General features: G+C 42.3%; 2 protein-coding genes across 3 annotated transcripts; one reads left to right on the forward strand and one right to left on the reverse strand.

Moving 5' to 3' along the window:
* Positions 1-5818: 5818 nt before the first annotated feature.
* coq5 (coenzyme Q5, methyltransferase) lies at positions 5819-22480 on the forward strand. The gene is made up of 7 exons (XM_033619697.2): positions 5819-6059; positions 8208-8357; positions 8444-8668; positions 11816-11922; positions 14642-14730; positions 15551-15662; positions 22014-22480. Exons 1-7 carry the CDS (start codon positions 5858-5860, stop codon positions 22113-22115), a joined length of 987 nt encoding a protein of 328 aa, XP_033475588.1. The 5' UTR covers positions 5819-5857; the 3' UTR covers positions 22116-22480.
* A 114-nt stretch (positions 22481-22594) lies between these two features.
* Positions 22595-114061, reverse strand: znrf3 (zinc and ring finger 3). Of its 2 annotated transcripts, none has more exons than XM_033619696.2 (8): positions 113575-114061; positions 67490-67612; positions 38613-38687; positions 34661-34792; positions 32519-32626; positions 28413-28580; positions 26371-26473; positions 22595-26223 (listed from the first exon to the last, which is right to left on the reverse strand). In XM_033619696.2, the coding sequence occupies exons 1-8, from the start codon at positions 113803-113805 to the stop codon at positions 24470-24472; spliced, it is 2694 nt and encodes an 897-aa protein (XP_033475587.1). In that variant the 5' UTR covers positions 113806-114061; the 3' UTR covers positions 22595-24469. The 2 variants fall into 2 exon arrangements, with proteins under 2 accessions (XP_033475587.1, XP_033475586.1); XM_033619695.2 differs by having other exon boundaries at positions 32519-32629.
* Positions 114062-121674: the final 7613 nt, after the last annotated feature.

Raw genomic sequence — 121674 nt, forward strand, 5'->3', positions numbered from 1 at the left:
CAGGAGCCATTAAGATACTGCGGCTCCAGCTTCTTAAATGTGAAGATTTGCAGCTTCTTCCTGTTTTGTGTTATGGTTAAGTAGATAAGCTGCAGCTCAGATGGTAGAGCTGGTCGGCCAGTAACTGTACAGTTGGTGATTTGATCCCGTCCTCCTCCTGTTCACGTGCCAAAGTACCCTTGACTAAGACATTGAACCCCAAACTGCTCCCCATGTGTAACTATCTGAATAGAAAGTGTCTGCAAATGAGAATATTTGGCATTTTACACACATAGTGTATCATTTAATATAAAAAGATGATAGATGAGGTGATAATGAAAATAATCACAGTTGCATAGTGATCTTACCTCCATGAAGATTTCATGTTTAATCTGGTGGACAAATCACCTCTTAGGATAATGCAATAACATTCAGCAGCATCTCAAACTTTAACCTCCAAAGTGACCATAAAATTCATTTTATGTCTCTTAAACAGTATCAATAAAAACTGATTAACCTCTAGGAAGAAAGGACTCACCAAAGTACTCCTGTGTCAGACAACATTAGCTCGCTGAAGTTGCTCTTATAGGCTGCCAGTTTACAGTAGTGTATGTATAACCTCTGTGACCAATGAGCCTTGAATAGAGCAAAGACAAGCACATGAAAGTCCCATAGGAATATAACAAAATAATAAGTTGTGGGGAAGAATCTACAGGTCTTTAATATTAGCAATACCACAGTGTCGGATACTCTGCCCTGCATTTAAAGTGTGATCATCAAAATATACTTGAAGTAACAAAAATAAAAGTACTCATCATACTGATTGGCCCATTTCAGAATGATATGTGTTGTTGTATTTTAATTACTCATGCAGTCATGTGTTCATCACTTTAATGTTGGAACTATGGGTGAAGCTAATTTAGATCAATAAAGTCTTAAGCTATCATATCTTTACCTAAAGTGATACATCATAATATATTTGTTAATTATGTTACATATGAATATTCTCAATTCTTAAATAACTAAAGTTATCAAATAAATGTAGTGGAGTAAAAGAGCAAAATTTGTCTCTGACTTTTAGTAGAGTAGAAAGAGAAAATTAAGAATAACAAATGCCTTAAATTTGTAAGTAAATACAGTAAAAACTCAACTCAAATATCCTACAAGTTTTTTTTTATATAAAGATTTTTTTTTTATTAACATATTCATTATTACAGCATGTTTGTGCTACACAACATCAAGCAATTCCAGCCTGTGCAATGGAGAACAAAATAAAATAAATGTTTTTTGAATCTGTCCATTTCCAAGAAAAAATAAAAGGAGCACGATCCACAAAAATACACGCCGACAAACCTTCAATCAAAAAATGATAGTAATACAAAAGAGCGAACAGACAATGAGAAGGACAGCTATAGTTCCAAACATCAAGGGTACATCACCACATGTACATGTAAACAGAATAATGACAGTGACATAATTCAGGTACTCCAAAGGGTACACGCCCAGTTGTGCAAGCCCACAAAAACACCAGGCATAAACAGGATTGTAACAAACACAATAACAAAACATCAACAACAACAACAAAAAATACAGTAATTTTCCCCATCCCACCCCCTCCCTTGTATGGTTCTCAATTTTCTTCCGTTTGCATACCTACACAGTCTATGTACACGCACCCATCTGTACATGCTTATAGATCTACACTCTACTCACTACATCCATGAGGGAGTTCTAATAAAAGTATCTATGTACTACAGAGAGTTAAGTTGAAGTTGGTCCAGGAAGAGTCGCATCACTGTGGTCAACTAAGTCCAGAGAAGACAGAATGTCGATGAAGGGGCCCCAGATTTTCTGAAAGGTTGCAGGCTTCTTTCTCACATTATACAACATTTTTTGAGGCGTGCAGTAAGATACAAGCTCATTAATCCAGTGTCTTAGGGATGGTGAATCTTCACATTTCCAGTTAATTAGGGTCCTGGCAGCTAAGCTGCCCGGACACTATTGTAATCCTAGGTATTCTTCTTCTTTCTTCTTCTTCTTCCGAGGAAATCATACTTCCCATGGGTGAAAACTCACCAAGCTTTGCACAAAGGTCCAGTCTCATGCCAGATATCCTCAGCTGTAAACTCAAGCCAATAGTCCTGATGGTGGCGCTACAGCAAGCGTCTAAAGTTCAAAACTTTGAAAATTCATAACAAATCAAATCACTTTCATCAACCTGTAGCCCCAATACTGAAGAAACTTTTGTACATTTAAACCTATTAAAAATTATGAAGTTCATCACTGTTTTTTTCAAAAACTGTAAAACTTCTTAAACCTATCTTCTCCCACAAATTTTGCTCAGTTGACACCAAACTTGCCACAGAGCATCTTCAGACTGTCCTACAAAAACTATGTTTCTCAGATTTTTGATTGATCAAAAATTGAGCCTACAGTGCATCAAAATGTTTGACTGTAAACGGTACTGTAAACATATACATGCAAATTCTTGCTAAATAAATCTTCAGTGTTCATGAAAAAAATGACAGAATTCTAGAGTCATAGTAGATGATGTGTGGCAAATTTCAGAATTTTATCTCAAAAACTGAATTTTTGACAGCATTTTGAATTTAGCTCTAATGTGAACAATTGGAGTCAATGTAAAAATGGCAATTTTAAACATCAGTTTTTCACTTATGGAGCAAATCAATCATTGTTAAAATAAATTACCAACATCTCCATGCTGTCTAGATGCAATATGTGTATTTTCAGATTTTTGTTTCGATAACTGAATTTTTTACAGTGGTTTGAAATCTGTTTTTCCATGCATGGACGGCTGCTAAACCTGCACGTCTGGCTTAGTCAGTTTGTGAAGCTACACATGAATTGTCACTGACTAATTAACTCAGTGAGATAGAAGTTGATTCTTAGTCTCAGAGGTTGTGAGATCAAGCCTCAGCTGATGCAAAAGGCAGATTGTGTTGCTAAATTCCTAAATGTCTTCCAATTCTTCTGCTTGTTGCTCAGAATTGCCTAAAAATGCCTGGACCTGACCCATCGCTGCGCAGCAGCTATAATTAAAATGCATTTTTTCACTGCAGTGCTGACCAATAAGATAAAGTACTTCTTATAGTAGTTCACATTAACCAAGCTTGTGTCTCTCAGAACCCATAATTTGGTTCCTGCTCAGTTTGACTTCCTATTACCTTTGAAGTTAAAGCAATAACACGTTACCAAAATTCTTCTATCACTGGGCAATTCCAAAGCATATGTAAGAGATCACCATCTGTCACTTTACATCTCTGACACCTGGAAGAAATGTTGTTGTCCATCTTATGTAACCTGTAAGGGGTGTAGTATGTTCTATGAAATATACTGAATTGAATTTGTCTGTGTTTTGTTGAGATTAACATAGTCTGTGCCTGCTCCAATAGATGATGCCATTCCGCTTCATCATAAACACAGCCTAGGTCTGTTTCCTTTTGTGGACGTTTTATCATAAACAGGTAGATCATCACTGATGATAACATATGTAGAAGATGTTAGTCCTTTAGTTGTTCTGCATATGTTACATATTTGGGTTTCAAGAAGGGGTTTCTTCTGGAATGTTTGGGAATATTTCTTTAGAATTCCCTTTAACCCAGTCTCTAATTTGTAGGAATTTAAAGAAGCTATGTTCAGGAAGATTGAACTTCTTTTTTAGTTGTTGGAAGTTGGCATATCCTACAAGTTTTAATGATTCAAAACATTCTGAGGTTTTTATTGACCTGTTATGACAGTGTGTAATATTTCTGTGATAGTCCATGTCTTTGGTATGTAATTACCTTTATATACGTTTACTTCCTGCTTTACTACTTGTTTCCATCACACATATCTGGTGAGGTCAGGTCATTTGGAACGCTGGGTGAAATGGTGCAAATTATTTTTATTTATTATTATTTTTTCTGTATCTGCATATAGATTTATACTGGGGTTTACATTCTTTTCCCAGTTGGTAGTCCTTTAGATATATATTGGAGGTATCTGTTTATCACTGAGGGAAGGATGTTCACTTGTACGCCTCTACACAAACGTCAGGAACTAACTTTTTTCCTTGACATTACATGTCACTGTGACGGTGTTTACCTGATGTTTGGACATGTCATATCTTTGGTGTATAATGTGATTGCTATATTGTCTTTTAAATGATCTTTTCTTCTTGATATTACATGTCATGACGTGTTTTTTACCTGACGTTTAAACATGTCATATTCCTGACACATGATGCAACTTTTTTAGGTCTTGCTACCTACTTTGTATCTTGTGGATGTTTATGTTGTATATCTCACAATGTTATCACATGACTTGTCAGGTGACCCCTTTGACATGTGTATATATAGAGGTGTGTCCCCTACCAGTCTTTGTCTGATGAAGGGCGTATAGCTGGAAACATCACATTAGTCGTTATCTATTATCTATTATTGGAGCTATATCTGGTGTGCGGCCTCTTCATGTTACACATTATTTTCTTACATTGTGGGCTCTTTCAATATTAGCAGCCGGTCACTGAGCATGTTACTGCATTGTTACTACAGTACTTTATATTCAACAATCATTTTGATTGGTCTGAGATAACAAGGCAGAGGGTTGATTTGCTGGTTTTGGTGATCAGAGCACTGCAGCTAAAACAAAATGGGATGGCAACAAAATGGTTGTAAACTGCACTATTTTTGTCTTTGATACTCATTTTCACTTGTGTGTTTTTTATTTATTTCATAATCTACATATTTGTTTGAGCATTGTTACAGGAAGCCTGGGATCTCAGACTTCCACTGCCAACGACTGCTTCTCTGTATTTGTTGTGTATAAGAAAATAAATAATCTGAAACTTGAAACAACCCAAAGGATTCCTGTAATTTTTTCCAACTTTGTATTAACAGTTTCAACACGATGCATCCAGTGATCATTACATTCATTTCGCACAAAGTGGAGGGCAATGACCAAAATCCACAAATGCAAATAATGTGTCAAGTAGAGACAAACTTCAGTAATAGATGTCTTCCAAAACCAGATAAGATATATAAATAAATATAAAAAGTAAATGAAATAAAATAAAATAATATCAAATTTAAAATTAAACTTAAATAAGAATTTAATAGAATAGATAGAATAATAAATAGAAAATATAATAAAATAAGATAATAATTAATAGAATAAAATAGAATAAAAATAAAAACAAAAATAAAATAAAGAATAAAATTAATAAAAATAAAAATAAATAAAAGATGAATAAATAAAATTAAAATTAAAATAGAATAAAATATAATAAAAACAAAACCCAAAATTAAAATTAATAATAATTAAAAAAGAAAAATAAATAAATAGAATTAAAATACACTAAAATAAAATAAAAATGAAAACAAAAATAAGATAAAAATTAAAATTAATAATAATTAAAATTAAAATAAAAAATGAAAAATAAATAAATTAAATTAAAATTAAAATGCACTAAAATAAAATAAAAATGAAAACAAAAATAAGATAAAAATGAACAATTAATATTAATTAAAATAAAAATAAATAAAATAGACACGAGTATGAACACACAAATGAACACACACGGGTTTACCTAAGATCTGCATAAATCAATAGTTTTAGTTAGTATTTTCCTGACACATTGTTAAGTTTGATATTACTTTAAGATATGTATCTAGATCTGAATACTTGTGAGCAGGAAACAAGGGCAATTTCTTCAAATATTTTATTAAATATAAAATGAATTAATATAAAAGTTAGCTAAACTAATGAGCAAATTAATCATATACTAGAACTCGTGCACAGAGTCAAGTGTGCTGCAGTCTTATTATAGCGTCGCTTTTGAATGACATCAGACTGACGCACAGTTGCATAATCAGGCAACATGGCCGCATCCATGAGACTGCTGGTGCGGAGGGTAATCCGTCTGTCCCACAGAAACGTCCCCGTCCCCGCTGCTGGAGCCTCGGCCCGGCCAGGATGCAGCTGGGGCCCGTCGACCTGTCGCTGTTTCAGTGAAGCAGCTGAAGACAGAAACACACACTTTGGGTTTGAAACGGTGCCAGAGACGGAGAAGGCGAAGAGAGGTGAGCTGGAGCACAGATGCGCCCTACACTGTAACAAACTTCATTTAAAAAACTCGCTATTTAAAAGTTATTTGCTTCTCTGTGAATGTTCACACCTCGAGGGGCGGGGGTTTAAATGTTTTTCGGTTTGTGAGAGTTTGCTGTGTAGCTCGGCACAGCTGAACCTTAGTGATACTATGTGCAATAAATCCTGTCATCACTTTGAAGGTGATTGCTTCCGCTCTGCAGTGTGTGTAAGTGTGACTGTACTAACATGAGTGGTTGTTGGTGTATTCTTTATGAGCCGAACTTAAAGGCTGCAGGCATTAATCAGTATAGCTTTTTAATTCACGTTAAACCGGCAGTGCTGTTGGCATAGGTCAAGAGTCCGATTTGATCGCAGGTGGGCGGGGCCAGTAAAATAAATAATAAACAAACACATCCAAATGTTTCCCTTTTTTTGGTTAAATATGTCTGTTTTTCCATGCATTATTTTTCTTCACACATTCCACACTACCTGTGCATTTTTCCATACAATTCCACTCCTCCCACACCAAACTAAAGTGTAAGCTGTTGAGGAAGCAGGTTAAGTCTTCCCCTGCCTTACAAATAATTTACAAATCTAATGTTTTGGCAGTGTCTCAGCAGCAGTGTTCCACTAATATTGTTTTCAGATAGAAATCTAAAGCAGATTATTTTGTACTGAAGCTGGTGGTCGACAGTATTTTGCACAATAGTCAATATATTCAATATATGACCACAGTAAGTGCAAATTACTATATTCTGGTCAGGGTGGAAAAACCTCTGAGGCAGTATTTTAGATAAAGAAAGCTACTCACTGTTTAACTTACTCCTAAAATGTGGCACCTCTTGGCCTTCACATGTGCATCAATATTAGGGGCCTGTCCCAATACCCACACTTCCCCTAGAAATACCCACTTACACTTGGTTGTGCGCGTTCACGTTTAGGCTAGTGGTGTCCCAAAACAGAATTGAGGTAGTGGAAGTGGTTTCCAACACTTAAAACCTGCCCTAGATTCCAAGGGAGCCCCGACCCACACTTTCAACAAAGTGGAAGATGAAATTTCCCAGAACACCTTGCGAAGTCAGCAACTTCGGCAAGTTTTGGAAAACAATTTGTTACTGTACGATCGGAATGAGCCAACTCGGTCGAACACTGTGTCAGAATATTTAAACAAATCGACTTACCCGAACAAAATCGGTCAAAACTAGATGACGTCATAGACGCCTCCTGTTTTCAGCATTTCTTCTCCGTTCATTCATCAGACGGAGAAGTATAAACATAGCACACACCACAACAGAAGCACTGGAGCCGGCATTTTCAAACCTGAATGACTACCGGTATCTTGCGTCGCTACTACGCGTGACGTCAGATCTCTACCCTAATATTTCTCACTTGCCGCATCAAGGGTTATGTCGCAAACAAGGGCACTCAATACCAAGTGGAAGATTTAAGGGGTAGAAATGGGACAGGGCCCTAAGTGTGCAAAGTCATCCAGTGGGCCAGATTGGACCCTTTGGCGTGCCGGTTCTGGCCCCCGGGCCGTATGTTTGACACCCCTGGCATAGGTGAAGAAAATAAGAAAAGTTTTGCACACAGCAAATAATCTGTATTATTGTCAGACTAATGTTTTGCGTCATTTTAAATAATATCTGTAGTTTATTGTGTGCGTTGATTTATATTTATTGAATGACATCAAATTGGCGTATTTTAACGATGGGAAAATAAAATAATTTCCTGTAGCTATACATTCACATAATGAAGGCATTTGTCTTAGAACCATATACAAATTAAAATATTATTTTGTTGACCATCTAGATTTTCTGACTGTTAATTTCACACACCCTTCTGTCCAATTATTAAGAATAAACTCCTCAAAAAATAAATTATTTGTTAAAAGTTTGAGATACAAAGTGAGATACAAACCCTGTGTGGTCTGCAAATGATGCCTGACCCCAATTTTAGAGTTCTGCGAGTGATGCATCAAACTGAACACATGAAGTTCAAGTTCATTTGGCACTTTAAATGTAAATAATATTATTAGAATGGCAATGTTTCTCCTGGACCAGACCTTGATTGGTGCATGAAACCCTGACGCAAACAGCTTCCAGTGATGAATCTGCTCTGTCTCTCTCTCTGCTCTTCAGTGTATAAGGTGTTTGAGAATGTGGCGCAGAAGTACGACACTATGAACGACGCCATGAGTCTGGGGATCCATCGACTGTGGAAGGACACGCTGCTGCACGTCATGCACCCGCAGCCCGGGGCGCAGCTTCTGGATGTGGCTGGCGGAACAGGTAAAGCATTGTGTGTGCAACTCTGCAGAGCATCAAAGCTCAACCCCAGACTGGTGTCACACGTCTGTGTTTTTTTTGTCTGTCAGGTGACATTGCCTTCCGTTTCCTGGAGTACGTTCGCTCTCAGCAAGAGCGGCAGAAGCGACGGGCGACGCGGTCCATGCAGACGCCATCATGGCAGGACATTTCCAACAACTACTCCACAGAGGACGAGGAGGGGCCCCAGGAGTCCAGGGCTGTGGTGTGTGACATCAACAAGGAGATGCTGAAAGTGGGCAAGGAGAAAGCGGAAAGCATGGGCGTCAGTGCTGGTAAGGAGACATCTGATCAACTGTGAGACTGTGAGGTTTTTGTGAGCATATTGACATGTACACAGATCAGGTTATTGGGATATCTCTGTCACGTTACTGTGCATGTAAATATCCTACAGTTACAGGAGCCTAGATTAAACCTCATTTTAGCTTTGAGAGAGCTGGATATTGAGTATTGATTGAGCTGTAGCATGTAAAGATCGTATCCAGGTTTCTCGTCACTGTCTGGGGATCAAACCTCAACCTTTTGTCTGAACAGATAATCATGTGTTCATAATAACACAGAGTATTAAGTGCTGTCCAGTGTTGTAAACTGGCACTGATATTTTGGTGTTGTTTAGTTACTCTTTGATCAGATACTCACACTCATTTTAGACTGTATATGAGGTATGTGGCTCAGAGGTAGAGCTAAAGATCGGCGCTTCCATCCCCGGCTCCACCAGTCCGCATGTCGACATATCCTTGGGCAAGAGACTGGATTCATCCCAATACCCGACCTCATATTCTTGTTTCCCTAACTTGCAAATCATGTCTTAGCAATGAGACAAAATGCGACGTCCTTTCCTCTGAAGCATCATGCAAAGCGACGTCCATTTCTAATGACGCAGCAGCTGATCACAGCTGGATCAGCTGCATTCTCAGAACCCATCGGCTGTATTCGGCGTCTGACTTCCGGCAGATGGTGATACAGCCTCTGGGGGCAGACCCCCGATTTTTTGGCATTCCGGATTGATTTGGGCGGAGGAGGCGAATTTCCGTTTCCGACTTCCGTTTATATATAAGTAAATATGCTGAACCATTGCGATGGATTCAGAGTTTGCAGTGACGCCAATTATGTTCCACCTCGTTAGTTCACCGCATGGACCGTTTAACCTGGCAACAACTGCAGCTAGCTCAAACGTGATTGGTCAATATCACGCGGACTACAAACAGCCTACAACCGGAAACCAGGGCTCTTCCGCTCTTCTTCCGGAGGCAAGATCTCCGGGGTTTGCCTACAGACTCTACATTCACTGAATGTAAAGTCTTTATCAGGGGTTGCGTTAACTGGATATTCTCGGTCATTGACCGGTTTTTTACAACAATGACCGGAAAATCTGAAGGCCATCGGTCATTTTGACCGGTTGCAATTACCACCCCTGCCCACTTGGCGGCGGAGTGCACAGTCAGTGGTTTAAGTGGCTGCCGTTTTCACACTGCAGAGAAAAAGTCATTCATCTGCTTCATGTAGTGTTGTTGACATAACGCCCTGGACGCACCGGATGCGGAACTGAAGCGCAGCGCCCAGCAGCGGAGGCAGTTTTCAGTCGCCGCCCATGTTAACCCACAGAGGCAGCGCTTCAGTTCGGCATCTGGTCTATTTTTCACGCGAGCCGCGAGCGCTTCTGTCAAGCTGGATAGAGCGGATCATACCAAACAGCAAGTCGGACACAGAAAAGACGAGAGAATCCGACCAATTTTCAAAATAAAATAACAACACCACGCACTGAGGAACGTGAGGAGAAAATACCGTGTTTATAATTTAAAATAACACAACAGTGCATAACCGAACACATTTTTCAATACCCTAGTCACTTCATTACAATTTTAATTTTGTGTCACTGAGCCTACAGACATAACTACATAACGCCCTGGACACACCCGACGCGTTAGTGACGCGTTAGTCTGAGTGGGCGGAAGTTCGCTGCAGAGATCAGCCTCTCATTGGGCGAAACGAGCCACCCGCTGAAGTCCCGCCCTACCACCTCCGGTTGTGTAGCAGTTTTCAACCGTTTTCAACACGTCCTTTACTAACTTTTGCGGTGTTTGATCTTGCGGGCATGTAGCCATTTTTCTGCCATGGTTTGCGTCCTGTAGGTGATATTTTTGTGGGCGTGTTACACCGAAACCTGTTTCCCCCCGGCAATATTTTTGCAAGCGCACCGTTGCTGTGGCACTGCCCAGAACGATTGTGATTGGTTGAAAGAAGTACAAGCAGCCGGGGCGTTTTTTTCTCCAATCTCAAAGTGAGAGTCGGCCCAGCCAGACCTTTGTTTTCTTGAGAAAGGTCTGGTGAGCGAGACTAGAGCCGCGTTAGTGCCATCCGGTGTGTCCAGGGCGAAGCCTAATGGCCTGGGTGTGTGGATGTCTGTTCATCTTTTCGTTCATGTCCTTATTAATGCACACTTCATAACTTGCTTGATGGATTTATTAAAAATGAACAAATGAAAACTAAATGTCTTTGAATATCTTTATTATCATTTAAAAACGAAAATTAAAATGGCCGGTAAAAATAGATTATGACCAGATTTTTATGACCCTGGCGGTCAAAATGACCGGCGACGAAAAAGTCTAGCGCAACGTCTGGTCTGTATATAGAGACTAGATCAGCTGTCAGGAGGCTTTATTAACAGCTATAAAAACTTTTAATGTAGTTTGAGTTGATGGAGGATAGAGGAGTTGAGGAGGGATATTGGGTTGAACCCCCTGAACCTCAAATTGCTTCCGGCTGTGTGCAAGTGCATGTGAATGGTTACCGATTAGCAGCTAGCACCATGCATTGTAGCCTCGGCCACCATGTGTGACTGTGTGTGTGAATGGTTGAATGTGACGTGGCATAAAAGCGCTTCGAGTGGTCCGAAGACTAGACCATTTGCCATATACCATATGTTCCATGTGAGCATTTCTATCAAATGTGATCAAAGGCAGCATAAGGTTCCATAGTATAAGTGCATGTAAATGTATTCAGTGTAATAAGCTGAGCTCACTGAGCTCTGAGTGGAGTTGTCTCTGAAAAGTCGACAGCTGTGACTGGCTGTCAACACTCTCAGATAATTTTATGCATGAAATATAAAGTAAATATGTGCAGACATTCACTTCCAAACATTCACATCAGACTCCTGAGAGCAGCACTCAGACCACTTTAATCATAAGCGTGAGAGTTCTGTGCAGCCACCTGAACAGATTTATTGTTACAGAATTATGAAACCGATCTATTGGTGTAAAACTGTCACAAGTTTATAAACTGCAGCTACAGGTGCATCAATACTGCAATCAAAACACAGCACTTGGAATCTGAGTAGAGAGCAAAGTTAAAGTGAAGACGGTGAGACAGTTATTGACCTGAGCGTCTGTGCCAATGTGTCTTTGTGTGTTGATGTGCATCAGGTCTGTCGTGGGTGGTGGGGGATGCAGAGGAGCTGCCCTTTGAAGATGACCAGTTTGACATTTATACCATTGCCTTTGGCATTCGAAACGTCACCCATATAGATCAGGTAACTGACTGGAACATTACTACAGCCTTTCTCTAATGCACAGATAGATTTATAAAGAGTGCTGGTGCTGGGTTGCACTTAAAGGGACAGTTCACCCCCAAATCAAAAATACATATTATTCCTCTTATCTGTAGTGCTGTTTATCAGTCTAGAGTGTTTTGGTGCAAGTTGCTGAGTGTTGGGGATATTGGCTCTAGAGATGTCTGCCTTCTCTTGATTATAATGGAACTAGATGGCACTCGGCTTGTGTTTCTCAAAGTGCATAAAAATGCATTTGAAAAACTCAGCAGCAACGTCTCTTTCCAGAAATCAAGACCAGGTTACTCAAGATAATCCACAGACCTTTTTGGCATGAGTGCATCTATTAACTAATGAGAGGCTCATGCTCGTGACAGCTTGGGTTGTAAACATTAATGGCGTCCGCCTCGGCTGAGTTGTAACATTAGCTAGCTCAGAGGTGCTAGGTGAGCTAGCAGGGGATGCACGCTTCTTTGTGCCTGGTGATACGGTTTTGCAGGTGTACTTTGGTAGAAAGAAAGTAGTTCCTACTTGAAACTGCTCACAACAAGGTCTGTAGATTATCTTAAGTAACCAGGTCATGATTTCCAGAAAGAGACATTGCTGTTGAGTTTTTTGGATGTACAGTACAGGCCAAAAGTTTGGACACACCTTCTCATTCAATGCGTTTTCTTTATTTTCATGACTATTTACATTGTAGATTCTCACTGAAGGCATCAAAACTATGAATGAACACATGTGGAGTTATGTACTTAACAAAAAAAGGTGAAATAACTGAAAACATGTTTTATATTCTAGTTTCTTCAAAATAGCCACCCTTTGCTCTGATTACTGCTTTGCACACTCTTGGCATTCTCTCCATGAGCTTCAAGAGGTAGTCACCTGAAATGGTTTCCACTTCACAGGTGTGCCTTATCAGGGTTAATTAGTGGAATTTCTTGCTTTATCAATGGGGTTGGGACCATCAGTTGTGTTGTGCAGAAGTCAGGTTAATACACAGCCGACAGCCCTATTGGACAACTGTTAAAATTCATATTATGGCAAGAACCAATCAGCTAACTAAAGAAAAACCAGTGGCCATCATTACTTTAAGAAATGAAGGTCAGTCAGTCCGGAAAATTGCAAAAACTTTAAATGTGTCCCCAAGTGGAGTCGCAAAAACCATCAAGCGCTACAACGAAACTGGCACACATGAGGACCGACCCAGGAAAGGAAGACCAAGAGGCACCTCTGCTTCTGAGGATAAGTTCATCCGAGTCACCAGCCTCAGAAATCGCAAGTTAACAGCAGCTCAGATCAGAGACCAGATGAATGCCACACAGAGTTCTAGCAGCAGACCCATCTCTAGAACAACTGTTAAGAGGAGACTGCGCGAATCAGGCCTTCATGGTCAAATAGCTGCTAGGAAACCACTGCTAAGGAGAGGCAACAAGCAGAAGAGATTTGTTTGGGCCAAGAAACACAAGGAATGGACATTAGACCAGTGGAAATCTGTGCTTTGGTCTGATGAGTCCAAATTTGAGATCTTTGGTTCCAACCGCCGTGTCTTTGTGAGACGCAGAAAAGGTGAACGGATGGATTCCACATGCCTGGTTCCCACTGTGAAGCATGGAGGAGGAGGTGTGATGGTGTGGGGGTGTTTTGCTGGTGACACTGTTGGGGATTTATTCAAAATTGAAGGCACACTGAACCAGCATGGCTACCACAGCATCCTGCAGCGACATGCCATCCCATCCGGTTTGCGTTTAGTTGGACGATCATTTATTTTTCAACAGGACAATGACCCCAAACACACCTCCAGGCTGTGTAAGGGCTATTTGACCAAGAAGGAGAGTGATGGAGTGCTGCGGCAGATGACCTGGCCTCCACAGCCACCGGACCTGAACCCAATCCAGATGGTTTGGGGTGAGCTGGACCGCAGAGTGAAGGCAAAGGGGCCAACAAGTGCTAAACACCTCTGGGAACTCCTTCAAGACTGTTGGAAAACCATTTCAGGTGACTACCTCTTGAAGCTCATGGAGAGAATGCCAAGAGTGTGCAAAGCAGTAATCAGAGCAAAGGGTGGCTATTTTGAAGAAACTAGAATATAAAACATGTTTTCAGTTATTTCACCTTTTTTTGTTAAGTACATAACTCCACATGTGTTCATTCATAGTTTTGATGCCTTCAGTGAGAATCTACAATGTAAATAGTCATGAAAATAAAGAAAACGCATTGAATGAGAAGGTGTGTCCAAACTTTTGGCCTGTACTGTATGTTTTTGGCACTTTGAGCACCACAAGCCGAGTGCCATCTAGTTCCATTATATTCAAGAGAAGGCAGACATCTCTACGGCCGAAATCTCCAACACTCTGCAACTCACACCAAAACAATGTAGACTGATAAATAGCACTGCAGGTAAGAAAACAAATATGTCTTTTTGATTTTGGGGTGAACTGTCCCTTTAAGGTTTCATTTCCATCACTCACATGCATAAAGAGTACTCACAGTTAAAATCCAATTCCAAAATCCAATGATACTCAATTTACAGTGGCATTAAATGTGAAAAAGCAGCAAATCCTCACATTTAAGAAGCTGAAACCAACAAATCTTTTGCTCTATAATTAACTAAAGTAATGAATTGATAATTGAAATTGTTGTGAACGTATTTTTCGTTGTTTGATGAATCACGTCAGCGTGAATTCCTTTTTCTTTTTGTCAGGCACTGCAGGAGGCTCTGCGGGTCCTGAAGCCTGGTGGCAGGTTCATGTGTTTAGAGTTCAGCAAAGTGACCAATCCTCTATTGGCAAGGTGAGAAGGAGTGTTGGCTCATGATGGATGACTCGGTGTGAATATGAATCAGCCTTGTGAATCTCAGAAGGTCCCTGTGGATTTATTACCGCCATCACAAATCTGACAGCACATTTTTACTGCTGCAGCTTGTTTAGGCTCCTGGAGGCTGCTGTGTGCTCATGGACAACCTGCACAGAGCTGCTGTAGAAATTCAGAAAAAAACAGGCTCACTGTAATCTAGAAAAAGTGATTTGTTATTTTGAAATGGAGATATTTCCCACAAATGCTCAGGTTAAAGACAAATGTTAAAAAAATGTATTCATATATATTGTTGTTATCTGAATGGCTGCTGTGTCCTTCCATAATATGAAAATATAAGACAACCTACTTTTTGCTTTGTAAGGTTTAGACAAACACTGCCCCCTGCTGGTATTGTACCTCAAAGCACTTCAGCAGATTGCCCGTTAAAATTACTACAGAGCATGGTGGGCCAACCTTGTGATGGAGGGCCAGTAGTTTGTGGAGGATGTTCCTCCAGCCAAAGACTCCACCCTCTGATGTGTACAACTACAAGTGGAGAGGAAGGATTAATTAGTGAAATCACCTTTTGCGAGGGCCAGTCAGTCTTTCCAACTCTTTTAAGTGCAGATGTTTGACTCAATTAAAAGAAGCATTTCCTTAAGAAGAAAAAAGTGCTTGTGTGAGAGCACATTACAAACATAGACAAAATCAATGTATGAAAGATTTTGGGAAAATGATGATTGGTTGCAGGTTTAAGCTCTGTCTGAGAAAGAAACTTTTGGCTTCTTTGGTAACTTGCATCCTGCTCTATTTTCAGGCTTTATGATGCATACAGTTTCCAGATGATCCCAGTTTTGGGAGAGGTGATTGCTGGAGACTGGAAGTCGTACCAGTATCTAGTAGAAAGCATTCGCAAGTTCCCAGACCAGGTGAGGACATTTGATTCTTTCATTTTTGTCTCCCCATTTCTAGTATTGCTCCTCTGACGTGATTAACCTCAAATTAGGGCTATTTTAAAAACATTCCCCATTTAGATTGTACAGATCTTTCTCAGGGAATATATAATATAATAATATATAACACACGAACATTGATTGCAAGACAGCACAACTAAACAGTCCTAGTTTGTGATAGCTCCCTAGGCCACTGTATTATATTAATTATAGTTATGTCATAAAAAAGTCAAACTATAGTATGCCGTTAAACTGTCATAAAAAGGTTAAGAATAATATGCCATTGAAAATATTATAAAAAATCATGGATGTCACACAGTATTAAAATTAAAAAAAAGTCATAGTATAGTATGTCATGAAAATGACATGGTATGTCATGGTATGCCATAAAATTTCTTAATAAATGTTGCACACAAAGCATCGAAAAATGAGATGAAAATGTCGTATTATGGTATGTCGTAAAAATGTGATAAGGAAAATATCATATTATAGAATGCCATAAAAAAATAATAAAAAATGTCATAGTAAAGTATGTCATTAAAATATGATCAAGAATCTCAAAGTAAAATATGTCATGAAAATGTGATAAAAAAAAAGTCATAGTATAGTATGTCGTTCTTTACGATACTATGACGTTTTTTCATGATTTTTGACGACATACTATACTATGACGGGTTTTTTTTTTCATAATTTTTAACAACATGCTATACTATGACTTTTTTTTCATGATTTTTAACGACATACTATACTATGACGCTTTTCAATAATTTTTAAAAACATACTATACTATGACGTTTTTTTCATAATTTTTAACAACATACTATACTATGACTTTTTTTTCATGATTTTTAACAACATGCGATACTATGACGTTTTTCATGATTTTTAACGACATACTATACTATGATGTTTTTCATGATTTTTAACGACATACTATACTATGACATTTTTTCATGATTTTTGACGACATACTATACTATGACATTTTTTTCCCTAACTTTTAACAACATAAATACTATGACGTTTTTCATGATTTTTGATGACATACTATACTATGACTTTTTTTCATCATTTTTAACAACATACAATACTGTGACATTCTTTCATGCTTTTTGACAGCATACTATACTGTGATGTTTTTTCATGATTTCTGACGACATACTATACTATGACATTTTCTCATGACTTTTAACAACATGATACTATGACGTTTTTACATGGTTTTGGACGACATACTTAACTATGACATTTTTTCAAGATGTTTGACTACATACTATACTGTGACGTTTTTCATGATTTTTGACGAGATACTATACTATGAGGTTTCTACATGATTTCTGACGACATACTATACTATGACATTTTCTCATGACTTTTAACAACATATGACGTTTTTTCAAGATGTTTGATGACATACTATGCTATGACATTTTTTTTCCATAACTTTTAACAACATACAATACTATGACGTTTTTCATGATTTTTGACGACATACTATATTAAGACTTTTTTTCATGATTTTCAACGACATTCTATACTATGCAATTTTTTTTCATAATTTTTAACAACGTACTTAACTGTGACGTTTTTCATGACTTTTAACAACAAACTATAGTATGACGTTTTTTCAAGATGTTTGACGACATACTATACTATGATGTTTTTTTCATGAGTTTTGACAGCATACTAGTCTGAGCTTTTACATGGTTTTGGACGACATACTGTACTATGATGTTTTTTCATGATTTTCAACGACATACTATACTATGATGTTTTTTCATGATTTTCAACGACATACTATACTATGATGTTTTTTCATGATTTTCAACGACATACTATACTATGACATTTTTTTTCCCCTAACTTTTAACAACATAAATACTATGATGTTTTTTCATGATTTTCAACGACATACTATACTATGACATTTTTTTCCCCCTAACTTTTAACAACATAAATACTATGATGTTTTTTCATGATTTTCAACGACATACTATTCTATGACATTTTTTCATGATTTTGGACAACATACTTTACTATGACTTTTTTTTTATAATTTTTGACGATATGCTATACTATGATGTTTTTTCATGGTTTTCAACGACATATATACTATGACGTTTTTACATGGTTTTGGACAACATACTATACTATGAGCTTTTTTCATGATTTTTGACAACATGCTATATTATGACATTTTTACATGGTTTTGGTCGACATGCTATACTATGACGTTTTTTTTCCCCATGACTTTTAACAACATATTATACTATGATGTTTTGTTGTTATTTTCAACGACACTATGATGTTTTTCATGTTTTTTGACAACTAGTGTAGTATGTTGTTCAAATTCATGAAAAAACATCATAATGTATAGCATGTCGTCAAAAAGCAAAAGCAAAAAATCGTAATAGTAGTATGTCATCAAAAATCATGAAAAAACGTCATGCTAAAGTGTGGCATCCAAAACCATTTAAAACGTCATAGTATAGGATGTTGTCCAAAATCACCTAAAAACGTCATAGTATAGTTTGTTGTCCAAAACCATGCAAAAACATCATAGTCTGTTGTTGAAAATCATGAAAAAAAGGTCATAGTATATAGTATGTTGTCCAAAAATATGTAAAAATGTCATAGTATAGTATGTTGTCAAAAATCATTAAAAAATATCACGGTAAAGTATGTCATCCAAAACCATGCAAAAACGTCATAGTATAGTATGTCATCCAAAATCATGAAAAAAGGTCATAGTATAGTCTGTCGTCAGAAATCATGAAAAAACGTCGTAGTATAGTATGTCATCCAAAATCATGAAAAAATATCATAGTATAGTATGTCGTCAGAAATCATGAAAAAATATCATAGTATAGTATGTCATCAGAAATCATGAAAAAACGTCATTGTATAGTGTGTCATTCAAAATCATGAAAAAATGTCATAGTATAGTATGTCGTCAGAAATCATGAAAAAACGTCACAGTATAGTATGTCGTCAGAAATCATGAAAAAACGTCATAGTATAGCATGTCATCAGAAATCATGAATAAACGTCATAGTATAGTATGTCGTCAGAAATCATGAAAAAACATCATAGTATGGTATGTCGTCGAAAATCATGAAAAAACGTCATAGTATAGTATGTCGTCCAAAATCATGAAAAAAATGTCATAGTATAGTACGTCGTTATAAAGCATGAAAAACTGTCATAGTATAGTATGTCGTCAAAAATCATGCAAAAACGTAATAATAAGGTTTACGGTCCAAAATCATGGAAAAAGGTCATAGTATACTATGTCGTCCAAAATCATGAAACAAAATCATATTAAAGCATGTCGTCCAAAACCGTGGTAAAACGTCATAGTATAGTATGACGTATAAAATAATTTAAAAATATAGTATAATACACTTTTTATTCCTTTAATATATGTTTATTGCATTTTTTACATAAAACACATGACAGAACAGCTCACACATGACATGGCAAATAGAAGGAGTAGTTGAAAATAAGAGAATAAGGTAACAATGAAAAACAGATTTAGTGGAAATAAATAAAAATAAATAAGAGCGAGTGGGCATTACATCCATCCCCAACGTCCCTCACCTCCCACAGCCACACAGAGGCAGCAATAACCAAACAGACTGGGCTATACAGACAAATAACAAGGTTACAAGAGGGCTAATTTATAAGAAGTGTCCAGAGACTGGCTAGGCCAATTTAGGAAACCCCTGTAATATAGAAGATGACAGTGTAGGTCCGATGTACTTTAAGTTAGGATCCCAAACTTTATGAAATGCCTCTACTGAAGAGTGATGCATACAGGTTATATATTCATTGGGAATACACTGCATTACAAGATTGTGCCATGACTTTTTTATTGGAGCAGCATCCTTGATCCAGAAGAGCAGAATATTTTTCCTGGCAGCAAAAGTCAAAAGATTGAAAAGTCTTTTGTGTTTGATGTTTGTAGTATGACCATCTGAGAGTCCAAGAAGGAGCCACATAGGGTCCAAATCTATTTGCACAACAAATATAACAGACAGTTCACTTACAATACTGGACCAATAGCTTTGTAGCTTCACACAAAGCCAAAAACAGTGAATATAGTTTCCAGACTTAGAGTTACACTTACAACAGAGATTGGAAACATTAGCATCCATTTTATTTTTGAGAGTAGGTGTTATATATGTGCGGTGTACAATTCTGAACTGAGTAGATTTGGTTCGATTGCAGATAGATATTTCTATAGCATGGATCCACACTGCCTGCTACACCAGGTCGGCAATAGTGATGCCAAAGTCCATAGTATGTTGTTAAAAAACCATGAAAAAAGCTCATAGTATAGTATGTCGTCCAAAACCATGTAAAAACATCATAGTATAGTAAGTAGTTGAAAATCATGAAAAAGGTCATAGTATAGCATGTCGTCAAAGATCATCAAAAAGCGTCATCGTGTAGTATGTCGTCCAAAATTATGTAAAAAGGTCGTAGTAGGATAGCATGTCGTCAAAAATCATGAAAAAACGTCATTGTATAGTATGTCGTCAAAAAACATGAAGAAACGTCTTAGAATAGTATGTCATCAAAAATCATGAAAAAACGTCATAGTATAGCATGTTGTCAGAAATCATGAAAAAAACCGTTGTGTAGTATGTTGTCAAAAATCATGTAAAAACGTCATAGTATAGTATGTCGTCCAGAACCATGTAAAAACGTCATAATATAGCATGTCGTCCAAAATCATGAAAAAACGTCATAGTATAGTATGTCGTCAAAAATCATGAAAAAAACTTAATAGTATAGCATGTTGTCAAAAATCATTAAAACATGTTATAGTATAATATGTCGTCAAAAATCATGAAAAAATGTCATCGTGTAGTATCTCATCAAAAATCATGTAAAAACGTCATATTATAGTATGTCGTCCAAAATCATGAAAAAATGTCAGTATAGTATGTCATCAGAAATCATGAAAAAACATCATAGTATAGTATGTTGTCAGAAATCATGAAAAACGTCATAGTATAGCATGTCGTCAAAGATCATCAAAAAGCGTCATCGTGTAGTATGTCGTCCAAAATCATGTAAAAACGTCATTGTATAGTATGTCGTCAAAAAACATGAAGAAACGTCTTAGAATAGTATGTCATCAAAAATCATGAAAAAACGTCATAGTATAGCATGTTGTCAGAAATCATGAAAAAAACCGCTGTGTAGTATGTTGTCAAAAATCGTGTAAAAATGTCATAGTATAGTATGTCGTCCAGAACCATGTAAAAATGTCATAATATAGCATGTCGTCCAAAATCATGTAAAAACGTCATAGTATAGTATGTCGTCCAAAATCATGAAAAAATGTCAGTATAGTATGTCGTCCAGAACCATGTAAAAATGTCATAATATAGTATGTCGTCCAAAATCATGTAAAAACGTCATAGTATAGTATGTCGTCAGAAATCATGAAAAAACGTCATTGTATAGTATGTCGTCAAAAAACATGAAGAAACGTCTTAGAATAGTATGTCATCAAAAATCATGAAAAAACGTCATAGTATAGCATGTTGTCAGAAATCATGAAAAAAACCGTTGTGTAGTATGTTGTCAAAAATCGTGTAAAAATGTCATAGTATAGTATGTCGTCCAGAACCATGTAAAAATGTCATAATATAGCATGTCGTCCAAAATCATGAAAAAACGTCATAATATAGTATGTCATCAAAAATAATGAAAAAAACTTAATAGTATAGCATGTTGTCAAAAATCATGAAAGCATGTTATAGCATACTATGTCGTCCAAAATCATGAAAGGTAGTCATAGTACGTCATAGTATTTTGAGGACAAAAGTCATAGTTTTGTATGTTGCCAAAATCATGAAAAAATGTCATAGTATAATACAGTATAACACCTAAACCTAGTATGTCAGAAAAGGTAACAACAAAAAAAGTCATGATATATTGTCCAAAAAAAAAAAAAAACACACACACAAGTCACAGTATGGTATGTCTCACTAAAAGTCATGGTATACTAAATGTTATAGGTACATGTAATGAATTAAGTCAATGCAACATAACCAGTGAAACTGCACTTTGCTGTTGTTGTTAGAAATGAGAAGAAATGCTGATTCATTTTATCAATTGAATAATTAACTGTCTCAACACTACTTGTCATTGTAGGTTCTGAAATTTTGTTTCCATTGCTTAAAGCTTGTTAGATTTTCACCTGTATTAATTATTTGATGCCAAACACCTACCTGACTATGTGTAGCAGTGTAACTTTGTGGATTAAATGTTGGTAAATCATTTCCTGTACTCTTTTGTTTTTTTCTACAGGAGGAGTTTAAATGTATGATTGAGGACGCAGGTTTCTACTGTGTGAAGTACCACAACCTCACCGGCGGAATTGTGGCTCTTCACTCTGGTTTCAAACTGTGAGATGCACTTCTGACACCTGTGAAAAAAAGCCAAAGGACTTGATCTGTGTTTCAGGCTTTTTTGCCTGTATAACAAACTGTCTGCAGTTATCAGACATGAATTTCAGAGCATGAATCCCCAGAGCTTCTCTCTGCACAGTGACAGGAAGTCAGGTCAGTGGATATATTTATTGATTTACTTACCTGCTGTTGGTCTTCATTAAAAACAGTACCAATGTTGGTGTATAGAGTGCATGTCACTGAATGTGTGGTGGTAATGTTAAGACTGGCAAGTGAGTTAAACCATGTAAGTGTTGTTAGTTTTGAATATTTTTTATAATGTCAACATTTTGGCAACAAGTAATAAATTTTTTTGGAAAACATTGACACCAAACTACTTATTACTACTAACAACAATACAACTACTAACTTTTAGAAAGCAAAATGTAAAAATGTCAACGTGGAATTCAAACAATGGAAAGAAGGACACCACAACATGAGTTACTTGAATAAAACTGTATATTTTACAGATCTTTGTACACTTTAATTACAAAACTGTATGGTACTAAAGTTTTAAAATCAGTTTTTGGTCAGAGAAGATTTAATCGTCTTGTGTGCAATTACCATGTATATACAAAGTCTCATGTTAGTGATTTTTCTCAAAATAAAAAGCAACCAAATAACTCAAACGTTCATACACTCTGAACATAAGACATGGCTTAAAGATAAATATATTAGTAAATAAATATTCAGAGAACATATTTCCATTTATGAAATGTGTTTGCTATACAGGTACAGAAATATACAGATTGATTTCTAGCCTTTTTTTAAAACATTTGTAATGGTAATGACAGAAAATAATTATATTCTTAAAAAATTAAAAAATATTAATTTTTGTACACATTTTAATCTTCTTAAGTGCTAGAAACAATAACAAAAAAAAATTAAATAGTGACTCAAGTACCCCAAAATGTTATATTTGCAGTAGGTACATATCTCTATGCAAAAGGCAAGATTAGATTCTCACTTGATTACAGCACTGGGTTAACTTATAAATAGGGTTATTTCAGAAAGTTTTCCTCTGTGTAGAGAATGTGTATATTTCATAGAAACAGTATAAAAACAGTCTGCAGGACAAACAGAAAGGCATGAATGACAAGCATTGATATCGCGAGTATGTATTATGCATGGCACGATATGATTCAAACGGATACACTGTGGTATGTATAACTGCATCGATTAAAAAAAAAAGTCACAGTACAATAAGGAACCCTTATGAAATATGAGTCTTTTCCAGCTACTTTCCTTTGGCCTTTTGATACATGCTAGAACCTTTTTATAGATATTTATTAGAGCATGCCTCATTGAGGAAAATTGAGTAAGTGACAGCAAAAATACACTTTTAAGGGCTTCCAAACAGGAGGTAGAGTGCTACACTCTACTTCTGGAGAAATCTACTGACCCCGAGACACTGTCACTTCAGACTGGCGTTCGACTAAAAGCGGCGCAGTGTCTTTTAGTTTTAGATATTGCTACAAACAGCTTACCAGCATAAGGCTTTCATGATGCTCTGGCACATCTCATACAGGTAGGCCACTACTGGACAGAAATGCAATGCATAAAACAAATTCTGTATTATATTGAATAGAGACCAGTGTCAGCCTTGCATTCACATTTCTATGCATTTTTTTTCTGTAATATATAGCTTCTTCTCCTCAGAGAAACGTGTGGGTCGCAAACACTAAGAATGACCCATTTCCCTGCTTTTGAAAAAAGTAAAAGAAAAAAAAAACAATCATGTCTTTCTGTTTTGGTATAGCTATGTCCGTACAACCTATTTGAGTTGGTGGTTGAAGCTTTATAGGCAGTCAGTGTTCATGTGCGCACATATACATGTAGATGCAGATGTTTGTGAATTAAGAGTGTACATTTTTGTAGAGAAAAAAAATCTCAGAATCCTAGATCTTGCACCAAAGATATCTTGTTCTTGAAAAAGTCTCACAAGAAATGGGCCCGGATTACTTAATGCCAAAGGGGCCGAACCCTTGATGGCAGCAGACAGTCTGCAAATAGATGCCAATACCAACCTACTTCTAGTTTCAGTTAACAACCTCCATCCAAATTTGTAGTTTCACTTTGTCTCAGTACTATGGTAACATCGTCGGCTCTGAGACGTTTGTGACCACAGGAATGAACTTGATACACTGTCTAGAAATGACAGGCCATTTCAGTAGAAATCCACACAATCGAAGATGATAACATTCAGAGCTCAGAGAGCAAGGTTAGAACAAGGCAGCTGAGGGTTTCAATGATTGACTGACTGGTTCGGTACCAAATACATACTTTAGACTGAGTCCCTTGTCTCTGGGCTGGAGTTCATATACCCAGACCACCCTCATTTGTCGAAGTACTGCTGCTTCCCAATGCAGTGGGGCTTGCAGAGAGCTGAGGGTGGAACAAAGCCCTGGTCTCCTCCTCCTGAGGGTATGGCTGACCTCTAAACTGTCCTGAGGTGAAATACCCCTCCCTGGGCTCGTGTCGCTCCCCTGTCCGCACCTCTGCCTCCACTGTGACGCTGATGGGCAATAAACTGCTCTGGGTCTCTGCCCCTGTGCCCAATTCACAATCTGTGTCCTCAGGAATTATGGGTATTCTCTGGTTGAGTTCGCAGCAGCCCTGTCCAGAGCAGGCCTCTGAGTCTGCATGCGCATACTGCACATTAACAGCATAGTCCTCGGTGTAGCGCCCCGTTGAGGCCCTGTGCACCTTCATTTCTTTGTAGAAGCAGCAAGGCAGCCCTTCGTAGCTCACCTGCTCTGAGGAAGAGCACATGTGCTCAGGAGCAAAATAGTTCTTGGAGGCTGAGCTCTGAAAGTCCACCCCCCTGTGAAAGCGTCCCGTGGCCAAAGGCCCAGCTTGGTCCGAGTCCTGCCCTTTGCACTCCACATTGGGAGGCAGCACCTCAAAGCAGCAGCTACAGGCTGCAGCCCCAAGCTCTCCCGACTCCTCCTGCGCCCCCTTCCCCCTGTCTGCTCCAGTAGCCTCTGGAGCCCCGGCTGAGGTAGTGCTAGTGTTGCTGTTCTCCCTGGGTTCCAGTGATGAGCGACTGCTGTAGTTGGGCTCCAAACTGCAGTTGGAGAGGTGGTCCCCCGAGTTATATCCCGAAGCTCCAGGAGGGAGCTGGAGGCAGTCATGTCCCAAGGGAACAGGGGATGATGAGTCTTCTGCAGGAACTGAGGCGCAGGCCGCAGCCCCTGCTTCCCCCACGGAGCCCCTACATGGACTCTTACTCCTGTAGACGTAAGGATCGTAGTCACTGCTCAGCGAGCTGCGGAAGGTAGAGCAGCTACCGTACACGCCCTGGTTGCTGACCTCAGTACAGTCTAACATGGAGTCGCTGGAGGAACAGTGGCACTGGCCTGAGCTGCTGCTGCTGCTGTCACTACCAGGGCAGTCAGCAAGGTAACCGCTGCACACTGAGCGGTGGCCATGGTAACAGCTCAGGCCAGAAGTGCTGCCAGTATCACCTATCCTCGAAGAAGAGGCAGGTGCCATGTGTACCACTGTGGGGTATAACAGCCCCTGCTGAAAGGCCCTGCTGTGATGGCCCTTGTGGGCCCCTCCTCCTCCACCAAGCTGCCCTGCCATAGTAGGCCCTTGACCTCCCTCAGGCTGTTGAGGGAAAGTCAACCCCTGAAAATAGTAGTGCTGGTACATAGTCTCGTACTGCGAGAAGCAGGCTGCTCGGGAAAAGTTGCGACCATGGAACTTGGGTCGTTTAAAAGCAGTGTGATGCGGCTGTGCTGGGTAGGCGGGTGGTCCGCGGTGCTCTAATCCACAGTGGTGGGGGTTGAGTGAGTGGTCCAGATGAAGGGTTGGGTGGTAGCTCCGGAGAAAGGCAGACGTTGATTGGGGAGGGTAAAGACCTTGAGGATCTGGGTGCTGGTCCACAGTGAGTACAGTGATGGGGTTGCCATGGGGGTCCATGCTGGTTCTGGTTGGGTAGGCTGTCACCTGGCCAGCACGGTGCACCCTGCCAGGATAATGGACTGGCAGCACCACACGCTGCCGGCCATGGACTGGGTTACCAGGGTCCATGCATGCTGGTCCTGGATTTCCCTTCTTTTGCTCTGTGAAAACAAATAACAAAATGTGTAGAATCTCGCAAATTAAAAGAACCAGGAAACATTTTCCCTTCATCATATTAATATTTCTGTTTCTGACAAAGATTATTTTATTGAAATGTCGAACCAGTCAGAGGTTGTGTACAAACTTACCAATGATGTTGTGTCTACAGTGGGGACAGGTGTGATGCTGGAGTAGCCAGGGGTCGACACATTTCTTATGAAATCTGTGAGCACAGGGTATGACTCGCAGCTCCTGAAAGAGAAAATACAACAACATTTAATAGTTAGATTCAACCTGTACTGTCATAACAAAATGCAGACAGCAACAAATACAGTCACAATAAATACAATAAGATGATTGGACTACATATCAAATAAATGAGACATACTATACTGTGACATTTTTTTCTGACATTCCTTTATGACATACACCCATTCAAATTATATGCTACCAAAAAACAACCAACTTAAAACTATATGTATCAACTTAATAATTCAAATTTTGGGTGAAAGTGTTTTTAAAGGGTGTTTACCTATACGAAGTAAATATGTTTTATTATATGTTTTGATCTGCTTTCACTTTTCTTTTGCTTCCAAAATTGCCCAGTGCCAGAAAACACCTTATCCAAGACAGATTTCACCACTTGAAAAAAAAAAATGTTTGTTAAAACCCTTCAATATTTTTAAACTAATATTATATACTGATAAGATAGGTGTAAAATGAAATAGTATAATAAGCCTTTTTTAAAATTATAAATAAATTAAACAGTGAATAAAAATGTGATGGTGAGTGGCTGAATGTCCAGAAGGTGGCAGCAAAGTTGTACTGGACTGTCAGTAGGTTTGATGGTTTTCAGTCTTAATCAAATTTTTCCCTCTGAGGAGCCAACTACACATGATGCCACAAACAAAACTCTTAACTAGATGCCACACCACAGTACAAATACAGCTTTGATGCTCAATGTCACCACTTTCAGGAACAAAACAAACAAGAGGCTTTCACTTGAGGATTGATATGAAAAGAATGCAACACTTTGTATTCAGATGGAGAATTGGCATGGAGGAATTCCAAGACACAACAGCAGGAGCAGTATGAATATGAATTATAATATTCTTCTCCAGTGAGAGCTCTTTCACTGCCATAAATACTTTACACTGTGGCTTAATGTGACTCATCTTTGAGCTCTTTTCCACCCAAGCTTTTGTTGCTTGGTTCACTGCTCAAAAAGCGCTTTGATGCCATTCAGCCTTTTATATCGCCACTTCCTCTGTGCAATCCTGGCGCCATGCTTTGTTGTGTTTTCTTCTCCTCCTTACCGAAGAGACACATTACCACAAAAAAAACACTCACGCATGCACCAACTATGTCCCCCTGGGCAAAGGGGTTTGTCCCTGCAGCGTCCGTGTTGAGGATGAGCAATGCTGTTACAGTAAACCCTCAGAGTCCAAGATTAGGATACATATTTTGACAATGACTCATTTTAAGGATTAAAGAAGGCCACACTGGGAAAACAGGAAGCAAAATCACAACCCAATGCACTCTGGGTACCGTTATCTCTCCAGGTGCTCTGAAAGACTGAGCTAAACATCTAAAAGGCGCCGGAAAGAACGTCACAGAAGATCGCGGGACTGCGGTCCCTGAGCACATCAGGGGAACTTCCATTCCATTGTCCACAGAACTGCATTATGTTTCAGGTCTACAGAATATGTAATGAAAAGAAAACAAGCTCAGTGGGTTGATGACCGCACAAACACTGCCAGAGTTAAAGGTTTGGCTCACAGATGGTCCACTTAATGCACGTAGAGTCTGGGTATTCCTGTATTTTTGTTGAACTGCTACGTATCAGGAAAACTGTTACTCTAAAGCAATGACACTTGATTGGTTTTGAGGTATAACTTTGTCACCAAGTTGAGGTTTTAAAAGACTTTTAAGTGTATTGTCACTTATATGCGTTAGGTACCAGTTAATATGGACTGACTTACAGGTGAATCTTGAGATGGTATACATGCATATAAACGCAAGGTTTCATCAAAGCAAGAAATGTCTAACTTTGTATTCACTGTAAGAGCCTATTTAGTATAGCAAGCCACAGTTTATGGCAATTAATACCATCGTTTGCCTGTAGACATGACATTCCCCAAAACAGATTAAGTTATTAATTCGAATCAAAGGACAAAGTGTCTTCTCTTACCTCCCCATCAATGTACTTTTCCAGACAGATGGCGCAGTCAGAGGTGGAGCTGCTGCTCAGCGAATCCGAGGCTCCACAGCTGCTCTCGCGCTGGCCCTTTCCTTTGGCCTTGAACTTTCTCGTCTCCATCTTCTCCAAGGCTTGGATGGCCATTCTGTTCATCGAGCTCTGTGGTGGGGAGGAAGGTGGGACAGGGTCAGTGGAAATATCTGCATGTTTGATAAGACACATTTAACTTTAAAACATGAAAGTCAACAAGCATGTAAGCCACAGTAAGACATTAAAGGAATACTTCACGTGTTAACATTGAATTCATAAAGAAAACTTTGTATGCCTCTATTTAATGATGAATCAAATAAAGAAAATTCTTCATGAATTGCAGTCAGAAGCAACCGTGTCAAACAACTGCACAACTTAATCAAAACATCTGTTTATTAACAACTGTTTCCAATGAGGAACAGAACTAAAGTGAAACTTATTTATGCTCTCTTTGTAGCCAGATTCCATTGACAAAAGCTTTTGTGTTTTAAAGGATTAGTCCACAATAACATAAACAAACTACAATCATGGCAGTGGCAGACCGGCAGCTCCCATGTTCAGCGAGGTTAAATCACTGTTTTCGTCAATGAAGTCTGGTTTCAAAGAAAGCATAATTAAGGGTGCTTTCACTCCTGCCCTGTTTGGTTTGGTTCAATCAAACTCAAGTTCATTTGCCCCCTAAGTGCAGTTCGTTTGGGCAGGTGTGAACACAGCAATCGCACTCGAGTGTGCACCAAAACAACTGGGCCGAGACCTTCTTGGAGAGGTTGTCTCATTTTCAAACTCAGTGGTTTGACTAAAATGAACAATGACAGCAATATAGTCCACGATGAGCAGCGCTAAAATCAACCTGCGTAGTTGTCCCTCCATTGTGACATTAGAAAGTGTCACATTTATCTTGCAAGTGTACTCTTCTTCAACGTTTTGTTTACTTCCTGGATTTTTCCCACATGGAAATTCTGACCAATCAAGAGCAGCTTTCTCGCACAAGGCATTTGATCTGGTCCGCTTGTAAATGCTGCCGTGAGAACACGAACCAACTCTAGACAATTATACAACTTTGTAACAAAATAAGTCCCTGATTCAGACCAATGCAAGACGACTCTAGGTCTGAAAGCACCCTAAGTTTCAATTTTAGTTCAGTTCCCTGTCAGAAAGCACCGTCTGTTTTGGTATTAATCATATGACTTGATAAAGGAGACCTGGATTATACTGCACGAGTTGTGGGAAAGTTTGTAAATGGATGTTTTATAAAGTTTTGCTGCTGTTAAATGAGGTCGACTTCAGCTCATCAAGAACTATTTTTGTATTCTTGGTTTACTGCAGTCATGTGAAAAACAAAGTTTTCTTTACAAATTCAGTGTAACACCGGGTGATATAAAACTGTCTTTGGTGGGTGAAGTGCTCCTTAAAATAACAAAACTATGATTTGAGTCAACTCAGAGATGATGTTTTGCAGTAAACATCCCGTTAAATGTCTTTACGTCAGTGATGGCAACTTTTGAACTGTGCTCTTCTGAGCTGTTAATGAGAGAGGGTTGATGTTGCCATGATTTGAGACTTTCCCCCTTGACACAGTACATCATTTTGCAGTGTTTAACTGATGCATTAGCAACTCTCTCTGGCTCTGAATCTCTGGTCTCTTTTTATCTCTAATTTGTTTCGTGTTGCCTAAAAAATGTTTCTTCTTTTAAAAAAAAATGGTGAATGATAAGTTGACACATACAGAACCACTTATTAGGATTAAACTTAATGTTTCACATGTGTAGCAGACATTGTAAATATAGCAGCCGCTGTCTGAACCGCCAGTGCATCACTCGTTTAAAAGAGTTATTTATGCTTAGGCTTAACTTAAAAAAAGGCTCTCCAGAGACCGTGTCTTCCTTTATGTTGCCTCACGACTAGATAATTGTAGACTTTTTAAGGACGTGGATATCCTGGTCGGCAAGAGAGCACTGAACTTTGGCATGAAAGCCATTCTCATCACAGGGTTGACAAAACATGAAACATGTGAAGTTAAAAATCTCTATTTTTTAGTTTGTAATTAGCTGCAGTCTTGTGGGGGCAAACCCTTGAGGATTCCTTCACTAAACCCAAAAGTATTCTGAATGTTTCCCCAATGTTTACAGTTAAATTGGAAAGGAAATGTTAACACTGTATTAACAATATTTACTCCACAAGAAGTTCATTAATTTTTCACATTTCAGGAAGGAAAGGTTGATACATGTGACAAATGTGCCCCTGGTGTGAGCTGTTCTTTTAATTAACCACCAAAGGAAGTCACGACCAAGTCATCTGCTGCTGTGATACACACATACACACCCATTATACACCCACACACAGAAAGAAAGTCACACACACACACACACACACACACACATTCCTGTCCTTGTATCTCAATGAGGACCCTCACTGACAGTATGCATTCCCCAGTCCCTTACCCTAACCTTTAAGTCCAGGTAAAGCAAAAACAAATATGTGTAATGAGTCTGTCACACCACAGAAAAATATAAGTAGTATAAGTATATAAAAACTAGGTTTCAAAATCGTGAAAAAATTAGCAGTATTCTCTACTCGTGAGATGGTAGGGGCATGTCTGCTGAAGGACCTGAAACAAACATTGAGCCTTTGCACAGCTACAGACTCTTATGAGCAGCTAATCAGTAGCACAACAACATTCAGAAACCCTGAGCCAAAAACCAAGCCACCATGCAGCGACATACTCTTATTAGCAGCTAACCCAGTAGCACAATAACATTCAGAAACCTGGAGCCGAAACACGAGCCGCACTGCAGCTACACACCCGCCTTAGCAGCTAACCCAGTAGTACAATGCACACACATACCCGAGCCAGAGAACTAGCTACTGTGAAGCGACAGACTCTTGTTAGCAGCGAACCTAGTAGCACATGTAGTCTACGGTAGCACAGCATGCACCCTCCTAACCAAAGAACGAGAGAGCTGCAGCACGGCAACAGCCTCTTGTTCAGCAGTTTATGTTAGCACAGACCCACAGCAGTGAGCAGTAGCTGCTAGCAGGCAGGGCACGGTAGCTGATTCTAACTGACCCAAAAATGTGTTAGTGACGGCTATTTTTGCTTGAGTTCATATGATTATGGCATTTGATAAATATTTTTATTCATGTATTTAGTAGACTAACAGCATTAGGGGAGCTTGTGGAAAGTAGCTTCCCAGTGGGCTAATCAAATAAGAACAACGCTATGCTTTGTGACATTAATGGTATCGTAGGTTTATATAGTAGGGGACGGGTTATGTTAAGGATGGCTCCAGTGCATCATCAAGCCATGATTTCAGTCCTGCCCCCCCCAAAACCCTGGTCACAGAAAAACTGTCACAGACAGTTTCACTAAGTCCACAGTTTAGTACAAGACAGTTCACAGTCTTTTCATGTTTTCAACAACTATTTTCCAACATGTAATGTTATCAGAAACAAATCACTGTTTTTACTTTACCCAGACTTTAACCATCACAACTAAATGCCTAATCCCAACCCCACCCTACCCCCTAATCCTAACCTAAACCTTGAAACCACGTCTTAAGTGATAACCCACCAAAATGTCCTCACTTTCCAAAAATGTCCTCACTCTGTAAGTTACTGTTTCAGTCCTTACAATGTAGCAAGTACAAGTCTGACACACACACAGACACACATGTGCTGGCAGGATTACACCTGTCTTAACGGATGCCGCTACAGGTTTTCTGTTCTGTCATGACATCTTTCTGTGTTTGGCTCCAACCTCTCATCTGCATTAATTAAATGCTAATCCTGATTCATGCGCCCGACATAAGCCTCCACTGAGAGCTTTTTGTCAACACACGAGAGGAATCAATCAACAGCAACGCTACTGTCGCCTGACTCAATGCCTGCAACTCCAAGTGAAGTCGAGTCGACTGGAAAAACAAGGCACGGCGTCATGATTTGGGTGTGTTTTTGTGTAAGAGACACACATCACTTTTAGTCCTGTGTGACTCAAACTGCGGTTAATAAATAAAGTTGCTGAGGTTGTTTCGGTTCTAATAGTGACGAGTGTGTGTTGAGATACTAACCTGGCTTCTCCTTTGCTTGAGTTTGATCTTGATAAGCAGAATGAGGCACACCAGCGACACCACCACGAAGAAAGCCAGGAAGATGCCCATGTCAAAATATTCTGTGGGCTGCTGTGGAAAAGGAGAGCAAGAGAAACACAGATTTTGTCAAATAATCTTCACATCCAGCTGTTTACAGGGGTTATTAACAGGGTTATTCTGCCTGAAAACAGTTGCATTTTCTATTCAGGATATTTGATTATAGCTTTGTCAGCTCCTCAGCAGATCAGAGCACTCACTGATGTGACTCATTCGACTCATCATTATGCAATTAAATCAAAAATGGGATTTTCACACATAACTTGATGGTGCTTGGTGGAATAAATAGTACACAGTTCATTATTCATGCACTTCATTTCCATCTCAGAATCATTTTCCCCTTTAGGACTACTTTAGTACTTTAGTAATTTACTCAGGTAAGTGCTGCATCTCTCTCAAATGAGACCATCCTGCAGACTGGAGCTAAAAATCATTGGTTTGTTTAAGGAATACTTCACCCCTGAAAATGACCATTTGTGTATCAGTCACTCAGTCTGAGTAATGATATACTAGTGGTCATTTGGGGGGCAGAAGTGTTCCTTTAAATACCCTGACACACCAAGCTGGCAGTCAGCCACTGGTCAATGTTGGGCTGTCCCCTGTCAGTATGTGTTTCCCGTACCGTTGCACCTCGTTGGTCCCTGTTGGCTTTTTCGGCAGGTTTAGCACATTGAATCAGTAACGGCAGAGCCCAATACGTAAAAGAAATCAGTCTTATTGGCAGTTCAGCTTGGCGCACAAGAAGAGAAGTGAGGAACGTAAACAAAGAGGTAAAGTCAAGAGGCAATGAGACCAAAACAAACTTGTTACATAAGTTCAGATTATTTTTCTTTAGCCACTGAGCTCTTTAGCAGCAACATTTTGTAAATGTCAGTGTTTTTGTTCAGTGGCGCACAGCAAAGCTGCTCTGTTCTTTCAACACTGGATTGTGTTGTTAAAGTGCTAACTGGCTAACTAGCATCAAGACAGTGTTCTGGTTTCCCTTTTGAATTACGATTACACACTACTGTCGCTGCTAGTGTGGACAGTTATTTTCTCTCATGCAGGCACAGAATGTATGTGTTGGTTGGCCATCAGCTGTAGGCCTTGCGATGTGTTCATGTGCAACTTTTTCGATGAGACATGGTGACGTTAGGCAACGTGGCAGGGGGCCTTCGTCATTGCTAGCTCTCAGCTTGGTGTGTTAGGGTCTTAACATATAAGCTGATCTACAGAAAATGATTTGTTGTTTTTCAAGCATGAAAAATGGTAAGTGGTTCCAGTTTCTCAAATGGGAGGGTTTGCAGTTTGTCTCTGTTTTATATCATTATTGAATAACTTTGGGTTTTTGACTGTTGGTTGGTTGAAAAAAGCAATTTGAATATGTCACCTTTGGTTCTAGAAAACCATGTTGAGCATTTTCCTTCACTGCTTTTTGCCATTAAACAAACTAAACCATTAATTATTAAATGACACAAAAGGCTTGGACTAATTGATAATGAGAATCATTAGTTGCGACCCTGCTGCAGAGTTCAAGAACAGAAAAAGAGCAGATTTGATTTCTTTGCTTTTTCTATGGAGGAGTTGGCTGACTTAAGAGGATGATCATTTCCAATAAATTCAGCACCCAAAGAGCTGCTCAGAACTCCCACAGAATGGCCAGATTGTTTTATTCTCCATCAGAAAAATGTCTCTTATCGGACAGTCCTTTCTCTCGGGCTTTCATTATGTCAAGTTATTTGACCTCAAAGTGTGCTGGTCCTCTTATCAAATATTCCAAGCAAACAAACAGCTCTTTGAATGGCTGATATTAATCTCCCACAGCGCTGCGGAAAAAAAGTCCTCGGCCTCGGGGCAGCGGAGAGCAGAGAAGAAAGGAAAAGGGTCAGATTTCACAGCTGGAATTTTCATTTGTCTTCACATCTAAAAAACTTCTCAGTACTGTTTGGTGCGTGGGCCTCACAAACATGTTCACCTCTTCCTCATGTTCCTCACATGTGCCTTAGATTAGTCTCACACTCACTCACACACATATGAACGTCATCTCCACTGAGTGTGGTTTTGGGTTTTGGCATGTGCGCTTACCCTCGGTGGTCTGTGTTGTATCCGAGCACGAGCCACTTTCTGCTTGTTGACGATGTTCATCAACTTAACGGCGTCATTGCCCTTCACGTAAACCACCGGCCGCTTCAGTGGATCCTCTGCGACCTGGTTGAGCTGAGAAGAGGAGAGAAAAAAAATACATCAAACACAAATGTTCTCAAACATAGCAAAATTATACGTATTGAGCTGGTGAATAATGACCCTTTGGTTACACTGATTTCACAGATAAAGTTCAGTTTACTTGTCACGTGATGTCATTCTGTGAAAACTAGCACAATGTCTTCTGTGGCATTATGGGAAATGTAGGATTCAGTGTTTTTTTTAAGTTTCTGCTGCTTCCATTTTGACCAGTCTGTTTAAAAAAACAAGGGGAAGTACAATAGCCTAATAAGCAGTGGAGTACTCCTTTAGAATTCAGATGTATGTAACTAAATTTTTTGTTTTTTTATTATATTTTTCAAAATGTTCCAATTTTCAAGTCTGCAGAAAATAATTAGTATGTATGTTTTTGTTTTTTGGGCTTTAAAGTTCTATTTAAACACAATGAATGCCTATATTTCTGTTAGGAGTTACACCTAAAGAAATATCGCGTGGATCAGAGGTATACACTGAGGATACTCTTACTGACTGCCAAGAAAATGATGACAGTGAACTGGAAAGATGTGATCCCAAAAACTATGATCCAGTGGATGCAGAGACTCAGAATGGTAGAACATGATACGAATGACAAGCCTGGCAAGTCTGCAACTGAAAATGGACACTGTTACAGTAAGGTGGACTCGAGTTACACTATATCTGGGGATCTAATGGAATAGAATGGGTTGTTGTAATAGATTGTATGATAATGGAATATCACTCAAAATGCCATTGTTGTGTTCCTCTGTAACTACACCTGCTCGGTTGTAAATGCAACCCCCCTTGTAATTATTAGTTTGTTGTTCATTTATTTATGTTTTTCATGATTATATACATAGGTATATAGTTTACCTCTTATTGTTTTGCTTTTTAATATATAAACTTTAACATTCCCTATGTCAGGGAATGTTTTATCTGAAAAAATTGAACATTAAATAACAATTAAAAAAAATAAAAAAAGAAACAGCTTTCAAAAACTCATACTGATTCACTCCTGATATGCTTAGGTCAAAGTCACACCGTGATGTAGTGGTATCTACAAAACAAGAAAAGGATGGTTCTTAAACACAAAAGTAAAAAGAAAAATCTGACTCTTGTAACCTGTTGAATAGTTTTATCTCTTACAACTGCTTAAACATTCACATGTAACACAAAAAAAGGACGAAAGAAAAACATGGTTGAGCATAAATGAATCAAAATGAAATAAAAAAAAAAGGGTCACACTCAATGAACAAAGTTGGAGTCAAGGTCCAAACCAATTGCAAACAAAAAGGCACTTAGAGAATAATAAAAAAAATAATCCTGCATGTTGAGGGAAAAGAGTTCACTTTTAAAAGCCGAACACTTTTATTTAAAATGTGATGGTGTCAGCCATGCGATGTTAAAGGGACAGTTCACCCCAAAACAAAATACATATATTTCCTCTGACCTGTAGTGCTATTTATCTGTGTAGATTGTTTTGGTGAGCCATGGAGATGTCTGCCTTCTCTCCAATATAATGGAACTAGATGGCACTTGACTCCTGGTGCACTTATCACCAAACTACACATTCAAACTCAACAGTAATGTCTCTTTCCAGAAATCATGACCCACTTACTCAAGATAATCCACAGACCTTGCTGTGAGGAGTTTCCTGCAGACACTATTTTCTTTCCACTGAAATACACTTGCGAACCGAATCACTGTGCAGAAGAAAGAGTGCATCTACTGCTAGCTCAGCTAGCACCACTGAGCTAACTAATATTACAGCTCAGTCCTTTACGACGCCGTTAAGGTTTACATCCCGCACTGTCACGAGCACAAGTCTCTAGTGTACAAGTAGATGCACGCTCTCTTCTGCACTTTGATAGGGGAAAGAAAATAGTTCCTACATAAAACTGCACACAACAAGGTCTGTGGATTATCTCGAGTAACTGGGTCATGATTTCTGGAAAGAGACGTTGCTGCTGAGGTTTTCAAAATGTATTTTTTTGGCACTCTGAGCACCACAAGCCGAGTGCCATCTAGTTCCTTTATACTGGAGAGAAGGCAGACATCCCTAAGGGTGATATCTTCAACACTCTGCAACTCACACCAAAACCATCTAGACTGATAAACAGCACTACAGGTAAAGGGAAAATATGTCTTTTTGATTCTGGGGTGAGCTTTTACTTAACAGGCGATTTCTTACTAACATGACTTGGATTTTTCTCATTTCTCACAATAATGTAAACATCACTTTGTGGTTAAAGTGCTCACAACTGATCAACAAAAGCAACGCCTGATGAGAGGTCACAAGTAGACATAGTTTAACTTTTAGAGGACTTTGAGAGAGAAGTTTGGGAGCCACTGCCCTAATGCGTGTGAACTATCTGAGTGTACAAGGCATGAACTTCTCTTCTACCAACTAGGGAAAATGACCTCTAGGCTCAAGACATGGAAACTGCGGTCGCAGCATTGCCAGAAGGAGCCGGGGGAAACAGTCAATGAAGAGTATGTTCTGGCTTTTGAGTCAGTTTACATACTCCTTTACTCCTCCTCTCCCTCTCCGTTCTCCCCTCTCGTCTGCTGGTTGGAATCTGTAATTTGAAAAGCCCAAGGGAAATACCGAGGATATTCGCATTTCTATTTCTTCTGCTGCCGTCATGTTCTCCAGTGAAATACTGTATGTTCTGGTTTCAAAGTATAGACTCTGAAACGTTTGATCTCTCGCTTCATTCTGCTGCGTCGCTCCCACTTTGAGAAATGACTCCACCAAGACTCAATCTGGCCTCAGACAAACAATACACCTTTAAAAAGTTTAAGTCCTGTAGTAAACTTTAAAGAAAAAAAGTTTGGATTTCTGTTAACTTTTCCCCAAACAAAACCTCGATGTGTTTTGAGAGGAAAAGAAGGTCAAGCACATTAACTTCATAAAGCTTCTCTCCTAATTTCAGCCCAAGGACCTTAATTCTCCCTAAGCTCCTCCTCCCTGCCCCACGGCCTTGTGGGTCCTGTCTCTGCTGATCGGGCCGCTCTGACTGGAAAAGCCTCTCGGGGGAATTTAACACAGCCGCCCAGCGCTGCCTTTCATGTGGTCTGCGCGCAATCCCTTTTATCTCTCAGCTACGCGCTTTACGACCCAGCAGCAGAGAAGAGGAGGCGAGGAGGGAGGAAAAAAAAAAGAAAAACCTGCAAGTCCAGACCTGGTGTGGCGAAGATGAATACCACAGGAGAATTCTTGCGACAAAGGCACCCAGAGGAGCAACTCGTGTATTATACCTCTTAACAGCATGGGAGTAAGAAAGAGTGGAAGAAGAAGAAGAAGGAGGAGGAATGTGAGTGTCTGGCTGTGTGTGACAAGAAATACACTTTGTTCTTACTGTAGCCCAATGTGCTCCCCCAAATGTGCATTCAGAGACAGACCCATAGTCTCAGGGGATGAGGTAATGTGTGCTACCTGTGCAATTATGAGCTCAACAGAGTTCGGTCATGGTCTAGTGAAAGCTGAACCTGGATATCCATTTTCAGTTCTCTTAGAGCGCCGTGCACTCCTCCACACACAAGTTGGAGAGCTCAAAGGCCCAGAATGGTTGAATAAGCGCGGCTGATCCACATGCTTTTGAACAGAACTAAAGATAGAAAGATCATTGTTTGTACAAACAGCACACACACACACACACACACACCGCCAGTCAGAGGGGCAGGGCATGCTGCTGAGCTTTCTTCAGAAGTGAAAAGCGGAGCGGCTTTCACAGACAGAGTGATACAGATTAGACAGTTTCAGTGTTGTGGAAATGTGAGTGTGTGAATGCCTGGGTAATTTTAGGTGTGTACGAACCTGGTCGATGGCATCCGGATTCTCCGACACATCAAAGATGACGGCTGTGGCTCCCCGCTGCACTGCTCTCTTCGCCTGTAAACACAGAACAAAAGCAATCATTAGATATATTCAACAACAGTGCAAAGAAAAAAAGCCAAGGGAATGTGTGATCAGTGTGTCAACTGCATACACGTTCAGGTTCAGGCCACTAGAGGGAGTTCTCTGCCTGAGTGTTACATGCACATCATCTAGAATGAGCAAATGAGAAAGAAAAGAGACAGAAAACCGATACAAGCCATTGATAACATTTGCTAAGACGCTCATGTGGTCTCTGTCTCCACTTCTCTGAACTCATCATGACATCACTCAAAGTAAATCTGCACCGCATTACCCTGACAATACGACAGATACTAAGAGCGCTGCATCCCGTGTCAAGAACTAATGCATGCTTGGCTCCATGTGATGCAACTCTGCAGCTGAATTTGAGCCGAATCCTGCCGTGTACGCTCAGGAAAGTTGAATAAAGTTATCAAGGATTTCCAACTGCTAAAAATGTGAGCTCCTTTCATCTGAGAGCAAGGAAAGTCACAGCACAGAGGTCTTTTGAAGACTTCTGCTAAAGGCAAAAGATAAAGGAAACGCTTGGATCTGCAGAACCCCAAGTATCTCCTCGCAGAATCCAAATTGGCTTCCTCTCGTCTGGGAAAAAAAAAAGTTCCTTTATCTTAACTCCTGCTCCCCCCCCCACAACCCGTTCTCACCCCGCTTGATTCACGGCGCCCTATTTAGACAACGTTTTGATGTCTGCACTACATGATCTAAAATAGCGCGGCTGGGATCATATCCTGGTATTATCAAGTGCCCTTGGGTTCTTGCCAGCGCTCTTCATAACTGGAGGGGAGAAGGAGGGGGGGATGAAGATCAAAGTGACACTGTACAGTGCTGTGACTCTGCTGCTGAGTGGCTGGAGAGTGTCATCGCTGCAGTCAGCAGGCACTTACAGAGGACACAGAGAGAGGGAGATGGGGAGAAGTGGTATGTGCGGGGGAGGCGCAATAACTCTTTTCACAACACATCACGATGATTTCTGAGGTAACAACATCCAGCGATGGGATGTTGAGCAAGTTTATGCATCTTTTGCTCAAACAGGAAGAAAGGAAGGGATTTTAAAACTGATCAAATCACCACTGCAAACACTTGTTAACCTGTGATATACCAAAGAGTATACAGAAAAACTCCCCCATTAGCCACCAGGACAGCTTCCCTGCTCCTTGGCATCAATCCTCCAAGTGTGAGGAACTCTACTGTAGGGATGAGCAGCATCCAAATGTTACTCCGTCATTTGGTGTTTTGATTATGGTGGTGCAGAGCGCTGTCTAAAGCCTGGTCCAAACGGACGTGGGTATTTTAGAAAACAGGGTTTTTCCCTCCTTTGTTCTCCAAAAAAAACTGCCATCCACACAAGCAGTTATATAAAAAAATCTGCCCAATGAAAACGCAAAACACAACTGAAGCGCTGTTAACATGCCAAACCAACAAGCGAAGATGTAACCCTAACCCTAAAGCCATGCGAAGAAGAGTAAGAGGAAGATGTTGGCCAATCAGAGGTCTGAAATAAGCCATTACACTAGAGCGGAGACCTCTGTGGCACATTCTGACACCTCTGTTCCTTAACATAGTGGAAGAGTAACTGTACTTTTATGTGTAAACGTGTAAGAAGTCCTGTTAGAAATGTTAGAGCCAGCACTATTTTGTCCATGTCAGCCATTGCACAAAATGTCGCCTCATCTGTGACGCCTCACAAAAGAGATAACAGCGCACACTCTGATGTTCCAAGCCAAGTTTTCCCTGTCTACACATCAAGAGCATATATTCCATTCCAACAATTTGGGGGAGCACATATGAAATTGGGGGTTTTGGGTGCTCTGCCAGAAAATCTTCATCATCAAACACCTAATTTCCTTAATTCTGGTCATTTTTATGCATAAATCTACCCTTTCTACATCAATTTTTGGTGCAAATCTCTTAAATTTTGTCTGCTAATTTCATGTGTTTATTGGGGAAGCAGATGCACATGTTCTAAATATTGAGGGGAACATGTCCCCTGCGTCCCCTACGAAATCTACACCTATGCTACACAGCAACACTGAAAACAGAGTTTCTGAAATCCTGGACCAAGTTCTACAGAAGCTCAGTTTTCAGTGACCTAAAACGCAGTTTGCACATGGACAAAAGACCAAAACACAAAGAAAAAGCTACGTTTTCAAATGTCCCCGTGTATGTGTGAACAAGAGCTAACATATCAGTCCAAAATGTGCTAGCTGAAAAACTTTCAATGGGCTCTTGTGGCTGTGAAGGTCACAGCACATGACTGACATCCTTTTCATACTTGCATACATTCAGTGGCCGTTTGTCCTTGGTATGAAAGCATCTGTTTCTCTTTATATTAACTACTACCTTCCTTTGATTTGTCAGTCATCCGTGTGTCTGTAATGACCTTGCTTCTTAGTTGTAATTTGTGATGAGTGCTGCAACTTTATTATCTATTAATCTGTTGATTGTTTGGGTGCGTAAACTGAAAACAAATAGCCACCCTAAGTCCTGTGAGCTCAAAGTGAGGTCTTGGTTTGACTGACCAACGGCCCAAAACCCAAAGATTCTCAATTCTTAATGATATAAAACACCAAATGTCGAATTTACTTTAAAAATAGACCTCATCTAAATTATTATCAATTACTTTTGTGTCAATTGACAAATAATTTCAGCACCACTTGTAACTACTCTTCCTCTTTGTCAAAACAGTTTGTTTAGCAAGACCTGATGTATCAAATTATTTACCTGCAGTTGCAGCAAAGATGATTGGGCAACTTTGCAGCTTTAGTTAGTTGTTTCCTGCTGCTTTAAAGGGACAGTTCACCCTAAAATCCCAGTTTTGGTGTGAGTGTTGGAGATATCAGCTGCAGATATGTCCGCCTTATCTTGAATATAATGGAATTAGACCACACTGGGCTTGCTGCAGACCTTGTTGTAGAAAGATTCATGTAGGAACTATTTTCTTTCTACAGAACTACATCCGCCAATCATATCACCCCACAGAAGGAAGCCTGCATGTACTGCTAACTCACCTAGCACCACTGAGTTAGCTAACATTACAACTCAGCCAAGGACGCCATTATTGTTTACATCGCACAGTGCCACAAACACAAGCTTCTCATCCATGAGTAGATGCACTGTTCCTTCTGTGTGGTGATACGGTTCGCAGGTGTAGTTTGGTAGAGAGAAAATAGTTCCTCCATGAAACGGAAAGGTCTGTGGATTATCTTAAGGGTTAGGGTTAAGGTTTTGGCGTTTTGAGTACCACAAGTCAAGTGCCATCTAGTTTCATTATATCCAAGTGAAGGCAGACATCTCCACAGCCAACATCTCCATCACTCAGCAACTCACACCAAAACAATTAGACTGATAAATAGCACTACAGGTAAGAGGATAATATGTATTTTGTTTTGGGGGGAACTATCCCTTTAAACCTCATGTCAAAGGGCTTATTTCCTATACTCCTGTAGCTGATCAAGTGGCATCAAGTAGAATATGATTCAGTTTTGCGACCGTTTTCCTTTCCCATAGTATTGTTATATTATTTTCCCCGCTCCCTGCATGCACCACGAGTCTTTAGAAGGAGGTTAATGATTAAATATAGCTGTCCAAGAAGTGGCATGTGTAGCTAAAGTAATTCTTTACCAATGCGTCCACTCAATATACATGGCAGTCTGCTATTGTTTAAAGCAGCTGGCTTCTTTTTCCGCCAAAGCAAGAAGAGAACCAGAGGTATTTGCATTCTCCAGAATCAATAACCGAGTCAATAAGGACACTAAATATGGACAGTGTTTGATTTTTTTTTTTCCTAGTAACACACGTGTGGGTCTTCTTCACTGCAGGTACCTTTGGTGGGATTGCTGCAGCACAGACAAGTCACAGCAGGAGGAAAAAAAGAAGTTAACTCTCAAAAGGCCTTTGATATAAAAGGTGGCATTTGTACCACACTCTGGGAATTCAACTTTAAATCAGCTTGAGGAAAACATAAACACATCATGACTCTGAAGTGTGTGAGGCACGTCTCAATTACATTTCCCCTCAGTTTAATCCTCAGACAAGATGTTTATGAATCTGACTTTCATCGCTCATTAAGGACTAATTAACCCCGCAAACTGATTCGATCTTTCCCAGCAGTGTATGAAAGCCTTGTCAAACAGCGAAACATTAAAACAGCGACGCGCCATAAATACAAGCTCTTCCAACTTTCTCTTTCGTCCTGCCTCCTTTACATAAACTAACATCGCTCTTTTCTTTCTTCTTTCACTTTTTTTTTTTTTTTTTTTTTTTTTCTTACTTGGAAAGTTCAAAAGCGAAGTGGAGCGAAATCTCGCTCAGCTTTTCCCTCTCACCCAGTTTTTCTCTCAGCTCCACACTGCCAGGCTCCAGCCCCCATTTAATTCAGCACAAGTCTGCTCCTTTGATGTTAGCTCTCCCAGTTAATAATTAATAGCTCTTGGTAAGACGCTTTGAGAAGAAAGAGATCTCCCTCCTAAAGAATCTCCACTCGGGCAGGCCTGCGCTGCAGTGCAGGGACTTGCCTGACGACAACAAAAATGCACCCACAGGCAAACTGGCTCTCTTAAAAAACATGACACATCTCCTTCCCGACCCCATAAAAAAAACTACAACTTCGGACACCAAAGGAAGGATCTCGCTTTGAGACTGTAGTAATATAAGATAATCCCTCTCAGGACTTTGTTCATGTTCCTAAAAACTTAACACTTTAGTGAGGAAACACTGTTTACTTCACTGACTTACACCGGCTATAGAATGTCAAGTGGCAGAGCTCCTGTGTAAGGAGATACGGTGAAAGGAATTTGAGACAGCATTCAGTCCTCTTCTGAAAACTTAAAAAAAAAAAGCTGAATAACAAGCTGGAAGCTTTCATTCATCAGTTTCATTGAGATCTAACAGCAATTTCAAGAGCGTCTCTTCATTAAGCTTAGCAGGGGTGAAGTCGATGCGAGATGACATTCTCATCGTCTCATTCATGATTAAAGATGAGATCAAGACGTGCAGATGTTATCGTTTTAGGAATCCAATATTTCAAGGGCAAATACAACATAAAGACCCAACTTGGAGAGAAAATCAAGTGTTGCTTTTTCAGCCATCAGAGCGCACAGAAGAGTTTGGGCTGTAGAAGTTAATAAGATTTGAGCTGTATACAGTACACCTGCAACTCTTATAAAGGGTAAGCTTTGATGGAGGGCAACTAAATACATTTATTCAAGTTCAATACTGGTTAGTGCTACTTTGCCTTTGAGTATTGCCATTTTATGCCACTTTAATTTTCACAATATTTACCTGACAGCTGTGGTTACTGGTTACTTTACAGATAAGGAGAAAAAGATATGTTATGCTTGTAACATTCAACACATTGTTAACATTTTCAACCAGTGATTCACAGCCTCCTCAGCTTGGGACAAAAAGCAGCATCTAGTTTGGGTCCTTTGTTAGTAGTTACATCATTGACACAGTTCCCCTCTTTACTTCTCAGGTGGTTTGTAACATTTAGAGGCCCAAAATATATGATAAAAACGTATTAACTATCTAAAAAATAAATACATGACTTTGTGGAGCAGGACTTTGACCCAACGGTAATTAATGCATCAGTATCAATCTTATAATATCATGTATAATACATGACATATTATTTGCTGCGGCCATTTAACCACAGACCTTGTTGTGAGCAGTTTCATGTAGGAACTATTTTCTGTCTACTAAACCACAAAACCAACTGTAACACCACACAGAAGAAACTTGCATCTACTGCTAGCTCACCTAGCTAACGTTACAACCCAACCGAGGAGGATGCCACTCATGCCGTTACGAGCACGAGCCTCTCGTCCGTGAGTAGATGCACAGTTCCTTCTGTGTGTTGATACAGTTGGCGGGTGTAGTTGGGTAGAGAGAAAATAGTTCCTACATGAAACTGCTCACAACAAGTGGAAGTCTGTGGATTATCAGTAACCAGGTCATGATTTCCAGAAAGAGACATTGCTGTTGAGTTTTTCAAATGTAATTTTTGTCGCTTTGAGCACCACAAGCCGAGTTCCATCTAGTTGCATTATATTCAAAAAAGGGAAGACATCTTAACAGCCGAAATCTCCAACACTCGTCAACTCAAACCAAAACAATCTAGACTGATAAACAGCACAACAGGTAAGAGGAAAAATACGCATTTTTGATTTTAGTGTGTACTGTCCCTTTAAATACAATTTGCTTTCTTACTTCAGTGGGATTCTGAATGCAGGACTTTAAGTTTGTGTATGTCTTTCTTGTATTGGCACTTTTACTTGAGAAACCGGTCTAAGTGCTTTACCAACTGGAGACGAACAGGTAATCAAGAACTAGAAAATCTATAAAAAGTGCACCAATAATAAACACTAATAACTGAAACATCCCCATCTGTTGTCCTTGATTAGTCAGTCATGTTCTAAGAATCAGAAACCTTGTCACTGTTCAGCTATTAGTGTGCAAAGACAGATTTGGCAAGTGGGAGTTTAGAAGACCTGAAATTTATATAACATCCCTCCGACAATAAATCAAGGTAGATAGAAATAGGAGAAGCCGACATATAGTAGTCTAAACTTGGGCTCCTACAATAAATGCACTGCTAATATTTTTCTCCAAGCTGAAACGTGATCTCTAGTCGCCGACGTGAGTGCTTGATCACTCATCCATGCTCAAACTCTCAACCTGAACTGCGCTCTGGGGGCAGTTTCACAGGTACTTCACAATACTGCTGGCTAAACAAACTTCCCGCTGGCTCGGAGGCATGAGAATTAGGGTACAATCTTCCCTGAGTGAACAGAAACCGCAGCAGAAAGTACTGAGAACCCAGTCTAGACACGGAGGAAAATGAAAGCTATGTTTAGCATCCCAAAGTAAGCCTGCCAGCTTGTAAGATCTGAGGGAGAGAAATTCTCACTCGTCTGGAAAGAGACTTTTTCTCAGCGTAGCGCTCACTTCATCATTCGCATGGACTGAGGCTTCTCATATTAACACGCCAACACATGCAGGCAGAAAACAATGCATGTGTAAATATGAGCAAACACTTGTTAAATATGCACAAGGAACACAAGGTTATGTGCTCACATGCAAACAGACACACCTGGATTACACCTGCAACATCTGGCTCACGCACTAGCTCCTCTATCACATCACTCCTGCTTTCTTCTCCTCTGCTTCCCTCCTTTCTCTCCTCCTCCTCCTCTTCATGCTTTCCTTTCCTCTCTCTCTCTCTCTCTCTCTTTCTCTCCGCACTGCTATAATTAAGGCAATTAAGTCTTCAGAAGACTCTCCACTGCTATTATGCTGTAATTTCATGTTGCCTCCTGGCTTTACGGTTTATTAAAAGATAAAGGCATACTTTTCTCCCATGGATTTTCTTATATGTGGTCGCCCCTTTTTTTTCCTTCTCTCCTTCCTCGCTGCCTCTCAGAGCCGGAGTGTGTGCCAAGACATTATTTACATTCAACTAAAATAAAATCAAAGTTTTCAACGTGGCTATGCGTCATCTGATTGGAAGCTTGTGCAGCCCGGAGAACGAAATGAAAGCTACGTTTGAAGCGCCTCTCCCTCGTTTATTCTCCTGTACATACTGTACTTTCGCACATGAAGTCATCATCTGTGTTATCTCGACATTTTCATTACAACAGGATTTAGTCATTCTTCCCCTCGTTCATGAAGCACATTACTCACTGTCTTCATGATCGCCTACTGTTTGATGTTAACACGTCACTGACAGACTGTTAAATCTGTCATAACGTTTTATTCTGTTTACAGATTCCTGGCATCATCGAATTGGCTGTGTGACATGTCATCAACTGGTTTGACACCCTCGCCGTGCTGGATCTGCTACCTGCTGCTGCGTCACGACAACAGCTTAATAAGGACTTTCCTGTTCCCACATAAACACCATCCTGAAACCGTTTACAACATGAACTCGACTAACCCCGTTGAGGCTAATCCTGCCAATAACTTGCTGTCATGAATTCACTTCCACTCATTCAGGTTTTGACCCGCATCCAAGAAATTTTATGCCAAAACTGCAGCTTAAAAAGAGGCAAAAGTTAGTCTGTTTTCCTTGGAGTTTTAAACAAGTCATCTTTCAATTTCTCCTTCCACCTTCCCAAACTTATGAACTCTCCCATACTCCTGTTTAATATTAATCTGAATGCTGCAGAGCTGCCAGCTGAAGCATTTTACACGAGTCCCGAGACATCTGAGGCACCGTTTCTTGAACTGCATAAAACATGTTTACGAAGCACATAAAAATCCACTTGTGTGTCACACCGGCAGAGGACAGGGGCCGGCAAGCCTCCTTGAGCTCCTCTCTGTTTCGGCCGCCTTCATATAAACGGACAGTTTACCGAATGTAAACACGCAGGGGAAAGACTCACTTGAAGCTCTCAGTGAGCTCAGTGGCTGCCATTAATATCAAACTGCAGATGAGAGGTTAGGTCAGGAAGTGAACGCAGACCTGTTTATCAAGCATCAAGTCCAGTTTAGAGGAATACTTCACCCCCCTGGATGGCCATCTGTATATTATTAAGTGGGACTTAAACTTGTGTGTCAGCTCCATACAGAGCCTACACATGTGGCCTACGTCACTGTGAGCATTTATACTTGTGAGGTGGTGTGTCTATGTCACTCTGCAATTACACCTCGAAAACACTAGTCCGTGTCAGGGCTTCTCTAAAGTGAAGTGAAGTGAAGTGCTGTAAAGTTAAGTTGATTGAAAACACACATTAAACACACATTAAACACGGGTTAATAGAGACAATTTCAAACACAAATACACAAATCAGCTTCACTATAACTCGCAGCATTCACAGACAAACACTTGTCTTTATCTGGACACATTTTCCCCACGAATACAACATGCTAATGTTTTTATCACAAGCCTTTGGCATTTTCATTGTCTAAATTAGCCTAGCAGCTAGCAAACTTTTCCACTACTCATATAAAGCCAGGGACAACAGCAGCATTTAACAAAGGTATCGCTACATAATTCAGCTCTAATACAACTCACAAGGTTCACTGACAAAAAGACTGTCTTATACTAAACTATACTATTTGTTTTCCAAACAAATACAACATGCTAATGTTATTAGCACAAGCCTATGGCATTTTACATTGTAGGAATTAGCCTAGCAAATAGCGGAGATTTCCTCTGCTCATATGAAGCCAGGATAAATCACACACAAGACTTAAAATGATTATTATTTATTTTTTAAGTGCTTTATTGTCCTCACAATTTATTGGTTTCTTATCTGGAAAAATAAAAGATTTGTTTGGGAAATGGTTTTCAGCTTACAAAAATAGGAGGTCTACATCACCGTAACATGTAGTTACATTTTTGGGGAGGTGCATGTCAGGCTACGGTGTAGGTACGGCGTCAATTCGACGCAGAAGTAATAAATCCTTTTTAACTCATGCCGTGTAACATTTAATTCATAAAGAATACTTTTTTTTCTCACATGCTTCTGGTGGACAAAGAATCCAAAATCTTAGAAAATCTTTGCTGAATTGCAGTAAAACGGGGCCACGTATAACAACAGAAATCTATATCAAAACATCTGTTAACGAAACAAAAACTTTAATTTTCCCTCACTGATCAGGGGAGCTGATGATCCAACGCTACTTCAATTGGTAGTTTGGTTGGGTTTTTGGGCAACACTGGTGTTTTAAAGGGCTAGTTAAGATTTAGCAAAGTCACAAAAACAAACTACCGATCAAGGCAGTGACAGATCAGCAGCTCCCGTGCTCAGCGAGGTAACTGGTGAACATGGTGAGTAGCCTTATTCATACACAAATAGTCATTTGGTGGGGTAAAGTATTCCTTAAAGAGATAAAAATTGTTCAGTAAGCTAACCGACACACAGCCACCACAGTTCACAGGCTTATGAAGTTGTTAAGGTCAGTGACAGATCCAGCAGACACAAAGCAACATAAGCATTCATTTGGAGGCGTGTTTCTGCCACCTAATTAATATCAGTCCAACATTCACTCTCCTTTTAACACTAACAACCACTGAGAAAACAGCCAGAAAAATGTCTCTTTTCTCCATTTCAGATTGTTCCTGTCTTTCTACGTGAATATTCCAACACTGTATTATTACTGTGGCAATGCCATCTAAATTTATTTTCCCTTTTTTTCCTGAATGAATATCAAAGTCCTTGTACCTCCACTAAAAAGCAAGACACCTTTGTCGACTGTCCTTGTAACATGTTGTGAATGAAAGCGGTGCCGAGAGTGTGAGCCTCTGATGGATGCTGCAAACAGGGACGGGTATCAAATCTCATTATTTTTCCCTTTAATAACAAGCTGGCATCAAAAGTCTGGTCAGATTTTATAATCTTGTTTATGTAGTCTTTAGTCGGTCTTTAGTTTGGTGTTGGTGGTGTGCTCACAGACAGGCCTATAGCTTTGGCTCTGGCACCATATCTCAATATGGAGAAACAGAGGGGTTTGTGGGTAAACTGTACGCTAGCCCAGGAGGAAAGGGAGAGGGAGACAGAGAGAGTGAGAGATTTGGGGCAGATGTAATGACCTCACTATCAGACAAAGACAAGGCCCGCCCCAGGTACACTGATCCCCGACCCTGCCTCTGTGCTGTACATCATGTACATGATCAGCCAGCGTGCACAAACACACACACACAGATAGTGTGTAATAACTGTCTGCCTCACTGTGTCACCATCCCCGAGGGAAAATCGGTTCCCATGGGTGCAGTATCTTCTTACCACCAGTTAAAGTCCCCAAAGGGGAGACAGTTGTGGAACAAACAGACAACACGCCAGTAGTCCTGTTCCCCTTTGACTCTGAGACTCTAAGGGAGATGTTTTTTCACCAAGAGGACAGTTTCTGGATTGGTGTGAAAAGCCTCTGTTAAGGTGGTATCGTCATCTCTGGAGGAAAAACCAGAGCTCTCTAGAGGACAATAACAACACATCCCCAACGATATATACCATCATCTCTCCAAAGCTAAATGTCTGTGTATTTCTGACAACACTGCCTCCTCTTCCTCCTCTTCACCTCAACTTTCCCAACCAGTAACCACCACCCCCCCACCCCCACCCCACCTCCACCCCCACCCCACCTCCAATTCTGTCTCTGCCTCAGCGCACAATGTGGGGTGGCCATTCACCCACCATTGCATAACCAAAATTATACAAGAGAATTGTGCTATCAAAATGTGTGTGTGTGTGTGTGTGTGTGTGTGTGTGTTTGGGGGCACCTCTGAGGGGGCCTGCCAGTGGACCTTGGCAGAGAGCCGGCCCCATTAAAGAGTCGCGAGAAAGAGAGGTGTACCGGGGAGCAATCCCTCAGAATAAGGCCGATATATAGTGTCGGTCTTCTATTCTCATTTCTATCCTCTTCCTGATATTTCCTGCAAACCTCAAAATATAAAAAGCATTTCAACTGCAAATGTGTCCTTAGCACCGGTTATTGAAACCAGTCAAGTACCAAAAGTTGCCACTGAATGCCTGGCGAAGGTCATACTCCTCTTAACCTATTCTTCAACGGTATTGTTCCTGACTTAATTCAGATTTTTGCCAATATCAGTCTGTATATCCTTCACGAGACAGAAGCTCGTGAGAACTTCTTTTGTTAAGTGGCGTTGAGAAAGAAAAATCACCGCACATTGATTTGATGCAACGAAAATAGGTTTAATAGTGTAGGATAATGTTTTATTGCCAATAATGTTGATATTTCTTGAAGATATTGCAGCTTTGGTATCAGTACTAAAACGGCGCTATCTGTATCGACTGTGGCATCAAAACATTTTCAAACAATACCCACAGTATTCACATGCTGTTTCAGATGAAAAATAGGCCCTTTTTACAGAGAGATCACCCTAAAGAGCTGCAACTAAGTCTCATCTTTTCTACATTTTTACACAGAACCAAGCAACTGCAGCATCGCGGAACCAAGAAAGGCGCGACGGGCCTGACACAAAAGCATAGGCCTCTAGTGTGACATATACTTTATGCATCGCAGTATTTTATAAACAATAACAATGACATTAACATGGCAATAACAATCCTTTACCATCCCTGTTATATGGCGACTGATCTCATCCTTTGCTCCGAGGGTATGGAGCTCTTGAATCTAATTGGTTTCCCAATTTGCAGACATTTCTGGCGACTGTTCTTTATCTTTGAGTTAGCCGCTAACTGCAATCAGCTACTTTTTAAATCTCTCGCGGCATCATCAAAACCTCACGCTCGTCCTGCAGGCTGTCCTGTTTACAGACATCGTTTCGGCACGGTTATTACCTCCAATGCCTGTCCCCCTGTTCAGCGATCTTATCTTATAAACAGAACGACTAGGCCGTATAACAGCGCAATATTCCCGTCTTGAACAGGCAGTGTAAAGAGACTACTGACGTGGTAGTAATAGATTAGAGAGGTTGACAACTGCAGGTCAAATGTTGTTTTGCTATGTACTGTAAATTAGATTAACTGTGATTTGTAAACAACACTTATATTATCATTGTCAATTACTCTTTCAGTTATTTTTTTTATCAATTAATTGATTAGTTATTTGGTCTTAAATGTCACAAAATGGTGAAAAGCATTAATCAGTATTTCCAAAAGCCCAAGATGACATCCTTAAAATGTCTTGTTTTGTCCACAACTCAAATATATTCAGGTTTTGCTGTCATAGAGAAGTAAGAAAACCAGAAAATATTCAAAGTTAAGGAGCTGGAATCAAAGAATTTTCACTTTTTTTTCTCACTCAAACAGATTTATTGATTATTAAATTTGTTGGCAATTAATAAAATAGGTGACAAATAATCAATTCTTGTGTGTTTTTTATAACTTTATATCTTTAAATGGTAAAATAAATAATGTGTTTCTTGAGCCTATTTTCAAAGGGTTTTAGGGAGTGACAGACCAATGCTTCATCCTGACAGTGTATCTTATACTTGCAGATATGCGAGGCAAAATCACCTTCTCCTGGAGGATGTCAAACACTCTAACCCTCCAAACTTTCTGTGGTGCTGTTTTGGCAGAAAGCCTTCATCGGGGTTACATAACAAAGAAACAATTCTGAAACATTTAAATGCTTGTCATCATGTGGCCATGAAGAACGATATCCCAGCAAACACTGTGGTTTTTATGAACTAACAGACTGTTTTTAACTTTCATCAAGCTCTGAGCTGAATTTGTCCGTCCTCTCCTTTACGAGCACGTGTATTTTGATGATGAAATGAAACGCCGGGACATTAGTTTTTCTTGTGTGTGCTGTGGAGATACCATAAATAATAAATGACGCATGAGACTCAAGAGTGTGAAATTTTTTACTTTTTTTTTTTTCGAAATATACATGTTTGTCTTGCTTGTTGTGCACCACATGCAGCATTTCCTGTCTCTCCCCTCGGTTTGATGTCTTGTGGCGTCGGGCGTGCAGGCTTACACAAACACGCAGCACAGATGCAAACGTATTGACTCAGACCGCCGCTAATCAAGAAGCCTTTTAGTTTTCTCTCCTCCTGCTGCCCACTGCTCTGCCCTGCTGAGACCAAACGCTGAGCCGGAGGAATGGACAACCGCTAATTAAATTTCCTCCACTTTTCCTCTCTGTCCCTCCCATGTTGTTTTCTTACCGGTTTTGGGCTCGGGCCCTTTGTGATTCTCAGGAAAATAAACAAGCTTTCCGGCTACGGACAAGAATATTATTTTTTAAGTGCTTCTTATCCACCTAGTGTTGGGATGATAGGAAGTCTTGGTTAGAAATGATCAGTGATTACCAGACCCTTTTTTAATCTGATCAAAAACACTAAAAAATCTTAATTAGATTAGTCCTACTGTGAGTCAAAGACCCTGTCATGTTTTTCCTGTGAATCTGTTTCAAAGACGTGCACCGCGTTAAGAAATACTAAGGCATGCATGTCTGATTTTTGATATGCGAAGCAGGAGATAACTTGGACTAAAAAGAGAAATCGGAAATTTGGATATAAGATGTTTTTCCCCCTCTCAGCTCTCAAAGGAACACCCGAAGGTGGGAGAAACTTTTTGCTGGTATTGAAAATCCTGAATTACCATATTTTTCATGAGATGAGAGCTGTCAGACGAAGGGAAGGAAGGAGATAAAGTTGGGAGCAAGTAAAGACAAGCGAAACTAGATTCGTGCCTGCTGCAAGTCTCCTGGTACATAATAGATCAAGTGTTAAGGATTTTTCTTCAACTTTCGAGGATATAGAGAGTCTTGGATGTGAAAACAGTGGGTCAGACAGGGTTAAGAGATGTAGGGCAGTTTGACAGAGCGTGAAGCAAATGCTGTCTCACTTTGAATCTTACAGTACGCTTTAGTTTTAATATTTTGCTGGGAGTATCTATTTTTCCGCTGTGGGTTTAATGTCGTGTACTGCAGCAGCAGCTTCAATCATCCAACTGTGTCTACACATGATGCGTTCAAGCACAGTATAGAGTGTGGATCACACGCATTTTGGCAGCACTCAGAACCAAACACACAGGCTATATACACACTAAATACATTTAAATCTTTTAAAACTGAAATGATTTTTCGCGCAGTTTCTCCATCCATACTCACACACCTGAAAATGCATATCACATGACCACTCATGTACACTGGGCACATGCAGATGTAAACAGAAAGCAGACTGTCCACTATATGGTGTGTTGCTTCGTTACAGAAAACACCTCTTCATCAGTCTAAGCAATAGAGAGGTGGAAATGTGACTGTAACAGGAGTATAAGGCTGTTCAAGTGGAGGAAAACGCATTTGGAGTCACTGCAAAGCAAATACGGCGGCGGGTTAGAGTGGTACCAGGAGCATTATCCATTGCTGGAGGAAGCCATGGCAATGTGACAGAAGCACCCTCACAAGAGGAATGAGTTCGCAAAGGTATGTAGATTGAGCTAAAATGTCTGGCTTCGCATGGGGATTGATTAGATCCAACTGAAAATCGAACGTGGGTGTCTACATCAGTGGTGCCCTTTTTATTCGGCCATGGGGTCCAGATTTCTCCTTCATTAGTCATTAGTTCAAGGTCCACACAGTTCAAAACATTCAGCGTTGTATTTGTGTTTTTGGCCATGCAATCAAACTAGTTTGCTGTCTCCGTCAAGTAGCTGCCTGTTAGTCACTCACTCTACAGCAGGAAATGGCACTTCAAATTAAAAATTTGAAAATTCGCTGTACTTTGAAATTTGGTGTCTTTTTTACAAACTCGTCAGATTTGACTTTGCGGTTAGTCATGTATAGCCTGAATGAAACGACAACCTGTGTTGATAGCTACCTCTGACCACAAGACTCAAACACACAAAAACCTGCCATTAAAACCTGCCATTGACAGCCGACATTATTGACAGGCTGAATAAATTCTAAGCAACGTGCATTTTGACTGACATTTCTATACCTCTATAAACTTTAACAACAAAGTAACAGTTTGAAACGGCTTAATTAAGACTTCACTGAGATTTCTAAATCTGACATTACTACAAAATAAAACAGCAACCTTGCAGTATTTGTGCTTCCCTGTTCCCAGGATGCTTCAGTGTGAACATGCACTATAATCCAAATGTAGTCGAGCTGAGGCGTCTCTCTAAACGGCCACTTCCATTAATTCGTCTGCACTCACACGGTTTTTCTCTAATCTCTCTTTGCCTCGAAGCTGCTTTAGGAGACCATGTCCCTGCTTGCATGAAAGAGAAGTTGCTGTTGTTGCCTCTCTCTTGTAATACTCTATCCTGCTGCTGGTGGAGGGTGTTGCTGCTGCCTGCTGTCTTCTTTCCCTGGGCAAACAAGGCAGAGCAGGTCAGGACTCGGCCCTATAACCCCCTATTTTTGCCTTCTTTCTCACTGTACCTCTCACCTCCCGCTGTGCAGTCTTCCTAGCGGCGAGCCGGCAGAGGAGACTGACGAAACCTTTGGTTGTTTATTTCGTTCTAGCAGATAAACATGTAAAGAAAAAGCTGACTGGGTCCATGATTTGTTTGGAAGGAAGAGGAATGTTCCTCAGACTGTTGCTCCTTTGATGATATCCATCACTGTCAAAGTTGAAATACAGCCGTACATGTTTGCCTTTTGATGACAGTGTGTGGATCAACTGGTAGTCAAAGAAAAAGATATGCACTGGGAGTACATGTTTGGCATCGCACAGTTTTAAAAAAGGATAAAAAATTGTTAAAGTAGAACCAAAGATATTGTGCACACATTTTCCTTCCTTGTCAAAACCTGGTGCCAACATTATCCGCAATGCAACCCAACTACTGAAAGTTCAGTTTGAGATTAAGGTGTGTGGTGCTGGTAGCTGCTAATGTAGCCTTGAGCCACATGCCTTAGAGATGACAAGTGAGCTACAGAAGTCTGGTTAATCTCTACAGAATGATGACAAATGTATATATGTTTGCAGAATGTGTAGGCAACGAATCAAGAATTTGGTATTTGTATTTGTAGTCGGAGTAGCAGGGAAGCCCGGTAATATCTGCACGTCATCGGTATCAGCCGATATTGGCTTTAAAACTATCACATGCTTTTTCTTACTCTGCACAATGAATGAATATTACATACATTGACAAGCACTGTATTTCATGTCTTCATCTGCTGGTGGGCCATCATGACAAGAGTATGCAAGTATAATATGATGTTAATTCCACTACAGAAGAGTCGATGATCACTAAAAGGTGGAGAAGATAGATAGAGGATATATCAATATCGGCATATTGGCTATGGGGAAAATCCAATGATATATCCTTACTGAGTAGTATTGACCAATCCTGTTTGAGCCGGCTTTGGTTGCCTGTTGGTAACGAGTCCTTGTGGAGAGCAAAACAGGAGAGCTCATTGGCCAAAGTTCAATCTCCGAACCAATCAGCTATCGTCTGGTAACAATGTAGCTTTTTTTGTAATTTATCTGCATTCATATGCCGATTATCTGTTTGGAGAGATTGGCCGAAATGTTGTCTGGACGTGTCTCAAGTTGCGGCGCACGGAAGAGGAAGTCTTGGCCCGGGTATTCACAGGCTACACCAGATCTCCCGAAATATCGGTCATTGGCCCCAGAAGCTTTATCGTCAGATGATAGCTGATGGTTTCTACGATTGAAGTCTCGTAAGCTTGCTTCTTTCTGACTCCACACCTCCAGATTTCTTTCATTTTCAAATCAGTAGTCCAACTCCAACTGACGCTGCCTCGAGTGACATCACTTCCCCTTTTAAGAAATCTAGGACAATGCTTCCAAACCTCATAACAAAAGTCTACTGGGTCAAGAGATGGTTGACAGGGCAGGAAAGCAGACAAAATACCTTGTTTCTTCTTTATGAAATCAACCTTATTTGTTCAGACTTCTAATCTTTGCTTTTTGTCTCCTGACTAGATTTTACCTTTGCAGCCCTCTAAAAAGTATTTAAATAAAGCCATGGAATAATCACATTCTTTGGAGGTTGAACTGGTCACAAAAAAAGCACTGGCCTAAAAGGCAGGAAACCATTGATCTACAAAATGGTGAGCTGTTGACTGAGTCCATCTCTTCACCAAACATAACGAGCAACCTTTTCCTTTGTTGTGTCCCAATAAAGATAACATCAGAACAGGAAATGTCTGTGGCTGTAAATAGGATTTAAACAAAGCATGGCAGCAAGATGGTGCAACAGTCAGGTGTGTTTACTTCATTCATCTACGCCTCCAATATACCACCTCATTGTTGTTGTATCTCCGCTTTGGTCATCAGAAATGATACACCAACTACCAGATCACATCCAGGAGTCATGAGGTAGTGTCCTAAAGTACAGTTTTGAGGTACTGTACCTCTATTTAACAACATTTTATTCAAAAGTACAGTGATTTTTACTCTCCTACATTCATCTGACAGCCACTTGCAGTTTTTTTCAAGCAAACATATTAAATCATTTTTCTAATACAAAGCATTTAAAAACTTCTATAACCCCGGACAACAGCCATCCAGATGTCTCATTAAATTTTATCGTTATATTGCCCTCCAATAAACGATGCTAATGTCTCTCCCTGTTTCTGCCAGGTGCATTCCCCATTCGTCCCCCCCCCCTCCCTATCTCCATGTTTCTCTTTCTCTTCTTCCATTACCTCACTGTCTCAGAGCACGGGCAGCTCCAATGTCGCCCTCATACACCCACCCCACACTACTTCTCCATCTCCTTGTGCTGGGCACAACCTCGGCTCCCTGGCAGAGCATAAAAGAAAAGTTCAAACCACAAGAGCAGGATGACATTTTCACCCCCGCTAACCCTCCAGTAGAGAAATCATCTGTAGTGGGAAGAGGCATCAGATTAGCCGTGTGGGGACTAGGGGGGCTTCAGTTTCCAGCTTCCGTGCCAGGCCGTGGGCCCGGGCCTTAAAGACAACACGGCCCTGACATACACAGCGGGGCGCGGAACGCGAGGATTCTCATGCACACAGGCGCATTCCCCTACAAAGCAACAGGCTTAGACGGAGATGAAGAGAAAAAAGACAGGGCTTTGGTTGACGTGGGTGGAAGTCTGGTCCTATCTTTTCTAAGATTTACTTTTTCCACGGCTCATCTTTTGATCCCGCGCCGCCCCGTCTTTTCTGGGCGCAGTTTGACAGACAGGGGAGCTTTAGCTGTGGCTGGCGTCTGACTCTCAAATAACAATTGTGATTAAGAATAAAAATCAATGTAAGGGTGGGGGAAAATAAAAAGAAACAAGTCCAACTTTCCTCTCACTTCCCCTCCTCTCTTCTTCTCCCTTCCCCTGTTTTCTTCCCTCGTCTTCCTTCCCTCTCTCCCTCCATCTCTCTCTCATCTTAAGTCCCCAGGGCTCCTTTTTTCTCTCTTTAAATGGGGGCCTGAGCTGTGAAGTCTAATAATGGTCATTTGGCCTCCCATTGAAAGCTGGGTAATTCGGCCCAGGGACGGCTCACTTTGAGCCACATGACACAAGGAGCTTCCCAGTGACCATGGAAACGAGCGCAGTGGGGTCCCGGGCGCCTCCAAGCGCCGTGAAACGTGGTGAAGCGGTGATTTAGGAGAGGGACTTTTTTTGGTGGGGGTGGGTGGGTGGGGTTGGATTGAAGTAGGAAGGTGGGTGAGGGTTCCAACACAGCCTGAGAGAGGCGGTTGAGAGAGACAGAAAGAAACAGAGAGGGAGAGGGAGAGGCCCCTGCCTGGTCACAGTGGAAACCTCTCCCGACACCCCGCCAGGAAGAGCGGCCAAGATAATATCAGCAAGTTGAGGCGTACACAAACATGAAAGGAGAGCCCAAGAGGCAGGCCCCTGAGTGCTCCGTGCTTCACAAGCTTTTTTCTCCCCCTTTTTTCTCCTCTCCCTGCTGCTCCTCCTCTCTTTTTCAATTTCTCTTTCTAGCCCTCCCTCCATGCTGCGGTGTTTGAAAGTGTTTGTTCAGGGTGTTTGGGGCAAGGGGCAGGTGGAGAGGAAGCTAAAGAGTTAGCTTGTATTTTTCCCTTGAAACACTGCGTAGGCAGCCAAACATTGCTCAAGTTTGTTTACAGCCCTGTAACTTTTCTCAGTTTTCTTGATTTGACTCATGGAGGTAATGTGGCACCAAAAATGTTGTGAATGCAATTAAGATTTAGTACTTTATCGAGTGTGTAGATGCAGTTTAAAGCATGTGAAATCCCTGTGAGACCTGGTGTAGAGTTAGAAGTGCACTTGTATTTTGTAAATTTAATATGTCATTTGAACTTTTTGTTGAGTGTTTGTAAATTTTATCTCCATGTGTTGTTTTTGATGTTTCCTGTGGACATGAACTTGACACACATAGCCTCTTCTGTACCTCCTGGGTTTCCGTAGCTCCTTCTGTCTGCCTTTCACAGTGCTGTTTTGCGTTGCTGGGGGTAAGTGGCATTGATGAGTAATTAATTAATATTTACTCTGTAAATTGAGCGGTATATGTTGTAATCTTTGCCGCATATTGTTCACTGCTTTTATTGTCACGTTAGCAGCTGTTTTGTTTTGTTGTAACCGCTAATGTGAGATTTGTAGACTTTTGTTCAATTAACTTTTTGTAACCATTTGTGGTACGGGGAGGCGCCTTGTTTCATGTGATCACATAGCATTGCAGTTTTAACATCCAATATCTAGTGTTTTCTGTGTTTAGGAGCAGAAGTAGGTGTCCAGAGGGCAATTAATGTGTCATATTGTCTTCTGCAGGAGTGAATACATTTCGGAAAACAATATCCTCAAGTCGTCATTTGTGCCCTGTCTACACACGTTACACTGGCTATGCATAAACCTTAAAAACGTTCCTTGAATTTGACAAAAACACATCTTTCAATGGTGGAGAAGCACATTCTTCTAGAAAGAGAACCTGAGTAAAAGTGAAGTGAAAACTTCTACATCTGACAAGGCTGAGAAGCAACTACAACATTAGCCTCTGTTATAATTCATGCTACAGCTGCCAATGTTGGCCGGCTTGATTTAAACAACCCAAAATTGGCTTTCAATTTGTCACACTCAACTGAAAGGAAGTAAACCCCATCGTTTTTAGCACAAGCATAGGGGAAAATTGTCTTATCAATATGCTGCATCTTCATGGCTCTGCTATGAAAAGATTTCTTTTAAAAACTCAGAGGGGGGAAAAAAAAGCCTTCATCTGTATCGAACAAAAGCCGCCGTTGTGAATCAATCACTATTGTGGCTTCACTGCAATTTAACAAAACACTCTGAAGACTGTAGAGTGTAAAACTACAGCAATTTTCTTTCTCTCTGTTATCAAGGCTCTCTGCTTCACTAAGGTCTTTGAGGAGAGCGAAGGGAAAAGCATGAAAAAGGGAAAGGAGTGAGAAGAGAGTGATGAGAGGGACACGGTGAGTCACTCAGCATCACAACACAAGCTGATCTGCCAGCCTTCTGCTTCTCCTTATCCAGACTGATCAACAGTGGATGAACCGATGCATTCACATATATGCATGTCAACAAATCCGCCCACTGATCAGACAGTATTCCTGCACATGATGACAGACATGCTGTATTAGGAGTGGTCTGTAAACAACGCCAAAATGAAGCCAGTTCAATCTGGCATTGAAGCTTCTCTACAACAAGCCCTGCGGCTTGACACCCTACTGGTATTGCCGTGGCCTCGGGACGACCTCGAGCACACACCTGAGTGTGTAGGACAGCTAACCTGGCTGCAGGCTCGGAGCCAGTCGCCCGCAATATCACACTCATCTGTCTGTTGCCATTTCTTTCTGTTAATGCAGGTTTCTTCAGACAAGCGTGCACACACGCACACACAGACACCGTCCTTGTAGCCCTCATGTACTTTCTATATCCCTGTCATTCCTCTCTCACACACACACACGCACACACACACTACACTCTCTCTGCAGCTCTGGCTGAGATGCCAGACACGGTTAGAGTCCAAAAGCCACTTAGCACTAAGACGCAGCAGCTGTTTGCTCTGGCCTGCTGTCCCATGGTGCCAACTTGAGGGCCACGGTAGAAAAAGACGCACAGACACACTCCTCTGCCATCTCACATTGTTCCATGGCAACTGCGGTTTTGGGATTGTGTTTGTATGTGTGTCAAAGACAGAGCTTTCCACACAGGATACACTTTTTATGGTTGTGTGCCTCTGGCTAAAACTTTAAAGTAGCAGGCTTTATTTCTGGGAGGATATGTCAATAAAGATCTTGAAACTTTTCTTGTTGCTTTAGTTATTTTTAAGTGCTTTGTAGCGGCCGCTCTTGGGCCAGTTGCGCTCCGCTGCGATGAAATGTTGTCTTTGGCTGGTGTTTAAGGTGGAACTGATCGCGGTTCAGAGACGAGCTGGTCAAGGGCAGCGCCAGGCCACACACAACAAGCACATACCAGGGAGGTTTACATGCTATGCCAGCCAAGAGGCTTGCTTTACACAAGCTGCAGGGCTGTGTGGGAGGATGGGTCGCATTTTTCTGCTTATGTGCGTACAGAAAAAAAAAAAAAAATAAAAAAAAAATAAAAGTTGTACCGAGCGAGACACAAATCCCAGCCACCCACTTACCAAACCAGAAACATTTGCTTTCGTCATCTCCTTGAGAAGCCAAACCCCCAACCTCTCTCTCCCATCCCTCTGTCCTCCAACTCCCACTCCTCTTTCTACCCGCCACCACTCCACAGTTGCCCGGGTTGGGGGCTGATGTCATGAGAGCCCGAGGAGGATGAAAGGGGAAAAGCCGGCATGCTTAAGGCCCCGTGAGGCCACTGGACTGACACCGCGGCACTTGAAAGAAGAGATATCTCCCTGGCACAGTGACAAAAAACCCTGACCAGCCTGGGCCACCAATGGAAGCCAGTGGCATGATTTCATGTTCCAGAGGAGCTGCCAAAAATCGTAGTGTATGTGTGTGAAAGACAGCGTAGAGAAGAAGGGAGGGAGGCCAGTTCTGAGAAAGTCAGACAGCAGGGAGGAAATGACAACCAAAAATATGTTATTGACTGCAATAAATAGCTCAGCTTGAGAAAGGATACATGTGTGCAGAGGTGTAAGCATGATTTACAACATTTACAAGCACCTCAAAAGAAAGCAGAGACTTCATGAGCGGGAACTAAAAAGAAACAACCGCTGGTCTTCTGAGCACCAGGGCACCTTGCAGTGTCATCCTCATATGACACCATAACTCAGACGACTTCAAAGAGTGTCTCAGACACAGTTAGCTACAGTAGGAACCAGTTTGCTTATGGTTTTCCTGCAGCTGGGGGAGGGGCTGCTGCTGTGGCACACAGATGTCAGGGGGTTAACAGCCCAGCAGCTCTCACAGGAACCAGATAGGAAGTGCAGGAAAAAACTGTGTACATATATGTGACACACCAGCACTTTGGTGAGGTTTGCATGAGGACTTCAGAGGCCGGCATGACCGACCTCTTTTCCTCCTCTTCCTCCACTGCTAATATTTGCTTATTTCAGAGCATCTCTCTGGGACAGTTAAGCTGCGTTTCCGCCAGATACTTTCGGTTTGGTACCCTTAGAACCGTACATAACCAGTGAGGACAAGTACCTAAACTGTAGATCCGTTTCGCATTTGCAACGCAGACAGTGTTCTTAAATATATGGTAATAGTTGCGTCACAGCTTTTGCCAGTGGTGTAAGGTAGTTACAGTGGGCCCCAGTGCATGCTATTATGATGGGCCCGATGGTGTATGCTGTCGTACACATATCATCTCGTCACATGATCAGACACTTCAACATACATTTTATCCACCAATCATCACTGCATATCTTTACATCACAAAAAAATATCAAATAATTGAGAAATTATCAATTTAATTTCACAGTTTTTCACAATCACTCATAAGGGCCCATTCTCCACCAAACCCATTGTTAGAGGGCCCACTTTCTCTATGGGCCCCCCAGTTTCAAGGGCCCCAGTGCAACTACACTGCCTGCACTGCCTATATTTAAACCCCTGGCTCTATTTCCTCTTCACAGACAATGCAGAGAGAGTACCGTCTGTACCTTGCTGATCCACAGAACATTGTTATGTGACACTTTCAGCACAAAAAAAGAACAGACTGGAGTGTTTGGAGCAGAGCAGGATTGTGGTGATGCTGGAGCACATAGGCAGAACGCTTTGACACTTTATTTTCTCCTAACGAGGAAATAAATCTTCACAGGTCACATAATCAGACTGAAATCCATATGCATTTTTTAACTTGAAGATACAGTAATCACTAAAGCGTATGTCATGCAAGAGAGCCAATAAAAACAAATGAAAAGTGTCACCAAAACAACCCTTCTGATCTGCTTGGTGGAAAAACGTATTTAGAGCAGTCTGACAGGCTTGAGTCTCTTAATTAAATAGTTTTGCACAAGCTAAAATCACATTGATACAATACTGACAAAAACAGCATTAAAAGAAATTCAAATTTCAAAAGAGAAGAATCTGTACGCAGCAAACATTAAGGCCTGCATTAACAGCTGGATGCTCAGCATAGCTTGTCAATATATCAGCAGTTCTAAAGTTATGGAAAGAGCAACAGGAAGTTGGACAGTGAATCTTCCTACTACGGAAAGTCTACTTCGTGAGACAGTGAGAGCTCATCCCTTCTTTTTTCCTGAAATGCTTCATGTTTAGCTATAAAAGCCATCTGGATGATCATATGCATCAGTCAATTAGGATTGGACAATAAAAGTCAAGCCCCATCCTTTGATTCAGTCTAAATTGAAGGGCCCGTCGCTACATGCTGACCAGCTCCTAAGCACAGCTGGGGGCCTCGTGTTCCCAGACACTTTATATTTAGACACGGATTGGCGTAAACAGCATATTTCTATTCTACAATTCGGTTTTGTGCGTTCACTGTGATTCTGTAATTGAATGGAATCTAAATTGACCAGACAAGACCCCAACACTGTTGGTGGCAAAGTGGCAGCAAAGTGGAGTGGGCTCTTGGGTTCAGTCAGGGGCCAGTCGTGCAGGGCGGGAGGGGGGCGTGGGCTGCCGAGCATGAGGCCAGGCCAGGCGGGGTGAGTGTGTAAGAGTGGGCATAGTATCCGGACCGGGGCTGGGCACGGTGGCCCGGCTGGCTGGGCAGAGTAAGCAGACTGGCAGGGGGTAAACACCGCACTGTCTGGCCTGGCAAAAGCGGCGGTGCCAGCGCAAAGCACCCAGCTGTGTTCGGGCCCCCGGGCAAAGGTCTGTCAAGATGCAACAATGGGCTTTCCCTCCTCTAATTATAGTCCTGGCTGAATAAACACAGAGGAAACATAGTGGTCTAGAGGTTAGGGAGGGCTGGCTAGAGGCCAAAAGGTCAAGGTTCCTGCCATCATCACCACAGCGTCCCTTAGCAAAACATCAAACCCAGAATGTACGAAAATGGCCAGCTCATTAGTTCCGTGCTTTGGCTGGTTCCAATGAGCGGAAGGTGTGGGTTTCTAGTACCCAGTTGTCCTCGTGGCTCAGTTGGCTACGACATGTCAATAGCCTCAATCTCTGCTACATCCACAGTAATATGTTATAATTTTTAAAACACATAACTATTGCTAGCGCCCGCACTACTCTGACACATTCAAACCAATAAAACAGAGACTTCTGAAAATGCTGCTGACCCTTGTCTCATTGCGTTATAGTCTGGAGAGGGGGAAAATAAGACTTTTATTAATGACGACTGCCAAACTTGTTTGTGTCCCGATGGGTCTTACCAGTCATGGAGTGTCAAGCCAAAACATTAACACAACACTGACATATTATGATTTCACATTTCTTGTGTGAGTACTCATTTCCCACCGCCATAGCTTCCTCCAATGATGGATAATGCTCCGGGCCAGTATCGCTCTAATATGTCACCAAATTAGCCTCCCAATTTATGTTTTTCGCTGCATCGATCACCATTTACTCATGTTTTACTTTCATTATAGTTCTGATGTTCTGATGGTTACTGATTGTTACCTAATGGTAAACGGTTATCATCTATGGTAGCCTTGGCCACCAGTGTATGAATGTGTATGAATGGGTGAATGTGACTCGTTGAGTGAAAAGCGCTTTGAGTGGTCGAAAGACTAGACAGGCACTATACTAGTGCAGTCTATTTACCATTCAACAGTCCAAGCGAAGAAATCTCGAGTCTTACTTTTTGTCATAGCTGTTATTGCTCTGTATTATTTCCTGTATCCAAGCAAACAACCTCAGAGTAGACAATCTGCTTCCTGTTTACATTGGCACATGCATGCCCAGTTAATGTAAATGGTCACGTGATATACGTTTTCAGGCATGTTAGTATGGACGGAGATTATTTCTTAAATAGTGAATCTGAATCTAGTGCGAACTTGTGTACCCCGTCCACCCTTCTCTTTTTTGTGACAGTCCCATTAAACAGTAATCAATTGCAGCCTTTCTGACTTCCCAACAAAGGCGTGTGCTCATGTTAAATGTCTGGAGCCAGGCACTTGAGATTAGAAAATCCAGGAAGAGGGAGGTTATTTAAGTGTGGGAGAGGCCTATTTGAATCAATTTTGTTTGAGACCATGTTGTAAGATGAGTGTGTTTGCTGATCCTGTGAGTTTATCTTCTCCATCTCCTTATCAGCACTGCTTCTACCTGGAGCTACGGAGCCTGGGTTTGTTGAAGGTGGCAGTGCTGTTTGGGCTGAGAAAGCGATGTGTAAGTAAGGTAAAGGAGGTTGTTGGGTTGGTGCGGGGAGCAGTGAGACCTGGCATTAGGGGAGTGTCTCTGGGACACCAGAGATCACTGTGTAGCCTCCTGGAGGTGTCGTGGGACCAACTAGACAAAACACTGGTGAAAGGAGGTTCCCACCCGATGACCCCAAAGACATGTTAGTTATCACTGCTCACTGGTCTGTATAGTTAAGCCTTGCCATAATAGCTTATCATAGGGCTTAGAAGGTTATTCACTGAGTGCTGATCCTTTTCTAGAGCACAAACTTCTTGTGTTTATTTGAATTGAATTAGAATCATGTACGTTTATTGGTATGGTTACTTTGAAGAGTGCTTCACCAACTGAGCAATGGATTCAAACATATGACAAAAATGGACTCAGTGTGCAAAAGCTTTCAATATGGAGAGTTATAAAGTAAAAACCTAATCAGCATCAGTGCAGCAGAATCTGTCTTTGATATTCTATGCATTCTTCTTCCTGATGCCTACATTACCCACAATGCAAATCGACCTTTCACAAATATGCAACAGTCCACTGCAAGACCTGTAAACAAACTTTGATGTGTAAAATCAGTGGAGTTCCCCCTTTAAACTTCCACAACCTGCCATTAAAAGTCAAGTCCTTCTTCTCTTACAGACTGACCCCATGTCAGTCCTGCCATTCAAAAAGTATACTGTTCCCATGGCAATTAAAGTAGTGGTAAGTGGTAAACGACAAGTTAAATCTGTTACAGTTCCCTTGGTTTCCTTCTGGAACTGTAAACAGCTCCTCAAACACGGACGCATCACCTCAATGAAGACCATTTCCTCATGAGTGAAGTCGACCGTGACACTGATATATTGTTAGCTACAGTCGCAGAGGAGTTTGAGTGCTGAACATTAGGTCAGTTTTCAGGTCTCAGCATAAGTATGCATCAGCTAGGTAGCAGCAACCATCACCAAGGAAAGTGCACCATTAGCATGTCTATACGGCACAAGGGCTCCTTAAATTATGAATGGCTGCTCTCTTTCGGTCACCGGGCATGCACAGGATAAATGAGACTATAGCCGCCCCCCACCCCTCATCCTCCGGGGAATGTTGGTACATTCCATTAAGACGAACACTTAATTAAAGCATGATAAAATACCACTCGGAGACTCCAGAGGGGTCTGGGAGCACTGGAGGAGGGAGGGGAGGGAGGACGAGGGGGGGGTTGGTGAAAGACAAGGGAGGGATTCAGTTCACGCTCATTCTCTCAGCGATGGGAAGTCAGAAACAAAATAAAACTAAATCATCCTTCCGTGAATTGTCTCTGTGACTACAAGAGATCAAAGATAGACTCTTTGAGGGGTTTAATTAAGTACAAGGGAAATCATTTTCCCTGACTTGACTGTAGCAAACGATGCTGTCTGCACGTTTCTGCTTGTCGCTCATGGAGCCAAAAACCTCACACACAAATATTCAATACACCTGATAGCGTTGTTTTGTATTTTGATCTGTACCCTTAAGACTTTCAGAGATTGTGTTTACAGGCTGCTATTTGTTTACAGGCAAATAGCAATCCAGTTATTATTCTTTCAGTGTATTCATGTGCAAATTGGTTGTAGATAGTTGTAAAAAAAAAAATATATATATATATATAAAACTCTGGGTCTTAAAAACTGATGAGTACTTTTACCCTGAATATGGCCAGACTTCCAATATGCAATGAACAAAGCAGTACATCTTAAATTAATATAGTGAGCAATGCATCACATTAAAGGTCCAGTGTGTAGGATTTAGGGGGATATATATAATCAGGGACTAACTTTGTTACAAAGTTGCATAATTACCTAGAGTTGGTTTGTGTTCTCACGGCAGCATTTACAAGCGAACCAAATCAAATGCCTTGTGCGAGAAAGCTGCTCTTGATTGGTCAGAATTTCCATGTGGGAAAAATCTAGGAAGTAAACGCTGAAGAAGAGTACACTTGCAAGATAAATGTGACACTTTCTAATGTCACAATGGAGGGACAACTACGCAGGTTGATTTTAGCGCTGCTCATCGTGGACTATATTGCTGTCATTGTTCATTTTAGTCAAACCATACAGTTTGAAAACGAGGCGCGGCTCCAACTAGAAAACAATGTTTTGATGCATTGGATGTGCTGAATGTGCATATTAAGGCAGTACAGGAGGAGGTGCACATTAATAATCCTCCCGGACTGTAACATGCTCATGTTTAACCCAAACAATGTGTCATGTGACTGCAGTTGGTTCAGATCCAGGTCGGAACACGTTCTCACCACAACGAACCACACCAGAGTTTGTTTGTAACCAGACTGAGACCACCTCTTCAAGAAGGTCTCAGTTGTTTTGGTGCACACCGGAGTGTGATTGCTGTGTTCACACCTGCCCAAACAAACCGTACTTAGGGGGCAAACAAACTTGAGTTTGATTGAACTGAACCAAACAGGGCAGGTGTTTAATCGGTGTTTAATCACCTGGTCCATTTGTTTTGGAGAGGAGGACACCTCTACTGATAATTCAGCTCCTGGTAAAACTTCCTGAACAATGAACACTGAAGGAATCCTAACCAGGAGTTCATGCTTGGCACATGGGAGAAGTTTCAGCTGGTTGCAATCTGCAATCCTCACTGCTAGATGCCACTAAATTTTACACACTGCTCCTTTCAGGTGTCAAAATGACTCAAGTCCTAACTGCAGTTTGTTTACAACAAAGCTAAGATGGCTCTTTACCTTTCCCAGCACGGTGAGACAACTGGGGTCCAGCTCTGGTTGCTCCAGCTTCACCACTCCGACCCAGCCGTACTCATACAGGTCCTCCTCATCGTTATTATTACATAGTCCCAAAGGATGCATCTGGAAAGGAGAAAGAAGTGAAAGATAAGTATTTATATCATCTTAGTCACACCTCTGATGCAACAAAACTGGCTGCAAGTGTCACATTTATACATAGCATTTTGTGTCTCGAGTTCCTAATGGAGAGAAACAAAAATGTAGCATGCGCAGCGTTTTAAGTGAACATGAAAAGCTGCCCCACACGATGCATAAAGTTAGAGGGGTCCTGGCATCAGCCGGCTTATAGATTTGCTCGCCCTCTTTGAAGGACTGCAAAAATTTATAATCCACTTGTCACCTATTTTCCATAATGAAACATAAGAGCTTAAGAGCATTAGACGTCTCTCAAGTATTCGCTGTGTGCGGCAAAATCATGCAGGATCTAAACATACAGCACAGCGTTCCACCGGACCTCTCAAAGAACAGCAGATAAGCAAAACACGGATTTCTGTGCTTTCACTGATCTGCTGACGTGGCAGATTTTCACAGAATTTCTACTTAAGGAGAGGTACGTTAAGCCTGCCTCCGCTCTTACTGCTGCAAATGATTAATTGTGCTGCCATTTCCATTGTGTTGTAACAAAGTGCGTACAAGCACAATGACTGCATCCATTTTATCCCCTCTTATTAAACTGCTGATGTTTCACACCAGTGCACACGCAGTCTGATTAGTGTCTATCAGACTATCTGGAGTTGTCCTCTCGTTACACTTAAGGCCACTAAATTGGCCCAGTTCTCTATGCCAAAAGGCTCTGCGGAGCAAGCAGCCTAGACCAAGTCTGTAGAGAAGATTAAAGCTCAGGGATGGCAGGCATCACAAACACTGACTCACTCACTGGGCCCAAAAAGGAAAGAGGTGGTAGCCTCTTTAATTGCAAAGTAACAGAAGCATTTATCTCAAAGCACTTCCTTAAGGTTACTTGAGTTGTCCTGACTTTGGGAACATGGTGAAGAAGGTTGAGAGCAGCTTAGTGCCGAATAGGCTCACACAGAATGAGACTATAAAACAAATCTGTATTCCACTCTTTGACATCAAGAAGCTGCTAGAGAGCATTATCTAATCATCCATCTTGCATATGCCCTAGTATGAACTCCCGAGAGGCGTCTGTATCATGAGGGAAGTCAACAGATAACGCTGACAATCACAGCAGGCCATCGCCTGGACAGAACAGTGCAATAAAAGACGAACACAAACCAAAAACAAAATGAAAGCAGAAAGTAAAGAACAGCAACTCATTCACTGGAATGAACTAATGATCTGGTCAAACAAGGTTGGATTAAAACTGTAACCAAGTGGAGTCCCAAAATCCTGGAAGCATTCCCCAGCCTGGCAACAGTGCAAAGCTCCTGTATTAGCATTAGAACTGGGCCAAACTGACCTGCAGGCTACTTATCCTATTAACCCAATGACCACAGCACCCCAATCAGCCAGCACTGTGGCGCCGAGCCCTCGGACACTCTGGCCCCCTGGGCCACTGCTGATGACCTGAGATACCCTTCTCCCTCTGCTGACCCCTGACCTTTGAACCCCACTTCATCACATTGGGAGCAGGTTAGTCGTGCAGCAGGCCAATTGAAGAGATGTTCAGAGGGCGCCTCGTCATTTCAGTGCCACAAGGCGGAGGGGTCAAGCCCCTGACCTGAAGGGTTTTGGGGAAAGACTTAGCTCAGAGTGAGGGGGTCAAATGCAAATCAGGTGGACTATGGAGGAGTCATAGGGAAGGAATGTGGACAACGTGTGCCGCTATAGAGCTCCACGGTGGAGCATCTTTTCTTTGGCCTCAGGGAGGAAATATGGTGAAGATAGTTGGCATCAGTTTTAACATCACAGTGACAGGCACAAACAGTAGACGCTCATGAGTAGTTCTTTTAACTATACTGTTCAGGGGGCCACATTTTAAGAAAGCTAAGGGCCTTGGGTGAGACATTCCCCTGAGCTATTATTCAGTAACGTTCAGTATTTACATTTTCCAATTATTTATTTCACTACATTGCAATTTACATTTTTACAGAGTGTACTTACAACCTCTCTTGTCCTCTCTTTGTAAACTGCCTGCAATTCAGTTCAAGTTTCAATTAATTTTTGTCACATGACTGTCGGTCTCAGCCAAGTCATTCATGATTTCTAAGTTGCGCTGAGGAACAGAGAATTTAATGTTTTTTAGAGCATCTGGTTAGCGCAAACGGTTTATTTTATTTTATTCTTTTGTGTAAAATAAAGTGATTTAATTTTGATATTTTTTCCTGTCGGAGGCATTTTCCACACATGATGCATTTATGTATTTGAAAATCCAATGATATATTCTTTTTCTAAGGTTTCTGTCTATAATAAGAAAGAAAACGTGCCTTTCAAACCTGCTGGCTGGTTGCGGGGCTCAAAGGAAATTAGGCCATGTGCACAGGAGTGCTCTGCTGATTTGAAGAAATGATTGTGGCAAAATGTCCATTATTTACATGCTTTTTTCCTTCTTTAGATTCTAAATTTGGGCCAGAGTAAGCCCTCGGGCCACCAGTCAAGTAAACCTGTTTTAAGGTATCTAAGTTGGAAGAATAATTAAGAATATTTAAGACCAAAGTACACTGCTTCTTAGATTCTCAATTGCACTTTTAAAGAAAAGAATGCTCATCCTTGAATCCTCCTCCTCCTCCGGCCTCCCATTCGCACAAAAATGACAAACATAAAAGATTATGCTCCATTTTTCAATCACAGCCGTTGTCCTTCGAAACAAAATGGATCAACAGAGTGATGAAAACCAAGAAGAGGGCATCATGAAGCAAGGCTACTCTGACTCAGAACACCTTTCCACAAACCAACAGGATGCAGTCACTTTGTTCGCCTGCATTTCAGATTCACTGTGCAATTTCTCAAAGCTGCTTCTTGTCGAGCAGAGAGCCGCCGTGCTCTGGATGACTGTTTGGAAGACAGATATTAGCCTTGGGCTGGCAGGAGCAGCGAGGCAGCACAGGTATACATTACATACACATTTGGTATGATAATGTCAGAGCCTGCCCTCCCTCTCAGCCTTTGGCGGACGCCAAAATTGAAGAGAAAGACAAAGATCAAAGAGCATAACCGAATCAGGTTTCCAGTCAACCTGCATATCCTGTCCTGATCCTCCCACAAACTGAAACAATTCTCTGACGCATGCTGCACATCCCTGTCAACTGAGGTAACATTTGGAATTTAATGTGAGATACCCTATGAGCATGCTGTTAGGGAGGAAGCAGAGTGGCAGTGTAGGAGGGGATCTAAAGAGAGGATCTGTGTCTGAGTCAACCCAGAGGAGGACCAGGAAGTGGAGCGCTGCTTGCTGTGTGATTATGACCTCTCTGTCCTGCTTGTCTAACAGCCTGGATGGCAGCAGGGAGCCCCGCCTGCGCCCCTGGGTCCCTGAACACTGGGCCATTGTGCGGGGGCTCCTGCACTCCAAATGGGGCAGTGTTGTTGTTGTGGACCATGTTGTTATTTTAGAGGCTGGACATTGCACCATTATCTCCACCACAGGGATTTTTCTTTTTTGTCAGATGTTGACGTAGGCGTTTGATGGATGTGGGGATGGGGAGCAAAAGCAAAAGGAGCTTCGGGGTTTGGATGAGAGACGGTGATGTGGTGAAGTGGGTCACAGCTACAAGCCGTACGCACAAAAGGGTAACGAGCACATATGCAAACGTGCCTCCACACACACACACACACACACACACACACGAAATGACAGACACTGTCCCCTCTTGTGTTCCAACTGCTAGCTTTCCCTGCTAGGCCCCAAATCACACAAGCTCAGCCCACTGGAAACACCCCGTTGCTCCACTTTGCTCCACTCCTCTATACCCAGGGTTCTGGGTGAAGGGCATCCGGCGCCCCTGAAGTGCCACAAGGGGGCGGCTCTTGTTCTGCCCTGCCTGTCCTGCCCCTGGGGGAGGCAGCCTTTCACATGAATATCCCGTTACAGAGGCCACACTCTCAATGAAATCCTGGCGGGGATTTGAACTCCACATGTCACTTAAGATGGCCACACCCCCTGCCAACCCCCACCCCTTTCTGCAAAACCACCTGTAGAGAGTTCTTGCTCATATTGGATGCTTTTTAATGTGATACCATCTTCTCAGTGCTGTGATATTCATTATAATGTGAAGATTGATGATCTTTTGTTATCAGTGACTTCTTCTGTTTCACTGTAAGTTGAATTTGTAACTAACTTCTTGTGTTGAGTGTTGATTAGCAGGTTTACATTACAAATGTCCTGATGTTTTTCCCCTGTCCTGCGCTGATTCTGATACCTGAACTTGTGTATCAACTGAAGCAGTGTAGTGATCCATGAAGAAGCAAAATCACACATTTCGTGCCGGCCATCCAGAACAATGAATTTGCAACTTATCCGTTATCATTTTTGCTTTTGGGCTGTCTTTGTGGAGTTTTTTCATTGTTGGAATGCCATTTCCAACATTTGCTGCTACAGGTCATCCTGTTTTTTCTCATTTGCTTTGGTCAACTTGTTACGCTCTATTATGTGATGCATTTTTAAATGCTTTATAAAGGCTCTGACAGACCGAGCTGACAGTAGGACACTGTCAGACTGTCAGTGAGTGAGTGTTGCCCTCGTTTTTTCAATGCGTCCTGCACCATTGGCAATTGTTGGTCCCTGTCGGCTGTTTTTTTGTTTTTGGCTGATTCAGCATGTTGAATCAGCGTCCAAGATGGTGGAGCTCATCGTTGAATGAAATTACTCTAACTGGCAGTATTTGTTTTTAGCCATCGAGCTCTTTGGCATAAATGGTTCAGAACTGTTTGTTGAAAAAACTGCCAAATTGCTGAAATTTTATTGCCAGCTAACCTTCAATTATTTACCAGAAATCAATTCTTCGTCTTCGCTGCTCTAAAACAGTAGTTGCCAGTGGCTGCACAGCACAACTTGCTGCGTAGCATACTGTTCTAGAGCAGCGAAGAACAACTGTTCCAGGAAAACTGTCATTATATGTGTGGTGAAACTACTTTAAAGTTTATAAATAAGTTAAGTGATATCGGATCAGTGCAAAGACTTGAACTCACCGATACCTGATCAAGCTTTTTCAGCAGTATCTGAGGCATTTCTGAATACTAGTATTGTAACAACTATAGTTTCCATTAGGGATGCACCCAATTATTGACCGCACAACAGTACTGGCCAATATTCACCTTGTCCACTGCCATCGGCCTATTGGCCCATAAAATGACATTCGCTGATGGTAGTGTCCCATGTAATTCAAAGCAAGGCTTACAACTAACGCCGTCCTGACGTCCTGGAGACAACACACCTCCGAGACTAAAGGATGTAGTAAACTCACTATTGATGCGTCAGGGGATGCACTGTACTTTTCCCTGATAATGCTACATTGTGAACAACTCTGTGTTGACATCAGCAGGAGGAGAGCTAGTTAGCATTAGCTGTGGGCAGTTAAATGAAGTTTTTGGTGAGAAACCTTAACCAGTACAGCTGGTTGAATGAGAAATTTGTTGGTGTGTGATACATTATATATAGTAAAAAGGCTTTGAGAGCAGTTAATAAATGGTTTTTCATAAATGTGTGCGAGTATCAACCCAGAATTTAACAATATGGTGCATCTCTAGTTTCTATTGCACTAATATTTTGTTATTTAGACACTTGACAGGAGGAGACTTTAAAGTTTTCTAAACCAAAAACTTTCCTTGCTAAATAAAACACTGAAATTAAGTTTGGGTTGAGCTGAGAGAAAAACCATAAATCACAAAGCTTTCTTTCAACTCCATCCCTCCCGTTCCTTTGTGCTTGTCTCCTCCATGAACAAGTGACCTGATAACAGTTGGTAATGGGATCAAAACAGGGCCCTACTTCTAAAAACTCCCACCACCCCCCGACTCCCCCACCCCCTCCCCTCCAGGTCTCAAAGAAAATCAAAATGCAAGTCACACTATCCAACGCCATTCTTCTCCGTCTGTCTGTGACACAATTCGCCGAGCCTTTGATCATACAACAACCACTTCTTCTGCTCTCCCCTTGCCGCGCCCCCTTTTCCTCTCCCTGCCTCTAAATTATTGGTGGCCCTGGTTACAGACCCCCATTACCCCCCCTCGTCCCTCCCACACCTCCAAAACAGTCACCCTCCCCTGCCCTCACCATGCTATATCGCCCTTGCATGAAAGAGCTCGTCTTTTTAATCGGCACAGCTGTGCATGTGCGCTTTACAAATTCTATCCTCACTTGCACTTCCACCTCTTCAACATGAAAAGTAATGGTCGACATAAAAAAGTAATCATCACCAAGTTTGTTTTGGCGTTTTTACTTAACTTTTTAAAAATTCTCCGGAACGCCTTTGAAATCTTTACAACTTCTCCAAACGTCTGTATTTGCACATGAAACATCCCCAGGGCTAAAAAGAAAAAGCTTTCTTTGTGACAAAGCAGAAATTTCAAACAGATTCTGCTCCTCTCTTACTTTTAACACCACAGGGCAGGAAAGCCTTGTGAACTTGAGGAAAACTGATGCTCATAGGGTATAAAATCTTGCTGAAACATGGTGCTTAATGTGCTGTGCATTACAACAAGGCATCCTTACTACAACACACCAGGAGCTCAGAACATCAAAGGCAAGTAGGCAGATTGGAGAGGAGAATGATCTCTGAGCCAAAGCGATCCATACAGGATGCAAATACAGACCCCTGCACATACGTCCTTGAAACATCAACTCTATAAAGAAATCATAGGCGCAAATATTTAACGCAGAACTGAGTCCCGACACGTCTTCCGATGGCATTTAGGTCACACGGAGGATGAGTTTCTGTCGTAACAATCAAAGCTACCTTGTTGTCTGAAGCGTGTGCCAGCCAGAGACAGTTTTTACAAGATGTTCTTTGTGAAGCTGGCTAAATGATTAACCGGACAGATCTGTTGTTCATAGGTTCTTTTTTTCTTTTATGAATGTTGGAAGAAGAGCTGGCACCAATTTCACATGCACACAAAATCTAGAAGAGGAAAAACCCGGGCATGCCGCCAGTCCTCGCACCCACCTGCTTCCCCAGCGTCGCGCATGTGTTTACGTATCTCACTGTTTGAGCACAGGCGTGTGTGGAGGTTAGTGCGTAGCCTGAAACACATCATGGGTGACCGAGGGGTAACTCTCCCTTCACTACTGACCGTATGCTCACCGTGAACTCATTCACCCCAGTGAAGAAGCATCCCGCCCACCTCCCAGGGCCTTTAATGCAGCCGACCCCTCCGACCTCCTCCATCTCCCCTCCCTGCCGCTGCCGCTGCCGCCTCCACCTCCACCAACACTTTCCCCTCCCCAGCACTGGGCTCCTTCTCTATGGGGGGAGTATTGTCAACTTCCTGGAAAAGCACACCAGTCATGCCAACGGAGGTGGCGGGCGGTTGTGTTGAGGGCTGTGGGGATGGGGATGGCTGGGTGGGTATGTCTGATCACAGGCCACAGACCACGTCTCCCCTGGGACCTGTGGTGTCTTTCAGAGCCTTGTAACACACACATCACTCAGAGCTGTTTTGGAAGAAGAAGAAAGAGAGACCGCCTCTTCAGACCAGGACAAGACATAGGAGAGGTATCCAACAGGAAGTTCAGGGCTAGACATTAACAAACACACCAGACACCCACAGCTTCACAGACTTCAACAGAGTCTCATGGAACATCTGCGGACATTCACACCATCTGGCAGGGTACATATACACATGTCAAAAAGCTTCATCAGCATGTTGGTGTATACGAACACAAACAGTCATCAGCCTATTGTGAGTGTTTGCAACTTCATCCATTACCTTTCAATCAACACTAGCTCACTCCCAGAGATAATGTGGCTCAAAACACGACTGTAGCTGCCATAAGCATGGTCAAAGTAATAATCTGACATGATAATATAGGTGAAGGAACAATCTGTAACCGTTTGTCATTGCTTGAAATCACACAATAGTAGTTAAACTTGAACGTGCTGATTGATTCTTGCACTTGTATCGGCTACAACCAATGGTTTAATTTAAGATCTTTCAATCCCTTAAAGACGTTTCACACCAAGCAATTTGGTTTCTCAACACCCAATATTGTACGACAAACACCACGACAACTGCCTCAACAACCAAATAAAGGACGACATATGGCTTGAGATCACCCAGCAACTCAAATATGACAAAGATGATAATGTAGCTGATATGCACTTGCTAACATACAGTACAGGCCAAAAGTTTGGACACACCTTCTCATTCAATGCATTTTCTTTATTTTCATGACTATTTACATTGTAGATTCTCACTGAAGGCATCAAAACTATGAATGAACACATGTGGAGTTATGTACTTAACAAAAAAAGGTGAAATAACTGAAAACATGTTTTATATTCTAGTTTCTTCAAAATAGCCACCCTTTGCTCTGATTACTGCTTTGCACACTCTTGGCATTCTCTCCATGAGCTTCAAGAGGTAGTCACCTGAAATGGTTTTCCAACAGTCTTGAAGGAGTTCCCAGAGGTGTTTAGCACTTGTTGGCCCCTTTGCCTTCACTCTGCGGTCCAGCTCACCCCAAACCATCTCGATTGGGTTCAGGTCCGGTGACTGTGGAGGCCAGGTCATCTGCCGCAGCACTCATCACTCTCCTTCTTGGTCAAATAGCCCTTACACAGCCTGGAGGTGTGTTTGGGGTCATTGTCCTGTTGAAAAATAAATGATCGTCCAACTAAACGCAAACCGGATGGGATGGCATGTCGCTGCAGGATGCTGTGGTAGCCATGCTGGTTCAGTGTGCCTTCAATTTTGAATAAATCCCCAACAGTGTCACCAGCAAAACACCCCCACACCATCACACCTCCTCCTCCATGCTTCACAGTGGGAACCAGGCATGTGGAATCCATCCGTTCACCTTTTCTGCGTCTCATAAAGACACGGCGGTTGGAACCAAAGATCTCAAATTTGGACTCATCAGACCAAAGCACAGATTTCCACTGGTCTAATGTCCATTCCTTGTGTTTCTTGGCCCAAACAAATCTCTTCTGCTTGTTGCCTCTCCTTAGCAGTGGTTTCCTAGCAGCTATTTGACCATGAAGGCCTGATTCGCGCAGTCTCCTCTTAACAGTTGTTCTAGAGATGGGTCTGCTGCTAGAACTCTGTGTGGCATTCATCTGGTCTCTGATCTGAGCTGCTGTTAACTTGCGATTTCTGAGGCTGGTGACTCGGATGAACTTATCCTCAGAAGCAGAGGTGCCTCTTGGTCTTCCTTTCCTGGGTCGGTCCTCATGTGTGCCAGTTTCGTTGTAGCGCTTGATGGTTTTTGCGACTCCACTTGGGGACACATTTAAAGTTTTTGCAATTTTCCGGACTGACTGACCTTCATTTCTTAAAGTAATGATGGCCACTGGTTTTTCTTTAGTTAGCTGATTGGTTCTTGCCATAATATGAATTTTAACAGTTGTCCAATAGGGCTGTCGGCTGTGTATTAACCTGACTTCTGCACAACACAACTGATGGTCCCAACCCCATTGATAAAGCAAGAAATTCCACTAATTAACCCTGATAAGGCACACCTGTGAAGTGGAAACCATTTCAGTTGACTACCTCTTGAAGCTCATTGAGAGAATGCCAAGAGTGTGCAAAGCAGTAATCAGAGCAAAGGGTGGCTATTTTGAAGAAACTAGAATATAAAACATGTTTTCAGTTATTTCACCTTTTTTTGTTAAGTACATAACTCCACATGTGTTCATTCATAGTTTTGATGCCTTCAGTGAGAATCTACAATGTAAATAGTCATGAAAATAAAGAAAACGCATTGAATGAGAAGGTGTGTTCAAACTTTTGGCCTGTACTGTATGTTGGTCACACAACGGGGCTAGCCCAGGCCCCCAGGAAGTGTGTCGGGTTTCTAAACCAATTCTTGTAGTGGCCAAACGGTGGAATTACAACTTCCTAGTCCATCACATGAGGACATTGGGCCCAATAAGACTTTTTCCACATAGCCTTACATTGTGAAAATGACGTCTTTAGATCAGTGGATAAATTTTTTGAGCGCCACAGCCTCCACGAAAAGACTCGTTTCACTATCAGAATTTGATCCATTTGGTCTGATGACATTCAGAACATGTAGAAAAGCCACACAGTTAAATCATTTTATCCTAAATCAAGTTAGCAGAACGCTAAACCGAAAGTAGCTCGCTCCGCCAATTGAAGTCTCCATTGCGCCCACCTGTCAATAATCTGGGTAATTTCATACATGGCGCTTCATGCACCCCTGAGGAACTTTCATAGGAATGAACTGAGGCCTACCTCCAACACTGTATCCAGGTCTCTTTATACATCTGTGGGCTCGCTACAACAGCATCAAATGTGAGGTCCAGATAGTTTATGTATTGTTGGCCCCTTAGACAGATTTTTATTGTGTGGAGTGAACACAGGCACACAACATAACCCTCTCCAGACAAAGAATGTCTAAGGGGCCAATGTTAACTACACAATACATAAATTAATCTTGGACAAGGCAACGCAGATGATGCGCACCAGATGTAGTATGCATAGTTGTTGCGCATAAAATTTGCATGCAGACTTTCCATATCCTACGACCACATTTCTGCAGTTACATAAATCTTTTCAGTCTTCAATTTAAAGCAATAAAAACAAAATAAAAGACAGAAAAAACCTCTGTCCAAGAACAAAAGTTGGTGACATATTTGCTTATTAAGATATTGAAACAATCATAAATTGTTGATATATTTCCTGTTGATCATTTACTTGTTTCAGTCATTCCAGAGCTACATTTCTTAGATATGGCTGGTCGGTCTTTCCAGGACAACAATCTAGCAACGTCCAAAATCTCTTCAGCACATATCATTAGCATCAAAAATTTGACCTAAAAAACATAAAAACACTAGCCTAATGAGCCTAAACGACCACCTGCAACATCTACAAAGCATTTTTCACAAACTGGCACACAAGATGGATGCTCCATTATGTAACATCCAGCAAACAAGCACAAAGCTGTTGGCCAAAACACACAAACAAATGTCAACACCATGTTAGCACCAGATCCTCCACCAAGAGCCACCCTGCAGCAACCCGCCCTGACAACAAACTGTCAGGACACAGTCAGCTTCACCCCCTCTGTGCTCTGCAGGCCAGACATGGGAGCATGCTTTAACCAATTACAAACCTGCAGGCACTTAACCGCCAACCCTCTTCTGTATTCTGGGTAATAAGGACACTAGTGACCTCTCACCACCAGCACACGCACCACAGACCTCCAGTAAACATACGGAGGGTGGAAGAGATGAGGTGATGGGTGCTTATATGAGTTGCAGATCTTGTGGGTGAAAGTGGCAACCTGATTTAAAGTATGTGAGAAAAGTACTTTCACACAGACGCAGCCACATCTCATCTACAAACACAGTAAACTGCTCCCAATAAAAATATGGCTGCACACAGAAACAGGTCAGATTTACAGACACACTACATGAGGTCGAATTTACATTCATAACTGCACATTTCTTATTATGATACAAGTGATACATGTGGTAACTGATTGACAGCCATAAGTCAAAGGTCACATTTCTCCATCTGTTCATGTGGAATGCCTCCTCTAGCTTTCATCCCTCCACATCTCCTCTGTTTCACTATCACACCTTCCCTACCAGCCAATGGACAAACAGTCTGAACCCTGAGGAGCTCAGACATCATGTTAGAAGGACAGAGGAAGGAAATCAACGCCTAACACTGAGCCTTAATCCAAAAGATGACCCCAAAAAACCCTCAGTGAAGCAGGCGAGGACAGCAAGTCTCCGTCTCTCCTTCTAGCAAGTCATTTTAGTTCAGGTGCTGTGAGGTTAAGCCTCTGCGGCAGATAAGGATGTGCGTGTTTTACAGACACACAGACCTCGCCCGGAGGATTTACAGCCAGTGTCCTTGGCTGCAGACAGGTTAGGGTTACCGCCAGTCTTCAAAGATGTGACGAATCCGGTCTGGCTTTTCTTTTTTCTTTATGTACGTTTCCTGACAGAAATCATATCGAGTTAAAAGGGGCCTCAGGCAAAACTACTATCAAAATATTGATCTTGAACTTACATGAAACTTGAGATTTGTGAATCCTATTACACTGCTGTCGGCTCTGAATCACCGCCTGGTTATCTCTATTTCAGAGAAGCAGTTTTGTCATTACAGGTATGTCAGTTATCGTGTCAAAATAAGATCCTAGATGTTAAATAATCTACCTGATTTGCAGAGTTTAACTATTTTAGAGGAAATAAATGTGGAAAATGTGAAATATTTCTCATTTCTATAGAGAAATTTACACATCAAGACTCTTACTTTGAAAATGTATCCGCTCAGAGGACCTGCTTCACTGCTCTCTAAGTTGCTCTATTGATTTTTATGCACTGACAAACTGTCAATCAAGTTATCGGGTTGTTTGTTTTCTAGCCTATAAATAACACGTCTGCTGGGCTTCCAGAGAGGCTGATTTATATACTTCATATCACAATATATCGAGCAATCTGTAAACACAACTCTGCATGTTGTGGCTGTTTTCTCATCCTCGTACAGAGGTTCAATGTCAGACTGCACAGGGGTGAAACAAGCACAAGAAAGGAGCATGAGTTTTGAATTGCAGCCTTCTATGTATAGCATGCATGCAGACTCACACACTTAAATGCATGCACTAACATACTACACACACACACACCTCCCCTCTCACTCTCCCAGTCACTCTTTGCCCCTCTCGGTCGCTCTCTGCCCCTCTTTCCCAGCACTAGAAATAACTTCAAAGAGGGCTGGTAGCCTTGAGGAGCAGGATCCAGTTACAGCGGAGCAGCTGGGAGGGCCCTACAGGTGGGGCCGACACTCCACCTCCTGTAACATTATCGCTGTAAAGGGATCCCTCTGCTTCTCCTCTCAAATAATGAAGACTTCCTCCCTTTTGTCTTCTCCGCTGGGACTAGAGGAACAATTAGCCGAGCTAGCCCGGCGTCCATCTTTTCTTTTGGCAGTCAAAACCAAGGTAAAGGAAAAGTGTGATAAAAAAACAAAACATGGAACATCAGTGACATTTTTGCGATGTGAGGAATGTAACATCACTCTACACTTCTGGCGAATGAACTAATTAAGTGTGTTTGAAGACAGAAGCTTCTCCTCTGGGTAGGAAAACTTTTCCTAAAGTCAAGGGCGTGCCCTGAGCAAGCTTTGTGATGCGCGCCTCAGTGCAGTCATCATCTGTCTCTTTGCCCCCCCCCAACTACTCGCTGTCCCCTCCTTAACCTTCCCTGAAAATCACCTCCACGCATCTTCATAGCAACGGGCAAAGCAAACAAGTGTCATGGTTTCAGTGTGAGCAGGGGACGCTGGCAGAGGACACCTAATATCATGTAAATGTCCTGATATGTAGCACAAGGCTCCGGGGTTGACAGCTTTAACACTGAGCAGGACGCCCAGCTTGTGACTCTATTAACTCTCTGAGAGTGCATCCCGAAACCGTCAATGGCGTGTGTGTATGTGTGTGTACGCACACTCAAAAGTCTCCCTGGTGTCACTTTCAGCTCTTCAGTCTTTAAAACCCAGAGTGACACGAACAAAGGACGGGCCGACAAAGTTCAGGGGTCAACATTGGGCTGGATGCCACCATTTTGGAAAGAGAAGAAGGGGAGTGGAAACAACTGCCCCCCCTCTTCCTTCTCTGAAGAGATCACAGCATCTATGCGCAAAGATAAAGTAACAACAGCGAGCAAACATATTGTCTCCGTGTGCAAGAGGCTGCTGTCCTTATGAGGACAATTACAAAAGTAGGTGAACACGCGCATAAATTATTTGTCAGCATCAAGGTGCCACAATGAATTCATTAGCATGACTAACAATGTAACAAGCAAAGGGAAATGGGGCTCATTAATACACAATTCTATACAGCAGCACACAACCACAGAGTTGCGAGTACACATGTTTTCTTCTTCCCCAACACACAAGATTTCATTTACAAAAAGACAACTTCACTTTCTACGAAAAAACCCAGAATTACCATCTCACGGCTGTATGCCTCCGCACACCAGTCAAGCAAACATCGATGCTTCACACACATTTCCCCCCCGGAAGCACAGAAGGTCTCTCCAGTCAGCATAGTTTCAATGTGGCCACCCGGAATTAGAGTCACACTAGAGTAATGACCAAAAAATTGCTTTTGCAGAACACTGTATCACAGTGAAGTTGACCTTTGACCTTTTAGATATAAAATTTCATCACTTCATCATTATATCCTATTAGACATTTGTGTGACATAATTACATATGAATTATTGACTTATGGCCAAAAACATAGTGAGGTCACAGTGACCTTGATCTTTGAACTTCAACTACCAAATTTGTATCACTTTGTTCTTGAGTCCAAGTGGACGTTTGTGCCAAATTTAAGGTATCTCCCTCGAGGCGTTCTTGAGATATTGTGTTCATGCGAATGACACAGACGCAAGGTCTCAGTGACCTTGACCTTTGACCACCAAAATCTAATTGGCTATCTCAGCTAAATCGGCTAAATCTACTAATTCCAAGCAAATGTTGGAGCTAAATTTGAAGTAATTCCCTCAAGGTTTTTTTCGAAATATTGTGTTCAAGAGAATGAGATAGATGCAAAGTCACAGTGACCTTTGGCCACCAAAATCTAATCAGGTCATTGTTAGGTCCATTAGTGCCAAACGTAAGGAAACTCCCTCAAGGCATTCTTGAGCAATTGCATTCATGAGAATGACACAGACGTAGGGTTACGGTGACCTTGACCTTTGACCACCAAAATCTAATAAGTTAAATGTTGATTCCAAATGAAGATCTGAGCTAAATTTGAAGAAATTCCTTCAAGGTTTCTGTGAAATATCGCATTCATGAGAGTACGATGGATGCAAGTTCACAGTGACCTTTGACCATCAAAATCCAAATCATATCATCGTTGAGTCCAAGGGGACGTTTGTGCCCAATCTGAGGGAAAATTCCTCAAGGCATTTCTGAGATATCCAGTTCATAGAATAGGATGATCGGCCAACCCGAAAACATGCCTCCGGCCATGCCTATTGCCGGCGCAGAGGCATTAAAAAGAAAAACAACAATCATGAGGTATCACAAACAACAAACACAGACACACACACAAAAAAAGACAAACTAGAGACAAGACAGGTTACCAGAGCCCGAGGTAATGTCTTCAAAATGCTTGTCTAATCTTAAAAAAATGACTATTCAAACACATAAAACAGAGAAAAAAAACATCTTCACATCTGAAAATGAAAAATGTTTCTTATTTCTTGCTTGAGAAATGACTTGAAATGATGAATCACTTTGTTGTTCTTTCTAACCAATCAATTCAATGACTCATTTCAGCATAACACAATTCATCACAACGATTTTCTACCATCACTCAATACCACATTCAGTCTTTGTGCTGCTAGACTACGTCCACCTCCAGCACTGCTCCAAATATCAGTGGCATCCCCCTGTCCCAGCCCGCCCCGCTCCTCTTCAACCCTCACCATAAAACAAAAGTCACTACTTAATGAGCTATGATTAATGCCACTGCAGGATGGCCGGTGAGCCCAGGGAGGAAGGAGGGAGGCTGGAGGGTGCACATACCTGGCGCAGTCAGCCCCGCTCTGTATGTGTGCGTGTGTTAGAGGGCTGAGGGGTTGAGGTTGCTAAAAGTGGACTGAGGGGAGGATTGCAGTCATCAACACCTAGGCTCTGAGTGGCCTTTGATGTTGCGCGGCGTCTTTGATGGCCCTGGCCATGGAGGAATGCTGCTCACCCTCCCCTCCCTGCCCGAAAAGCCCCCGGAGTTGTGGAATGCGGCGCAAGCTGCTGCTGCTCGGCCCGCTGGAATGGGATTAGAGCATAGGCTCATACTGCCCACCTTCCCCTCCCTCGTCTCGCTCCCACCCTGCCCTCTGGAGTGGACAACATGGCGGCAACCTTGTCAAGACCCCAAAGTTTGGGGCACTGGAAAGAAGAGGATTCCCAAGTGTTTTTGTGGTCTCAGCCATGAAGCAGAAGAGCTCAAACTGCTGCAGGTTTTCAGCTGGACACTACAGCAGCTTCATTCCCAAAAACATCATGTATCATACAAACACATGAAAGTTTTCTTTACTAAGAGCTTTAGGGCTACAAATAATGGCTATTGTCATTATCGATCAATCAGCAGATCATTTTCTTGACTAATCAGTAAACCATATTGTCTATAACATCAGAAAATCATGAAAAATGCCAATCCCAATTTCCTGCAATGACTTCATTTGTCTCATTTGGTCCAACTAGCTGACTAAAGCCCAAAGATGCTTGATTTACGGTCACATTAGACAAAAAAAGCTAAACGTTTTCACTAATGAGAAGCTAAAAAAAGGACAAATTGACAATTATTAAACAGACAAATCGGTGGATCAACTAATCAATCATTTGTTTCAGCCAAGCAGCAACCCCCAGGGCTAAAAAATGAAGCCAACGCAGAAGTGCCAAAAAGTGCAGTACCTCTTATGTCCACTTGAGGCTGGCTCCAAAAGTGGGTCCGTCTCCAAAGACCCCCATGTTAAAATGCCCAACTTTACAGCAGAAATAAACATGTTTACAGCATCCTGTACATCCATGACAACTACACTGAGGGTGAATTTTTATTTAACTCACCTGTTAGTATTTTATTAACACTTAAGCTTGTGCATAATTCAAAGCGTGGTCACTGTGAGTGTCAGGCTATCTGCAAGGCGTCACTACAGTCTGAGTCTGATCCACCCCTCGTTCCTCCACAACTTCACCCTCATTCAAATCACATATGGCTCCAAAATTCAAAGATGGCGATGGCCAAAATGGACATTTTTCCAATGCATAGAAATCTTGATACAGCAAAATAAATGAAAAAAAAAAAAATAAAAATCACAATTATTATTTAAATTTGATGTTTCATGTGGTAAAAAGGTCCTTTGCTCAGTATGATAAATTTGGATAAAAGTGGTTACATCCTCACAATATGATTTCACTACAAGTCAGTCAGTGGATGATGTTACAGCTCTTTCTTCAACTCAGTGACTTTTCACCTGGAACAAGAAAAGGATTTTGCTGCAGCCAGTCTCCATGTGAAATTTTAGTATTTGGATTTACAGTATGTGGGAGCGGCGGCCGAGGTGGCCTGTGGAGATCAAACATGTTCAAGGCGAGCAGCTGGCATGAAATCAAAAGCTGCACCACCTAAACCCTGATGCTTTGAGATATTAGATTAAGGGAATGGCAAACACTTCAGATGACCAAAGTCACTTGCCAAATTTGCACAGCGGCCCTGGCATATCAAAGTGGAGCGCCGCAGTACGGAATCAGAGTGACTGTGGACTCTCACACAGATATATATATATATATATATTCTGTATGTGTGTTTGTGTGTGTGTGTGTGAGAGTTACAGCGGGAGATGAGTGTTGTAATCCCAGCGCTCCTCAGTGGAGAGACAGACAGGGCTATCTGTAAAGGTCAGGTTCATATTGTCCTCACACACACTTAACTTAGTGAATGACCTTCCACACAACAACTGCACAAACAAGCCGTTTTGGCCGTGCGTGCCGGTGTCTGTCAGGGCACGGATAGACCAGGCAAGGCTGACCAGAACGCTGGCTTGCGCTGCACACAGTGTGTTTGCTGAGGATTGTAGAAGGAATGTGAACAGGACTTACAGTATGTGCACATGTTCACACATTTAAATGAATGAGCGCACAGGCGGAGGGTTTCGTCCAGTCAGAGCAACTCCCCCTCCCTCCTTACCTCCACTTTCCCTTGGCCACAGGGTTTAGGGAGGGAAGGAGGGAGGCGAGGTGGAGAGGCAGCCAGCATTAGCGCTGGTTTCAGATTTCGGCCGCCTCTGACTTGTTTTCTTTAGGAAACACTTACTGCGGCTCCAAATACAAGAGAGGAAGTGCTCACCTACATCACTTCCTGGTTGGATTGCTAAGGTCACGCTGCACTCCAGGGAAAAGCCATGAAGAGTGAAGGCACCATTAGACCACATGAGGAATGCATTTAGTATCACCAGCAATTAACCTCATGATTCCGTTTCAAACGTACCGACCTTTAAAGAAAACATGGAAGAATAAGTGGCGAGGGGACGTTTGAGAGATTGATTTTCCTTCTGAAAACTGCCGCACGTAGAATCAGCCTCTGACACTTTCCCAAGTCTTTTCTTGGCTCGCTTGTGTCTCCTTTTTTATCCTCCCTGCCTCTCTCTATCTCTCGCTTGCTCTCTTGGTTCTGTGAATGGCTGCATGATCACCTTTCATGACAACCTGGAGGGGGGAAACAGGAGTAAAGCTCGATCCAGGAGCTCAAGGCCCTCAGAGGAGCTAATGATATTCCAGAGGAAATGAGAATGTGAATAAACAAAGCCTGGGCCATTTCCAGGAATAATGTGATGGAGAAACATGTATTGGGTCGGAATCAGGGGCGGTTAGATGGAGAGAGGGGAGTCATCACTCGGCTTCCTGCTTATATTCCTTAAGGAAAGACCTTGGATGGCAAGAACAGGAGCACCGGAAGCTATTTGGATGTTCTCCAAACTGCTTTTGTCTTTGTTGTAGCTCTAAGGATAAGACACACGCAGGTTTTTCCATACTGCAGTGCGTACACAGAGGCTTATAAGAGCCCTCCTGATACACTGGCGTGGCTGATATCGGCCGATCTCTGTATGGTAGATTCGGCAGCCAATAAGAAACAAAGCGCATTAAAGAGATGTCAAAGCTATTGGTTGAGCGAACTTAGAAACAGTGTCACTGTTTGTCCACCAAAGATCACTAACAAACATATTTTTACCCTTAAAGTGATATGGACAGTAATAGAGTACTTCATTTGATGCCCATGATGTGAATGGAATGGCGTGTAGTATAGCCATACAATTAAACATAGGAGCAATTGTGCGAGTCCACCTGCACACAAAGCTAACTGTTAGCATCACACTGCTAATATTACTTAACGGTTATTAGCAAGAATCGAGCCATTTTCTGTCTGTGAGTGAGTTTGTTGGGACAGTTTAACAGCTTGGTGCTGATTGGTGGCCGCTGCTGCTGTGTTAGCTCATGCTAACCAGGTAGTGTTGAGTGTGTGTGGCAGCAACAGAGAGTTTGCTAGGACAGTCCTGGATCAGATGCAGTTATCATTTGAGTCAGTACCCCCCTGTACCCTAAAGTTAAAGTATTTTTTGGTTATTCTGGAGACCTGAAACACGAGCTATGGTTAAAGGCATCAGATGGACCAGTGGGCGAGTTTATTCCACCTGAACTTGAAAGCAGCAAACCATCTCTGCGTGTTTTCGGAGCCTCTCTCTGACCGGCGATCAGGTTAGACAAGTCCCTCTATTCAGAGCTACACAGTAATACCGATATCCCCAAAGAGAGGGAGGAGGTGGAGAAGGAGAAGAAGAAGAAGACGAAGAAGAAGGGGGGAAAAAATCCTATCTGAGAGATTAACTCGCAGCACCCAACCGAGCCAGTGCTGGGTTCACTGGCTCACTCAGTCCTATCTTACCCACTAGCCTCTTGTTCTAAAGCAAAGCATGTCTTTGATACTCGACTAGAAGGAATCTGGAGGCGTTACAGGTTTCTTTTGTGCTTTGCGCTGCACAGAGAGTCTGTGTGTGTGTGCCAAGGCTGGGATTTCTTTTCTTTACCCCCCCTCCTCCCTCCCTCCCTCCTTCTTTCTTTTTCTCCCTCGTCCCTTTGCCTTCATCTCCTGCTCCCCTTCCCCCACCCTAAACACTAAATCAGTGAATCATAAACCTTTTCTCCCTTTTTTTTGGTCAGCATCACAAACTGTTAAAGCTCAAATCTTCCTGAAAAAGTTTCAAACCCGCTGCGCTTGGGGATCAAAGTGGCCATATTTGGGTGGTGACCAAAAGTGGTGACCGCGTCAGGAGGAGTTTGAAGGGTGGATAAGGGGTGGGATTTTGGACAGAGAAGGAGGGAGGAGGGGAGAGGGGTAGTTGGGGGTGTGTGGGTGAGGTTTGACTCCCCTTGGAGATTTTCTTAAACCCATTACATCAGCTTTTTTCTGCTTCATGGGCTCCAAGTCCGGGGCTTTTGTGAGGGTAGAAAATGACCTAAATTGACATTCAGAATGGTTGTGGTTGGTTAATTGTGGCCAGGCATTTTTGGCATAAATAAAACAAGATTCCAGAGGCCTTCTTCTTTAAGCCTTTTGGATATTCTGCTTCTTTGTAAGCATGGCCTCCAATGAATGTAAAGTGGTCATACCCCAAACCGTGTCAGCTTTCTCAAATATGCCTCGCAGATCAAAGGGGAGGGGAAGGGGTGCACTATCAGAACGATTCTAAGAAGCGATAAGAAAAGTACAATATCAAAGTGAGCAACTGCTCGACACCCACGCTGCGATTCGGCTTTTTAAAGAAACTTCCACAGTGCTGGAATTTCTGCTTTTTGAGTGGCCAAAATATCAGCCTGCCTCGGCTTTGATCCCCACAAAGAGGCTGTCAGAGCAGCACATCCGCCTGCTGTGGCTCTCCTTTACTTAAGTGCACGATTTTCTACATATATGATCGCAGAAGTTGACATTTTGAAAAAAAGTGGTCAACACAAGCTTTTTTTCCAACAGAAGGGAGAGCAGATCAAGAGAAAAGTGTGAAATAAGAAATGATGCAGCAGTCCTGCTAAGCTCTACCCACACATTCTAATCAAAAGGCTTCACAATGCCTGGCCTAAAAAACATAAAAGAAAAAGGAGAAATTCAAAAGAGGCCACTTGCTGGTGCCGGGCAAACTGATCAGCAGCACATAGACTGTCAAAAGCTAGTGGGAATGTCAAAAGCACCACTGATCTCTCTCTTTCTCCCCTAATGTGATCAAACAGGGGTTCGTTCCCTGGAGGAGGTCAAAGAAAGAGAGGGAGAGAAAGTGAATGGGAGCTTTGGTGCACCGTAGGAAGCCGGCCACCAGCAGCACAACCAAGCAGCGAGCACAAAACAGCACGCTGTCTCTCAAGCTTTCTTCCAGTCCCACGGCGAAAAAGAAGAAGAGTGGGCCGAGGAGGAAAGAGTGGTTGGTCAAACAGTGAGGGGTAAGGGCTCAAAGGGGCCTGGTTGCCCGGGTGAGGGGGACCCGCTGCTCCAAAAATGTCCACATCAAGCGCCCGGCTTCGGGCCAGGCCCCGCAGAGGTGCGCTCCCAGTGCGCTTGGAGGTCAGTGGCATGGACAAAAGGGAATGAAACGGGCCTACCCTGGCAGAGCAGCTGGGCTCAGGGTATAGAAGCTTAGGACTTGAGAAGAGGTGTGTGTACAAGTGTGTATGTGTGTTTTTGTTGGAGGATGAAGAGGTAAATGAGAGAAAGCAAGCACATGATGAAGTGCACATTGAAATCTCTTGACACATCCAACATCCTGTTCCTTGAGTTACAAAATGGGAGATAGTGCTAGTTCCAGAAGTATTTTTCCCCAACTGTAAATTCTCAATTTAAAGTTTTCTTTTTATGAAATGTTCAAAGTTCCCAACCCAGTTGCCAGAAAAAAATGTTGGCATTGTACATTTCTGCAAAGCACTAACATGTTACATTTGTACATTTCATACGTATCATATCAATGTTTCCAAAGGGATGTCGTCTATGAGCGGCTTTGTCATCGGGTGGTGGAGTGGCTTGGCAACTCCTGCCAAGCTTCACACCACTGATCGTGACCAACAAACAACAAAACCAGTTGTTTTTCAGCAAGTCGTTGATTAATTTCCAGCAGCTTTTCAGCCACCAAGCGTGTTTAGTGCCATATTTTAACCGGGCAGAGCGCCATGAAGAGTGGTTGTTTATTACCAAGACACTGATGGCTTCTCCAGCCATGACTGTGCCCCCAAAACAGTTTCTTTAAGCCCAAACATGATCTTTCCCAAATCATAACCAAGTAGTTTTTGTGCCTAAACCTAACCACACATTAACCACAGGGTATCCACTACATAATAACCTACAAATGTAACATATCCGTGGTTTGCAGAGATGTTCAATGCCAACAGTTTTTTCTGGTGATTGGTGATGTTGCACAACACAGACACACAGGGGTGTCTTGGATGAAGATACTATGGTTTCATGTTATGAGTATCAGTTTTTGATCACTAAAAACAACTGAAAAATGTTGATTTTTCTGTCAGTTTGGCATGTCTAGCTCTAAATACTACACTACCCATGAGCCTCAGCCCCTGTTGCCATGAAGAGGACGCCTGTCACAGAAAATGGAAACAAAACAACACAGGACAGTTGCTGAATTCATCCACAATTGACCCACAGTCCTAAACAGAACTGATTTAAATCGCCGAGTGTTGAATCACATTTCCACAAACCATAATCTTTAACTTCTGAAAGCTATTAAAAAGATACACAACAGAAGTTGAAGCTCAGTGACTGGATGTTTACCCCACTGCACTTTCCTTATTTTTTGACGAACAAGGTGTGTGCCTTTGCATTTTTAATCAAAGAGCCAGATTTTTTCCAACACAGTTGCTCCTCATTTGTACTGATGATTCAATCGGGAGAGTTTATTTCCCATCAAAGGCCTGGAAACACTCCAGCTGCGAGTCATCTAACACTGTCTACGCAGATTTTTACCTCCAGAATCTTGGATGCTCGACATAACTCCCCCTAGATATCCAGCTCTGTACTTTTCTTTCCTTTTTTATGGCAATTTAAGTTACCATAACGATACAGCCGCACCTCCTTCTGGCTGCTTGAAAAACACAGTGCACACACACACAAACCAACACACTCACTCACTCACTCACTGTCCCTCCACACACACACCAATAAAAGGGGGGTGGGGCTGCAGTGGTGATCGGACAAACACTGTTCTTGGAACTCTGCCGAGCTAGGCTATTGTGCAGGCGCGCGGTAAAGAGACAGAGAGAAAGGTTGGGGAGGGGTGGGGATGGGGGGGCGGTGGCGTTGAGGTTGCTTCAATAGCTGGCTCCATCAGTGGAGATAAAAAGCAGAAAGGTGCTGGGCCAAGTTGAGGCCTGGCCGAGGTGCGGGAAAATGATTTGAGGGGAAGGACTCGCAGTGGCAGGTGTTAGCAGGTGAGGCCAGGTCAGAGAAAAGATGTGTTTGTATAAGTTTGAGATGAGGCTACTCCAGTTTGGATCCGGTCCCAGTTGGTAAAACACTTTGTTCAAATCAGAGTCTACACAATCTAATCAAATCTTTCAGTATTTGAATGTCAATGTTTGAGTTATAGTCCTTAAATATACGTCTATCTGATTATTTTTTTGCTTCATGTTTAAAGCGAAACCTGAATAGATTTGATAAGGGATTTGAAAGGCTTCGGGTATAAGCAGATTCAACACTGAATCCAGATTTGGTAAAATGCTATTGAACCCGAAAGCCTTGGGTTGAGGTGTGAGGGAATGGGATGGTCAGAACTACTTTCTACCAAAGAAATAGTCCCCTGTAAAAGCAGTTAACAGCTTGATATGTGGATTATCCAAAGAAACATTGTCATAGTCAAATTCATGTGGAGGTTTGCAGTTTGGCGGAGCAGACCCTTTTAACTGTGAATTCCCCTGTATCTGAAAAGGCCACATAATGCCCAAAGTTATCTTGCGTGCGCGTATCCTTTTACTAGTCACCTCAGGGCCACATGGGCCGAAGGTCTGGGTGTGGATCCATGTCACCCGGCCATTCAATCCCCCTCATCTCCAACCCCGTCAAGCCACACCACCGCCTGAGGACAGGGTCTGTGGATTTCATACATTCCACTGTGGGAGGGGATACGCTTTAGATTCTCCCACTTAAGTGGTTTTGATTTTTGGGATTTCGTAAGAAGTCGCCTCTGAGAAAATTGAATAAAAAAAAAACATGTAAAATAACATGCCCCGACCGCCATGAAAACAAGTTATTTAGGACAGTGGGCATGTAAACCACCCTGTAAATATTACCACAACATCAGTGGCAATTACAGGCGGAGAAAGTGGCATAAGCTAGATTGTCATGCCTTCATCACTCAACCCCCTTGCAAAGCCTGCACCTCCCGAAAAATGCATGTCTGAGCCCTGGGCGACAGAACATTTCTCTTTCTGCTGCAGGAGCAAAATAAATAGTCCACATGACGGCAAAGGGAGAGAAAAGTAAACTTTAATTGGTGTGGAAATAATTCCATCACCATATAGCTCCCTATAAAGGGAGATTTGTTCTTTTGATCGCCCCAGAGAGTGTTTATGAAGTCACTGTGGGATCAGCCTGGGCCCAGGGGCAAGGCCAGCCACCAGAATTCCTCCGAACATTTGTTTAGCAGCAGGCCGAGTGCAGAGCGGTGCACAAACGCAGTATTGTTCCTCCTGTTCTCGCTGGTCGCGCTGCCAGAGGTAGGAGCTGACGGGGCCGGAGAGTGAAGGGGAAGCAGAGTTGCGGGGTCGAGGGCTGGGAATGAGCAGACCCTGGGGATAACCGCCGCTGAGGAGTTAAACATCAAACCCGCTTTACACACATGCACTTCCTGCCATCGGCATTACCGGGACCACTTTGAAAAGGTAATGGCCAACCTCGAAAGATCAGGTCATTTCACAGTCGAGAGGGCTGTTCCATCGCTGAGTGGTCAGAGCTCTCCCCACCCTCCCTTCCTCTACTCTCTTCAGCACGTTGTGGCTTATAAATTATACAATCAAAGCCAACAAGTTCCTCCCACATCCATGCCTTTGTATGGGGATATTTGGAAGAGATTTATCTGCCCAAGAGTTCATGACTCTAGTGTTATAAACCCCTAGGGATCCATGTTATTTGATTTGTTTTTTATTAGAAACAGGGAACCACTTAGCTGGCTGTAACCTCTGGGGCATTTGGCTCCACATCTAAGAGGATTGTAGGTTGCAAGCCCTTTTCTGAAAAGGGACAGCCATGGCAAATACCGCCTCTGGAGATGAAAAAAAGTTACCATAATTCAGACAGGATGTCACAAAAGTGCCAACTAGAGCTTTCTCTGGGAGCCAAATGTTTAGCGCACAGGAATTTGCAGATTTGACAATAAATATGAGCTGTGCAATGTGGCAGAATTCACTTTCCCATATTAAAAAAGTGCGGTTTCGAGCTGATTTATACTGCAGTGTGATCATGTGATTTATTTTTAAAGCCCAGTCTGCAGGGGCACTTACTTTGAGCCTGCACCTCCGTGTTTGTATAGAACAGCGAGGCATTTGTTGGGCTAGACTTTGTCTCTTTGACAGGCAATACAGACTCTTTTGAAACTCATAATCAGCGTGGTGAAAATATTAAAAGGACAGAGGAAGACGAAGGGTCAAGAAAGGTCTGCCTGTCGCTCCTTGAGCCAAAATTAACATATGCCTCACCATGACACCTTGAAGATGAATACCTAATACTGAGGATCCAAGGATGATGAAAGCTAAAAGAGGACGAATGCATATTCAAACAGCCTGGCAAGTCTGGCCTATTTTTGCATATGAAATTCCATTGCAACTAAGGGTCAGGACCTCTGGGTCCTTAAGGAAAGAATGTGTGACTTGAAATGGGAGACCAAAAGGGCTGCTCGCATCCCCTGGCCCCCCAGCTGGGAGGACAGCATATGGATCAAAGAGGCTCTGTGAATCTTCAAGAGGGGCAATTGGGATAAACTGGAAGGGCATGTGAAGGGTCTGGGAGAGCTCTTACTCTTCATGCATTGCGTGTGGAAGCCCCATCTTCTCCTTGGACCGTTTACAGCTTCTCCTTGTTTCGTTAATAATTTAAAAAAAAACATGAAAAGACCACAGCTAGCTTCAGCCATTAGAGTCCCCAGGGCGTGCTGCTAGCATGTTGGAGGGTGAGTCACACAGTCCAGTGAGCAGTGTGTTTACCTCACGTTTGTCTTGGCCGGCTGTGCAGTGCTGTGTTAGCGCAGAGCGAGGAATGATGAAACCTCTTGTGACAGCCATGGCGACTCCTTCCCTTCTGAAACACCCTCCTGTACTTCACTAGGTGAGCATGACACATGAAGGCAGCATCTGCACGCTACATCTCAGCTAGGAACAAGCTAACAGTTGCCCACAGTCAAAGCTTTGCCACTGTTTATAATCTCTTTTCTTGTCAATTCTGAACATCTGTGCTGAATAAAAGCTTAAAATCCTTTGATGAATGGAACATGAAACCTCAGTGAAACACGCTCATACCAAACCCATCTAATGTGCATCCATAAAGGCACTGAACACTGCCCTCAGAATGTGACTGATATAGATTTGTGAATGGCTATGTCAATATTCTATGGTATGGTAAATAGGGGTAGGAAAGAAAATTGATTCACTTAAGGATCTCAATTTTTTAACGATTTTTTAAATCTTTTTTAAATGCCTGAACTGATGATACAAATGTTTGGTCCCTCTGGACCTTCCTGATGAATATTTACTACTCTTAACGAAGGTCTAGAGGGACTTGAACATCACTATAATCAATAAATTGCAATGCTGAGCAAGAGCAGGGTGCGGGACCCTATTTTCTCAAGACTCGAGATACTTTCCAACACACCTGAGTAGATATAGATCAATGTGGAGGTGGAAATAAGTTGCACCTTTTATTATGATAGTCTGTAAGTAACATGATGTCATATCTGATTCAAGAACTATGCAAGAAAGCAGAAAATGGCGGACGGTCCGAGGCCATGGACCTTCAGCTGCCTGAAGGGCAACCTGAATTCAGCGAGCCCAGCGCAAACTCCCCACTGGATCAGCAAACTTTCTGTTGCTGCCATTACACAGATTAGACCCAGTCCACAGTGAACCCTGACGTTTAGGTTTGTACAGCCTGAATTCAGGGTGCTACAGCCGCCACTAAAGGTCCATATCCAGAGGTTTCGCCCCCTCTCCACCTGGCAAATGGTGTCCTAGCAGCGGAGAGTGAGGAGGGGGGGACCACTGGGTTCGTGAGCTAGCTACTTCTGATCTCATTTGTGGGCTAATAGATAGAGAGAAGTAGAGAAGGAGAGCAGGGTGAGAGGCTGAGCTAATCAATGCACTGAGTGCAGCATTACAATGTGCTCAATGTTGACATTGTGGCAGCCGCTACAAATAAATCAAACACCACACCGTTTAAGTTAACTTCAAAAAGTGTTTCTTTTTTTAGGAAGGTCACTAAGTGCCTCACTGGAATAAACTGTTAAAAACAGGAACATAAACTATATGATGTTGCTGAAATAAAAGAAAGACTAACTGACATGTGGTGTATGTTTCTGGAAATATGTCTTATGATACAGACTCTCTACAAGTGTAAAATGTAACTTTTTCTTATGGTTTTAGTACATAAAAATCGCAATACAAATCAGCACCCAGAGTTGTGATAGCATAGAATCAGGAGGAAAGCATATCATCCCAGCTCTTATGGTAAATATCTGCAAAAATAAGAGTTTCAATATTTATCTTTCTATTCAATGTGGTGTCCTTGAAACACTCACGGCTCATCTAAAACAGTGGGAAAAACTGGCCAGATCATGTTGTTTTAGTAAGTTAGCACAGATGCAAGGCAGAAAATCCACCATCTCCAAACCAATTATCCAGCTAACCCCATAACCATGTCAAAACATCCAAACACAGGCAGGAGATATAGTCGGTGCTGCGGGGCCCTTGGCTCCCAGCTACACTTGTGTGTATAAGCGTACCTGGCATGTCACAATAACAAGAGCTGGTCAAAGGCAGAGAACAGAGCATCTTTTGTAGGCAGAACCAGGACGACCAGCATCCCCTGTCGGGCTTCTGCCCCTATGAGAGAGCTGAAGTCTCCCGACCTCCAGCACCTAGTCTGCCAGCCAGCCAGGGCCCAGCCCGGAGAAGCCTGTCATCACTACCACAGAGGCCTCTATTCATCCCCGCAAAGACAAAGCCAAAAGTGTACAGCAGACATCCAAGGCATCCCAAGCATCCAGATATCAACCAGCGATATCATTTTAGGCTTTTGTGAGGCCGTGCTTTGGTTTACCCGCCACTCTCTCCCCATCATCCCTGCTCTGCGGCCCTTCCACGTCAAGGATTCGGGGTGCAAGGACCTCACATGTGCTGCACATCCTCGGTGCAAGGAACTGGTTGCTAATTAGAGGCATAATTAAATATTTGAGCAAAGTCATGACCAATTTTAAATTTGCTTTCCACCTGGTGTTAGTTATAGGTTGTTATTGGGTGCACATGTCCTGCAGCGGTAACAGCAGTTTCTCTGAAATAACCAGATGTACAACTGGGGTGCGTTCAACGTGAAAGCATGTACTAGCTTTGCATTTCTCAACAAGCTCCCACTGGTGGAGTGTGATACATCCATAGTAAAAACAGAGCACTAACGTATATAAAACAAGTGTTTCAGCCATCAACACGTCATGGAACTCTTTTTGCACCATTAAGCACAAATTTAAACCTCATTAAATTATTCAGACAGGTCAGAGAGAGCTGCACGGTCAACTCTGCCACACACTGAGCATAATATTTTCCTGTTGAACATGGCTCAAGGTGAATGGCAGTGCCAACAGGTAGGCAAAGAGCACCTGGTAACAAAGCTTGAACTTGATCGTCAAACCCAGAAAAAGATTTCTTCTTGCACTTGTGTCACTTTTGTGTCATGACGTAAGAACAGGAACAGAACAGGTATGCAGGTGTTTAAATGACAGCGAGGCTCACATTGTTCAGTGGTCACACTGCCATGTTCCCATGTCAGACCCTTCCGGTCTGGCCCTCCTCTGGCCACACTGGGCCCCTGAACTCGGTGGTGAAACCTCCACCTGCTGATAGCATCAGCTGCCCCGCCGCCCCCCCCCCCCCCTCCACCCCCTTCTCTCGGGCATGTGTGGCGGCCACTGATAAAAGAACTGTAGATAAGAGGAAACACAAGCTGTGATGAGGAACACATTGCCGCCAGGAGAACAGAACAGAACATCAGCCCGGTGGAAAGGAACAAGAAGGAGAGAGACAGAGGGAGCGAAGGAGGAGGAGGCGGAGAGAGAATCTGAAAATGATTAAAAAAGAGAACATTGGGTAGAAGAGAAAAATCTGTTGTGTGTCCCCAGGCTAAAACAAAAACGCAGTAAGGAGGAGGTTCTGTCAAACAAAAGTGAACAACAATAAATACGGGATGGTTGAATAGTTAAAGGTTATTCTTTACGGTGTATTTCTGAACCCAACCAGCTCCTTGTGAGATTCGTGATGCATGCGGTTTGTCGAAAAAACAAACAAGACGTGACTGCAATCAAGATCGCAGACAAGTACCCATAAATACGATATGAGACGTAGCATAAATACATAGTACTGTGTCCAAACAAGAATATTATGGTACATTGTTTTTCTTTCGCAAGCACTACTCCAGTGTTTCTTGTGCAAGAGCTTGAGGGAGGTTGTGAGACCTTCTCGCCGTTGCTGGGTTAAAAACACTCATCCTATAAAGACAAAAATGCACACTGAAAGGTAGTGTATTAACACTGTTTCTGAAAAACAGGAGACACTAATAATATTGCTTGCAATAGTCGTGCAGCTCAGACTACCGGCAATCACAACCTCCATCAGCTGATAAACAAACCAATCCTCCGCTGTTTCCAGTTCACTTCTCTGGAAAACAAGAGTGAATGTAAATAAATCGGAGCTGTCGACACAGGCTGAGAGTGGAGGGGACAGGTGCCACAATGACACCAGCGACCTCCAGGGGGATGTATGCATCCCATAGCGGTGTCCCCTTTCAAGATGGACACCGAAGGGGACAAACCAGTTGGTCCACACCCCGGGGTGTGAGCGCAGCAGCAGGTCACAGGGCTACAGCCAGAGAAACGCACGCTGCTCAGGCTACACTTAGCATGCATTGTTTTGGGATCTTTATACATATCATTGCATTTCAGTCCCTCCCATGCTGAACAGACAATATCTCAGCGTGTTGAAGAATAAAAATCACTTCTGGTTCTCTCTTAGTTCTTAATTTCCCTCCTCTCTTTTCCTTTTTGGGGAGAAGTGCTCCCTTTTGGAAAAAAAATTGAGCTTTCTGCTCCTCTGTGCTCACTGTAAGCAGCGCTGGACACAAGCAGCATTGGCATGCTAAAATGTAAACTAATATATATAGCTCAAAAGAATCTATTAGCCTGCATTTGACCAAGTACGCCCCGCTCCTGGCTAGGCTCCCTCCTATTGGCTCGGAGTCAACGTAAAGTGTCTTGCTAATCCAACAGTTGTCTGGCTGCGCTGAAAGTCACCTCTGAGTCCAGCTCTAGCACTCGTGTCAGGAATCCACAGGCTCTTTGCATACCGAGCGGCCGGATATCCTCTAGTTAAAGAGGGCCCTCTAAGCCAAGGCCATGTGTTGGTCGACTGGGGAGGGTGACAAGGGGTAGGGGTGTTTTTTTGGGGTGGTGGCTGGGATGTACAGGCAGTGCTTAAAAGGCCTTTGGAGTGACATCAGCATCACTTTGAGCCGACACAAAACGGCGGAGCGAGAGCAGGCTGCTCAGGTTCCATAGAAACCAATCCATTTTGCAGCAGCTCCTCGGAGCCGTGCACCGCGCCGGCTAAAAGTGCAGTTGCTCCTGCACTGAGCCTGTGGATCTGTGCATCTGTGAATGGCTTTTGTGTTGCTGCCGGGGCAGAACAAAGTGAGTTCAGGTTACTGCACTCCTCCCGTTATTGGCCCACATTGTCTCTAATTATTCTAGCAAACATTGACACAGCATGTGTGGTCTCACATTTATACCCCCTCCCCCCTCCCCTCCCATGCTTAACAGAGTGAGAGAAGACAGAGAGAGAGAAAGAGAGCAGAAAACAAGACAGAAAGAACTTATGAAAGGGAGGCAAGGAATGACGAGACAAAGAAATGTACTTGCATTCACTGTTTTGCGCTTCATTATGATGCAATTATAAGTGAAACTGCTTTAAGCTGCACTGAAAGGCTGCGTTTGTTTTCTTGATTTCGAGCCTGTGAAGAGAACGCAGTGTATACTCAGGGGTTTCTCCTCACCTTGCTCCCATGCCGTCCCAACTAGTGAGAGAACAAATGCACCATGCCAACTCCAGCTTTTAATACACAAGCAACCGAGACCAACCAGCAGGGGGTAGAGTGCAAAACGATCAAGTTTTTCTAGGATGCAATAACCAAAAACAGAAAACAGCCACAACTTTAAAGCTCAATCCCACACTCTAATTTGAATTCTGAAGCTGTCCCGTTGCCGGGGCGCTTCTAACTCCGGCTTTTGCAAAACAATAATTATGACGAATGTATGCATCAGTAGCTTACCAAATCCTCTGTCCATGAGCTTAGCTTGAGGCAATGCTGCAGAAAAGCTGACCCAAATATGCTACATGTGGTTTGCCAATAGGAAATGGCTTAAAGTTAGGCACAAGGATGGTCTGGTGTAAAATCAAATCAGGAAAATATAGAAATGGTCTGAGCAGGCCAGCTTAGTTACTGTACAATCAACGCTGACCTCTTGTTAGCGTCTGGTAGCAGTGCTATAGAAAACCTGAGTGGAGTGTGAAGCCATTACTGTAAAATTCCCATAAAAGCCTTCCTGTGAAGATCTACTGCAGATTTTTACTGGAAGCCATTAGAGCAAATGGACTGACTCATCTGTTAGGAAGTACACAACATTTGCAGTTTCCTCAGATGGGTTTTGATCAGTAACAGTGGATTCAGATTGTTTTAATTTTACACCTCTCCTCTGAGATTTGATAAGATCATCATGTTCTGTCAGCTCAGATTTGAATTAATTATATATTTAAACTGCCATCAGGATCAGCAGCCTGCTGTACCTTAACGACAGAACATGAGAAGTGTGGTGCTTGCAGGCATCTGAGCTTCATTCACCCAACTGTGTGTCAAGACTACAGAACTGCACAATGCCATTCAACTATACAACCCAGTGGAAAAATGTTTTTCATTTCTGCAAATCACAGATATGTTACATTTGTACATTATTCTGCAGCATTATTTTATTTCTCAGCAACACTCTTGTGAAGATGGGGTCAGCTTTAAGTACAAACCACTTGGTTATGGTTGGGAAAAGATCATGTTTTGGCTTAAAACACCTAAAACACGGACAAAAGCTGCTGGAAAAACAGGCATGAGTTGGTAAAAAAACACCTAAGTTTGGTGTCTCAAACAGCGCTGGGAAACGTTGCAATGTGTCCCTCAAAACACCCAAGTTCGGTGCTATAAATACCAATGGGAATGCTGCAAAGAGTGGCCAAAAAACAACCAGTGTTGTTGATTATTTGTCTCAAACAGTGGTGTGATAAGCGCCAGATACAATAAATGTTGTTATGGAGCAGATGTGTTGAAACCTCTTGGTTATAGTTAGACAAAGACAAAGTTTAAGCTTGAAGTACACATTTCTGGGGGCACAATCCCCGCTGGAAACGCAGTGATGACTCATTAAAAAACAGCTGGTTTTGTTGTTCGTTGGTCTTGAAGTGCTGTCTGCAGCTTGGCAGCCATCTTGCCATGGTGTCTCGCATCCACCATCCCTCCACCTCCCAATAATAAAGTCAGTTCACTTTAGAAACGTTGATATGCTACGTATGAAACGTTATATCTATAACACATACCTATATTATGTCCAGGTGGTGCCCTACAGTCCTTTCTATACCACAGATAAAGTTTCTGTCCGAATGCTTCTGCTAACACCCACAGTCAAATTCCAGACTAGCTGTTTTCATATTTACGAGACAGATATGAAAATGTTATCAATCTTCTCATCCAACTCAAGAAAGCAAATAAGGGTATTTTCCAAAATGCTGAACTATCCCTTTATTGATACTTGGGTAAAGTATATATTTGAGCTGTATTTATTGCATAAATAATTCTACAATATACAAATTTCAGATCCTCCTGCAGCCGTTATATGACAGAGAACTTCCACCCGCCTGGTGAGGCCACTATCCAAGTCTCAGAGCCACATCCCTGGGATGTGTTTACTTCGAAATGCCTGCGGGATGCATGTCACCCCCGGGGTGACAATTTGACTTTGTCACATGCCTGTGGGATGCAGACGGAATAGCAAAGGGCTGTATTGGCCCGTCTTTTTCTGTCATTCCCATCTTCTCCCACTCGATCTCTCCTTTCTCTCAAAACAGCATTCTGAGAAACTAGATTCCTTGACATGTCCAAGGACAAGTTATCATTAGCGAGCCAAGTGTGTTTGGACAAACTGCCCAAACGCTGCCAAGCAAAGAATAGCCAACATCTCCTCGGTGCCTTTTTTCTTTCTTTTTTGCAGTTGCTAAAAATGCAATGCTCAGCTTTTACGGTGACATATGACAGAAGCATGAATCTGGATAAACAGAGAAGGGGTGAGACTGAGAGAGCGCAGTGACACTAGCAACAATGTGCTGCATCTCGACACACACAAAACAATTTGATTGTTCCTTCCTATTGTTCCTCATATTAGTGAACTTTAATCATAGTTTGAAAAAAAAGTATGCTGAAAAAAAAAGAAAAAAGAAATATCTTGACATTTGTTCCTGTCAGCAACATGCAGGGGTAATGAGGGGCGCACAGATGGATTGCAAAGGGACAGAAATGGGCACAGCTGGCCAGGAGTAATTGTCCTGACCTTTTCATATACACTGATGTTCACACTGAGCCAGGGGAGGATTGGAAGGTGGAGGGGTGGGTGAGGTAGCAGGACTACAGGAGTGCGGAAACAATCTGCATGACAGAAAATGTCATATCCATTAACCGAACTGACTGCAGTGCTCAAGATATTGTCCAGACACATCTAATTCATTTGCACCTCTCCTTCTCACTCATCTAATATCCTTTTTTTTTTTTTTTACATTAAATTAGCATGTATATGAATGTTTTTTAAACATGGGATGAACTAAAAACAAAAAATAGGCTATTGCCCATTTCCCACTGCCAGTGAACAAGAGCCGCTCTGCAGTAGAGAAGTATGTAAATATGCCCATCTGTGATTGTACTTGTCTATAACGTTCATCACTAAGTCTCTCTCAGACTAAATGCAAACCAATTTGAAAGGATGTTTGAGCCCCACTTGAACGGTGACGGACTGAATTTGTGGCGGTTCATCATTACAGGAAAAAGGGTGTAAATTAGCGTGTCCACCCGGGCGGTGAGGTTTTTTCCCTTGTATGGTAAAGGCATGACCCGTCCTACTCTGCCTTACTCAGCTGCTGATAGGTACAAGCGTGATTTATACTTGTGTATCAGCTTTAAACAGAGCCTAAAGCCATAGCCTACGCCGTTGTGAGCATTTATACTTATGCGGTGGTGTGTCTGTGTCACTCTGCAGTTACACCTCCAAACACTTGTCGGCGGGGGGGTTTTCTGTGAAGTGCTGTGAAGTTTAGTTCATTCAAAACACACCCAAAACACACATTAAACATGGCTTAATAGAGACTATTTCAAACTCAAGTACACAAATCAGCTTCACTATAACTCGCAGCATTCACAGACAAACACTTGTCTTTATCTGGACACATTTTCCCCACAAATACAACATGCTAATGTTTTTAGCACAAGCCTATGGCATTTTACATTATATAAATTAGCCTAGCAGCTAGCAGACTTTTCCTCTTCTCATATGAACCCAGGGACAACAGCAACATTTAACAAAGGTAACGTTACAGAATTCAGCTCCATTACAACTCACAGGGTTCACCGACAAAACAACTGTCTTATACTAAACACGTTTTCCAAACAAATATAACATGCTAACATTATTAGCACAAGCCTATGGCATTTTACATTGTATAAATTAGTCGAATGACGAGCTGAGATTTCCTCTACTCATATGAAGCCAGAATAAATCACACACAAGAACTGAAATACTATTTTGTGGGGGCTTTATTGTCTTCACAATGCCGTACCTACGGCGTAGGCATGGCGTTCATTTGACGCACAAGTATAAATCCCGCATTACCCTGACATTCTTACCCTAACCCTAACCAGTCTTACTCCGATTGCCTAAACCTAGGAAGGGATGGTAGGACGGGCTATGCCTTCGCCATCGCAGGGGGAAAAAATGGCAATCAGGTGTCCTGTTTCCATCACTGGCAATCAGAGCTGGAGCCAATAAATACCTGCGAGTTATTTGTCCCAGCAAACAAATGCTGATTGCAGCCTTTCCCAATTAAGACAAACGCCAGATGTTGGTGGCTGTTAGTGGGTTTTTGTCCAATGGGAAAAGGGCTTTAGAGATCCACTGTATATTCTTTATTGTATAAATTAAGACGCCTCTGTGGGTTACCTCTAAAGACATTATTTCTACAATACGGTATTGTCCCCATAGAGAAATTTGTCTTGGACTCAGGAGCTAATCCCGTTCACCTAATCCAATATTTTCATCATCCTATAAACAGCCAGTGTAAACTCAGGGTAAAGAAAGTCTACATTCAAAGTCGTATAGAAGATCCAGTCTAGACACTCTAAACTGTTCTGCTTTGAGAAATGACATCCTGAACCACAGCTTTCCTTGAGTGGTTTTCTAGGCTGTTTTGTACGGTGTCCCATGGTGCTTTGTAGAATATCTGTGGCTGGAAGGTTTAGATAGCCGTTGTTCACCCACACCATGAAGTTCAATTGCAGTTCTCACCCAACAGCAGCACTTTAGACGTGCTGTGCACCTGCAAACTGACACTGAAATAAACACAATGTGATCGTTAACTCACAGCAGGCCTGCCTGCTTCTTTCACTGCTACACAATATCAGTGTGGATACAGTTATGTGAAACTGCTGGCCAAGATTGATCTTGTTCATGTTGCTCTGCAGCTCACTCGCTGATGATGCTCTGCATCAGGAACAGGCTCCAGTGTTTAACCGAGTGTAATTGAGCATTTTAACAGCTGGCATATTCGCAGCACATCAAGCTGGAGTAAATATCGGAACTGCAAATTAAACTGGCTTCATGAACTCGTTTCAATCAATTACCTAAATTAGTTATGAATTAAAGCAATTAAAATGAACAGCACAATCTGTGAAGTGCTGCTTGTTCAGTCACACACATTAAAAAGGGACAGTTCACCCCAAAATCAAAAACACATATTCTTCCTCTGAACTGTGGTGCTATTTATTAATCGAGATTGTTTTAGTGTGACGGAGATATCGGCTGTAGAGATGTCTGCCTTCTCTCCAATTAATAGAACTAGATGACACTCAGCTTGTGGTGCTCAATGTGATAAAAACAATACATCTGAAAAACTCAACAGCAATGACCTTGTTGTGAGTAGTTTCATGGAGGAACTACTTTCTTTCTATTGAACTACACCCACCAAGTGTAGCACCATGCACAAGGAAGCATGCATCAACTGCTAGCTCACCACAAACCAATGAGCTAGCTAACATTATAGCCCAGCCTAGGATGACGCCATTAATGTTTACATGTTTCACTGTCACAAGCATGAGCTCTTTCCATAAGTAGATGCACACTTCCTTCTGCATGGTGATACAGTTGCTGAGTGTAGTATGGCTGGTCTACAGCTGAAAACTCTAACACTCAGCAACTCACACCAAAATAATCTAAACTCATAGTCAGCACTACAGGTAAGAGGAAAAATATGTATTTTTGATTTGGGGGCAAACTGTCCCTTTAATCTAAACCATCAGATTTAATCTATCCGGGGTGTCAGCGTGGGTTTCCTCCAGGTACTCCAGCTTCCTCCCACAGTCCAAAGACATGCAGGTTAATTGGTGACTCTAAATTGTCCGTAGGTGTGAATGTGAGTGTTGGCTGTCTCTATGTGTCAGCCCTGTGATAGTCTGGTGACCTGTCCAGGGTGTACCGCCTCTCTGGGATAGGCTCCAGCCCTTCACAGGATACTGTAAGTGGTTACAGAAAAATTAATTGTTTCGGGCATTTTACAGACCGAACCATTAATCAAAAAACAGACGATCAACTGATAAAGAAAGTAACTGTTACTTGCAGCCCAGCATGAAAGCTTTGGTATGAATTGTGTTTTGTCTCCATCCAGTCAAAGCACAGAGACTAGCTGGATGGTCCTGTGATAGTCATGAACTGCTGCAATCTACATGCTGGAAACAAGGAGGTCTCCTCTTTACAACCAGCAACAAAGCCTTTGTGCTGCAATCCTGACTTCCGACTCCGACCCAGGATGCACGAGTTAAAAGGCCGACCTCTGCGTGAACTCGGAATAAATAAAAAGTGCAGCTGTTTACTGCTAATTTAACATCAAAGGGACATACAATCACAACAACAAGGGCGAGGAGAAGAGGACTTCAATCGCAGGCATGCAAATAACCTTTGGCAAACCAAATCAACAACGGTGAATTATTGCCGTGCGCTTTCAACGAGGGAGATACTTCCCCGCAGTGTGTGCCTCTCAGCTGTCATGGGAGCTGTCAATGAGTTATCAGGCTGATGATCATGGGGGCATTTTGAAAGAATCTGTGGTCATGCTTGGTTTAACACACATTACAAGGGAAGTGCATGTACACACTCTTCACCGCACGCACACACACACAGGCCCTGTATAAACTTTACAAAGAACAGAGTCAACTCTGTTCCACCTGTTGTGTACTTTAGAAACGCCCAGTGGATTAAGCTATCTGCTGAAATCAGATAAAAACTGTTTCCCATTCCAAGTCCTCCATCAAAAACATAAATAAAACTCCTTTCAGCAGGATCCTTACATTAGCACAGCGCCACGAGGCGACCCAACACCTTTGCCTGCAAGCCGTTCTAAACTCCTCGACACAACACTCAAAAGTATTTTTCTCACCATGCTTGTGCAAGGGAACACACACCTCCACCTTTATTTGTATGGGAGCGGATTTAGCTCGAAGGCCTGCAATTACATCATCATTCAGTTTTGCAGCGCCGCATATCAGGACCGGCATTACTCAGAGAGGCCTTTGAAGAGTTTGGCCCAGCCCTCGCGCTCTCTCTCTTCTTCCCTCCTCCCCTCCTCCGCCCCCCCTTCGGCACTGCCTTTGATGTTAGCGCGTGGAGCTGCGCCGAGCGTCGCGGCCTCCCAGGCCTCCCCGCCTCGCCTGATCCTATCTGCTCAGGCGGCACATTCATGTGGTTTACACCCGCAGCACGACTCCCGGCAGCTATTCACCCAACCCCGCAGGCCCCTCCCTGATCAGGGTCCAGAGGCTGCAGAGGGACGCAGCATGGCCTGAGCTGCCGACGGGGGTCGAGGGGAAGGACAGGAGGAATTGTGGAGGCTTTATCAATGCCCGAGGCTGCACCACAGAGCTTTTATTGGCATGGCGTGTTAGTGAAGGTACTATATTTGTAGATTCATGAAAGGAATAGTCACACCTGACCCTTTGGGGCTCATGGAGTTCTCTGAAGCGTTGGATGCGTTGGCGAAGGTCTCATTCTTACAACTACAGAAACCAGTGATTTATCTCAGCTTTGGGTGCAGCTGCACTGCACAAGAGGAGCTATCCTTCAAAAATAAATATTTGAGGGAGCAAAAAAAAAAAAGAGACAGCAAAGAGCAAAATAGAAAACCCTGTGCCCCAAATATATCTTCAGTATACCCATGATACAGGGACGACACAAAAAAGAAAGCTATTTTTCATTTCAAAAAATCTAGGGCGCATCTTTAGCAACAGGAAGAGGAGGAGGTGGGAAGATGCAGTGATATATCTCACCGTGGAGCCAGAGGACATGCAGCACTACTCCACCAGAGCAAAAAAAAGCAGAGATAACCCAGCTTGTTCTCATCTGACCGAGCAAGTCCAATCCATCATACCTCTGGCCCCATTGTGTTACAGCCTGGATCTTCCTCATTACTGCAACAACTACCTGCACACACACACACGTAGGGCTCGAGACACAAGATGAGAGGCCGACGGCAGAGATGAACATGATGGGGTCGGAGCTTCCACCTGAAACTGATTTGTCCCCATCTGGCACCCCTGTAAATGACCTTTGCCACGGTTGTGTTGGAATCCATTAACGGAAACAAAAAAGGGGGAAGTGAAAAATAGCAGGGTTTCTGACAGAGGGCCCGTCAGGAGGAGACGCCTCACAACATTAATATGATGCATTAGATCGAGGGTGATCATGTGCACAAAACCCTTAATGGCTTCCCAGAACAATAACCAGAGAAACTGCAACTGGGGCGAAAACACGCGAGTATGAATCAAAATGACAAGAGGGCAGGATCTCGTTACATTAAAACAACATGATGTTTTGCAGGCATATGAGGCTGATAATTATGTAATGATGTACACAAAAGAAAGAACTTTGAACCCTGTCTTCTTGAACTTGAGTGAGTGGGACGGATCTGCGATAAGACCTCTCCTTTCATGAAAACAAACGCGAGTAGTGAGAGGGCTGAGGATCTGAGAGATAGGAGGAGAAGGAGGCAGATGGAGTGCGGTGCGAAGAGAGAAATGGACTCCCAGCGCAGCTACCTTGCTAGTCTATTGGCGAAAAAAGTACAACAAAAGAGGGAGGCTGGCGTTGTGGCCTTCCACGGTTAGTCAGCACATTCCTGGCCGACAACAAAGCATGCCTCTGCCTGGATGAGCCAATGTGAGCATTGTCATTTCATAACCCTCGACCCCTTAGCCTTTGTTTTGCAGACCCTCTGTGTCAGTGGATAAAAATATGGGCTGAGGGGATGGACTGGGCCTTTCAGCTCTGTTTCATCAAACGCAGGCAGTAAGCAAAAAAAAGAAAAAGCACTCCGGGCTCTTCTTCGTCTTCGCCTTGTTAAAAGTACGTTTCAAAAATAAACCGCGTGAAGACAGGCGGCATGAAAAATCACTTTTTCACCTGTCAAAGTGTGACATCCTCTGCATTTCCCAGCACTCATCACAGAAAAATCACAGCCCCGGGGCAAAGCTGAATTAACATTTCCTCATCACTGGAGTGTAAAGCAGAAGACAAACACAAGGCGTTCACACAAATGAGCTCGGACTCGTAATCAATAGCAGATCAGGAGGAGAGCGACACGGGGGAGTGAGGTTCCCCTGGGAAAAGGCTGGGATAGTGGAGAGAAAGCAGCAGCAGCGGCAGAGAGCACCAGCGCTGACTGCTAATCTCTCCTGGAGTGGAACATCAAAGATCGGCTCAGCCACTCAGCCCAGTGGAAACTAACATAGCTACTGGGGCCACCAGTACCAACATGCACTTGTTCCAGGTGGAGCCGCGCAGTGAGAAAGAGCCAGGCGCTGGAGAGAAAAGCAGAGGCTGCTGGTTTGAGACACAGTGTAGCCAATTAAGAAGAAGTCTCAACAAGTACTAAGAGATCCAACAGGAAGTTAGGTGTACCTGAATGTTACGAGGGCAACCGGTACCTTCAGTTTAATGCTAAAAATAGACTTTGTTTACATTTTCATTATTCTACAAATCAAAAATTAGTCGCAGAATTAGCTGATTTACAAAAACCTGACAACAATTTTATGAGTTGAGTGATCGTTTCAAGTTATTTAGCAAGTAAAAATGCCAGATATTGCCTGGTGTCTCCTTCTCCAAAGTAAAGATTTGAAGATTTGTCTTGGTTTAAATCACTGTGAAGTCAATATCTTTGGCTTGATATTGTTTTTTGGACAAATTAAGCAAATTGAAGCTGTTAGCTTAGTCTCTAGACATATTTTGACTCTTCATAGGCTTAAAAAGTGACAGCAGTCTACTATTTCCAAGGATTTGGGGGTGTTTCTTGCCCTTTTTTTTTTTAGCAAACTGACAGTAAGATTACAGGAAACGAGGGCAGAGAAAGGTGGGGAAGTGTATCCATGAAAGATCCGGGATCAGGACGTTCTGGTTCATAGTCGCCCTAAAACCCTCCGACACCAGGTAGGGATGAAGTCACCAGTTCCACAATAGCCTGCAGTGAAATTCCCATCAGTTAGTGCACTGTTTCAAATCTTAATCATCATTAAACCGTTAGCAACAGTCCCCAGGTGCACGAGCAGCATGCAGCATGGGGTTGTTTTGCTATTCCCTTGTTTACAGAGTTGACGTGCAGCAGGTGAACCTCGTGATGCTGCTGGTCCCCGTGTCCTCATCTGCATTGACACAAACACTCGAGCAAGCGTTGATGTCCATGCACAGGTATGGTTTCATATGTTTAAATAAAGTCCTGGCTAATAGCTGTGGTATTGTAAGAATAAATGCAAATAGTGCAGAGTGTGGCTAATTTCAATTGTGGTTTTTCAATATGAAATTAAAAGCACCAGTACAACGGGAGTTTTGACGATTCATTAGCACACACTGGTTAAGAGATATCTGTAGCCATCTCTTGAAGTCACACACAGGCATTACAGGATGCATGACAAATTTTGGCTGCACCGTAAAGAGCAGACTGGCGGTGGGGGGTGAGAGTGTGTGTGTGTGGGAGGGGGGTGTTAAGCAAGAGAAAGAGAAAAACAGTTTAGTCTGTTCTATTCCGAAAAGGGGAGAAACGCAGCCTCAAATTACTTTGGCTGGGACATGAAAGTGAAACAGGGTGGCGGTTAAGAGACGATAGCACTTAAAATACAGCTGCGACCGCCAAGCCAATAAATGGAAAAAAGTAGGGAGCAGCACTTTTAACCTTTTAAACCAGCGTTTGTGTACTGCTACTGTTGCTTTGGCGCTGGGAGTGGCCCGGTCCCTGGCACCTCCCGTCTGGGCCCGGCCCATTATGGCCTCTTGGGGTTTCCAGGCTGTGGTGAGAAAGCGCGCTGGATGCCTTAAACCACTAAAGCTCTCATTATAGTCTAAATGCAGCGCGACACAACTCTTGCCAGCTCCAAGGTAGGAGCTCCAGTATTTAAGCTCATCGTTGTCTTAACTCAAAACCACCACTTTCCCCCTGCACATCCAGTCAGAAAAAAAAACAGCCACTTTCAAAGAACCACATCATGAAGTCTCCCAGCTATAGTTACTGGCGCTCCATGCGCATGGGGATGGAGTTCAAAGGTGAAACAGCTCATGGGTGTTGGGAAACTATAGCCTCTTCTTCCTGACAGTGGATTCAGGGGATGTCCCCGTCTCTGCATCCCTTCTGAGAGGAAGCAGGCAAAAGCCACATTATTCCCTCTGGTTCTGGCCGACGACACTATGAGTTCCATCTGGTCCTCCCGGTGCCCCTGCCACGTCCCTGCCTCAGCTCCTCACTCACATGCTGACAGCACGGGCCCGCTGGAAATCGGAGGCAGATGTGCGCTCGTGCAGTGCATCGCAGCTCATCTTGCTACAGGAAAGACGATTTGGCGTCCGGGAGACAATGGAGAGTGATGAGCAGCAGATGGTGTTTCCCTTCGCCTTAAACGTGTACTAATCAGGAGTGCTGTGTGTGTGTGTGTGTGTGTGTGTGTGCCGTCAACAATTATGGGAATGTGAAAAACATGGGGGCCAGCAGTTGAGTGCCCTGCATTGCAAGGTCATTCCAGAAGTTAGATAAAAAGAAGGCATCTAGAGGCAGAGTGTTTTCATCTGATTTTGGCAACACCTGCCAGTCTAGGTGTCCATCTTTACACCTGCCATCACTTGCCCTACTAAACAGGCTTAAGATCCCTGACACGGTCAATGCCGGGCCATTGATGAGCGTCTGACGCCCTATTTTTTGTGGCGTCCCGCACCATTGGCACTAGTTGGCCCTTGACGGCTGCTTTTCATCCAATCCAGCATGTTAAATCGGATTGACAGTTTAGCTCAGTGCATGAGAAGAGAAACGGAAGTCAGGGCAGAAAACAAGCAAGTCAAGAGGCCGTGAGATCAAACCTAGTGTACCGTAAATATAATTTGTTCTTTCACCATCGGGTTGTATAGTTAACATGCAAACTAGCATCTTGAATCCTTCCTGTTGATCTTCTGGTTTCCCTTTTTGAATGACGAATACAGACTGCTACATACATGCTAGTTGGCTGTTGGCTGTAGTCTCTGCGGTGTGCTCAAGTGCAATTTTTTAGCCAAGACTCAGGCAACGTAAGATGACGAAACAGTCGCCGTTTGTCGCCACTAGCTCTTTGATTTTGGTTTGGTTTGCTTGGGATGCAATTCACAACTGCTGCTAGTATCTTAAAAGGTACAGCAAGACTACTACAACTTCTAAACTGTGTAAAATACAACGGTAAGTCCAAGTCCTATAAATCAGTGTGTCTTTATTTAATCCATTTCTCTGGGCCCAAAGCCCTGCTGTTTTGCCTTTTCATTCTTGCACTCTAATCAGGAAGTATTTAAATCTAGGACAAGAGGCGAATACAATTAACTACCTGGCAGGATGGCCAACCTGCACTACTCTGGTTGCCAAGAATCAGATGATGTAAATACACTCTTAAGGTCGTCTTAGGGAAATGCCTGTTGATACACACATAGTCTCAGGTCTTGACAGAGTGATTTAAGGAGACACTGATTACTTTGCTATTACCGAGTTGAACTTGAGCAATCAGGGAACTGGCTTGGGAGGCCTGGGGTTTGGCACTGTGGCCCAATCTGCGTCGTCATGCTTCCCCCCTTAAGAGCCAGAGCGAGAGGCAAATTAACTTAATTTATTATTTTTGGCCCCTGGCAGCGTTTGCCACTTTTCGCACTCTTCAGGCAGAGCTGAGCGGGTGTTAGCTTTAGGGAATCAGCAAAAGTGAGGTGGAAGAGCAGCAATCGTGGTTGGGTCTTTGCTCAGGAACGCTGCCATGCCCCCCCCTTTGCCCCTGAATTTGAACCCGTACCTGCTGAGGTCTGGCCACTACTGTACACACAAGGCAACGCAAACCCCTCAGGGCTCTGTTCAAACAGCAGAAGAGAGGACTGGAAGGCCCCATAAACCTCAGCCAGACCAAATCAAGCGCCCCATTCACTGAACACAAGACGGCTCAGAACTTAAGCAAAAAAAAGTCGACAAGTGCGATGGTTGCAGAGGTCACTGCGGACAACTGAATTCACAGGAACCTAAATATTTGTGTTTAACCCGATTCCTGTGTAAAACTATATCCGTTACAACACCGCAGCAGTTTCCCAACACGTTCCTGCGATGTTATTTCACAAGTATAGAATTTGCATGTGGGGAATTTGATACCAGTTTAAAATTATACTCGTCAGGTTGTATGGCTGTCATTCATTGTCAGATTCAAGTTGCATAAATCCTCGCTAGAATATATGTTGTAAGAAACTCAAGACAGCGCGCCGTGCTGGACAGACTGCCCCTCATTATAGCCTGACAAAATATAAGCTGCCTCTAAGTGGTCAGAAGCTATGTTAGCAAAGAAAGCAAACCTAAATAGATGTGGTTTTCGATGTAAAGCTGAGGTCCGACATTTCTGTGTGGTTAGCAAGTGGCGCCAAATGGCCATCACTGTGTATAAACAGGGGCCATTTTTGTGCTGAGTATCCTCCGCTTTGATCCGCACATATCATCTTTCTTTCAGAGTAAGAGCGTTCTGAGGAAAACAAACATGGATGCATGCTCTGAGAAGATGCTGCTGTGGACTTGATGTGAGGGATGGAGAGAGAGGGGGGTGCCACTAGATGAGTAAACTCAGCACAGGCGGATGAATCGCCGTCTTCTGACTCATGGTGATGTGCTGCACAAATCCTACGACAGTTTCCTGTGATGCAGCCCACCAGGACACATTTGATGCAACGTGGTGATTAAATGTGTATTTGCAGCATTTAAACACCCCCTCACCCCTCAACTCTCACTCTCTATCTCTCTACAGGCTGAATTGTAACCTGGCCTCCCACCACACACCAATGAGCTCAATAGTTTCTTCAGTGTGAGGTCACACTTCAGCAGCTACTGGCTTCTTTTTATACGACAAATGAAAACAAGAGCCAGCATCTCTGCTGCGGCCTGTAAGGCGACACTCGTGCGGCGACACCTTCATCTCAAGATGATCCAAAACTTCACGTAACGCAAGCAGCGATTTTAATTGAAGTGCAGATCTCCTGTGTGACTCTTGCCTTAGACGTGCGTACCCTCCACCCTGCTTGCTCCAAAACTTGACACATCAAAGCGAAGAGGCATCCAGCTATCAATCATCCACTGGAAGCAGTTTGCATTTTACAGATACCTCCAAAAACTTCAAAGCCTGCATACAAAAGCTGCTTCGCATTCAAGTGCCTTCCAGTCATTCACAAAGAGCCACTGCTCCCTCCATCACCAAAAAACACAGGATTAAAGGTCAGGAAATAAAACTTTTAAATCTTTGGCACATGACTAAACCCTCAAAACTCTTTGCTGCCTTACAAGCAGCGGCCAAGTAGATTAAGCAAGAATTATAAAACTTCAAATAAACACTTGGCTTTGGAAGAAAAGCTTCATATTTTAGTGACTTCTACTCGATCAAAGCTGGATCCATTAGCACAAGCAGCTCTGCAGCCAAGTGCACTTGTCATGTTTATGGAGGGAGGTGGGGGGGGGATAAAAGATGCAAAACATGGAGGCTTCTTCCATGATGACTACTCGCTCTGTTATTCTTTATATATGTTTATAAAATACTTACAAGTAAGCCTAAACCAGAAGCATGCAGCTTCAAAGGCAGTGTTGATGAGTGCTGCATAGTAACAGGCTGCAGGCGGCGGGACGTGCGGGTTAGTTTACATGTTGGTACGGTCCATAAAAACAAACTTATTCCACTATTAAAACCAACTTTTCCTGTTTGAAAGCGCGTATTTGGGTCAGAGTCGCCACTGAGGCGGATGATCTGTCAGATCCGAGCACCAACAGCAGCCTCGCAGCCCCGCTGGTGTCGTGAAACGCGTAAAACCTGCTCGGTTAAAAAGTTTGCAAACTTTTTAGGAAGCGCTGGAGGATTTGTTACTTTTTAGGAAAGCACCCCCCCAAAACGCGTGGGTTCCTGGGTGAGGGCGATCCGCAGCGAGGAGCGCATAAGAGATCTCCAGACATCAACAAAATAACCTGCAAGAGCATGTTTTCTCTGTGAATGAATTCCACAAGATAGGAGCCATCTTGTGACCGCATATGCTTGCAAGCTTAGTACCATCCTCACACCGCCTGCACACACACACACATACACAACATACACAACTCTTGTCAACCCCCAGCCCCTGCGGAGAAACTTTTACGAAGGGCAGCTTGGTAAAATTACACCCCGCGTCCCGATGGTGTTGCTGGGGACTTGGTGCTCGTCATAAAGAGGGGAAGCAGACTTACTTGAACGATCTCCCCCTCCGCGCTGATAGTGGCTCCTGCTTTGGAGAACCGTCCCTGCAAGCCAGTCGTGTAAGTAGTATAATCTCCATTGGGACTGGACTCGAACAGAACCACTTCCACAAAGGCAGTATCCTTGGCGAAAACGGTACCAAGAGAAGCGGCAACCACGAAGATCACCAGGACCACCGAGTCGGGTACACGATCTGAGCCTCTCCGTGGTAAAATCATCATCTTGCCGGCTGGATCTGCGCCGATCGGGACATAATTTCACACGGATTAATTAATCGGGTGAAGGTAATTGAAATCAGGTCTGCGCGCGCTGCGGCCGATGCGTCCAAAGAGGCAGAATTGTGCAGTAAAAGCTGCGCCTGGGCTGAAGCGTGTTTATTTCACCACTGCGAGCCTTGTCAATTACATTGCCTGCAAACGCTCCCTCTCTGTCGCTCTTTCTCCCTCCCTCCCTCTCTCCCTCTTTCTTTCTCACCCTCCTCCTCCTCCTCCTCCCCCTCTACAAAGCGGATCTCCTTTGATCTCCAAACACGTGATTTTTTTTTTTTTTTTTTTTAGTTTTTTTTTCTCCCTCTCCCAAAAGGGTTATATCCCCACCCACCAATCTTTCTGACCCTCTCCTTTGCACTCCCCACTCTGAAGTGCCAGCACTCAGTTAAGGAGGCACCGCGGACTGCGCAGCTCAGGGAGGAAGAGGGGGAGCGCCTTGTTTGGAAGATATTCAAGTTTCGCGTTACAGTTTGACTTGATTCAGATTTGTTGGGCTGACTTTCAAACAGAGGACGTGTTTGTTCAGCCGCCGTAACACTCCCGGGCTGCCCAGCGGCGTTTCCCCCGAGTTGGACACGTTTTTGCTGCCGTGCCACCTTAAAATAAACACTACCCTCTTCAGGACGCTTCATGATTTAACCGGGCTAATTTTTCAATCTGATTCAGATTGGCTCACCTACAGGTCACCATGCAGGGAGCACACTGATGGAGCTCATTTTGACTGAGATAGATAAAGTTATTTATTTATTTATTGCTCTGACAGAGATTTGTAACTTTAATAAAAGTTCTCCAATGGGAAATTAACTTATACAACATTCATAAATATATGATATATATGTATATATATATATGTACTATTTACATGTGCATTATAGATTCATGGTATATTCAGATATTTTCAACACCCAACACATTTGGTCCTACAAATATAGGCTATATATTTTTAATCTTTTTTAAATTTTATATACTTTATTAATCCCCGAGGGGAAATTCAATTTTTCACTCTGTTTGTCAATTACACACAGGTCCGAACACACACATGCACAAACAGGACCTATACATGCACTAAGTGGAGAGATGTCAGAGTGGGCTGACCATGACAGGCGCTCCGAGCGGTTGGGGGGTTTGGTGCCTTGCTCGACTGAAGGCACCGAACTGGCACCTCTCCAGCTACCAGTCCACGCTCCATATTTTGGTCCGGATGAGGACTTGAACAGGCGACCCACCGGTTCCCAACCCAAGTCCCTATGGACTGAACTTTAGGTCTAAAACGTATGTGTGCATGGTATATAAAGATATTTTCAACACCCAACAGATTTCATACACAAGGGCAATTCAAAGTTGAGTTTTTTAATGTCCATTTGAAGTTATTTTGTGGTTCGTTTGCATCTCTTTGTGGTCATTTTGTGTCTCTTTGAGATAGTTTTGTGTCTTTTTTGGACTTTTTATGTCTATTTGTAGTTATTCAGTGTCTTTTGTGTTTCCTTTGCATCTCTTTGTAGTCTTAATGTGTCTCTTTGTGGTCATTTTGTGTCGTCTTTAGTCTGTGATGTCTATTTGTGGTCTTTTTGTGTCTCTTTGAAGTAGTTTTGCATCTTTTCGGTCCTTTTATGTCTATTTGTAGTTATTCAGTGTCTTTTGCGTTTCCTTTGCATCTCTTTGTAGTCTTAATGTGTCTCTTTGTGGTCATTTTGTGTCTCTTTGAAGTAGTTTTGTGTCTTTTTTTGGTCATTTTATGTCTATTTGTAGTTATGTAGTGTCTTTTGTGTTTCCTTTGCATCTCTTTGTGGTCTTAATGTGTCTCTTTGTGGTCATTTTGTGTCGTCTTTAATCTTTGATGTCTATTTGTGGTCTTTTTGTGTCTCTTTGAAGTAGTTTTGTGTCTTTTCGGTCTTTTTATGTCTATTTGTAGTTATTTAGAGTCTTTTGTGTTTCCTTTGCATCTCTTTGTGGTCTTTTGTGTCTCCTTGAGGTGATTTTGTGTATGTATGAGGTAATTTTGTGTAATCTTTGGTCTCTTTGTGGCCCTTTCGTGTCTCTTTGAAGTAGGTTTGTGTCTTTTTTGGTCATTTTATGTCTATTTGTAGTTATGTAGTGTCTTTTGTGTTTCCTTTGCATCTCTTTGTGGTCTTAATGTGTCTCTTTGTGGTAATTTTGTGTTGTCTTTGGTCTTTAATGTCTATTTGTTGACATTTTGCATCTCTTTGTGGTCTTTTTGTGTCTCTTTGAAGTAGTTTTGTGTCTTTTTTGGTCATTTTATGACTATTTATAGTCATATAATATTTTGTACCTTTTGTGTTTCCTTTGCATACATTTGTAGTCCTTTGTGTCTCCTTGTGGTGATTTTGTGTATGTTTCAGGTAATTTTGTGTTCTTTTGGTCTTTTAATGTCTATTTGTAGTTATTTTGTGCTTTTCGTGGTTCCTTTGCATCTCTTTGTGGCCTTTTTGTCTCTCTTCCTGGATGGCTCATGCTAATTTGAGTGACATTTTGCAGGTGAGGGCCAGTGAGGGCCCCTGACACTTTGGGCTCATAGACCTGTGCCCAGTGGTGCACTGATGGTTTATGACATGGGTGTATTACTAAGTAGAGGGGTAGGTTACAGAGGAGGAGGTGGGTAAACTCTCTATTCCTATGCTGATAGGTGGGTGTATTGTAAACAGACAGAAAAAAGGTGGGTATATCCTGTAAGCCTGTGTATATCCTCCACTGAACCACTGCCTGTGCATGAGCCATCCAGGAGGAGAGACAAAAAGACCACAAAGAGATGCAAAGGAACCACAAAAGACACAAAATAACTAAAATTAGACATAAAAAGACCAAAAAAGACGCAAAACTAACTCAAAGAGTTACAAAAACACCACAAAGAGACAAAATGACCCCAAGGAGACACATGAAGACCACAAAGAGATGCAAAAGAACCATAAAAGACACAAAAAAAATGAAAATAGATATAAAAAGATTAAAAAAAAGACACAAAACTGCTCCAAAGGGAAACAAAAGGACCACAAAGACATGCAAAGGAAACACAAAACACACACAATCTAAACATGAATAGACATAAAAAATACCAAAGACGACACATAACGATCACAAACACACACAAAATGACCACAAAGAGACACAAAATAACTACAAACTGACATAGAAGACCACAAAAAAAACAAAGAAAACCACAAAGAGATGCAAAACAACCACCAAAAAAACCCAACACAAAATGACAGTAAGGGACACAACACAACAAAAAAGTGACAAAACCACCTGTGTGTCTTCCACTATCTATCTATCTATCTATCTATCTATCTATCTATCTCTAAAGATTGAGAGGAAACTCTGAACTTTTCCTGATCTCTTCCAATATGCTCTTTAGTCGTGAGCTGTTGTATTGCACATGATTTAAAGGCAATCCACTTGCACATATAATTGTGCACCAGTCTTTAGACGGATAGATCTCCAATTAACTGTCTCCTTTGATCTTCAAAGCAGTTGTCGTCATCAAGACCGGCCTGACAAGCTAATCACAGATCATTTTACAAACCTCTAAATGTTTAAATGTAATTTGGCATAATTTCCATCTGCAGAAAGTCTAATTAGTGGCTGAATGGCAAAGTTATAATAGCGAGCGCGTCCTTATGATTCATCATGTGTTTATTGATAAACATCGGTTACATTATCTGCTCTTTAAAAAGTGCAGGCGCATCCTACATTTCTCTTTTAAACAAACCGTTGCTGTTGTTTACTGCAGGAGGAGACAATTATTTCTCAGTCTGTCTCTGTGCAGCATAAAGAGGCTATTGTGAAACTTCCATGCTGACCAGTTCCTGAGGAACATCTTCTGTCTGGTGCCTTTTCTTTCAGCGTGTCAGACTGTTCATTATGTGTCATTATGTCTGTTCATTATGTGCAAAAAGCACACTGTGTCTTGAAAGGACATTGAAAGAATAGATACACACACGCTATCATTTCATTCCTACGATAAAGGATGATTTGAATCTTTGTGCGAGGAAACAATTCATGAAAAGAGCTCATAGTACCATGCAAGTGGTGTTGATACTGTCCATGCATGGTTCTGTCTTTAATGTGGCTTACAAGACTTCGAGGTGACAGCGTTCAAGAGATTATAATGCATTAAATTGAATAAAACCACTTTGCAAAAGGCCTGTTTCCAGCAAATCTACCAGTCTGGCCTCTTGCAAAGAAAACAGTCAAATGAAGGGTGAGATCTGTGCAGTGATTGATGTCCAAAAAAAGCCCAGAAAACAAGGTCTCATCTTGCTGTCAGCTGTGTGGCAGTGTGATTATGAAAACCAACTGTGAGGACTTTTTAGGTCAACAATGCAGCCGCCTCTGGAAGAAAGCATGATGGTCAACATGTGTTCGGACTCAAAAAAAATGAAGAAAAAAAAGAGCGGGGTGGAAAACAATTCAAAGGCGAAACTTAAGAAGTTCTCCAACGCCTCCAGCGTGACAATAATTTACAGATCACATTGGACGTCACTCTGCTTTATGAATCCTGATCCACACCACATGTCCCGTATCTGTCTTGTGACAATTAACACACTGTTTCTGTTCCCCTCACACGCACATGAAATACAGACACATTATGACTCAATGAATAAAAAAAGAAATGTTGGAACTTTGAAGGCACAATGCCTGCAAGCTTACTGATGGCATTAAATTATCAGCTTGCTAATGGACCACAATGTGCATTAAGGCAACAAGTTGCAGTGATACTCACAGAGAGTCTTGTTCTTCTTTTGTTACAAGTCTGCCCTCTGCTGGCCGCTTCTCAATCCTTGGTGATTTTAAAACTGCAACTCCACTTCTGTAGTTTCCTTTAAAGTATTCACATGGTTTGCTTTCTAGATTATTTAAAGACAGACCATTTGGTGGCCCTTTGAAGTTACTAAAAAAAGACATTATGATTTCAAGGATATGCCTTATTTTCTCACTTCCTTCCTGACAATTTGTTCGCCCAGTCCGTATGTCATTCTTGCTCGACAGCAGCTGTGGATCCTCTCCTGACGCTCCAGTCTCTCTCTACCCCAGTGTCTAAACTCCAGGCCACCCTGAGAAGAATCAGCTGTCCACTTGTTTGGGCTGAGAGAGTGCAGAGGATGAGAGTGACTTTGAAAGATGATGGCTGGCTCAGGATGTGAGTTTTCTTTTTTCTCAGCTGAACTCGTAGAAGATTCATCGGCTAATTTACGACACTTTGTGATTGCGATATTAAAAAGCTGCGCAGATCTTCTCTCTTTTGTTTTCTTTTCATCTCTTCTCCTCTCAGTTAAACACTCTCCTTCTTCTTCTCCTCTGGCTTTGTTGTGTAAACCTGGCTAGAGATGAGACAAATGGTTCAATTATCTATTAGTTAACTGTCAAAAAAATACAATTTCAATAACTGATTCAATGCCAAACATTCTTTACATATACAGCTTCTTAAAGTGGAAATAGACAGGTTTTTTTCATTAACTTATCATTATGAAGTAAATGTTGATTGCACAATGGAAAGGCTATAGAATCAGCATTCAGACTGGTTCCCTGTAAGGGCTCTGACACACCAAGGTGACAGTCAGGCCATCAGTCAAGTGTGTCCCTTATGCACCATTGGCATTAGTTGGCCACTTTTGACTGTTTGATTCAGCATGTTAAATCTGCATCAGAGCCCGTCTGTGAGAGGAATCAGTATGATTGGGAGTTCAGCTCAGTGCAGAAAAAGAGAAAGAGGGAGTGAGATCGAAACAAAGTTGTTCGATTAGGTAAGATTTTTTTTAGCCATTAAGCCCTTGAGGAGAAACAGTTTGTATTGTTTGCTAGTGCATGGTAAATATCATTTGTTCTTTCAGCATCGGGTTTTGCTGTCAGTGTGCTAACTGGCTAACTAGCATCTTGAATCCGTCCTGACGATCTTCTAGTTTCCCTTTTTGACTGACGAATACAGACTACCGCCAGATGCTGGTATGAAGAGTTATTTCCTCTCAAGCAGGCACAGATGTACGTGCGGGTTGGCCGTTGTCTTTGCGGTGTGTGCAAGACCAACTGTAGGGCTGAAACACATCCAACAAGAGGTGATGCAACAGTCTGCCTCTGTTGACACAAGTTCTTTGATGTCGATTTGGTACGTCCAGGCCTTGAGCCTCGCCGTCACTACAATTCTGTCTGCCACTGGGTACGATCTGACACATATGCCAGAGCGTCTGGCCAAACAAAATCTGCAACCTTCAATTGTACAAGAAAACAGGTCCCCAGTACCCTGGAAATCCAGAGTTCTCACGAGAGCACAATTTGAATTTGCTCAGCGAGTCACTCTGGCAATCAGTAATGATGCTCATTACCCATGCCCTTGCAGCCGAGCTGCACCAATCACATCGGTGTATCTGATATAGGCGGGCCAGAGGCGAGCTAAACAGATGACGACAACACTGCGACGACGAAGTCCAGAATCAGTCAGTAAACATTGCAAGATGGCTACGGATGAACACCAGTTGTTTGAAATGGCTGTGGCCGCTACAATGAACGAGTTAGACTTGACTTTTTCTCTAAAAGAGGAACAGAAGACGGCACTGGAATCTTTCCTTTGCAAGAAGGACATTTTTGCTGTTTTGCTGACCGGATACAGCAAGAGTCTAATCTACCAGTTAGCTCCGCTGGTAGCTAAGCATATACGTCACCCTGTGTATTGTTCTGATTGGTCGTAGTGTTATCCAATTGCGTGCAGTGATATTTACAAATGCATGCTTGGTGCTGCCCCTTGAGTTGGGCCATTTGCATTATTTATAGCCAGACCCTAAATCTTTCTAGATCGCCAGAGCATCACCAAATAAATCACACACAGACGTTTGAGATGGCTAGGCCATGTGCTAAGAATGGAACAGGGCCGGATCACGAGAGTCGCCTACAGATGGACACCACCAGGCAAAAGAAAACCTGGAAGGCCCAAAACCACATGGCGCAGAACTCCGACACTGGAGCTGGAAAAGATGAACCTTGAATGCAATGGAAAGAGCTCATTGAATCCTTACATCGAAGAGGAGTAAGTTTGTAAAGTATGAAATGAAGACTCGATTTATGGCACAAAGAAAGTGCATCGACCATTGCGCAGCTAAAACGGAAAGAGGATAGCTGTTTTGTTTTCTGTGGTAGCTACCCCCTGTAACCTAAGAGTATCAATGTAAGTTCTTTGCAGTTACTATCCCCAATGGCAGAAATGGCGGACGGTGAAACAGCCGAAGCAAACTGTGTAAACTGTGGTAGTTGCTTGGCTCTGAGGAAAACAGAAAGCGATTGTCTTGTCTTTGCGACTGCATTGCCACAATAATACCACTTGGAAACACTAAGAGGGGAAGATGAAAAGTTGTCATCTACTTTCGTCGCTAACTATTTGCCTCCAAGAATACTGCGATCATCTGCTGCTGGTTTATTGGAGGTTCCCAGCAACAGCCAGAGGAAGATCAGCCTTTGTCAATTACGCCCCAAAACTATGGAACACACTTCCTATAGGTATCAGGGGAGCTAGCTCGCTAAATATTTTTAAAAGAAAGCTAAAAACATATCTGTTCACTTTAGCCTTTGACTAGCTCTGACTTCCTGATACAGGTCTAAAACTTTACTTTCTATTTACGCTTCACGCTGCTGCAACTCTTTTAAAGTCTTACTTCATTTTATGATTTATAGTTTTACAACTCTATGATTTTATGAATCAGTTAATCGATGTTTTTATACGTCCATTATGTTTATTTTCATGTGAAGCACAAATTAATTGAGAAAATAATATTCAAAATAATGGTGAGCTGCAGCCTTGAACCTAGCTGATTTAATTGA

The sequence above is a fragment of the Epinephelus lanceolatus genome, chromosome 9, assembly GCF_041903045.1.
Source record: "Epinephelus lanceolatus isolate andai-2023 chromosome 9, ASM4190304v1, whole genome shotgun sequence".
In the NCBI taxonomy this organism is placed as follows: Eukaryota; Metazoa; Chordata; class Actinopteri; order Perciformes; family Serranidae; genus Epinephelus; species Epinephelus lanceolatus.

Excerpts from the sequence above, each read along its gene's own strand:
- coq5 (XM_033619697.2), top strand. The coding sequence starts at position 5,858 with ATGGCCGCATCCATGAGACTGCTGGTGCGGAGGGTAATCCGTCTGTCC. Across the intron at positions 8,669-11,815 it reads AAGCATGGGCGTCAGTGCTG|GTCTGTCGTGGGTGGTGGGG; the intron begins GTAAGGAGACAT and ends GATGTGCATCAG. Across the intron at positions 11,923-14,641 it reads ACGTCACCCATATAGATCAG|GCACTGCAGGAGGCTCTGCG; the intron begins GTAACTGACTGG and ends TCTTTTTGTCAG.
- znrf3 (XM_033619695.2), bottom strand. The coding sequence starts at position 113,805 with ATGATGATTTTACCACGGAGAGGCTCAGATCGTGTACCCGACTCGGTG. Across the intron at positions 38,688-67,489 it reads GTCTCACCGTGCTGGGAAAG|GCGAAGAGAGCAGTGCAGCG; the intron begins GTAAAGAGCCAT and ends CTGTGTTTACAG. Across the intron at positions 34,793-38,612 it reads ATCCGGATGCCATCGACCAG|CTCAACCAGGTCGCAGAGGA; the intron begins GTTCGTACACAC and ends TCCTCTTCTCAG.